Source organism: Nicotiana tomentosiformis, chromosome 11 (genome assembly GCF_000390325.3).
Source record: "Nicotiana tomentosiformis chromosome 11, ASM39032v3, whole genome shotgun sequence".
Classification (NCBI taxonomy): Eukaryota; Viridiplantae; Streptophyta; class Magnoliopsida; order Solanales; family Solanaceae; genus Nicotiana; species Nicotiana tomentosiformis.
In genome coordinates this window covers 90,548,563-90,657,674 of record NC_090822.1, presented here as the reverse complement: position 1 = coordinate 90,657,674, position 109,112 = coordinate 90,548,563, and the positions used below count along the sequence as shown (strand labels likewise).

At 36.5% G+C, this 109,112-nt stretch overlaps 5 protein-coding genes, 2 long non-coding RNA genes and 1 other non-coding gene across 12 annotated transcripts in view; 6 read left to right on the top strand and 2 right to left on the bottom strand.

Moving 5' to 3' along the window:
* Positions 1 to 44,128: 44,128 nt before the first annotated feature.
* Positions 44,129 to 76,325, top strand: LOC138900923 (uncharacterized). Its single transcript, XR_011412273.1, has 2 exons — positions 44,129 to 44,198; positions 76,288 to 76,325. It is a non-coding gene; the product is annotated as an uncharacterized lncRNA (long non-coding RNA).
* Positions 54,021 to 60,653, top strand: LOC104119119 (uncharacterized). 2 transcript variants are annotated; one of them, XM_009630541.4, is made up of 10 exons: positions 54,021 to 54,319; positions 54,717 to 54,889; positions 55,133 to 55,291; positions 55,680 to 55,829; positions 56,407 to 56,550; positions 57,642 to 57,798; positions 58,111 to 58,283; positions 58,418 to 58,473; positions 60,056 to 60,158; positions 60,269 to 60,653. In XM_009630541.4, the coding sequence occupies exons 1-10, from the start codon at positions 54,106 to 54,108 to the stop codon at positions 60,356 to 60,358; spliced, it is 1,419 nt and encodes a 472-aa protein (XP_009628836.1). In that variant the 5' UTR covers positions 54,021 to 54,105; the 3' UTR covers positions 60,359 to 60,653. The 2 variants fall into 2 exon arrangements, 1 of the variants encoding a protein (XP_009628836.1); XR_011412272.1 differs by having other exon boundaries at positions 54,040 to 54,319; positions 58,391 to 58,473.
* On the top strand, positions 65,417 to 74,417 carry LOC104119118 (protein ESSENTIAL FOR POTEXVIRUS ACCUMULATION 1-like). 4 transcript variants are annotated; one of them, XM_009630538.4, is made up of 12 exons: positions 65,417 to 65,694; positions 66,698 to 66,745; positions 66,900 to 66,973; positions 68,396 to 69,244; positions 69,344 to 69,437; positions 69,518 to 69,676; positions 69,781 to 70,530; positions 70,711 to 72,716; positions 72,793 to 72,901; positions 72,992 to 73,064; positions 73,437 to 73,588; positions 73,789 to 74,417. In XM_009630538.4, the coding sequence occupies exons 1-12, from the start codon at positions 65,646 to 65,648 to the stop codon at positions 74,115 to 74,117; spliced, it is 4,692 nt and encodes a 1,563-aa protein (XP_009628833.1). In that variant the 5' UTR covers positions 65,417 to 65,645; the 3' UTR covers positions 74,118 to 74,417. The 4 variants fall into 4 exon arrangements, with proteins under 4 accessions (XP_009628833.1, XP_033508150.1, XP_070044187.1 ...); XM_033652259.2 differs by having other exon boundaries at positions 66,686 to 66,745; positions 69,784 to 70,530; XM_070188086.1 differs by having other exon boundaries at positions 66,686 to 66,745.
* LOC104119117 (uncharacterized) lies at positions 76,254 to 80,071 on the bottom strand. The gene is made up of 10 exons (XM_009630535.3): positions 79,815 to 80,071; positions 79,647 to 79,718; positions 78,908 to 78,987; positions 78,412 to 78,511; positions 78,279 to 78,332; positions 77,848 to 77,925; positions 77,536 to 77,633; positions 77,389 to 77,446; positions 76,734 to 76,855; positions 76,254 to 76,618 (listed from the first exon to the last, which is right to left on the bottom strand). The coding sequence occupies exons 1-10, from the start codon at positions 80,043 to 80,045 to the stop codon at positions 76,453 to 76,455; spliced, it is 1,059 nt and encodes a 352-aa protein (XP_009628830.1). The 5' UTR covers positions 80,046 to 80,071; the 3' UTR covers positions 76,254 to 76,452.
* A 77-nt stretch (positions 80,072 to 80,148) lies between these two features.
* On the top strand, positions 80,149 to 80,222 carry TRNAV-AAC (transfer RNA valine (anticodon AAC)). Its single transcript has one exon. It is a non-coding gene; the product is annotated as a tRNA-Val (tRNA).
* A 767-nt stretch (positions 80,223 to 80,989) lies between these two features.
* On the top strand, positions 80,990 to 88,223 carry LOC104119116 (photosynthetic NDH subunit of lumenal location 5, chloroplastic-like). Its single transcript, XM_009630534.3, has 6 exons — positions 80,990 to 81,111; positions 85,748 to 85,898; positions 86,084 to 86,172; positions 86,923 to 86,977; positions 87,097 to 87,182; positions 87,992 to 88,223. Exons 1-6 carry the CDS (start codon positions 81,088 to 81,090, stop codon positions 88,142 to 88,144), a joined length of 558 nt encoding a protein of 185 aa, XP_009628829.1. The 5' UTR covers positions 80,990 to 81,087; the 3' UTR covers positions 88,145 to 88,223.
* A 12,883-nt stretch (positions 88,224 to 101,106) lies between these two features.
* Positions 101,107 to 103,286, bottom strand: LOC104092899 (uncharacterized). Its single transcript, XR_685519.3, has 2 exons — positions 103,223 to 103,286; positions 101,107 to 101,449 (listed from the first exon to the last, which is right to left on the bottom strand). It is a non-coding gene; the product is annotated as an uncharacterized lncRNA (long non-coding RNA).
* Positions 103,287 to 107,651: 4,365 nt separating this feature from the next.
* LOC104109037 (photosynthetic NDH subunit of lumenal location 5, chloroplastic-like) overlaps positions 107,652 to 109,112 on the top strand; it is a 4,377-nt gene continuing 2,916 nt past the window's right edge. Inside the window, exons 1-2 of the mRNA XM_009618216.4 lie at positions 107,652 to 107,850; positions 108,091 to 108,279. Of these exons, the coding sequence (XP_009616511.1) occupies positions 107,827 to 107,850; positions 108,091 to 108,279 (213 nt within the window). The 5' untranslated portion in view covers positions 107,652 to 107,826. The remainder of the gene's footprint in view (positions 107,851 to 108,090; positions 108,280 to 109,112) is intronic.

Below are 109,112 nucleotides of genomic sequence, written 5' to 3'. Positions count from 1 at the left end.
GACCAGCTGTCTGGAATGAGTGTAAGATTTGATTAAGAAATACAGGGACTCTGGTTGTTGAATCATTTGCCTGACTCTTAAAAAAATCTTAGGGTTTCTTTGGCTAATTCAGCTCCTTGTGGTGTTATAACTATGGAATATGCTAAGAGTGGTATCTTAAATGAAGAGATGAGGAGAATATCTCAAGATTCGTCTTCTTCAGTTTCATACTCCCATGTTATGATTACTGAAGACATGGGGAGAAGCAACTTCAGAGGTCAGAATGACAGAGGCAAAAGTAGAAGCAAGTTGAGGTACAGGTACAATAATATTACATGTGATCATTGTAATAAGAAGGGGCACATTCAAAAGTTTTGTTTTAAACTTAAGAGAGAAATGAGACAACAAAAGAAAGATGGAGACAATGAAAATTGTGTTGCTACTATTGTTGATGATAATCTTCTTTTTTTCCCATGATGAAGATGTCATTAATCTTGTTCATGATGAAACTAGCTGATTTTTGGATTCAAGTGCCACTTCTCATGTCACGCCAAAGAAGAAATACATTTCTTCTTATATTTCAGGTAACTTTGGAAAATTAAAAATAGGCAATGATGAATGAGGTTTATAAATTTCGCATTGGTGGCTCCAGGTTAGTTCTTAATAATGTCAAGCATGCTCCAGATGTCCGCTTCAATCTAATCTCTACATGAAAGCTTAATGATGAGCGTTATTATAATATCATGGTGATGGCCAGTGGAAGCTTACTAGAGGTTCAATTGTTGTGGTTTGAGGTATCAAGGTATCTCACTTATACTAAATACATGGCTTCATTTCTATAGACTCGGTTAATTTGGTGGAGAATGATACTTCATCAGAGTTATGGCATACAAGGCTGAGTCATATGAGTGAGAAAGGGATTGATAGCTTGGCTAAGAATAATTTTCTTTTTGGAGTGAAACAAGCAAAGTTACAAAGATGTGTTTATTGCTTAGCTGGAAACAAAAATGAGTTTCTTTTCAGAGTCATATGTATTCGAGAAAGCTTGATTTATTGGAATTGGTACATTATAATTTATGTGGTCCTTTTAAAGTAATGTCTTATGGTGGTGCACTTTACTTTGTGACTTTTATTGATGATCATTCTCGCAAACTCTGGATATTTTCTTTGAAGTCCAAGGATCAAGTACTTGATGTGTTCAAGAACTTTCAAGCCTTAGTGGAGAGGCAAAAAATGAAGAAATTAAAATACATCTGCTCAGACAATGGTGGTAAGTATATTGGTCCTTTTGATAATTATTGTAGATCACAAGGTATTCTGCATTAGAAAACTCCTCCAAAGACTCCTCGGTTAAATGGTTTAGTAGAGAGGATGAACATAACTTTAGTTGAGAGGGTTAGATATTTTCTTTCAGATTCTAAGCTGCCAGACTCCTTTTGGGCAGAAGCACTTAATACTGCTTTTTATGTTATCAATATCTCCTACTGTTACTTTGGATGGTGATGTCCCTGACAGAGTTTGGTTTGGTAAGAATGTTTCTTATGATCACTTGAGACTTTTCAAGTGTAAGACCTTTGTGCATGTTCCTAAGGATAAGATTTCAAAGTTGGGTGTTAAAACTAGGCAGTATATCTTCATTAGTTATGGTTAAGACGAACTTAGCTATCGTTTATATGATCTAGTTGAGAAGAAACTTGTTAGAAGTTGTGATGTTGTGTTCTTTGAAGACCAGACAATTGAAGATTTTGACAAAGCTGAGAAAGTTAATTCTCAGAGCAGTGAGAGCTTAGTTGATGTTGATCCAGTTCCTGCGACTATTCCACATGAAGAAAATCTTCAAACTGATAATAATCAAGTTGATAATGAAGATGGTGATCATGTTCAGAATGACAAACAAGATGTTGTTGACGCTCCAGTGAAAGATGATGTGGTTGACCAGCAACCAACTATGTACTATTGATGATCCAGAGAGTTCTCTTAGAAGATCTACTAGAGAGAAAATACCTTCATCTCGTTATCCTCCTACTTTGTATGTGCTCTTGATTTATGGGGGAGAAGCTAAAAGTTTTGAAGAGGCCATGGATAGTGAAGAAAAAAAGTGATTTAATGTTATGAAGGATGAGATGAAATCCTTGCATGATAATCATATCTTTGATTTGATTAAGCTACCTAAAAATAGAAAAGTTTTGAAAAACTGGTGGGTTTTCAGGGTGAAACATGAAGATGGCAACCCAGTTCCACCGTACAAGACTAGATTAGTTGCCAGTGGCTTTAATCAGAAAAAAGGAGTCGATTTTGATGAGATATTCTCTCCAGTTGTAAAGTTGTCATCCATTCGCGTGGTTCTAGGCTAAGTTGCAAGTCTAGATTGAGAGGTTGAGAAAATTCATGTCAAAACTACTTTTTTCACAGTGAGTTAAATGAAAAAATTTATATGGAGCTGCCAAAAGGCTTTGAAGTTAAGGGAAAAGAGAATTATATTTGCAAATTGAAGAAGAACTTGTGTGGTTTGAAACAAGCTCATATGCAGTGGTACAGGAAGTTTGGTTTTTTATGAGTCAACAGGCTTCAAGAAGACTTCTTCAGACCATTGTGTTTTTGTGCAAAATTTCTCTAATGATAACTTTATTATCTTATTGCTTTATGTTGATGACATGCTTGTTGTTGATCATAATCCTTACAGGATTCAGAAGTTGAAGCATAAATTAAACAAGTCTTTGGCTATAAAAGACCTAGGACCAGCAAGGCAGATTCTTGGCATGCAGATTATCCGTGACAGAGAGGCCAAGAAGTTATAGTTATCACAAGAGAAGTACATTCAGAAATCACTTCGCAGGTTCAACATGGATAAAACTAAGGTTGTTAGTACACCTTTAGCTATGCACTTCAAATTGAGCATGAAGCAGTGTCCTTCAAGTGATGATGAAAAGAAAGATATGAAGAAAGTTCCTTATGCTTTAGTCGTTGGCAGTTTGATGTATGCAATGATTGTACAAGACACATATTGCTCAAGTTGTTGGTATTGTTAGCCGATTTCCTCCTGGAAAAGAGCATTGGAATGCAGTAAAGTGGATAATCAGATATCTTTGTGGCACTTCTAGTTTGTGTTTGTGTTGTGGGACAGGGAAGCCTATTCTCTTGGTTACACTGATTCAGATATGGCAGGTGATGTTGATACTCGCAAGTCTACTTCATGCTACTTGGTTATCTTTGCAGGGAAAGTTGTATCTTGGCAATCTAGGTTACAAAAATGTGGTGTTCTATCTACTACAGAAGTTGAGCTTTGTAGGAAATTTGGATTTGGAGGCCTGTAATTTCGATTTTAGAGGCGTGAACAGTAGCTCGTTTTTTGGATAATTTCTCTCATTTCTTCAATTGTTTTGGAGCAATCTTATTTCTATTGTTTCTCTTGGTTTGACACTAGATTTGTAGCCAATTTAATAAACTTTTGTAACTCTTGTTGATTGATTTAGTGGAGCTTTTGAGGGTCTTTGATCTCGTGATTTTTACTCTTCACATTGAAGAGGTTTTCCACGTAAATCTTAGTATCTCGTGTGTTTGATTATTTTACCTTATCATATTCGTGGTGGTTGATATACTTGTTGCTCGTATACGTGTGTGCTTGAATTTGTTTGTCTTCTCTTGAATCAAATAGACTGGAAAAACTAGACTTGGATATAACTTCGCTGCTACCTCGTCGTACATATTACTTGTGCTTGTTATTTGCCAACAGTAATGACCCACAAAATTATTTTACCTGCTGTAGCCCATATATATGTCTATTTGGATTTAAGTATGTTAATGGAGTAGTGTATTTCATTATAACGTATGAGACTCTGCTTTTCCACTAGGTTATGACTGTAAATTGTCTACTCGTCAAACTTAACTGTTATGTAAATTAGTTCTATAATCCATGAATGAAAAAAAAATCGTTATCTATCGAAATAGAGTCGGAAAGCAAGGATTTGAAGAAAACAATCTATATCTATTTTTTGTATTAAAAGCACGAATGACTTTAGCAAAATGTCATTCACTTTTTTTATCCTTCAAAAAATAGAATTCACATGGGATAAAATTATCATTAAATTATTTTTCTAATATTTAGGAATAGTTATTTAATTATTTTTTTAATAACTGAAATTTTATTTACCAAATATTTTCTTATTTGAACTATATAGAAAGATTTAGGAATTAAAATCAATTAAAATTTCACATTATATCCTAGTAATATAATTAATACGAACCCAAGTTTGAAAATAGTACGGAATAATTGACTGGAATTAATTTATATAGAATTCTAATAAAATTATCGTCCAGTGGGACTACCCGATGGTCAACAACATTGTTATAATTCTGTATTGCTGTAATAAATAATTAAACTTTCTGAAAAAATAAAACAGAAAGTTAGTAATACTTGTTTAACGAAATAGATTCTGAAAAATAAAAAACAGTATAGGAATAAATCGAGCCCATTGAATACACAGTGTGTCCTTAAGAAAATCATTCCCCTCAAGTACCCGAGGTGATGGAATATATCCTCCCAGGATAGAACGATTTAACTCACCGGAGTGTTGGTACCAAAACGCCGGTGAACAGCGAGCCAATTGAAGGCTGTAGAATACACTGGAATTTATTGTGAAGAAGAAGAAGAAGAAGAAGCTCAGAAAATTTTGTAAGGAAAGATTCTGGGATTCAAACTTTATTTATAGAGTTGCTGGCATTGTTTCTAAAAAGGTTTGCAACCTTTCAGAAACAGCCATGGCTGTTGGAAAAGGGGTTGTTTGAAATATTATGGAAAAAATATATTTAAAATAATCCGAGAAAGAAAACGTGCCTGACTGAACCGGGTCGCGGGTCATGGGTTATTCCGGATTGAATTTTTCGTTAATTATTTAATTAATTAAATAAATAATTGAAAGGAATTTTGTCCAAAAAGATTAATCAATCAATCGTTGACCAAATCTGAATCTGAATCCGAATCCGAATCCGAAGCTGAAGCCGAAGCCGAGCGAGCGAGCGACGACGACGGCGCGAGGCTTGCCTTTTTCTTAACTCTTTAAGAGTTAGAAGAAAAGCAATTATATATATACTCATCAAAATCCTTTTCTTCCTCCGATATGGGACAATGTCACTTTGCCAAGGGAAACTCAAATATTTTATTTTCCCTCCATTTTTCATTCACCATCTTTAAGCTACACAAGCTTAAAATCCTAACAAACTCCCACATGAATATAAAATAAAGGAATGCACGGACGCTTGTGTGTTTTATATGCAAGAATTAATTGCATCTGGATAAGTAGGTTTCCCTTTGAACTTTTTGTAGTGAACTTATATCGGATATACTCGGTCAATTGGTAGATTTGATATCTTTGAACCGTCGAGCTTTGTTGTATACTTAGACAACATAAGTCACACAATCAATCATTAATCATCTATGGTTCTCACGGTTGTGTTCGTTTCAACCATGAACACCGCCTGGTTTCATGAGTGCTTAGAGAATGGGCCTTTACTTTCATTCCCCTTGAAGCGGCTTACACTTCACACTCACATAGGTGATTTCTAAACGTGTAATCTTGTAGACATACTATCTGGTCATATCCTACCAGACTTAGCAAATCATTAAAAAACCTTTAAGCTTTGTTGACTCATCAAAAAGCCTTAATGCTTTACCTCGATTTCTGAACATTGTCTTCATCACGAGAATGGGTTGAGTTATTTGACAATGTTGAACCGTCATTCATAACTTTGTTTGATATCTTTGAACCTAGCTCGTGGGATCTCTAGTCTGCTAGGTAGAGTTACTATCATGATGACTTGTCCTAGACCTTAACCCCATTCCCTTTGATGATCTTTTAACTGCCTCTCTAGATAGGCCTTTTGTAAGTGGATCTGACACGTTATCTCTTGACTTTATATAGTCAATTGTGATAACACCACTAGAGAGTAGTTGTCTAACGGTATTGTGTCTCCGTCGTATATGACAAGATTTTCCGTTATACATAACGCTCTCTGCCTTGCCTATTGCCGCTTGACTATCACAATATATATAAATAGGTGCCAAAGGTTTGGGCCAAAATGGAATATCTTTCAAGAAATTTCGGAGCCATTCAGCTTCTTCACCGGCCTTATCTAAAGCTATGAATTCAGATTCCATTGTAGAACGGGCGATGCACGTTTGTTTGGATGATTTCCAAGACACTGCTCTACCCCCAATTGTGAAAACATATCCACTCGTGGATTTAACTTCAGATGATCCAGTGATCCAATTTGCATCACTATATCCCTCGATCACGGAGGGATATTTGTTATAATGCAAAGCATAATTTTGGGTATGTTTGAGATACCCCAAAACTCGTTTCATTGCCATCCAATGTATGTGATTGGGATTACTTGTAAACCGACTCAGTTTACTAATAGCACATGCTATATCTGGTCGTGTACAATTCATGATATACATCAAACTTCCCAATACTCTTGCATAATCCAGTTGTGAGTCACTTTCACCTTCATTCTTTTGAAGTGCATAACTCATGTCAATTGGAGTCTTGGCAATTTTGAAATCCAAATACTTGAACTTGTCAAGTACCTTTTCAATGTAGTGAGACTGTGATAATGCTAGACCTTGTGGAGTCTTGTAAATTCTGATTCCTAAGATCACATCATCAACTCCTAAGTCTTTCATATCGAATTTGCTAGTCAACATGCGCTTAGTAGCATTTATATCTGCCATGTTTTTGCTCATTATCAACATGTCATCAATATATAAACAAACAATGACTTCATGACATGGAGTTTTTTTAATGTAAACATATTTGTCGCACTTGTTGATTTTAAATCCACTTGCCAACATTGTTTGGTCAAATTTGGCATGCCATTGTTTGGGTGCTTGTTTAAGTCCATAAAGTGACTTAACAAGTTTGCACACTTTATTTTCTTTACCAGTTACCACAAAACCCTCAGGTTGTTCCATGTAAATCTCTTCCTCTAATTCTCCATTTAAGAAAGATGTTTTAACATCCATTTGATGGATTTCAAGACCATACACGGCCGCTAGTGCCACTAACACTCTAATAGATGTTATCCTCATTACTGACGAGTAAGTGTCAAAGTAATCAAGGCCTTCCTTTTGTCTATAACCTTTGACAACAAGTCTTGCCTTATATTTGTCAATAGTGCCATCAGCTTTCACTTTCCGTTTAAAGAGTCGAACCTAAAGGCTTATTTCTCGGAGGAAGATCTACCAATTCCCATGTATGGTTATCCAAAATTGATTGAATCTCACTATTGACTGCCTCTTTCCAAAACGCTGAATCAGAAGATGACATAGCTGCTTTAAAAGTTTGAGGCTCATTTTCAAGCAAGAATGTCACAAAATCTGGTCCAAAGGAAGTAGATGTTCTTTGACGTTTGCTACGCCTTGGATCTTCTATACTTGGAGTATTTTCCTTTGGTTCTTCCCGAGGTCGTTTAGGTCTTTCACTTAACGACTCACATTCAGTTTTATACGGATAAATGCTTTCAAAGAATTCAGCATTATCTGACTCCATTACCGTATTAACGTGAATTTCGGGATTATCGGATTTATGAACCAAAAACTGACATGCTTTACTGTTTGTAGCATATCCAATGAAAACGCAATCAATATTTTTTGGTCTGATTTTAACCCTTATAGGTAAAGGAACTTGTACCTTTGCTAGATACCCCCACACTTTGAAATATTTCAAGTTGGGTTTTCTTCCTTTCCATTTTTCATATGGAATAGATTGCGTTTTGTTGTGGGGTACTCTGTTGAGTATTCGGTTAGCTGTAAGGATAGCTTCGCCCCACAAACTCTGCGGTAATCCAGAACTTATTAATAAAGAATTCATCATTTCCTTTAATGTCCGATTTTTCCTTTTCGCAATTCCATTGGATTGAGATGTGTAAGGTGCAATAGTTTGATGGATAATTCCATATTCTAAACATATTTCTGCAAATGGAAATTCATATTCTCCACCCCTATCACTTCTAATTATTTTGATCTTTTTAATTAATTCTCCACTTCATTCTTGTATTGCTTCATCCTTACTATTAAGCAAATAAACATAACAATATCGAGTGCAGTCGTCAATAAAAGTAATAAAATACTTTTTGCCACCTCGAGATGGTGTCAACTTCATATCACAAATGTCAGTATGAATTAAGTCTAAAGGATTTGAATTCCTTTCAATAGACTTATAAGGATATTTTATAAATTTAGACTCAACACATATTTGACATTTTGATTTATTACACTCGAATTTAAGCAACACTTCTAAATTAATTAACTTTCGCAAGGTTTTGTAATTGACATGTCCTAAACAAATATGCCATAAATTATTTGACTCTAATAAATAAGAAGAAGCAGCAATTTTATTCATACTGTCAACAACCATTATATTTAGTTTGAAGAGGCCCTCTGTGAGGTAGCCCTTTCCAACATACATTTCATTCTTGCTTACAACAACTTTATCAGAAATAAATACACATTTTAATCCATTCTTAACAAGAAAAGAAGTAGAAACTAAATTCTTCCTAATAATAGGAACATGAAGAACGTTGTTGAGCGTTAACACCTTGCCGGAAGTCATTTTCAGGAATATCTTCCCATAACCTTCAATCTTGGCTGTTGCAGTATTTCCCATGGAAAGATCTTCTTCGGGACCCTTCAATCTTGGATGTTGCAGTATTTCCAATGGAAAGATCTTCTTCGGGACCAGCAGTAGAGTAAGTCACAAGTGCTTCCTTGACAGCACAAACATGTCGAGTGGCTCCAGAGTCAATCTACCACTCCTTCGGTTTTCCAACTAGGTTGCATTCCGAAAGCATTGTACACAGATCATCAATGTCATCATTCTTCTCCACTATATTGGCATGTCCCTTCTTCTTATACTTTTTCGGGAGACGACAATCAGGGGCTTTGTGACCGATTTTTCCACAATTGTAGCAGCTGCCCTTGAATTTCTTTTTGTTCTGCTCCTTAGTCTGTCCAGAAGACCTCTTTCTCTTCTTACTTTTTGGAGCAGTCTCCTCAACGATATTAGCTCCCATGATCGTTGAATTTCCATGAGATTTCTTCTCGGCTATTTTGTTGTCTTCCTCAATCTTGAGACGAATCACAAGATCTTCCAACTTCATTTCTTTGCGCTTGTGCTTAAGATAGTTCTTGAAATCTCTCCACGAAGGAGGCAATTTTTCAATCATTGCAGCCACTTGAAATGCTTCATTCACGATCATACCTTCAGCAATAAGGTCATGAAAAATAAGTTGAATCTCCTGAACTTGGGTTCCAACAGTTTTACTGTCTATCATTTTATAGTCTAGAAATTTGGCAACCACGAACTTCTTCAAGCATGCATCTTCAGTCTTGTACTTCTTCTCAAGTGCGTCTCATAATTCTTTCGAAGTATTCATTGCATTGTACACATTGTACAAGTCATCCTCTAAAGCGCTTAAGATATAGCCTTTGCAAAGAAAATCTACCTGCTTCCACGCCTCAACAATCATGAATTTCTCGTTGTCCGGCATGTCCGTAACAGGTACTGGAGGTTCTTCACTAGTGAATTTCTGCATACCAAGTGTGGTAAGCCAGAAGAACACCCTTTGCTGCCATCCTTTGAAGTTGGTTCCGGAAAATTTCCCCGATTTCTCTGCCGGTGGAACAGTAGTCCGGCTTGACGAGGCTATCGTCGTTGCTTCAATAGTCGCAGAAAAATTTCCGTTATCAATTGTCATTTCTCACTATAAACAACATAAAAGTTCAATTAATGAAAAATCAGAACAGTAAATAATATTGTTATTAACAAAAACAGTATGTATAATAAATAAAACCGAAGTTTTTATATACTATTTCACAAAAAAACGATGAAATTTTTATGTTCTTCAAATCGTTTTATGAATTTCAATACTCTGATGAAGTTTTTTATATCTTCAAATCAGAATAGTAAAATTCAAAAGGAGTAGAAAACCACACAGGTTTTAATCTCCACAAACAAAATACAAAATATAATAAAATAATTTCCTTAAGAATGTTATAATTCTGTATTGTTGTAATAAATAATTAAACTTTCTGAAAAAACAAAACAGAAAGTTAGTAATACTTGTTTAACGAAATAGATTCTGAAAAACAAAAAACAGTATAGGAATAAATTGAGCCCACTGAATACACAGTGTGTCCTTAAGGAAATTATTCCCCTAAAGTACACGAGGTGCTAGAATATATCCTCCCAGGATAGAACGACTTAACTCACCGGAGTGTTGGTACCAAAACGCTGGTGAACAGCGAGCCACTCGAAGGCTGTAAAACACACTGGAATTTATTATGCAGAAGAAGAAGAAGAAGAAGCTCAGAAAATTTTGTAAGGAAAGATTCTAGGATTCAAACTCTATTTATAGAGTTGCTGGCATTGTTTCTGAAAAGGTTTGCAACCTTTCAGAAACAGCCATGGCTGCTGGAAAAGGGGTTGTTTGAAATATTGCGGGAAAAATATATTTAAAATAATCCGAAAAAGAAAACGTGCCTGACTGAACCGGGTCGCGGGTCATGGGTTATTCTGGATTGAATTTTTTGTTAATTATTTAATTAATTAATTAAATAATTGAAAGAAATTTTGTCCAAAAAGATTAATCAATCAATCAGAAATCCGAGCGAGCGAGCGACGACGGCGCGAGGCTTGCCTTTTTCTTAACTCTTTAAGAGCTAGAAGAAGAGCAATTATATATATACCCATCAAAAGTCTTTTCTTCCTCCGATATGGGACAATGTCCCTTTGCCAAGGGAAACTCAAATATTTTATTTTTTCTCCATTTCTCATTCACCCTCTTTAAGCTACACAAACTTAAAATCCCAACAAACATGTCACGATTATGAGATAATTTATTATATTTTAAAGCTTTTACATGTAGTAAAATCAAATATCTACCAAGTCATCATGTCATTTTCTGCTTTTATAGAAAAATTCCAGCAAGTTACTTTGACATAATAATGTACTTAATTGTTAGTATTTTCTTATTCCACTTTCTCTTGGAATAAATTTCTTATTCCACTTTCCCTTAGAATAAGATGTGGTGCAGTTGAAGAGACTGTTCTTCCGTTAACCAGAGGTCTCGGGTTCGAACTCTGAATGTGAAAAAATACTAGGGAGCATTTTTCCCCAAATGGGATCCTACACGGTGAAATCCGGATATAGTTGGGCTTCAATGCGGATACCAGACACCGAGTGAAAAACAAAAAAAAAAAGTAATTTTCTTTACGTACTAATACTAGAGTAAATAATTTGAGTTACACCTACAATTTTGAACGAATCATAAGCATGTGGTGTGGTGTATGTTAATTGAGAGGCAACAAGAGTTTAGTTAATGCAAATATTAACTCCTAAGATTTAAAAAATAGTGCGACGTATATCTTTGTCGTTCGCCTTGTTTTGGTCTAACTACGAAGATCAAATACAATAATTTTTTGAGAAAGCAATATTGATTATTAGTTCAAAAAAACTAATTTCCCCCATGTAAAAACTAAAAATTAATCATTATGACAAAGAAAACATAACTTTATTTTATTGAAAATTTAGTTATTTATTCAAATCCTATGTCTAAATTATGTCGTTTAACAAGTTTTAAGAAACTGAAAATTCCTTTTAAATCTATGTTTCTGGTTATTTCTTTATCCATCTGTTTGCTTTTTCTAATCTCGACTTGATGAAGACAACCAAATGCAAGTGATTGCTATAAATTTTAATTTGAAATGGAAGGTGGAGTATTACCGTAATTAACAGAAGACGTCCCAAAACCTAATTGCTTAAAATAAATTTTAACTCCATAATCATAAGGCTATAAAGAAAGTTGATAAGAATATCGTTTAAGATCAGTATTTTAAAAGGCGTGGGCGTAAGGCGAAGCGTTTTACATATGTCTTAGCGAGGCGTAAGCTCCGAGATACGGGGCGTAAGCCCCGTAGGTATTTAATTTTTAATATTTTATAAAATAATATAATTATAATAAATATTTATAAACATGTAAAATTGCATAAAAATTGAAGAAAACTATAAATATGTAAAAAATATATATATAGATGTGCTTCATCCCCACAAAAAACTAGTCAAAAATAATATATTATACGCTACTTAGAAGCACAAGTAACTTGAGTCGAAAAGAATAAAGTTTTCTACATGGAGGAACAAAAAGGATGATTAACCTACAATTTGAACTTTGAACTTGATGATACGAAGGAGAATGGAGTTCTCTTTGTATTTGTGGAAAACAAATTGAATATTCATTGATTTTGGAAGGTATTAGCAAACTAGCGGACAAAATAAAGAATTGGAAAAGACCATAAATTAGGGCGTCAATCAATAAAAAGGGTCTTGACTTTTAAATTTAATACATTTTAGTTTCTTTTTAAAACTTTTGAGTAATTACTAAGCTGAATTTTGAGAATTTAGGTATTATATGAAAGACTTATTCAACAAATTTTGTTTTAATTTGAAAAGGTCTTTGGGGCTTACGCCTCACTAAAAAAACGAGCCTCAAATGCTTGGGCGTACGCCCCCGAATTGTTGGGCGTACGCCTCTTGAGACTTTCGCCCCACACCATTGCCTCGGGGCTTTTTAGTGCGCCTCGCCCCAAGACTCGCCCAAAAACGCTTTTTAAAACATTGTTTAAGATTTTTCAGGATACCTGTAAAGGAAATATTGGATGTAGGGTAACACTGTAGATGATTTTGGTAGCCGAAGATAAATAGCTGGAGTCGTTTCCTCTCCTTATCTCTCTGTCTTTGTCAACTTGTGCTTACAAGGTTACACCTATCTCTTTTATTAGCTTTATTTTTTAAGTGATTTTTCAATTTTATTCAGGCATGCTTTCTCTTCTGCCTTTTACCTTTATGAATATGCATTTGATATTTTGATTAGATGTATTAAATTAATTGAAGTTTTGATTATTAGATTTATTTTATTTGAATTACGTAAAAACTCTTAATTTATATATTTAAAATTGAGTAAGATTTTCTTCTCTAAATCTTTTCATGCATTCTCACGTATTTTGGTAATTTGCATTTTGAAACTGTCACAACCCTTTTTCTACCCGCAAAATAATATTATGTGGATTAAAGAGTTTTTCCAATTAAAGTAACAAAATTGAGTAGGGATTATTTTATTTACAGAGTCGCCACTAGGAATTGATTTTGTTGGTGTTCCAATTCACCTTTTATTTGAATCCCTAATCAAAGGAAGATTTGACTCTATTATTATTGGTCTGCGAAAATAAAGTCCGGGTAAGAAATTCTGTTAACCGGGGAGAAGGTGTAAGGCATTCTCTGAATCCCGTAATTCTAGCACGGTCGCTTTTATTGACTAAAATTTGGCTTGAATTATTTTTAGATAAAGTGTGTATTATTTGTCTTAAGTTACTATTGTCTAGTACTGCTTAATAATTAATAATTTTGGCCTAGGAGCGTGCAAGCACACAAAGTCCTTATTTGATTATATGTATTAAAACAAAGAACGTATCGGTACACATGGTTTAAATACAATTAATATTGAAAAGTCAAGGAGCGGGAATGTACACATGACTACTTTATTAAAAACAAAATCGACCAAGGACCGTGTATGAACACATGGTCTACATCTCAAACGTGCCTAAAATTGCCTATCGCTTAAATTAATTAAAAAGCGCTTCTTTTTTATTTATTACTTGTTCGACTGGAAAAAAAATATATTATTATTAAAAATAATTTTCACTAATACAAGACATTAAACCCGGGTAAGCTTATGTTAAGTTTTCATGGTATTGGGCTACTTATTTTATTTAACAAAAGATAATTTATTGGTTTTAAAGAAAATGTCCATCTTGCTTTCTATTGTCATTGGGCCTACAAATTTTAGCTTATTTGGCCCATGTTGCTTAAGAGTCTCGATGACCAAGACAACACAAAATAACAAGTATTCTTCTAAGCCCAAATTATTTCTTACATTGATGTCCAAACTAAAAATTATTTTTTTCATAAAAGAAACTTACATGCTAATTATTATCTTTTATTTTCTTAACCAACTATTTCTTAATGACTAACATAATATTTTTACTCATCTACACCAATCATGGCACTAATCAAACTACACTCATTAACAACATAAAAATCATGACTAAATATAAAAACTACAAAAAACGGTAATACTTCAATGCTAAAGAGAAGAACTATATTAAGTATAACATTATGTTGACTATAATTCAAAGCATCAAAACATTTGAAGCTAGAAGTCTTTCTTAGATAATTATACATGAACCATGAAAGTAACTCACGGAAAAGAGCCCAAACTAAACAAACATGGTTAAAAGTGGGGTCTTTATCTTTTTTTTAAACTAAGTAATCTTAACAGAATGCAATTTCAATCACATATATAAAGAAGAAAATGATACTTTAACTAATTTTTAACAAATTTACATGATGATAACACTAATATAACAATCATCTTGAATCAAAATCAGATCTAATATGTTCCATCAATCAAACCGGGATCAAATCCTTCTTATTATCATCAAGATTCTGCAATATAAGAATTTAAAAGTTACCTAGTTTGTGGAATAATAAAATACAGCAGTGCAGCAACAAAAAACTCAGCAGCAAATACAGTAGAAACAGCAGCAACTCAAGTGTTAAGACAACCCAGAAAACTCAACAAAGATGCTTAAAACTGGTAGCTATCAACTTCATAAATTGCCTAAGAGATCTTTCTATTTTTCTCGAGGTTTTTGCACTCAAATAATCCTCACAAAACTCTGAAATTTCAGCTTGTTATATGTATTAAGCTGCGGATTTTTCTCAAAGATATGTCTTTAAGCAACTCTCCAAGATGTGTCTCAGTATAAGATAGAGTGTGTAATAGAGTGTCCGTTCCTTTTCAGTGAGTAAAGAGCCCTTTAAATAGGCAAATAAATCAGATTTTTTGGACAGATTTTGGTTCACCAAAAGTCTGTCCAAAAGACGGACTTTGTGTGCTAAACATTGTTCAAAAGCTGTCAAAAAGTATTGTACTTGTCACCACACAATGACTTTTGAGTTTTGCACTCCAAAGTCTTTGCACAGTAAAAACAACCAAACTTGTACTATTCCTTCTTTAATTTCAGCTTTTATCAACACAAAAATTCAAATACTCAAATCCAATAAAAAACAAATTCACTAAGCACTTGAAACTTCTATCATAAACTATCATGACTAAGCAAATAGCTATTTCAAAACTAATGAATAACTAATTATCAGTGATTAATAACTATGAATGACTAAGCTAACATAGATTAAATACAACTAATAATAAAAATATAAATAATAATAATAATAAAAATAAATAAATAAAATCAAAAATTATGCTAGACATAAACTAAATACAATACAATTAGAAAAAATAGACAAAGGAAATGAGAATAGGGGTATACCAAACGAGGGTGTTCGGGGTGGTCGCCGGAATTTGGCCGGATTTTTAGTTGCCGGATTTTTGGGATGGAATTGACATCAGGTCTTGATGAGCTCTATCCGTTGATGTAGGTATTGTGGGGTGGTAGTGGCCGGAACTTCAAGATTTTGGGCAAAAAAGTGGCGGCTAAAGTTTTCTAGATCTAAAATTCAAGGCGTTTGAGAGGGTTTTGAAGGATTTGGTTTGGAGATATGGAAAGAGGAGGTTGTAGAGATTATATGGTGTGAATTTGGGGGTGTTTGGAGGTTGGCCGCCGCCGATGGGTGATTTCTGGCGGCGGCGGAGAGAAGAGAGAGAAAGAGTTATGGGGGAAATGAGGGAATTTTTCAGATTTTTGAGGCTTTAAATACCTCTTGAGAGATCAAATATGGACCATTAGATCAAGGGGTGATCAATGGGTGGGATTTGATCTTGGGTCACTAAATGAAACGACGTAGTTTTGAGGCAAAACTACGTCGTTTCGGACCATTTCAAGGACAGCCCCTTATCTTGCACTTTTGTTCACTTTCTCTTTCAAATTTGGCCCAATTTCTTTCTTAATCCTACTTATTAAACTAAATTTATATAAACAAATAAATTAATTAAGTAACTTATTCAAATAATTAATTAACTATATTAATTCACCAATTGAATAGTTAGTTAATTCCTAAAATGCACAAATAAAGAAAGAACTATTTTTTGGTATTTTTATGATAGGAAATATGCAATCAAAGACACAAAAATTGGGAAATATAATTAAAGCAACAAAACACTAATGACTTTAGCAGGTGTTAAAACAGTACAAAAATTAGATATTCACATAAACCTGCAAGTTAATTAATTAAAATGTGATATTCATGTCATTTTAGTGAAACTTAATAATACGTATTTTAGGAATAATTCAATAAAGCATTTGCATTTTGAGGACTTTTGTAACGTATGATTTCTTCATCTTTTTAGGGATTTAATTTTTTTCTTTTATTTTTATTTTACAACTCAAATATATTATTTAATAAATATTTATATGATCTTTTTTATGAAAATGGGTTTACGTATCTCAAAACTAATATTAACTAAAAAATGAAGCCCTATCAAAATTCAAGATATGAAGACCAACCGTCTTTTTTCATATTAAAGATTCTACCAGAGCTCATTTAATTTCATGATGTTCAATTGTCCTATTAGACCTCCAATTTCGAGTTGCAATGTTCTCAAATTAATGAGGAGTAAGTAGGAATTTTGAGAAGTCTGTTATTCTTACTATATACAATTTATTTATCTATCTATATATCTATATAATCTTGGAAATAGTAGAGCAGATGTGGCACCTTCCATAGATGAGGATTACAATTTTTTTTTCCCTATTTTTTTGCATTTTCCCCCTATTTGTTTCCATTTATTTATGTTTCTATTTAATTATTTTCTCAAAAGTCATGTTCTTCAAAACAAATGTGCAACGGTTGCAGCAATTACTACTAATAATTGCAATTTCTAAGGACGCCATCTATGAACGGTTACAACAATGATCAATATAATAGTAGGTTACCATTGAGGTGGAGTGGTAAGTAATCATTCATCATTAACTAGAGGTCTCGGGTTAGAGTCCCTGGATATAGAGTCGTCTTTATTAGGGAGTGCTTTACACCCCAATGTGGGACTTTCCGGCGCAAATTCGGACTTAGTCGGGCCTCACTGTGGGTATCGGACACCGGATGGAAAACTAAAAAATATAGTAAAACATTACCAGAAAAAAAAAATGTAATAGTGGGTTAAAGTCGTAAAGCAATATACAACTCTTCCTCTTCACAAATGATGTTTCTCCCATTTTCCTCTTTATAAATCTTACTCCAAAGAACATACGTATATATAGCAAAGAATTTTTTTTTTTTTTAGCCAACTACATGTTTGATTTTCTATAATAGAAATTACTTTCTGCTTCATTGTTACGTGTGATTCCTATTATTTCAGTGTTGAATTTGTGGTTCATTTTCTTCTTAGGATAAATTGCCTATTATTTGTAGGACAAAACAATATTTTTCCTTCTTTTACTGATAGGATAAAAATATTCTTAAACTTAAGAATTATGTTATCTTTATGACTTTTGATTCTTCTAGAAATATATTTTGTGATAATGCTACTACCTCTTTTGAACCTGTGTTTCATTTTCTTTGTTGATTTGGATCGGATTGCCTATTAATTAGTTTTTTGTTCTGTTGTCTCCTATATAAATAATCGGAGCAAGTATTCTGAGGAGAACTGTTCTGTTTTCCTTATAAAGTTTGATGTTTAAACAAATATTGTGATAATTCTAACTTTTATTGTATTATTTGCTAACTGTTAGTAGGCAAAAGAAGTTCTGCCTCTAAGCAAAGACTGCCACTTCTCAGAGTTAGTCTGTTGCTTTGCCATTGAATTTTTCTTTTGATCAATTTCTATAGTGTCAACAACTGTGCTTTCCTCTAATTTGTTGAACCTCGACTTATTGCAAGAGAATGATGGCACCTAAAAAACTTAGACTGGATTAGTGAACTTTTTACATGAGTTTTGGCGTAGAAAACTTCAATGTATATTAGAATTAGTGGAGAGCAAATAAAAACATTCTCTGTAGTGTCTCTCTTATTTGCTTTCTATAGTATTTGGCATTCAACGTCGAAATTGAGTCGAAGTATGTTTTATGAGTATTCGTGAGATGATTTTTCTTCTTTTTCTTATTTTTCCCGACTAGCTAGGGTAGGAAAATATTTTACAGTTTCATTTTGATGAATTTCGTGAGTAGGAAGGAGGGAGCAAAATGAGAACAATAGGGGGAAATGTCAATACCCCAATTTCCTACTTTAGTAGGTAAGCCTAACACATGCTGATTAAATAAGTAGATTTTTAACCTAATAACTATTATACATGAAACAGAAGTTTCTAGGATAAGCTAACAATCTAGTACAAGTCATAAGCTTTTTTAAAAGTAACTATAAATAATGAGTCAATCATTGTTCCGGAATAATAGGAAACAATGAAAATAAAGTACAACAGAAGGTGACTTTGGGGCCTGCGAATATCGAGCAGGTATACCTTGAAGTCTCCAGCAGCGCAGACATAAGTCTCAAACCAACTCGATCATAAGTATCTGGATCTGCACAAAAATATACAGAAGTGTAGCATGAGTACACCACAGCAGTACCCAGTAAGTATCAAGTCTAACCTCAGTAGAGTAGTGACAAGGCCATGTCAAGATACCTATCAGACATGTAAATATGTGCAGGATATAACTTAAAGCTAACAATAGAAAGAACGTCAATGTAAGACCAACAACGGAAGGATCACAAATTTTCAATCAACTGTGAAAATAATAGAAGCACGAATAGCAAAAAAAAATAGACGGGTAATAAAGAAACGGATAACAACTCAATCAATCAAATCGTTCCTAATGCACAATTTACAACAAGAATTACCCAAGGCACCACTCCTCATAATCTCAAATCATAAATCGCAACTTTCAAATCTTACACGTATGGCACCTCGTGCCCACATTTTTATCCGAATCACTTTCGCAAGGCAAAACCCACGTGCCACCATGTACATTGTGTCCGTGACAAATGCTAATTAAAATATTCATGAGATTTATTTATATATAATAAAGCATAATAATAACCTTGAATAAAGTAAGGAGTCAAATGAGAAAATAAGTTTATTTTAGAAATCATTTGGGTGAAGAAAATAATATTTTTCAAATAAAATAAAGTATCGGATAAGAGATTGAATTAAATATAGAATTTGCTAAATTAAAACATAATAACGATTTTTAAGTAAAGTAAAAACATTAGATAGGGTAAGGAGTTTAAGTTGAGAAAACAATTAAAGTGAAATATGACAACTATTAAGAATAGTAATGTACCGAATGAAACGACGAGTTTTAACTTAAGAGTCACATAAGGTAAGCATGTTAATAATTCTTTTATTTAAAACTATTTTGTTACCAACAACTCACCAGTGTATGACATAATGACTCTGCATAGTAAATTCATCTTGAAAATCACTTCACCAAGTAACCACGGAAGTACAGATTGACACCTTGAAGTAATACAACAGTTCACGTAGGATGCATGACTTTCATAAGACATAACAACAACAACAACAACAACAACAACAACAACAACAACAACAACAACAAGTATAACACACACAATCCGTTGCGGCACGCAACCCGATCCCACTGTATCATCACTTATCAATATCATAATCCTCTCTTATTCCACCATAGTATCAATAAGCAATATCAAGTATTACATACACAAATTGTTGCGGCGCGTAATCCGATCCCATCGTATCATTTCTCAATAACACAATCCACCCTTATTTCACTCGTTGTGGCGTGCAACCCGATCCCACCGAATCATTTATCAATAACACAATCCTCTCTTATTTCACCTGTTGCGGCGTGCAACCCAATCCCACTGTATTACCATTTATCAATAACACAATCCTCCTTTATTTTATCCGTTGCGGCGTGGAACCCGATCTTCAAACAATTTTAATTAATAATAACAATCCAATAACTCAATTTACAAGAATCTCTACAATCAAGAGTATGAGTACACGGCAATAAAAGAACCACGTAATAATCAAGGGAATGCAACAAATACTACAAAAAAATAACAGGACAAATAGAGCACGTGACCACTAAGATGTGCAAGCAAAACAGTTAAGGCAAGTAGCAAATAAGCACGGAGCCATGGAAGGGACTCAACAATTAAAAGGTAACAAAATAATTAGGAAGACAATAACTTCAACTAAAGCATATAAGGGAAAAATAACAAGTAAGAGGTATAACAAGTGCTAACAACGTCAAATAAAGCATGTAAGAGTAGATTAACATTGAGAGATATAACATGTCATGACAATTCAATTAAAGGCATGGAAAGAGTTTAGATACTTACCTCAAAGAAGCCAAATCAATACTCTAAAGTGACCCTCTCGTGTGAAACACCCTCCGTACGGCTCAAATCTAACCAAAATAACTTTATAGCATAAATAAAAACCATAGAAAATAATTTCGGATAATAAAACTTCAATCTTTAAAGAAAACTAAAAAGTCCACCCATAAAGTCAACCCCGGGCCCGCACCTTGGAATCCGACAAAACTCACAAAATCTGATAACCCATTCAATTACGAGTCCAACCATACTAATTCCACTCAATTCCGACTCTGAATCGATGTTCAAAACTCAAAAATTCACTTTAGGAAAGTTTAGACAAAAACCCACAATTTCTCTTTTGAAATTATCAACCAAATGCCAAAAACGAAGATGGAATCACGAAATATAATCAAAATCGAGTAAAAAATATTTATCCCAATCTAAGTAGTAAAAATTCTCTTCAAAATAGCTTAAATCCGAGCTCCAAAACCATGTGAGAAAAAGTGACTAAATTCCGGAATAAGAAAAACAAATGCAGCAGTTATTATAGCTCGGATAAGATCCAAGATTATCCCAAAACTCACATTTGATAAGTCCAACATAATTCTTGTGAGATTACACCCAAGATAGCCTTTTGAATCACCCAATTTGGCTTTACAATGAGGGAGATATGATGTTTTGAAATTTTAAAAGAAATCTAAAAATTTAAGAGATAAAAATGACATTTTTGTAATTATTTTACACCAGAAAATCAGCAGAAAAAGAATTTTCGTTTTGGCCCCCAAAACTCATTCGGTATCTCCCATACACAAACCATATATGTATTTCAATCATAAAACACGCTACGAACATGCTCGCGCACTCAAAATACCGAAAAGATATCATCTTGACCCAATATTGACCATGGTCAAACTCCAAATCCTTAACTTAATTAGTTTCTCAACCAACGATCCAAAACATACCCGAGCCGCTCGGGACCCCATTCAATCATATCAACAAGTCCTAAAACACGATACGAACTTATTCGAAACTTCAAATCACATCAAACAACACAAAAGTCATGAATCGCACCTCAAATCAGACTTAATGAACTTTTGAACTTTCAACTTTTAAAACTTGTACCGAACCATACCAAATCAACTCGGAATGGCCTCAAATTTTACACAAAAGTTTCAAATGGCATAAAGAAGTTATTCCAACTCCCGAAACCAAAATACAAACCCGATATCACCAAAGTCAACTTCTGGTCAAACTTACAAACATTCCAAAACTCCAAATTGTCAACTTTCACCAATTAACGCTAGAACTTTCAAAAAATATCCAAATGCAAATTCGGGCATACGCCCAAGTCCAAAATCACCATCCGAATCTAACGGAATCATCAAAACTACGATCCCGGATCAAATACACAAAAGTCAAACTTGGTCAACTCTTCCAACTTAAAGCTTTCTAATTGCGAATTATTCTTCCAAATCAACTCTACATCACCTGAAAATTAAAATCGGTGATTCATACAAGTCATAATGTATCATACGAAACTACTCATGCCTTCAAACCATCGAGCGAAGTATAAATATTCAAAACGACCGATCGGGTCGTTACAGAAAATCATAAAAGAAGTAACTTGAGAAAAAAAGGAAGAAGAAATGGTAAGTAATGTGACTTTTCTGGAACAGTAGCTTATTTTGGAGGTTGGGGAATATGAGAGGTTATGAATAAAAAGGAAAAGACAAATTAAACAAGAAAAGAAATTTCTTAAACTGAGAAAGAATAGGGAAAAGGTCGTCTGTTTTGTTTTCTTTTTATTATTAGTTCTTTTACTTTTGTTTACCCGAAAAATGGATAGAGTTAAATTTATACGCAGTTTCGAAGATATGTGGTACAACTTAATACAAAATACAAGGATAAATAAAATGTGAATATAGATTGGAGAGAATGTAATCTAGACAAGGCAATCAAGAACAGTGAACCTTAGGATTTAACAAATAGAATCAATCTAAGAAACTGGAATAACCACTCTTTCTTGTAGAGGAAATAATACTTTCATTATAATGTAAATCTCAAAAAAGATTTGTGTCTTCTGTACAGAAATGATAACCAAGCCCTTTTATAGTGAAGGGGTTTGGTTCCAAGCATAATAAAATAAACATTCAGTGGGAGACCCATGATAAATCAGTTTTTCTATAATTTCTGCCAAGATTCCCTCTAGTGGGATTACAACGGCTTTTGTCTGCGAGCTCGATCTTGCTTAGAATCCTCAATTTTGGTTCGAGCTTGATTTCGGCTCGAACATGTGATCTTGGTTCGAGCTCGATCCTGGTTCGAGCCCTCGAATTGATTTCAGGTCAATGTAGGTTGGTTTTTGGATTATCAGATAGATCTACCCGCGTCATGGTTCGATTCTTGTTCGAGTTTGATTATGATATCGATCTCAACACGGACTGGCCTCCCCGATTTCTAGGTTAGTTCGTGCCCCTTCGGGATCTTACTTCGATACACCACCCTTCGAACCGTACCGGACATGCCAAGGCTGAAATCTATTTCGACCATATACAAATAGTCCCCTCATTTCTCATAAAGAAATATGGCGAGAAACGATATGATTTTCAACAGCTCGATCGGATTATATCTTGTCGTTTCCATCAGGTTCGACCATGATGCATATGGTAGTTGTCCCGTCGGTTTAGTCTTTCAAGGTATTTAATGCATGTCAAGCGGTGGTCGGCCACTGCTGATAATGAACCGTCGTCGCTTGAACCAATAAATAACTCTCACCTTTATCTTTTACCATTTTTACATTTTCTATCTTCTAAAATTTATCAAATTCTTCTTTATACTCTCCAACTTACCAGAAAAGCTGTGATTTCTTTCCGAAAGAACCCCTCTTCAATTCTACCAAATCTCTATCACTTTCTTCTACTCCTTACTTTTGAATTCAAAAATGGCGAAAACAACGCAAACTATTCCTCAGAAAGAGAAGGCTTCATCTTCATAGTGTGTCGCCGATGAGACACAGGCAGAACCACAGCCTGAGGAGTGTATCCCCGGGGCGTGCGTCCTTACTTCAGATTTTAAAGTTGATAAAGGTTCATCGGTCCTTGGCCAGTGTGAGTCGGTATCGAGGTACATATGTTCGATAACCGAGAAGCACCTTGATCTATTAAAGAAGGATTGCAATTGGGGTGAAAAAGAAGTAATAATACCTACCCCTAACGAAGATATCACTTCTTACGTGAAAGGGTTTTTGAACGTATATACTTACCATTTCACTTTGGGTCCCCTCGATTCTGTCGTTATTGACTTCTATCGACAGTATCAAGTAACCTTAGGCCAGGTCCATCCTTCTTTGTGGCGGATCGTTATCCTGATCCGATATTTTGTGAGAAAAATCGAGGGGATGTCGTTCACCCTCGATCATCTTATCCGGTTGTACCGTCCCCGACTTTTTCGGGGAGGGTTAATAAAACTCTAGCGTCGAGCTACCAAGGCTTTGTTCTCGAGTATTGACGAGGACAGGGACCGGGGTTGGATGAACAGATTCGTTCGAGTAAGGACTTCGGACCTGATCCCGACTGAAAAGATGCCCTTTCCCGGGGAGTGGAATATGAAACGTAAGTGTGATCTTGTTGTTGCTTCTATTTTGTTCTTTCATTTATTCTCTTATCGACACTCCTCTTTTTGTGATGTAGCGGTTCCCTGGATGCCCGGAGCGGTTCCCGACCTCAAGAATTAGGTACGGGCTCTTATTTCGACCTCCACATACGCCTAGCGCTCATGGCGTGATTTGTCTAGGGGTCGGTGGGAGGCCAAAAATCACGGTAAGCTCATTTCTGGGACTCTGACGATCCGAATGAGGCATTTCTCAAAATATTTTTTATAAGGTTTCCCATATGCAGGTTTGGGTAAAGACGCGGTTTTGAGGCCTCTGTCCAATGATGAGGATGTTTCGACCTCTGTCCCAAAACCGGTGAAGGAAAATAAAAGGAAGATAGCCTCGTTGCTCGAATATCCAAAACCGAAGAAGAGGATGGCTCGTAATTCGAACAAGGATGTCATTCCTTTGACCATAGAATCCGTTTTGCGTCTAAGGGATGAAGATGAAGAAGAAGAAGAAGAAGAAGAAGAAGAAGAAGAAGAAGAAGAAGAAGAAGAAAAGGGCAATGAGTCCACGCTGGCGGTCCGAACGAAGAGTGCCACCAATGCTTCATCGCCGGCAGGATCGATGATGCTCTATGGGGCTCCGCCTCGAACTGAAGATATACCGGAGAGAGATTCAGGTAGAGTCCCCGAACTATCGGATGTCGAAGACGCCTCTCATTGGAGTCAGCCGGCAGGGGTTACAATCGAAGAGCCCCTCGAACCCCTCCGAGCCGAGGGGAACGTTCCAAGCGAGTCACTTGGGGCAGCAACGATCGAGGATTCGCCCTACCTTTCTCGCTTTTTCCGCAGGGGTGATTCGGGAAGCTCAAGCTCTGGGAGCTCTCGATCTAGACAGGCCTCACGATGAAGAAGATCCATTTCGCGACCTGTTTATCGGTATGGAGGACGTTGCCGGTGCCGGTGATGAATTGGATCTTTTTCACGGTTTGCGGCAGGCTTTGAATCAGGTGAGTCTTTTTTTAAAAAACATTTGTTGGTACTACCTTTATGTTCATTTTTCATTAACTTCGCTTCTTGTTTCTTTGAAGGATGCGGCAGTCCATCGAGAACAATGTTCTCATTCCCAGAATGAGCTGCATCGATACGCGGCCGACCTAAACCACGCTACTGATGAGAGAAACTCTATTAGACTTTCCTTAGGGCAGAGAGAGGAGAAAATAAAAGACCTCCGAGCTGAGCTGGCCAAGGCTTATCGAAATCAGAATGATTTGTCTGAGCATGTAATGATGCTTTTGAAAACCTATGGGTTCGATACCGGAACAATAGCTAACATTTCAGTCTCACAGCTGCAGCAAAAATCGAGATGATAGGGAAGCTTCGTGAAGAGGTAGACGTGATAAGGATGGAATCCTTGCGGTGGAAAGAAGGTATGGATCGCTTTACTGAAGAAAAAGAGACTGCTCAAGCCCAGTTATCGTCGTCTAAAACCCAACTTCAGAAAATGAAGGAAAAAGGCCTGGTTCAAGCAAGAAGAATTAAGGAGCTTGAGGCTCGGTTGGCCTCAGTACTCGCCAAGGCCGAATCCGATGCTGAAAAGGCAAAGGCCTATGCGGATGTGCTCGTGGCCGTCTATCGGGCCGATGCTGAAGCTGCCCAAGTCCAGGCAAGAGAGGCAGCCGAATCCGCCGATGGTCGGGCGCATTGGGTCGTCGAACTTGCTAAGTACTGATCCAGAAGGGAAACTCTCGAGGAGATTCATGCTCGTGGCTTCGATCTCACGGAAGAGATAAAAAGGGCAAAAGAACTCGAAGCTGATGTTGAAGCTCTGGTTTCCAATGATGATGACAACAATGATGGGAGCAAGAGCGGATCCGAAAATGGGGGGGAACCTGATAAAGAAGAGACCGCTCCCATTTGAAAATTTTAGTTATTAGTTTTTACGTTGTAATCACCCATGCATATAAATTTATGTATAGGCATATCTCCTCTTTCGCCGACTCACTTTTGTTTTTGTTTCCTGTGTTGTGAGGACTTTATTTGCCTTATGAATGTTTCCATAATGTTTTAAACCACTTAATCAAACTTGGACCTCGTAGTCTCTGCAACTGAGCGAGCATTTAGTCATACTTGGGGCAATGTAGCCCTTTAGACTTATAGCCCCTGGGCGTAACGGTCGAGCGAGTGTTTGCTCGCACTCGAATTAATGTAGCACGTAGGCTTGGTCGAGTGAATGATTCGAACTCGAATTAATGTAGCCCGTAGGCTTAATGGTCAAGTGAGTGTTTGCTCGAACTCGAAATAAAAAATAGCCCGTAGGCTTGGTCGAGTGAATGATTCGAACTCGAATTAATGTAGCCCGTAGGCTTAATGGTCGAGTGAGTGTTTGCTCGAACTCGAAATAAAAAATAGCCTGTAGGCTTGGTCGAGTGAATGATTCGAATTCAAATTAATGTAGCCCATAGGCTTAATGGTCGAGTGGGTGTTTGCTCGAACTCGAAATAAAAAATAGCCCGTAGGCTTGGTCGAGTGAATGATTCGAACTCAAATTAATGTAGCCCGTAGGCTTAATGGTCAAGTGAGTGTTTGCTCGAACTTGAAATAAAAAATAGCCTGTAGGCTTGGTCGAGTGAATGATTCGAATTCGAATTAATGTAGCCTGTAGGCTTAATGGTCGAGTGAGTGTTTTCTCGAACTCGAAATAAAAAATAGCCCGTAGGCTTGGTCGAGTGAATGATTCGAACTCGAATTAATGTAGCCCGTAGGCTTAATGATTGAATTATATCTTAATTCTTTGTATGTTATTACACGCCTGGGTTCGGGCCAACCTATATGAGCACGGCTCGCTTCGACCATTTGGCTCTTTACAGTTTTCCTATCGGGACCCTGTTGCTGTGAAATAACTCTCTTACGGGGCCTCGGATATTATTATAAATGCAGCACGACCAATGGTTGCCTCATTAAAAATCTTGCCGAAAAACCCATTTGGGATAAAACCGGTCTAAGGGAAAAAGAGTGCAACGCGTGCTTTCTGGCGAGAGATCTATGCCTTGTTCGGACTTTTGCAGGGGTAAGTTTCGAGATATAAACGAATATGGAGAGGTTGTACTTTAATAGTAGTACAGTTTTAGATGTGATACATTCCAGTTGCTTGATAACTGTTTGCCGCTTATAACGTCAATCCTATACGACCCCTTTCCGATGTCCTCGAGTACCTGATATGGTCCTTCCCAATTCGGTCCTAGCTTCCCTTCATTTGGATTTCGGGTATTGATGGTAATTTTTCTCAACACTAAGTCCCTAGGCTTGAAGTGGCGGAGCTTGGTTCTTCGATTATAATATCTTTAGATTCGCTGATTTTGGGCGGCCATTCGGACGAGGGCAGCTTCTCGCCTTTCGTCCGATAGTTCGAGGCTTGTGTTCATAGCCTTGTTATTTGATTCTTCCATCGAGAATCGAAATCTGGCACTGGGTTCACCAACCTCGACTGGTATCAATGCTTCGGATCCATACACTAAGGAGAACGGGGTCGCCTCCGTACTGGATTTTGATGTTGTCTGATATGCCCAAAGGACTTCGGGGAGGATTTCTCTCCATCCCCCTTTAGCGTCGTTCAACCTCTTCTTTAAGTTTTGAATGTCAGTCTTATTTGTTGATTCGGCCTGCCCATTTTCACTGGGGTGGTATGGCGTCGACAGTATCCTTCTTATCTTCTGGTCTTCGAGGAATCTTGTTACTTTGCCGCCAATGAATTGCTTTCCATTGTCACATACTATTTCGGTGGGTATCCCGAACCGGCATATCATATGATCCCAAATAAAGTCTATAACTTCTTTATCTCTTATTTTCTCGAACGTCTACGCTTCAACCCATTTAGAAAAATAGTCAGTCATAAACAAAATGAATTTGGCTTTACCTGGGGTCGATGGCAGAGGGCCGACGATATCCATTCCCCATTTCATGAAAGGCCACGGGGATAGGACCGAGTGGAGTTGTCTGGTGTATCATTGGTGCGAACCTTTGACATTTATCACATTTACGAACAAATTCCTTCGTATCTTTGCCCATATCGATCCAATAATACCCTGCTCTGATTATTTTTTGGACTAATGTGTCGGCTCTAGAGTGATTCCCACAAGTACCCTCATGCACTTCCCGTAGGACGTAATCGACATCCCCCGGACCCAAGCATACCGCCAACGATCCATCGAACGTTCTTCGGTATAGTGTTCTATCTGAAGCCAGAGCGAATCGAGCAGCTTTGGTCTGTAGGGTTCTGGAATCTTTAGGGTCCAATGGGAGTTTTTTGCTTTTCAAATATTCGATATACTTGTTTCTCCAATCCCAGGTTAAGCTTGTATAATTTATTTCGGCGTGTCCTTCTTCGATTACCGATCTCGAAAGTTGAACATTCCCCGAGCCCGTATTATCTACCTCGACCGACGACCCCAAATTCGCTAGTGCGTCGGCCTCATTATTCTGTTCCCGTGGTACATGCCGTAAAGTCCATTGTTTGAAATGGCGCAAAGTGATAAGCAGTTTATCTAAATACCTCTGCATTCTACCTTCTCGAACTTCGAAGGTTTTGTTTACTTGACTCACCACCAGCAAGGAGTCGCAGTTGGCTTCAATGATTTGTGCTCCCAAATTTCTAGCTAGCTCGAGACCTGCAATCATGGCTTCATACTCGGCCTCGTTGTTAGTCAACCTGATAGTTTTAATAGATTGCCTAATAATGCCACCCGTGGGTGGTTTCAAAACTATGCCCAGCCCGGACCCCTTTACGTTCGAAGCCCCGTCCGTAAAAAGGATCCATACCCCCGATGATGTACCTGATTTCAACAGTTCTTTTTTGACTTCGGGTATGAGGGCTGGTGTGAAATCGGCCACGAAGTCTGCTAAGACTTGAGACTTGATGGATGTGCGGGGTTGATATTCGATATCGTACCCACTGAGTTCGACGGCCCATTTGGCCAGTCGGCCTGATAACTCGGGTTTGTGCAAAATATTGCGAAGCGGGTAAGTGGACAATACGCATATGGGATGACATTGGAACTATGGCCTTAACTTCCTCGAGGCGCTTATCAGTGCAAGCGCCAACCTTTCTAGGAGCGGATATCTAGTTTCCGCCTCTCTTAAGGTTCGACTCGTATAATAAACGGGGAATTGCGTACCTTGCTCCTCTCGAACTAGGACACCGCTTACGGCGACTTCCGATACTGCCAAGTACAAACAAAGTTTCTCATCCGTTTTTGGAGTGTGAAGCAGTGGTGCGCTTGATAGATATTGCTTTAGTCCTTCTAATGCTTGTTGGCACTCCGGGGTCCAATAAAAATCGTTCTTCTTTTTGAGTAGAGAAAACAAATTTATGACTTCGATCAAATGATCTCGAGATGAGCCGTCTTAAGGCGGCGATCCGACCCGTTAATCTTTGTGCAGCCTTCACGCTGTCTACGACGGTGGTGTCTTCAACGGCCTTAATTTTATCGGGGTTAATCTCTATTCCCCGATGTGATACCATGAAGCCGAGGAACTTGCCCGAACCGACCCCGAAGGCACATTTTTCGGGGTTGAGCTTCATTTTGTATTTCCTCAGAATCTCGAACGTTTCCTGCAAATGAATTAAATGGTCCTCTGCGCACAGGGACTTGACTAACATGTCATCAATATAAACTTCCATTGATTTTCCTATTTGTTCTTCGAACATTTTATTCACTAGGCGTTGGTAAGTGGCCCCTGCATTTTTTAGCCCGAAGGGCATCACATTATAACAATACGTTCCATATTTGGTGACAAATGAGGTTTTTTCCTGGTCCTCCGGGTTCATCTGTATTTGATTATACCCGGAATAGGCATCGAAAAAAGTGAGGATCTCGTGGCCGACCATGGCATCGATTATGCGATCGATGTTGGGCAATGAAAAAGAATCTTTGGGGCATGTTTTGTTCAAATCCTTATAGTCCACGCACATTCTAAGTTTGTCCCCTTTTTTAGGGACTACAACTACGTTGGCTAATGGACCCCACTTTGAGACATTTGGTTACCTCGTCCTTTATGAAGGCGTTCTTTCTATCGGACTGGGGTCTTATTTTTTGCTTCACCGGTCTGAACCTAGGGTCCAAACTTAGGTGATGCGTCGTTATGTCCGGCGGGATCCCTGTTATATCTAAATGGGACCAGGCAAAACAATCGATGTTATTGATAAGAAATTGAACGAGTTTCTTCCTGAGTTCAGGGCTCAACCCCGTTCCCAAGTATACCTTTCGCTCGAGCCGGCGCTCGATTAATATAACTTGCTCTAGTTCCTCGATCGTCAATTTTGTGGCGTCGGAGTCATCGGGAATTACGAAAGATCGAGGGACCCTTTGATCTCCATCCTCTTCGATTTTCTGGTTGTCTGGCTGGGTTGATGCCGATGTCTGTGATTGCTATTAGGTGTCCCGTTCTCCTTTCGGGCCCGATCCTTTTATCGACGAAAGTGAGGACACTGGTTTGGCTTCGTCGACGGCGAACATTTCTTTCGCGGCTGGTTGTTCTCCGTACACCGTTTTGACATCTCCCGACGTCAGAAATTTGAGGACCTGGTGTAGGGTCGAAGGCACAGCTCTCATGTTGTGGATCCATGGCCTTCCGAAAAGGGCGTTATACCTCATATCGTCTTCGATCACGTGAAACTTTGTTTCTTAGACGGTTCCGGCCACGTTTATTGGTAAGACTATCTCCCCTTTGGTGGTTTCGCATGCTATATTGAACCCGTTTAGGACCAGAGTTGCAGGTACGATCTGATCCTGTAGGCCGAGTTGCTCCACTACCTTCAATCGGATGATGTTGGTCGAGCTACCTGGATCGATCAACACACGCTTAATTTTAGTTTTATTCACGAGTACGGATATTACCAATGCGTCGTTGTGAGGTTGGATGACCCCCTCTGCATCTTCATCACCAAAGGACAGAGTCCCCATGGGTGCGTAATCTTGAGTCCGAGATCGCTTTTCCCTCACCATCGATGCTTTAGTGCATTTAAGCATTGGTCCCCAGGGGGTATCGATACCACCGATGATCATGTGGATAACGTGCTGTGGTTCTTCTTGCTCGTTTTGCTTGCTGAAATCCCTACTTCTAAGATGCATCTTTGCCCTATCACTCAGAAACTCCCGAAGATGCCCTTTGCTAAATAGGCGAGCTATTTCCTCTCTTAGTTTCTTGCAATCTTACGTTCTGTGGCCATGGGTACCATGATATTCGCACGTTTGATTGGGATTTCTTCGGGCAGGATCGGTCTGCATTGGTCGAGGCTATTTAGTGTCTTCGATGCGTCCGATGGCCGACACGAAGGCGGATGCACCAACGCTGAAGTTATATTCTGATAATCGAGGTGCTTCTATAGGCTCGGCATATTTATCGAATCCGCTCTTACTCATAAGCCCCCGAGAATTTTGTCCCCGATCAATTCTTTCATTGTTTCGAACTGCATTGCATGTTGAACCGTTGTTCACTCAATCGACGACGTACGGTCGATATCGGTCTCTGTTCGACCTTTGTTCTCTATCGATCTGCTTTTGATTAATAACTGTCTTGTTCTGATGAACAGGTCCATACGGGGGCCCCGACTGATCATCCTCGACCCTAATTTTCGAATGATATCGGTTGTGCACATCTACCCAAGTTACCGCTGGATACTCGATCAAATTTTGTTTCAGCCGATGTGATGTTGTCGAACTTAGCTCGTTCAACCCTTGGGTGAAAGCTTGTACGGCCCAGTTGTCTGTGACTGGGGGTAATTCTATGCGTTCCATTTGAAATCGGGATACGAATTCCCTCAGCATTTCTCCCTGCCTTTGCTTTACTTTGAAGAGGTCTGATTTTCTCGTTGCAACCTTTATGGCACCAGCATGCGCTTTTACGAACGAATCTGCTAACATGGCAAAAGAATCGATGGAATTCGGTGGTAAATTGTGGTACCAAATCATAGCTCCTTTCTAGAGGGTCTCCCCGAACCTTTTCAACAGTACGGATTCGATCTCATCGTATTCCAAATCGTTGCCTTTTATGGCACATGTGTAAGAGGTGACATGTTCGTTAGGATCGGTCGTACCGTTATATTTGGGAATTTCGGGCATACGAAATTTTTTGGGGATTGGCTTCGGTGCCGCACTCGACGGAAAAGGCTTTTGTATGAATTTTTTTGAATCAAGCCCTTTTATCATTGGTGGAGCCCCTGGGATTTGGTCAACCCTGGCATTGTATGTTTCTACCCTCTTATCGTTTGCTTCGACTCGTTTTGTGAGTTCTTCGAGCAATTTAGTAATTTCGGGAGTCGTCCCCGATTCTTGCTCGTTAGATTTCACTATGGCAGGCTCTGTTCTGGGGTGATTTCTCGAAGTGGATTGGAAACCGGCCTGCTATGTGCACGAGTTTGGCTCTGTAGCTGAGCTATCACTACTTGTTGGGCTTGCAACATCTCGAAGATCATGCGTAAGCTTGCCTCGATTTCCCCTGGGCTTTGAGTGTCTTGGGCTATGGATCGAACACCACCCTGAATGCTTCTTTCCGGTCCGGAACGCTGGCTCGCTTCCAAAGCAATTTGTGAATTGACATCCAGTGGTATTTCGGCTCGAATCTCGGGTGCTTCGATTCGAGCCTCGGGTGGTGCCAAGTTGTTGGTTTCTTCTTGAAGGCCGGCTTCGTAATCGGTCGGTGAAGCCATTCGGTCGCTGGCTATTTGTAGCCGACCCTGAATTAAAGATGTTTTTGGAAATAAGTGACCACTGTTATCCTCGGCTTCACGGTGGGCGCCAAACTGTTTACCTGAAAAATGGATAGAGTTGAATTTATACGCAGTTCTGAAGATATGTGGAGCAACTTAATACAAAATGCAAGGATAAATAAAATGTGAATATAGATTGGAGAGAATGTAATCTAGACAAGACAATCAAGAACAGTGAACCTTAGGATTTAACAAATAGAATCAATCTAAGAAACTGGAATAACCACTTTTTCTTGTAGAGGAAATAATACTTTCATTATAATGTAAATCTCAGAAAAGATATGTGTCTTTTGTATAGAAATGATAACCAAGCCCTTTTACAGTGAAGGGGTTTGGCTCCAAGCATAATAAAATAAACATTCAGTGGGAGACCCATGATAAATCAGCTTTTCCATAATTTCTGCCAAGATTCCCTCTAGTGGGATTATAATGACTTTTGATTGCGAGATCGATCTTGCGTAGAATTCTTGATTTTGGTTCGAGCTTGATTTCGGCTCGAACTTGTGATCTTGGTTCGAGCCCGATCCTGGTTCGAGCCCTCGAATTGATTCCAGGTCAATGTAGGTTGGTTTTTGGATTATCAGCACGATAGATCTACTTCATGGTTCGATTCTTGTTCGAGTTTGATTATGATATCGATCTCAACACGGACCGGCCTCCCCGGGTTCTAGGTTAGTTCGTGCCCCTTCGGGATCTTACTTCGATACACCACCCTTCGAACTGTACCGGACATACGAAGGCTGAAATCTATTTCGACCATATACAACTTTGTATTTCATATTTCTTTTATTTAAATAGAAGAGTTTTAGAAGAGGAAAATAACAACAGTTGTACTGCTATCTAATGAAAATTATCTTTATTCGTGCTTCTAATATGTAACTGGACTTAGAGAATCATGTATTAACCCTTTACCCTCCCCCCACATATATATAAGTGGAAGTTTTTCTGAAAAATTCTTTTTCTTTTTCTTTTATCTCTTTTTAGAAGAAAGTTGGATAAAAGATGTAACTCATCGGAACTTCAATTATAATAAAACTAGTGAGTATTATATTTCTCATTCTTTGTTATTTTTTCGTCCAAAATTTTTTCCCCTTTCAGTGAACTTTTTACTATTAAATATGTTATAATTATTACACTTAATATTGTTTCTGTTATAACTCCTAAATATACGTTACTCATTATTTTTGCAATTACTAAATGTTTGCCATCCTCTTTAATACCTATCATATTATAATCTTTAAGATCATGATCTTTATTTTAGTGAAAAAAATATAAAAATTTCAGTAACCAAGAGGGAGGAACTGACGGCTACTCCATCTACATAGAAGGACTGGCAGTGAGCACGTTTCCTTGAAGACACATAAAAACAAAGAAAAGAGTTGTAGAAATTGTACAATAAAATTTGTCATCTCGACGTCAAAATTTGTGTTGGTTTTTGTTTTTACACTTTTTTTTGTTTTTGACTTTCTTGTTCTTTTTTTGTTTTGTTTTTCTTTTTCCCCTTCATCTCTCCTCCTTTAATTTTAATATTAAAGGGAATCAATAAAAAGAGCTTACAATAGCATATATTCCATGAGGATCATTCCCAAATATATATATATATATATATATATATTCAGATTATAGAACATAAGTTATTGTCTTTACTTGACTATACTTCGGCATAGCATCTCCAACAATGTTTCGTCATGAAACTATTCACTTTCTGTTTTTCAATTAGATTAAATACATACACATGCAAAGAAATTATGAATACAAAATTCTAGTGTCTCCCATTATCATGTATAATAATTAATTTCTTGAAAACTCTATTTCTAATAATCTGAAAGGGTTGCAATTGATTGATTCACTACAGAATATTGAAAGTTGTAAAGCGTATTCAACATGATATATAAGCTTCTTATTTCTTATTTGGCTCGTGAATAATAGTATTTATATCATCAACTATTAAGCCAATGGTCTATCAGAAACAGTCTCTCTGCTCTCTAGGATGGGGTAAGGTCTGCATACCCACCACTTTCCTCATACCCCACTTGTGGGATTATACTTGATTGTTGTTGTTGTATATCATCAACGGTTGAATTCATCACAACAATGCCTCTGTGATACCATGAAAGAAAAGAACAGCTAAGGTGCATGGGCTTGCTCAGTTACTTGTGAAGCTAATCTTATTTATGCCCATAGAATTAAAGAATTTCTGGATTTACAGGGAATTCATTTTCCAATAATAGCAATTTCATCTTTTAGAAAAAGTTGAAAAAGAGTGGACATCAGACATATATTCACATTTGCATTTTCGCCGACTGACATTCTAAATTGCTATCTCAAACAACCAAATCAGGAGTCACTGCAGGGAGCAAATAGTTACAAATTATAAGTAAAGGATCTTCATTAAAGCAACAGATGAAAATATGTGTATTTCTTTGATAATATAGATGAAATAACATAAATTATCTGCAATTCATAACCACAAATTGAACTTGAAATATTGACTGAGAGAAGTATTTCATAATTTTAGTAGTATCATTTTTTCGGACTATAAAACTTATTGTATTCTTGAAAAAATCACGTATATAAATGATAGAACATACTAACACTCTCTTACATGAAAGAAAATATCCTAAATTCAGAATATGTAGTACTGCATTGAGGTCATAAAAGCAGTCTAGTCTTCCCTTGTTAAGATCCTGAACCAACAAATGTGAAGACTTATTATGAACAACTAATAATACCAAGAAACTGCTCAAATAACTCAGACCCTGCCAATCCAAAAAAGAAGAAAGATGATGCAATGCTCCTAAGGTTTTATGGGTATTGTTAATCGAAGAACTCATTCTCACTGGTTATGCCTCCGAAAGACTTGATAATGCCATCCGAAGAATTTTATACAGCAATCAATAGGTTATCACCCATGATCTTTTGTTTAGCACCAACAGAATTGATTTGGTGGCCGGAGTAATTTTGCACAGCAGTGGATCTTTATAATGAATGAAAGCTTAAAATTATTAGGGAATTTAGAATTGGTAAAGAAATTAATTATAAAAGCAATGAAAAAAGATTACCATAGCGATCAAATGATGAAGTAAATGATTTTCACAAGTTTTACAAACTGCTTATTAAACCAATTTTGTCGCTACTTATTATCTCGTTTTCTTGCTACTTTATCTCTTCTGTTCCCTCGTACTGCATGTCCTGGTTAAGAATCAAATGAGATTGTTGCGAATAAGTTCTATTGTCCACGTGCTATCTACCTTGTTAATGGACGTTTACATAATTTATACAACCATAATTAGAGATCTATAAAGAAGAAAATTTTTAAATTGCTTGTAAAGGTTCAGACAAAAAAAAGAATAATAAAATTTTCTCTGACCTTTTTGGCGATTACAAGCACAACTGGGATAATTCATAATTTCATTAAAATATTGAAAAATTGCAAGATAGGCCGTTCGTATAGGATGTATAAGGAACGGTCCTACATCTGCAATATTCTTAGCAGACTTGCAAGCAACATTAATTAAGACTCACGATCAGAATTTTCACGCTCTTCGGCAAAACAATTGCTCAATAGCTTCATGAATATTGCCTCACTTTTGCTAGAGGAGTTTCTGTAAAATATATTTCATCGAAGAGTTGCTATACAATGCAATCGTAGTTTTGTGCCTTTTTACCTAGGGAGACTCTTGGGCTTTTAATATATTGATGATTCTTTGGAAACGGTCGTGACTTTTGAATGGCAAACGGTTATTGTTTTATATCAATTTTTTGGTCTCTTTAATATATATAAGTAATAAGTAATAATTGAAGGAAAGAGAAGAATGAGGAAAAATCAAAAAAAGGAGAAAAAAGAGAAATGTGTTTCTTGGCAAAAAAGAGGTGCCAAGTCATCACTCTTTGTCGCTCCTTTATATATATATATATAGATACTAATTTCTTTTGCATCAGTATGTATTATATTTTGTATGCATATATATAAAGAATTTTATCACTTCTCATCTACTAAAATATATAATAAAGAACATTTAAATTCAGTGATTTTTGGTATAATCGCATGAAGCGCGAAAAACTTCACTAATATATATATAAAAAGTTGGGACAATAAGAGATGAGTTTACATATCTCTTTGTCAAGCATTGCTATTTATCTTTTACCTCTTTTTTGGATTTTTTTTGCGCAACTTCCTTCTTTTTGTTTTTTTCTCCCCTTAAACGTATTTGTTCTTCCCATTATTCACAAACACTTAATATGTCATAATGACTCACTTAATTAATGAAAACTTTCTGTTACTTAGTATCTTTTTTCCTTCCGAACTTTCAGTTACTAATCTATATTCTATTCCCTTAAATTGAATCCATTCTTCTCATATTTTTTGAAGCATTTAATTAAAAGTTAAAACTTAACACTACTAGAAATCTGGTAAAAATCGACCAAAAAAACCGACCAACGTTGGTCGGTAATGGCCAAAAACCGACCAAAACGCGATCATTTACGTGTTGACGGTATTTTTGTGGTCGGAAAGGAATACCGACCAAAGTTGGTCGGAAATTTCCGACCAACTTTGGTCGGTCAATTAAATTCAAAAAAAAAAATATTGCAAAAAAAACCGACCAAAGTTGGTCGGTATTTTAATTATGTAAAAAAAGGATTCACCATCTGGGAATCGAACCGGGGTCTGTACTGTGGCAGGATACTATTCTACCACTAGATCATTGGTACATTTTGTTTTAAGACTGTCTTTTATTTGATTTATACTCTTTAATTGTATTTTCGCACGAAAATAACCGACCAAAGTTGGTCGGTTTTATTAAAAAGTAAAATTACCGATCAAAGTTGGTCGGTTTTTTTAAATGACCCGCCGAATTAACCGATCAATTTTGGTCGGTTTTTTTAATATTAATTTTTATTTATATTAATTGAAAAACCGACCAAAGTTGGTCGGTTTCTTGAAATATAAAATTCGCGGGACTCAAAAATAGTTTCCCGCATTTTTGCGCCAAAGAAAACCGACCAAAGTTGGTCGGTTTCGTAAAAAAAAATATATATATTTTGAAAAACCGACCAACTTTGGTCGATTTTTTGTTCGGTTTTTTTACCTACCAAAGTTGGTCGGTCGACCTTGATCGGTTTTTGTCGAATTTCTAGTAGTGTAACCACCAAAGAATGTGGTGCAGTGAATGAGACTTTACTTCCCTTAACCAGAGGTTTTGGGTTCAAGTCCTGGGTATAGAAAAATTCTTGGTAAGGAACGCTTTCTTCCCGAATGGGATCCTACGCGGCGTGAATCCGAATATAGTCAAACTTCAATACGAGTACCAGACACCGGGTGAGAAATCAAAAATAAAAGTTAAAACCTAGAACGTAATATTCTGTTCATAGAACTCGGAGATTGCCCTTTTGAAAGATTTTGGGATACGGCAGTGACCTCCGTACATCCCTTGAATTAGTGTTAAGAACGAATTTTGAGTCTGTAAAGGCACTAATAAAAAAGGCGATCGATATTGGTCGGTAATTGGCAAAAATCGATCGAAAACTGATCGATTTGTGATGGTCGGTAATCGTGTGGTTGGTAGAGCTAAGCGACCAACTTCGGTCGGTATTTTTTAACCCATTTCGGTAATAATATTCCACAAACGGCCAAAAAGAAAAAAATGTCGAAAAAATGGACCAAAGTCAGTCGGTATTTTTAATTATGTAAATAAAAAATGCACCATCTGAGAATCGAATTAGAGTCTGTACTGCGGCAGGATACTATTCTACCACTAGACCATTGGTGCATTTTGGTTTAAGACTTTCTTTTATTTTATTTATACTCTTTAATTGCAATTTCGCGCAAAAATTATTGACCTATTTTGGTCGATTTTATTAAAAAAATAAAATTACCCGACCGAAATCGATTGATTTTTTAATATGACCTTTTTGAAAATTAATTTTAAATAAAAAACCGACCAAAGTTGGTCGGTTTCTTGAAAAATAAATTTTGTCGGATGCAAAAATAGTTTTTCATATTTTCGCGCCAAATAAAACCAACCGAAGTTGGTCGGTTTCATAAAAATAAATTAAAAAATAAAGTATTTTTAAAAATCGACCGACTTTGGTCGGTTTTTTGACCTACCACGATCGGTTTTGACGAAATTTCTAGTAGTGAGGATTGCTGAATTGGGAAAATACTTAAATTTTTTTTATCTATTTTGGTTATTTCTTCTGCACATATTTCTTATGGTGTTTGAAGTGCCTAATCTAATTTATGAGTCTATTAGATGATCTATCGCAAGTTTCCTCTGTGGTTTCATGATATTTGATAAATGAAAAGATGTAATATGGAGAACATATTTTAATGTATGAAATATTGGTGAATTTGTTGAATTTTATGGTGAGTTCTCTAAAGAATTTATCATATGCATGTACGAAATATAAAACCCTTGAACGAGTATTCTTTTACTTTCTAAAGAATTTATCATATGCATATACGAAATAGGTTGTTAATTCGATTCTATTGCACAGGATCTTATCCGGAGAAATATCCTTGGGTGATCGGAAAATTTAGTTGGCTATGGTGGTTAGCATGTAAACTTTACCAGTAACAGAGGTTAAAGATCTATTCCTGAAGCTTGCTCAGGTGTTCCTCAAATGCATAATATTGTTTAGTCACTAGTCACCACGTATGTGAATTCTTTCATTCCCAAGGAAATATTTTGTAGCACTACATTGTGCTTATTTATAAAGTTTTCAACCTTCTTCTATTCGGCCTTTTTCATTCTTTTTTTACTTCTTTAATTGGTTCTTCATCTTACAGGATAGAGAGGAATAAGAAAATTCAAAGAACTGTGTGAGAAATTACAAACTACAACAATTAAAGGGTAAGGACTTCAAAGTAGCCATATGAAAGCCTCTTTGTGGTCTTGAGAGAATTACTGATACTTTCTAACGTTGAATAAGACAATTATAAGTTTTAGAATATAGTTAGTGTTTTAAGTTGATGTTTGGTTAATTTTTTAAAATATAAGTTTTGCACCTTTGTCAGGTTATAGTTGTTAAACTTTGTATATTCTTTTTGGTTACGGATAAAAACTCGAGGATATTTTGGTTTTTTATTTGGTTATTTTTAATATTCGAGTATAAGAAATTATTTCCTAAATGAGGTACTTTATGACTGCGCGAAGTGTGGTTATGCATACTAGTTGCATAGATAATATTGGACGAGCTCATGCGGTGAGCGTCGGGCACATCTTAAAGCACATATGTGTGGTGGTCGTTCGGGCAGTTCGGATTGAATAAGAAAATTTCGGTTTGGATTTTTGATTTTCGAGTTGAAGAAAGGACAATCCAAATCCAATCCAAATAAGGTCAAATTGGATCGGTTTTTAAATTCGGTTTAGGATTAATTGGTTTGGATATTTTGAATTTTCGGTTTTGAGCTTGTAAGTTGAGATGTTTCTTCTTTTTAAAAAAATGAATATCCAAATGAACTACTCATGTTAAATTGCCTAAAAAGTTCCTCATTCTCACCGCAATCATCCAAATAAAGTATTCAAGTAATGAAATTATTATCAAGAAAATGCAACAAAAGACATTAATACGACTGATAAGAAGTAGCTATAGTAAAATAATATCCAAATAGAAAGTATTATATCAGTAACTTAGTAATTAATATTGAATATATGAGATAATATCTAATGGGTAGGGTGTTGAACTTATTAGTTATTACTACTGACATATGGTTAATTGACTAAATAAAGTATAAAAATTTTGAATTTTTGGATATTCAAAATTCTGAAGTACCAAATCCGTTATCCAATCCGAAATTTAAAAAATTTAAAAATCAAAGTCAAACTCAAATCCGTAATCAGAAAGTCCAAAACAAAAATCCAAAATTTTGAATTTTGATTTGGATTTCGGGTTCCCAAACTATGCCCACACCTACATATATCCAAACACTTAAAAGCGTAAGTAGACAAGTGCCTCACACGATTTCTTCAAAAGTATTTTTCAAGTTTCTCACCCCTAGAGGAGTCTCATTTGACCTTACAGTACAACTAATTTAAAGCGCTCCCCTCACATAAAACTTCAATCCTAAAAATACTAGGTTTTTACATGGAGGTAAATATATATTTTTGGTAAATTAAAAAAATATTCTTAGATTCTTTCACACTATATGGCTTAAGTCCGCCAGAAAACTTCATATCCTTGAGAGAATCTTCCCATATTATATAATTTTTTTCATATTTATTTCCTGAACATCTTCAATAGATATCCTGGTGGAGTTTTGTGATCGGGCCAGATGAAATTTCGGTGAAGTTTTGGAAGAGTGCGGGCAAGGCAGGCTTGGAGTGGCTCACTAGGTTATTTAATATCATTTTTAGAACGAAGAAGATGCCCGAAGAGTTGGGGTGGAGCACGATAGTTCCTGTATACAAGAACAAGGGTGACATCCAAAATTGCAATAACTATCGGGGTATCAAGCTGCTTAGCCATACTATGAAAGTCTGGGAGAGAATGGTAGAGCTAAGGGTGAGGAGGATTGTGTCTATTTTCGAGAACTAGTTCGGGTTTATACTGGGGCGTTCGACTACAGAAGCTATCCACCTTGTTAGGAGAATGATGGAGTTGTATAGGGAGAGGAAGAAGGACTTGCATATGGTGTTCATCGACTTAGAAAAGGCGTACGATAAAGTTCCGAGAGAGGTTTTGCGGGGATTGTTGGAGGCTAGAGGTGTACTTGTTGCCTACGTTAGGGTGATTAGGATATGTATAATGGAGCAAAGACCCGAGTGAGGACGGTGGGTGGGAACTCGGACCATTTTTCAGTTATGATGGGATTGCATCAGGGATCGGCACTCAGCCATTTTTTGTTTGCCCCGGCGATGGACGTACTGACACGCCACATCCAAGGGGATGTGCCATGGTGCATGCTATTTGCAAATGATATTGTATTGATTGACAAGATGCGAGGCAGTGTGAATACGCAGTTAGAGGTATGGAGGCAGACCCTAGAGTCTAAAGGTTTCAAGTTAAGCATGACCAAGACAGAATACTTGGAATGTAAGTGCAGTGGTGAGACTCTAGGAGGGGAAGGGGAGGTGAGGCTGGACTCGCAGGTCATCCCTAGGAGAGGAAGTTTTAAGTACCTTGGGTCTATTATTTAGGGGGATGAGTAGATTGATGAAGATGTCACACATCGTATTGGGGCGGGATGAATGAAATGGAGACTCGCTTCCGGTGTTTTATGTGATAGGAAGGTGCCACCGAAACTTAAAGGTAAGTTCTACAGAGTGGTGGTCAGACCGACGATGTTGTATCCGGCTGAGTGTTGGACAATCAAGATCGTTCATGTCCAGAAGATGAAGGTAGTAGAGATGAGGATGTTGAAATAGATGTGCGGGCACACCAGGTTATATAGGATTAGAAATGAGGTTTTTCGCGACAAGGTAGGTGTGGCCCCTATTAAGGACAAGATGCGAGAAGCGCGGATTAGGTTGTTTGGTTATGTGATGAGGAGGAGCACAGACGCCCTGGTAAGGAGGTGTGAGAGATTGCCATTTGGGGGCTACAGAGAGGTAGAGGTAGGCCAAAGAAGAGATGGGGAGAGGTGATTAGGCAAGACATAGCGCAGCTTCAGCTGACCGAAGGCATGACCCTTGATAGGAAGGTACGGAGGTCGAGGATTAGGGTAGTAGAGTAGGTAGTCTAGAGTGTTCATAACAGTAGTATTGACATGCACTCTTGCTTTCTGCTGGTAGTAGTTTTTTATGACTAACCGTTGTTTTCTTTCATTGTTAATCACCTTACTATCTTGTTGTTTTTATTCTGCTTTTATATGGCTTTTTGGTGTTGTCTCTTCTTGTTTATATTTTCATTAATGTGGTGCTTATACTTTCCTGAGTCGAGGGTCTATTGGAAACAACATCTCTATCCTCCAAGGTATGGGTAAGGTCTGCGTACACACTACCCTTCCCAAACCAATGGTGTGGGATAATATTGGGTATGTTGTTGTTGTTGTTGTTGTTTCAATAGATATTTGCAATCTTCAATAATAGTCATAAGAGGGTAATACTTCGATGAGTTACTTGGAGTTAAACATGTGCTAGACTACTTTGATAAGTTACTTGGAGTTAAACATGTGCTACAATATTCATTTTTAAAAATATAAGGGTGTTAAGAAACTAAGCTCAAAATAATAATATGAAATAAGAAAATAGACAACTCATATAGAGAGAAAGGGAGAGCTTTCTTATTTTTTTCAAGAATTTTTCAAATGCGTACAACATAATCCTTAATATCTCTATTTATACGGATACAGTGAGGAATACCAAAGGTTGTAATGAATATGACATTAACCATTAAGATCATAGAAAAAGATCATTGGGAGGTTATAGAGGTGTGGGGGTTACAAGAATTACTATGAGAATTAATGAGGTTAAGTTTATCAAGTACAAAAGTAGTGGAAGTAACTTTTTTAGTAAAAATTACACTGGCCGCCCTATTTGATCGCCCTCATTTAACCTATACCCACTTTTTAATTTTTTTTAACTTGTACCCATTGTTTAAACAACTTCAGCCCTTTTTCTCATTCTTCTTCTTCTTCTTCTTCTTCTTCTTCTTCTTCTTCTTCTTCAGGTAACAGTGATTTTATATGGTGTTTGTGAACACATTTTAAGGTAGTTTATGATGTTTTACAGTGGTGAGCTATTGTGGCGCTTTATTTTTTACTATTGCTTAGGGTTTCTTCTTTTTCTTTTAGCAGAATGGCCTAAATGACACATATACTTGTGCCACTTTGTCATGTTTGTCCCCAAACTTAATAATTTGCCAATTAAACACTTACATTCCTTCAAATCGTGTATAATAAATGCTTATGACAGGAGGCTATTAGTGCATGTAATACAATCTCCTCCATGTCGGTTGCCACGTCAGAAAATAACAATGTGTAGATGCCATGTCACATGGTAGATTAAAAATAATTAAAATCAAAAATAAAAATAAAAATAAAATTCAAACATAAAAATCATCTATTCTGATCGATGTTTTTCCCGTTTCCTCTTATCCTTACCCCATTGTCTTCTTATTTTATGTTTCTACTATCATATGGGTTTTAGATCCAAAACTTTGGCCGGAATTTTCGCTGGCAGTGACTTTTATATAGCCGGCGATGTTCAATGAAGCTAACTTTGGCGATTTGTTGAGCTTTTTAGTCGTTGTTCGGTATCAATGCCATCGGAGAAACACCACTAACCCCCACCTCTATGCCGCCACTTTCAACAACCTCCGCCAGAGACTACCTCCGACCACCGGGAATTCTCGCCGGTGATTTCTTTCTCATCTCCAATTATCTGGTGCCTTCTCTCGCCTGTGTATGCCCCAATCTAGAAATTGATTACAAAGAGAGAAACAAAATCGAATTTTGATTACAATTACACATGGAACAAAAACTAGAAATTGGGGTTTGGGGAATTTGAGGAGGGAAATTTAAGGTGTGATTATCCAAATCTGTGCTCTATATATAGAGAGAGAAATAAAATCAAATTTTGATCGAATTTAGTAGTGAAAAGGTGATATCTTTTTTTGAGTGTATGAGGGTCGAGAGAAGGGGATGAAAAGGGGGAAGAAAGGGAAAGAGCGGAAAAATGCAGGTAAGGATTTGCATTTGTAGGCGGTAATTAAATCAATGATTTGCACTAAGGAATTTGATTTAAATCTCATATCAGTGTTAAATCAAATTCATTGTTTACACTCGCTTTATACGCATGTATTTCACACATTTTGTCCAACTCAGCTGATTCAATGCCACATAAGCTTGGTCAATGGTCAGAAACGTTTATTATACACTGTTTGAAGGAGTGTATGTGTTCAATTGGCAAATTATTAAGTTTGGGGACCGGTATGACAAAGTGGCACAAGTATAGGTGCCATTTAGGCCATTCTGCCTTTTCTCTTTTTTAATTACAAAATGGATTCATTAGATTTATTGTTATTTTGACAAATTGATGATTGGGGGTTTGTTCTTGATGATATTTGGAGGTTATGTTTCAAATTTGAGCACATTTGGAGTAGATTTAAGTATTAAATTGTATATTGGATTATTAAAATTTGAAGAACAAATTCTGTTTCTGGGTAATTTGCACTTCAGGCCTATTTGGCCTTAAGTGAATGAAAACGTTGGTTACACTTCAGACCTTTTGGCCTTAAGTGCATCTGAATTGCAATTTTTCACTTCAGACTTAATGTCCTTAAGTGCATCTGAAGTATAATTTTTCACTTCAAACTTATTGGCTTTAAGTGTAGGAAAACGTTTGTTGCGCTTCAGATCTTTTAGTCTTAAGTGCATCTGAAGTGGAGTTTTTGGCCAAAAACATCCCTCAACTATGGCTCAAACCCAAGGTACATCCTTATGTTACTAGATTGAACAAAAAATATCCCTTAACTATTCCAGAAGATGCAACAACCATCCTTCTGTTTAGTTTCCGTCAAGAAACTAACAGCATAAACCAACACACGTGACTTCAACCCTCAATCTCCCAAATGTGACCCTCAGCCCGATCATCTTTCACCTCCATGAAACTAAGACTTCATAAACTAAACTTTCTTTCATTTTGAACTTCATAAAATAATATAGAGCAAAGTCAGACGAAGAAAAGATTAAAGTAGGTTATTCTCCTAAACCAAATTAAAACTCGTGACTTCCCCCTCAATCTCCTGGTCAAAAGTAATGCTCAGAACTTTTAATCACCACAGGTTGGTGATGATTTATCATGAAAACAACTCAGGGAATTTTATATTACTTTAATTTTGCAGTACTTCAACTTTATGGGTATGTTTACAATTCAGAGATTATGATAAGATGAAGGTTCTTTTGAGTCAAATAATACAACCAGAAGTCTACTACATAAACGAACTAAAATATGCTAAATTTAGTTCACTCAATAATGTGACTTGAAATTCACACAGAACGTGCACAAAGCATTTTACCAAAATAGGTAAGTGGCATCTCTGGCTTAGCAGATCTTAATCATTGTATAGTTATTTCCTAAATTTTCTTAGCAAAGATAATAATCTCTTTCAAGATGAAGAAGATGTAGAGAACAAAAACTAAACTAATCCCACTCGTCAACTATTTTAACCAATTAAAACACTGCTGGAACAAGAAAGAAGAGAAAGATTGCAGACTTGACTTTAATTTTACTTTTTTTTCATGAAGCATAACTACATCTTAGGAAGGCAAATTGTGTCAAAGTAATAGCTCTTTCAGTTTTAATGACCTAAAACTATGAAAGAGTTGGAGTTTAGAATGAACAAATACTTCAATTTTTCAAATTACAAAAGGAGGGATAGAACATGGAAATTATGGGGAAAAGTCACGTGCTTGACATGTGTTTTGGTTGATATCGTTAGTTCTTGACAAAAACTAAACGGAAGAATGGTTGTTGCAACTTCTAGATTAGTTTAAGGGATGTTTTTGTTTACTTTAGTAACACAAGGATGTGCCTTAGATTTGAGCCATCGATGAGAGGATGTTTTTAGCCAAAAAATCTCTGAAGTGTAATTTTTCACTTTAGATTTAATGGCCTTAAGTGCATGAAACCATTAATTGCACTTCAGACCTATTTGGCCTTAAGTGCATCTGAAGTACAATTTTTTCACTTCAGACTAAATTTTTTTAAAATTCAGACCTGATAAGTCTGAAGTTGATCGTAAAGTAGATAGACATGGAATTATTTTTGCAAAGTGGGTATAGGTTTAATTGTGATCCCAAAATCAGGTAAAGATGTAAAAGCACCACTTCTTTAGGAGTTATGAACCTCCACCATTGATGTTTGGCTAAAAATTCATATTTTTGCATATAATTTGCCTTGCATTTTGCCTCGATTTTGTTAACTTTGGTGTGAATATTTGTGATTCGAGCTTAATAATAGTATTTATATGAGTAAGAGTCAATTAGAAGTGATTTGAAAAGTTTGCATGCAAAGTGAAGTAAAAACGGAAGAATTTGGAGGAAGTATAAGTTTGGTGTGCATGTTCGTGCCAGGCACCAACCAAAATGTCGTTGACAGCAGGCTAAAATATTCACTATCCAGGTTGGCGCTAGGCGCCAAGCAAGACGCTAAAGGGCGAATTTTGTCCTAATAGCTCGGACTTGGTAATTTCAACCCAACATGTATAAAAGGGGAGGAGGAACATACTTTGGACCAAGGTAGAGCACGGAGCCGCCGTGGAGGCCGGAATTCATCAGATTCCATCTTTCTTCCATCAAATTTAGTAATTTTTACGTTTCTTTTGATGAATTGTTGTTTTGATACCATGTCAATATGGAGTTAAACTTCACGTTCTAGGGCTGTGGTTGTCATGAATATTGAAGTTTATTAATTATATTACCGTTAATACGAGTTATCATCTTTGGTTGTTTCTCTAAATTTGTGCATAATTGCTTAATTATTTGCCCAGTAGTTGAGTTCTATTTATTATCTATTTTATGTTTGGGAAAGCCGTGATTAGATTAAAGTAGAATTAGAGAGAGCTTGTTTTTGAACCCGTGGCTCGGGGAAAGATTTCGCGGTTAGGATAGGAATATACCTAACAGTCTTGCTTAGTTGAATACCGTATTATATTTGTTCATGATAGATTCAATACCATAGGAATATATGATTGATATATTATGGATGGACGGATAGTATTGTGGAAACATGCTATTTATATAAACGATTCGGTCAACTAGCAACCATAGATAATTCGGATTAACAGGTGTAATTACGAAATCAATAGGATTGACAAACCAATCACAACATTGGAACTCCATCTCTTTTGATTAAAATCCAACCACAATCGCTTGCTCCTAATTAATTTAGCTAATTACTTATTTAATTTTCACAAATAGTAGATTAATAGAAAAACAACACTCTTCATTATCTTGGACAGTAAATTGATTTTAATTTGCTTAGTTAATAATTAATCTAAGTCTATGTGGGTTCGACATCCAACTTTCGAATCATTTTATTACTTGATAGCCACGTATACTTGCGTGTACTTGAGGAACCAACAAGTTTTTGTCGTCTTTGCCGAGGAATTAGTTATTGATTGTTTATCTAAGTTAAGCTTTTATTCGTTATTTGTTCAAGTTTTAACTTTTAGTTTGCTTTATTTGTGTTAACGTAGGCTCTTCTCTTGAATGCGGAGGAGTAGAAGTGCGAACAACCTCCTTCCACTTGATCCTAAAGTAGAATAAACACTTCACAGGTTAAGGAGGGAAGTCGAAGCCAGAACTAGAACAGAAGGAGAGTTGGACATCGTAGTTCAACCTCAACTACTAGAGATGGCAGGTAATGAAGAGCGACCTGTGATCGAGTCCGCAAGGCCTAATCTTGCTAATATGATACATGGCATCTTGGAATGAAATTATTTGAATGATGGCTATTCTTACTTTGATGATCTTTGTCCTTATTGTGGAGGACCCCACTAGTGGAAAAATTATCAAAATATTTTCGGGAGGGAGTTCGGTGCACCATCTCAATCTTGAGTGGAATATTTGTAATATGTGTGATGGTAAAGATGGCTATTGGGATGGTTGTCCTAATTTATTTTATTATTTTTTGAGCTCTTATTATGATGTTTCTGATAATTTTTGTGAGTTTGATAGGAACAAAGTGGAGAATATGGAATATGATGCTCAAACTATGGACCTGTTGAGGCAATCAGTGGAATAAACTGTTGAATGCCGAAAAGACTTTGAAAATCTCAAGGAAACAATCAAGAAAATGGAGGCTAAAGTGAGTGAAATGGTTGAGTCGTGTACGGTCCAACAGTCAATTGTAGAGGACAGTGGTCATGAGTTTTGTGAAGTTGAAGAAGAATTTGAGAGCCAATCTGTGGAGCAAGAAGTAAAATTCCAAGAAGTACATGATATCGAACGTGCTGCCTATATTAGGGATATATTGAAGCAAGTAGCAGAGCAATAGGATGAACTCGGACAAGCTATGAAAAGAATGAGTGCATCAATCACAAGAATAAAGCACGTGCTGCCTATATTAGGGATATATTGAAGCAAGTAGCAGAGCAACAGGATGAACTCAGACAAGCTATAAAAAGAATGAGTGCATCAATCACAAGAATAAAGGCCAATGAATAAGACTTTACTGAAGAGAGCAAGTTTCAGCAAGAGGAAAATTTTAAAGAAGTGGAGATTTTGAGCCAAACTTGGCTAATGAAACAAGCTGAACATTTAGAAATATATGAGGCTCAATGTGAGGAAATTACAGATGGGATGAAACTCTTAACAGAAGGAAGAGTTGAACTGGGATAAGAGATTGAAAATATTGGCACTATTATTCACGACTTGGGAGATCAATTGAATGCAAAGGTTGATCCGTCCACGCCCAACAAAATAGTTATGAGTTGTGTGAAGCTGAAAATGAGCTTATACGCCAAATTGAGGAGCTAAAAGTGGAGAGTCAGTCATTCAACCATATTTTTATTGATGATGCCGAAGTTGAGAAAATTGCATTAGAGTCAAGTGAGGAAGCGAATAATATTATTATTGATGACTTTAGTGCAAGTGAAAGTGAGTATGTCAAAAATGAAGCAGTTCTAGAGTTGGGGCATACTGGTCCTCACTCCATGCATTTTTCGACATTGTGTTTAGATGATGATATAAAAATTGAGTCACCCGAGCCTTTGGAGGAGCCAGTGGACGAGGAACAAGGTGCTTACATTCTTGAATTCGTCATGCCAGAGAGAAAGAATTACATACCTCATCTGAAGGCTAAGAAGTGTAGAATGCGATGTTGGTTACTTGGCCCAATTAGATTTGTTTCACCACCCCAGGATCATAGCAGAAAACTTGAAGCCAAATTGGGAGCCCAATTCATAAGTTCGGGGTAGAGGCACAAAGTAGTTCATGTCATGCCATGACGTTAAATTAGGCGCTTGTTGGGAGGCAACCCAACTTTACTGCTTTCTTTTATTTTTATTTTTGTAATATTATGTTTTGTAGTGTTTGTTTCTATTTTGTCGGATTACAAGCATAGGAAGCAAAGCCATTGGAAGAGTGCAAAAGCGAGCTAGATGGTGAGAACTAAGTGTGTGGCACCCACATAAAGGATCATGTCCGGGAGAAGTCTGAGTACCCTGTTAGCCGCTATTGCTTCGGCCTTGGCCTTTCAAGGAGTTTCTTGTCCACTCTCGTTATTTATTTATTTTGGATTTATTTGTGCATTGGGGACACTGCACTCTTTTAAGTGTGGGGTGAGAGAATTCCTCTAGATAATTAGTAGTAGTATGTTAGTAAAAAAATATTAACTTCTTCTTTTGATTTTAGCTTCTTCTTTTTATTTTCGTTGTTGTGTAGTATTTTAGTAGCTTAGTTTTTTTAAATGTGAAAAATAAGAAAAATCGAAGAAAAAAAAAGGTAGAAAATTAGACTTTTCCCGATGATGGATCTCCTAGATAATTTTCTTGAGGGATTAAAGTCTAAACAAAAATCCAAAAATATGTCTTTTAGTTTCTTTTAGCAATAATCCCCCGTGGGTTTTCTTTATGCCTCGGTTCTTTTCCATGGGATGTAGTTTGAACCGGATAATAGTTTTTTTGTTTTATTTTCTTAGAGTAGGACTTAGGAAAAAATGAAGGAAAAAAGATGAGATTCTTAGGCGCCCTTGACTTGTTTGATAGTAGCATATTTAGGCTTTGGCATGTGTAGTATCTTCCCTATGTTTTGAAATTGATCACGATGCCTTTATAAATTGGATTGCATGTCTCGTGACGCCTATGTCTCGTATTCTTGACTTATATTCCCTTTGTGCTTAATACTTAATATATTGTGGCTTCGTGAATACTTGCATTAGTTTGAGAGTCGGAATGAGACCGTCCTTAGTGAGTCATGTGCCATGTGTGAAGTGAGATTTTTGTGTAGTCCATGTCATTGTACTTGTGTCTAGAACATGCCCGGTATGTGAGTCGAAGCTAAATTTTAGGTGAGGCTCGGTTTGAAAAATGATTTTAGGTTGTCTTTGTTCTTTTTGAGCTTAATGCAGATCACAAATAAAATTTGTCCCTATTTAACCCTTTTGAGCATATAGACTTTTATTTGGCACCCACATTACAAGCCTATTCCCGTTTGTTCTTAATTGACATTGTTTTGATCCTTTTACCTCTTCAAGCACTTTAATTGTGAAATGAGCGCTAAATAAAGTAAGGAGGGAATTTGGGTAGCTTTCGAGTGGAACCAATGAAAGGAAGAAAAGTGCACTTGTTTTGTAAAAGAATACACCATTCGCGGAAATTATAAAGAAAAAAACTGAAAAAAGAGAAGGAAAAATATAGATGAATAAATTGACACGTTGTTCTTGCTAGTGTGTATGAATTAAAGTAGTGCCTAAAGAAAGAGGAAACATTGTTAGGGGTGATTTTAGTTGTGAAATTGAAGTTGGGATTGAAGAATTTGCGCTTACAATTCATTATGAGATGTGTTAAAGTGCTTATGAGGGTTATCCATTATTCCTAAATATATCCTTTTTCATCCCTTAGCCCACATTACAACCATAAAAAAGTTCTAATTGATTTTAAATTGTAGTGAGCCTACATTAGTAGAGATTTACATTAAGGGCAAGCCTATGGTACCAATTGCGTACATGTGACTTCTTTTGTGAGAGTGAACGATTTTCTTTGATATATGTGAGCCCTTAAAATATATTTGAGCATTTGATTTGAATGTGTGGATTCAACTTACTATTTTATTCTTGTTGTGAGGGCACGTGGTTTCATGATGTATAGGTAACATTATTAGACTTCTCTAGGATGTTGGGTGTTCAAGCTATGAGTGCATTGTGACACTGAGTCGGTTTTAGAGGCTAGGATTTTTATAAGCATGTCGTCTTTGTTGTGAATATTTTTGAAGAATGACATAAGTTAAGGGAAGTATAAGTGATTGCATATGCTACAATTTAATTGTTGCTATCAACCATAATCATTGGTATAGTGTGCTTCAAATGTGTAAATATAAAGTGCTCAAGAATAGAGTGAATTTTAGGTTACTCGAGGACGAGCAAGAGCTTAAGTGTGAGGTGGTGATGTTTGGCTAAAAATCCATATTTTCGCATATAATTTGCCTTGCATTTTGCCTCGATTTTGTTAACTTTGGTGTGAATATTTGTGACTCGAGCTTAATAATAGTATTTATATGAGTAGGAGTCAATTGGAAGTGATTTGGAAAGTTTGCATGCAAAGTAAAGTAAAAACGAAAGAATTTGGAGGAAGTATAAGTTTGGTGCCCAGGTTCGTGCCAAGTACCAACCAAAACGTCGTTGACAACATGCTAAAATACTCACTGTACAGGTTGGCACCATACGCCAAGCAAGAACGCCAAGCAAGACGCTGGAGGGCGGATTTTGTCCTAATTCGGTTGGGACTTGGAAATTTCAACCTTATATGTCCCCAACATGTATAAAAGAGGTTCTAAACCCATTTTGAGAGAAGAAAGAATATACTTTGGACCAAGGGAGAGCACAGAGCCACCGCGGAGGCCGGAATTCACCAGATTCTATCTTTCTTCCATCAAACTTAGTAATCTTTACGTTTCTTTGGATGAATGGTTGTTTTGATACCATGTCTATGTTGAGCTAAACTTCATGTTTTAGGGTTGTGGTTGTCATGAATATTGAAGTTTATTAATTACATTACCGTTAATACGAGCTATCATTTTTGGTTGTTTCTCTTAATCTGTGCATAATTGCTTAATTGTTTGCCCAGCAGTTGAGTTCTATTTATTATCTATTCTATGCTTGGGAAAGTCGTGATTAGATTAGAGTAGAATTAGAGAGAGCTTGTTTATGAACTCGTGGCTCGAGGAAAGATTTCGCGGTTAGGATAAGAATATGTAGTACCTAACAGTCTTGCTTAGTTGAATACCGTATTATATTCGTTCATGATAGAATTAATACCATAGAAATATAGGATTGATATATTATGGATAGACAGATAGTATTGTGGGAACATGCTATTTATATAAAGGATCCGGTCAACTAGCAACCATAGATAATTCGGATTAACATGTGTAATTACGAAATCAATAGAATTGACAAACCGGCCACAATATTGGAACTCCATCTCCTTTGATTAAAATCCAACCATAATCGCTTGCTCCTAATTAATTTAGCTAATTACTTGTTTAATTTTTACAATAGTAGATTAATAGAAAAATAACACTTTTGATTATCTTGGACAGTAAATTGATTTTAGTTTGCTTAGTTAACAATTACTCTAAGTCTATGTGGGTTCGACATCCGACTTTCAAGTCACTCTATTACTTGACGGTCACGTATACTTGCGTGTACTTCATAACAACCATTTTATAATATTTCATAACAAAGGGGAATTTATCATTTAAAGCAGGGAAAAGGGCCAAATATACCCCTCTACTTTCATATATTATCTGCATTTAATCTCATTTATATTATCGGGCCAAATTTACCCCTACCGTTATACTATTGGGCCAAATTTATCCCTACAATCAGCAAACTTTTAAAAATATCCCTTGATCTGTTAAGTAATCCAAAATCTCCCAAATTTCTTTTATTTAAATCACTTGTTGTTCTTCTTGGTTCACTATTTTAATTTCTCAAAAATTACTATTGATGTGAATGATTTACTAGACTATACAAATTATTCATAATTTTTTTTATTACCAATGCACCAATTTCTCTTTTTGTAATAAATAAAATTAATTTAAATTTTTATTTATTTGTCAAACATATACACACTGTAGAATTTAGTGGGTCTAATTATTGTGTATTATATGCAATTGATCATCATGTATGTACATATATATTCAAATATATTTTGTCATTGCCTGGTTAGTATAGAGTTCGATCGACTAACTTAAGAGTACAAAATGTGTAGGCATTTAATTAAAATAAAGTTGAATTAGACAATATAAAGTCTCCGAGTAACTTCAACTTCAATCACTAATACTTGCAAAGTCTCCGTACATTTGGTGCAACGAATTCATTAAAATTGGGATGTTGTAAATACTTTTAGAATTTAAAAAAGTTACCTAATTTAGATTTTTCAATTTATTATACTTTGTTTATTCGGTTGTATTATTTAATATTTTTTTTCTAATTCAGAAAGTAGGTAAATGTCAATTATTTCAAAAATAGTGGACCAAGAAGAACAACAAGTGATTTAAATAAAAAGAATTTGGAAGATTTTAAATTACGATCAAGAGGTATTTTTAAAAGTTTGTTGATCGTGGGGTAAATTTGGCTCCATAATATATTAAAGGTTAAATGTATACAAAGTATACAATTGTGGATGAAATAGGTAAAAGATGTCCCCTTTTGCTAACTGTATAGTATTTATCAGTTCTAGTCTGAAGTTAAATCGGAGATAAGAATAGAATTGGAGCAAGCGATGGAACTAAGAAACGAGAATAAGAGCTCAATTCTCCTACTTCACAATGCTATGATCGTGACAATGGATTCTCAGAGCCGCGTTTACCGAGATGGCGCAATTGCTATCCAAAACAACTCAATAATAGCCGTCGGCAAATCCCCCGAAATTCTCCCTCAATTTTCTTCTCTCTCCCCTCAATTAGTCGATCTCAGCGGTCAAATTCTCCTCCCAGGTCCTTACATTCTCAATTACCTTTTGATAATAGTTATGAATAATGAGTTTTCACTGTCCTTAAGATATGAGATTTTTAGTTAATAACCTACTGTAATAGGTGCGTGCAAAAGTTAAGTTTCTTACAATTATAACATTATAAATAGTTATAAATAGACACTAGTACTTATGAGAGTAAAACCCTTTCTTTTCTTCCTATTACATTTTTTTTGAAACATTTCTTAAATATTTTGTAGCGTATAGGAAATTGTGATTTGCCATACTCTCTAGGAGCATATATTATTTAAAATTTGTAAAATGAAGTTAGAATTGAGTACAAAATTAGATTTTTCGCTCCATTATAATCCTCTGTGGGTGGAGTAGTAGTCTATTAGCCTACTTATGAAAATGTTGGACAGGGTTCATAAACACGCATGTTCATACATCTCAGCAATTAGGGAGAGGAATAGCTGATGATGTGGATTTGTTGACATGGTTACGTGATCGCATTTGGCCTTATGAGTCCAACATGACTGAACAAGATTCCTTCATTTCCACTTTACTCTGCGGAATCGAACTTATTCACTCTGGTGTAAGTGCTATTGGGATCATACTAGGCTAAACTATATACACATTGCATATAAATATTTACAAAATCACGTCACTTATAAGGTAATTGCAGGTAATTCCCAATGATAAGCATTAATCTGTAACCTGCAAAAAATTGGCAAGTAACATGTTATAACTGGTTAAAGTACACTGAGAGTGTAAAAAAATTTACATTGTTAGTGCAAATAACTTAAAGCCGGATAGTTTATGTTGTTATTGGAAACAGGTTACATGCTTTGCAGAAGCAGGAGGGCAGCATTTGTCTGGAATGGCAAGTGCAGTTGAAGTATTAGGCTTGCGCGCGTGTTTGACCGAGTCTATTATGGATTGCGGTGAAGGTTTGCCAGCTTCATGGGCCGCTAGGACTACTGAGGAGTGTATCAAGGTTGGCTAAAAATTCTAAATAAACCAGCATTGTGTTGAATTTTAGTTGAAGATATTGTATAGTTTTCACAACTTTTACTGCGCAATCTCTCATGTTTGGTCTTTACTAAAGTTTGAAGTTTCACTTTTGAAGTGTGTTCAATCAAATCTTCAATTATTTAATTAACAGGTTCTGTTGCTTTCCAGCATTCTTATTGATTCCTTTTTTTATTCTTGTATTGAAATCATTTAGCTTGAAATTTGCTTATTAGCCTTGAAACTGCCAGTAAAAGCTTAGCCTCTCCATGGTAATGTTATTTCAGATTTGCTAATTCGAAATTTGTATATTCACTGTGTAATTACAAGTTGTTGCTTAGAGTTATGAATGTAGTGTTATTTCAAGGGTGCAGTCGCAGAAGGATCTGTTTATGAAACACCACAATACAGCAGATGGACGTATCAAAGTATGGCTTGGGATAAGACAAATTATGAATGCAACTGATCGGTTACTTACTGAGACAAGAGACACAGCAGAAAAACTAGAAACAGGGATTCACATGGTATTTCTCTCTGTCTCTCTCTCTCTCTCTCTCAACTACTATGTGGAATAAGCTATCTATGTAAACAAGGTTGCAATTGATGAAACAAAGATAAATTGAAATCTTTAGTCACAGTCAGACTGAACTATGTTGATGCTTTTGACACACATAATATGAATTATTAAAAAATGAAAACTAGTATACTGGACGATCGTCTTCAGCTTTACTGATCCTGTATGTTCCTCTCTGCTACTAATAAAATTAAGGAGTTGCCCAAAAATAGATATAATAAGTTTTAGCTTGAGAGTTTAGCTTGCCCTTCCGTTATGGTGGGTGTTATTAATGGCCTTATGCTTTTTCACTTACTACTCTTTTGTATTCTGGAATCCAAATTAATATGTTATTTCGTATATCAAAAAGGATGCATTCCATTACAGTTGAATGATAAGCATTTTTCTAAAGTCAACCTCAATCCCTCACCCCCGAGGTTCCACTGCCCTTAAAAGGCGAAAAAGAAAAAGAATGTTGTGTACAGGGGGAATAACGTCTTAAAAGGATTTATCAACACCACTGGAGCCTTAATGTCTCAACTATTCAGCATATTGCAGAGATACCCCACGAAAACCAACTGATTGTTGAAACTCGAGGAGTTGATCATGGAACTGTTACACATCTCGAGAAGATCAAGTTCCTGCAGAATAATTTGCTGGCAGCACATACTGTTTGGGTCAACGAGGAAGAGGTAAGCTTCTTGTCTTTTTCTGAGATCTGTCTTTTCTAGTTGGCCTGCTTAATTTGTGTATCTTTTTCAAGTTTGTTTATTGGTAGCATGGCTGGCAAAAAGCGAGAGGAAAAACAAAAGGAACTAAATAGAGAATCGATTGAGGGAGCGAAAACGACCACCTGCCGTGTATACCAGCTCATAGGATGGACTAACATTAAAAGTAAAGAGGCTAGGGACAGACGTTCATACTTGATATGGTTGTATCAAGGCATATGAAAGTGTAGTAACATAAGTGATGGCTAGCTGCCTGTTGAAAATCTGGTGAAATAGAAAAACTTTAGGTTAAGTTTCAAAGACTGTATCACTTGACGACTTTGTCATCAACACATCCTGCCTACATTGCATTTCTGCTAGTGTTACTAAACTGATGTACCCGATTCCTGACCTCATCAAAAATGCCACTGTCATTCCTGACAACAATCCTTATTCAACCACCCATGATCTTTAAATTTTCCTGCAAACTCTTTGAGATTAAAGTTCCTCAATTATGGCTGTCATAAGATGAGTTAATAATACTTATTGGTTCATTGCTTGAGCAAGAAAAGTACTTTAAGTTATGCCAGTTCAGGTTTGGCTTCCGTCTTGGTTCAGCTTAAAGAAGAAGAGAGTCAAATATCTACTTTGCAATTCTCGCCACATTACTACATGACAGATCTAACAAAGAAAATGATGAAAAAACACTAATTAGTTATTTTTAGAGTAACAAAAGCAAATTTTCAAAGCCCCTTTTTGTGAATAATTATACACTTATTTGATATCAAGTAAACTAAAGATTGCTGAGCCAAACTCTATGAAAGCTCAAGAAAATTTGGAACTTTTTTTTTTACTTAGCCTGCAGTTCAGTCTGGTTGCAGCGCTAAGAATATCTCCATTGTCATGGGGACTAACTTTTATCTGACTTTTGTATGTTTGAGCTGCTTATGTCTTTTGCTGATTTTTTTTCATAAAAAATGTTCAACGCTAATCTTCTTTCAAATAATTATATCGCGTCGCTACTATAATAAGCCATTGTTTTTCAAATAACTATATGTCTGCTGCTGTTCTGTCAGGTTGATTGTCTCTCAAAGGCTGAAGTCAAAGTGTCACATTGTCCTGCTGCTGCAATGAGGATGCTTGGATTTGCCCCCATTAGGGAAATGCTTAGTGCTGGTGTTTGTGTATCCTTGGGTACAGATGGTGCTCCATCAAACAATAGGATGAGTATTGGTACTGATATGTTTGCAATTCTTAAGTATTGCCATTGTTCAACTTCCTTGTTATAGTTGTCTATGATATTATTGGTACTGTGTTATTGTCACCTTTAAATGTCTGATTGCATTTCTTTGTAATGTATAGAAACGTCAATGATCTAAGATTCTTCGCATCACATCTTTCCAAGTTTGGCAGATTCCTTGTGCTAATCCTGCATTCCTGCATTCCTGCTTCTCATTAGCAAAATTCACATGCTCTCTATTATCTATTTATTGAGCTACTACATTTATTGAGATGCTCCACTAGTCCACTGTTATTCTGGTGCAGTTGATGAGATGTACCTGGCTTCTTTGGTCAACAAAGGTCGTGAAGTATTTTCCAAGGGAACCACTGATCCTACAGCTTTGCCTGCTGAAACAATCCTCAAAATGGCCACAATAAATGGTGCCAAGTCTGTACTTTGGGACAAAGAAATAGGCTCACTCGAGGTTGGAAAGAAGGTTGGACACCTTGCTTCTGCCTATGTGTTATTCATTTGCTATAGTTTCTTCTGCTTCTGATTCCAGAAGCATGAGAGATTTTCCTGCTGTCCGGTCTCTTCATACAGGTTTACTTATAGTGAGCTACTTTGCAGGCTGATATGGTTGTGGTCAATCCTTCTTCCTGGTCCATGATGCCAAATAATGACTGGTATGAGATCATTTTAATGGAGAATAAGCACGCTTAAAGATACATTATTTCTTGTAATTCATCTACTAGTCTATGTATTTCTATTATGTGATATGCATTCTGAGTGCGAAGTACATTCTAAAAGTTGCACAATATCAGACTTTTTAAATCAGTCCATTCTCCTCCAAAGCAAGTTGACAATCTTGGATCTTCACTTTGATTGACACAGTTCCTCAGTTGCAACTCATACTAATTTTTGAGGTCCTCTAGCACAAATGTTCTTTAAGTACAGGCATCTTTCTCAGGTGAAGTTTTGCCACTAAGCTAGCTTAGCCAGTGCATAAGCTTCCATCTTCTTATGTATTTTTCATCCAAGGCTATACATCAATAGCCCTTCAGGTCAGTTTTAGAAAGTTTTGAGTCCAATTGCATTGCTACTACTCTCTCTATCTCTTTCTAATCTAGCTGTCAGTGGTCCTTTTTCCCTGTTATACTTTCTGTCTAGATGATTTCTCTTCAAACACTTCCCTCTCAACCATTATGAGAATTTGTCCATATTCATGAGGATCAATTAAACATGACGTTGCATTCAAATCCTAATCGTAGTTAGCTACTGTATTTTAATAAAACCCCTTCGTTTTTTTGGGTCTTTTTTACCTTTCCTTTCTTCAATTATGGAGAATCAAACCCCTTGGCAATTTTTACCTGCAGCTCTGACTGGGTTCCGTTGTGGTATTGTAAATTAAATGAAACTGATACAGGAACAATTGTGCTAGGAAACCAACTGGCTTTAGTATGAAAATCCTGGAATTGTTTTCTCATTGTCAGCTCATAATATGAGAGCACTAGAACTCTCCAGTGTGTGATATGTGGTTTATGTAGTAATTTGACTTTCTTTTGGATGTCGCTTCATTGGCTGTCATTTCAAAACCATTTATGGTTCTGTATTTACAATCGGATAGAATTGTACTGCAATTGGGTGAACTTGAGGTTTCTTGAACTATTGCTTTGGAATCCGAGGTTCACCTTTTTTTTTTCCTTCCACTTTCATTTTCCGTTTTCTATTTTTTCTTGTCGGGAGAAGTGGAGGAGGTAGCTACATAGCTTCCTTCTGTATGTGAAATCGAGGTTTCTTGAACTTTTACCTTTGAAATGATGGTTTGGCTATATTAGAAATGTTACTTTTTCACTTTCTTTTGATGGTTCATAACATCTCCTGTGTAACAATAATATCTTTTCTTCAACTTCTTCTTTTGAGGGTTCATAACTTCCCTCATGTAACAATAACATATTTATTTTTATTCTCTTATCTTTATTTCTATTTTCTTATTTTTGCTTTCTAGTCTACTTGTAGTTCTGCTACCAATAACTGGAATATGGTTGAACTACATACATTGACTATTTTAACTCTAGCATGCTAAGCTAAGCTGTCAGCAATCAGTGGATAATATTACCTTGTAAATTATTATGCAGTCTGTATGCTTGTTCTCTCTATTCTTGGTTTCTTTTAATATTGTGTAGTTTCAATTATTCCTGTTTGATCATATCATCCTCTTTAGTGATCACCAGAATGTTACACTAGCTTCTTTTGATGACTTTGCAGCATTTCCAGCCTTGTTTATTGCATGAGAACTGAGAATATCGTCTCTGTTATGTGCAATGGCTGTTGGATTATGAAAGATAAGAAAATTATAACCATAGACGAGGTATTGATAACAACCCCTTTTAGATGCTTAATCGTACTTTTTCATTTACTTTGTTAGGTTAAATATCATTATGTGCTGATGAGTTTGACATAGGTATTTTTTATGCACAGGAAAAAGTTCTATCAATGGCCAAGCATGCCTCTGCTGAACTTTTAAAGAGAGCAGGTATCCAGGTTCCAAGCAGAATGAATTTTCTGTAATCGCCTCATCTTGGATGAACGGCCCTCAAGATAAATGTCAGTATCTATTTCTGTTGCGACTTCCTGTGTAAAGTTGTTGTATAAATAAGAATTAGCATTGTAATTGTGTTCTGCAACTTCTAGCTGATTCCAAGGTCACTCTACTGCTTGTTAGTGCTGCAGTTGTGTCTGTAGATGGTTGAATGGTAGATAAATGCGAATACAAGGTTCGAACAGAAAAAATGGTTGTGGTTATTAACAATTTAGCTCCGGCTCCCTTAATAGTTATGGCAATAATTAATAATGTTAAGCGTCACATTGGTCGAGGAATTTGTTGTATGGTTTTCTTATATGATATTGGGCAATCCTCCCTAGTGATTGAGTTAGACTAAATGTCTTTTTCTTTTAATTAGACTAAAGATCTATTTCTTCACATGGTAATAAAACTAGACCCCTCAATCCTTGTTCTTGTGTTTGGGAGCCCAAAAGTTCATTTCTCCACAAATAATATTAGTTAGCAAGTACAGCGCATATTTGATGCCTTGAGAAAATTATTATTAATTGGTGCACATTTCCTTGTGGCAATCTGAAATCACAGTCGAGAAAGATGTATACGAAAGTGCTATGATGGAGTTATAACATAAAAATGAAGTATACTTGAAATTTCTCTTCTTAATCATCATTAAAATATCAACTACTAGTATTAGTACCCGCACAATGATACAATTATCAAATTATGATTTGAGTTATTTGGATTATACGTGAATTACTTTAAAATTTAAACCTTCCAGATAAAATTACATATAATCATCAAATATCAATTAAGAAGCAAGACATGAAATTGTTTCTCATATCTCGTAGTGGATAACATATTTTTTTTTTATATATCTGTAACAGCCAAACCCCTTGATCTTTGTACTTGCATTTTATTTTGTGGTCAATATTAAAAAATAATAAATATTTCATGTTGTAATATGTCTTGTTTGAACATATTGTTTTAACAAAATTCCGACTACCACTTTATATTTTAAGTAAAAGTCGAATAAGTCTTATCATTCTATATTTTCACCCTAAAAAATCTCTCTAATCTTTACTTATAGTGATTGCATTATTCATTACTTAATATTGTTATATTATCATGTGATTATTTTTTAGCTTACTAATTGACACAATATTTTGCTTATTACCCTTCTAGTAATCATATATAAATATAAAAAAATTATTCCTAAAGTTTAATGTATTTTTATACTTTTATCTTCTTACTAGAACTCTTTCGTCATTTAACTCTATCAATAATATTTATGAGTATTATACTTATCCTTAAATTAGTTCAAAGTATAAATATTCTCACACTATCTTTATTTTCCTCTTTATATATTTTTACCCATATTATGAAATTTTAATTTGTTTTTTCTATTAATATTTTACCAATAACCAAAATATGTAGTTATGGGGTAAAGTTGGTTGATAACAGGTGGTAGAATGATAAAATGACACGTGAAGTCGAAGATAGACAAAGGATGAGTCGAAAAACAACTAATACTGGATACAGCGTGTGTCGGTACTCGGTACCGGATAAATTCCGAAGGGAACGTAGTTGACGATAGAAGTTCAAAGGTTTGCCATCGGATATCATTCAATGGAGGAATATTCGCTAACATTAATTAAGTGGTCGTTGTAGAGAATATTTACATTCAAGGTATGTCGTTATATATTCATCAATGACGCTTTTATTCTCATTTAAGAGGAGCTTTATCCTAGGATCTTGTTTCCTTACGTAGAGTTATAAATAGCGGGGGTCAACAACCATTGTAAGGACATGAAATATTCAACACACAAAAGCTATATTTACTATTTTGCTCCCAATTTAACATTTTTTTCATCACTTTATCATTATTTTCGCTTATGCTCTAAAAAAGATTGAGTTTGGGCCCATGTTTGTTATCTCTAATTTCAGTCGTCAAATCTTAATTTTAATCTTATTTCTTTATCATTTTTGGAGCAAATCGATTCGCTTGTCTATAAATCACGTTACAAATTCAGTTGTACTGTTTTTGCGGGTAAACACGTGATATCACATTTTACACTTACCATGTTTACAATGGACTTAAAATTTGTTATCGCGGTTTTTTTGTATGTGTTATCGTGGGTTGTAAATCTAATTCTAAGTTTTGAAATTTTAATTTTTAATATATTCTATATGTGGCTTTTTCTGGTTATGCCATATGGCTAAATTAGTTAATAGTTAATTAGTTAATATGTTATATGTGGCTAATTTTAAAGTTGTCACTCGGCTTCAGGAGAGAATTTTTCTCTCTCCTTTTAATAATAGATAGATTCTTTATTATTTTTGAATCAAATCGATTCGCTTGTCTATAACTACGTTACAAATTCAACCGAATTATTTTACGGGTAAACATGTGGTATCACATTTTACACTTACCATGTTTACAATGGACTATAAATTTGTTATCCTGGGTTGTAAATCTAATTCTAAGTTTTTGAGGTTTTAATTTCTAATGTATTCTAAATGTGACATTTTCTGGTTATGTCATTAGTTATTAGTTAATAGTTAATATGTTATACAATATGTGGCTAATTTTAAGACCGTCACTTGACTTAAGGAGATGATTTTTTTCTCTCCCTTTAGTACTCTCTCCGTTTCAATTTATGTGAACTTATTTTCTTTTTAATCCGTGTAAAAAAGAATGACCACTTTCCATATTTGGAAACAATTTTACTTTATGCAATGATTTATAGCCACACAAAATAAATGTGTTTCATCTTACACCACAAGTTTAAAAGTTTTCTCTCTTTTCTTAAATTCCGTACCCAATCAAATAGGTTCATATAAATTGAAATGGAGGGAGTAATAGATAGATGAGTTGCAAGGAGTTGGTATTAAAAATAGTGTAACTTTAGGAATGAACCATATAAATCATGGGTTTCGTCCACAGCCCAATTTTGGGATTTTAGTTGATTTATGTGTTGGTTGACTTGACCATGTTTGACCTTGTATTTGACTTTGACCTAACACACACATTTGGGCAATGATTTCCTTCTTATTGCATTAATATCATGGACTATATCATCAACCGTTTTGTTCTCGTAGTTTTCCCCCCCTATTGCTTTTAGTAGGTAAGAAATATTAAAAAATCTAGCCTAAATAACATTTTTTTTTTTTTTTTGGTTAGGGAAAGTAAGTGCTATAAAAGCTTGCGTCTTATTTAAATTACAAAAGGTCATCCTTTAAAGCTAGTTTTATCCCTTTTTATTAAAATTCAAACTAAAGATAAATACAATGTTTTAAACCTAAATAGAGAATTTGCTTACTTCAAATAGTCAATGAGAACTGCAGACTTGAAGAGACGTGGGGTTTATGTTGAAAAAATACGTGAGGCATTGAGTATCGATGTAGGAGTTTTATTTTGAAAAGAAATATTTTAGGGATAAAATAGTAAAATTTTTGGTCAAACTTAAAGTGCATATAAACTAAAAATTTATAAGTTGGGGGTGACCAACTTATGACTTATTTTTGGCTTATTAGCACTTTTGACCTTACCAAACGCGTAGATAAGTTAAAAAATGCTTATAAGCTAGTTTGACCAGCTTATAAGTTTAACCAAACACTTTTGTAGAACTCGTAATAGCAATGAGTAAATTTTGTAATATAAAATATGTAACATGAATTGGGAATAAGTCTCTTATATTTCTTATAACAAATTCTAAATTATAATTGAAAAGGTTCCAAATTTTAACATTTTGTTAAATCGTGAACATTTCATCCTTTTACGGTCTCTCACCAACATAGGAAAAAAAATAAGAAAATGTAGGAGGAGGAAACAACTACATAATTGACTCAAACTAGCATATTTATATGGTCATTTAATCAATCCATCTCTCCGAGTTCAAACCATCGTACTTAAAAATTTCATATACCATATGCTAAGTTACTTCATTGTTAGTTCAATATGGTAATATTATTGGTCTAGGATTAAAATAATCCCAATTGTTATGTATGACAGTGAATTATGTCCGATAAATCCAATATAGATTAAGAGCAGAGGCGGATCCAGAATTTTAAGTTTATGAGTTTCTACAGAAATCTCAAGTTAATATACAATTATAACTGAATTAACGGACTGGGTTTCAAGCTAAATATTTTTATACAATTAGTGAATTCTTCAATACAAATACATAATTTAGACAAAAGTTACTGGATTTACTAGAATCCAAAACTAATGCACTGGATCCGACCCTGATTAAGAACCTGTTTGGCCAAGCTTCTTTTCGACAAAAAGATTTTTTTTTGTGCCAAAAGTATTTTCCCCCCCAAAGTTAAGGTGTTTGGCCAAACTTTTAAAAGGAAAAAAATAATTTTGAGTAGAAGCAGAAATAATTTTTGAGAAACAGATAAAAGTAGTTTTTCCGAAAGCACGTTTGTGAAAAGTATTTTTGAGAAAAATATACTTAGAAGCACTTTTTAAAAACTTGGTCAAATACTAACTATTGCTCAAACATACTTTTCAAATTAATTAGCCTAACACAAACTGTTTCTCACCAATAATACTTTTTTGCTAGCACGTTTTAAAATAAGCTTATTTTAGAAGTGTGACCAAATAAATTGTAAGAGCCCGATCGGCCAAGCTGTCAAAAATAACTTATTTTGAAAAGTACTTTAAAAAATACTTTTGGGGAGTAACAATTTGTGTTTGGCCTATTCATTTGGAAAGTATTTTTTGTAATTTTTGATAAGCAAATTATATGTTTGGCCAATCTTTCAAAAAAGTACTTTTGAGGATAAATTACGAAAAAGAATAATATCTCATTGAAAAAGTTAATTTTCTATGTTCTATTTCTTGAAAGAAGCTATATATTGTTGTTTCTTTCTAAAAATAAAAAAATAACTTCTATGCTTAAAATCACTTTTACCCTTGATCAAACACTTTAAATTTCTATAAAAGTGCTTTGTTTAACCAAAAAAATGATTTTGGCATCCCAAAAACTTGATCCAACAGCAACTCGCTTATCAACCCGCAACGAAACGAGTTTAGTATAAATAAAATTGGAAAGGGGAAAAAGCAAAGAGAAGGATAACATAATTGTTCGGAATTACGCTGATTTGGCCCTTCTGACCACCCAACACAAACCCTCACCCCTTTCTCTCTCTGTTCTCTCTCTCTCCAACAGTCTCTTGTTGTTCATAGCTTTGTATTCGAACCCTAAAACTCTCTCTCTCTCCGGCATTCAAATCCACATTAACTTCACTTCTCTCTTTGTTTGCTCTTATCGATCTTGTTCTTATTCAATGGCCAAAAGCAAGTTCGATCTCCCTGACGATCTCCTTTCTTCCAAAGGTACTGCTCTTTATTGTCTATTTTTTGTTTTTAATTTTCATTTGGTTCGATTCAAAATGTCATTAATGCTATATATTAGGGTTTTATTGATCTGAGTTTAGTTGTACTTACTTTGCCGTTTAATTCTAGGGTTTCAGATCAGAATCAGACCCCTTTTGCTATGGTCTTTTAGGCTATCCTTCTGTAGTTACTTATTTATTTCGATTTGCTGCGTCAGATATTGAATCAATTTCGCTCTGTCAAATTATTTGCCCTTATGAAATGGAAAGGGCTTTTAACTAGTCTGGGGTTGAAGTATATTTCATTCAGATTAAATCAATTTCTTTCTTTTGGTAATAGTATTTTATGACTAACCGTTGTTTTCTTTCACTATTGATCACCTTACTGTCTTGTTGTTTTTATTCTGCTTTTATATGGCTTTTTGTGGTACTGCCCCTTCTTGTCTATATTTTCATTAATGTGGTGCTTATGCTTTCCTGAGCCGAGGGTCTATTGGAAACAACCTCTCTACCCTCACAAGGTAGGGATAAGGCCTGCGTACACATTACCCTTCCCAGACGGGGTGTGGGATAATACTGGGTATGTTGTTGTTGATTAAATTAATTTCTTTGCTTCTATTGGATTTTTGAATTCAAAGTATTGTGTTTTGCCTTAAAATATGGGGAATTCGGCAAAACTGTGGGGAAGCAAGTGTGCTCAGATTGTACTCAGACCTTTTTGTCTGACTTACATTTGACTGTTTGGACGAGGCATTAGAAGATAAATGGATTTGAATTATAGTGTATATTCATTTTCTAGGACCCTATTTGTTATCCCTTTTGCATTTTCTCACATCTGTGTCATGTTTCTCATTTTTGGTATGATTTAGCGCACAAGCTGGAAATTGATGTTCATTTTCATCTTGCCTTCTCTTCTTTTTTCTTTCTTTGTTGGTACCGGGAGGGGGTTGTTTTTACTTCATTTTGTGTTTTCATGCTTTACATTTCTTAAGACGCATCTGCAGGTAATTATGATGACAAGTCATTCTTGGTGTCGATTGACGATTCAAAAGGTAGTTCATTTCCCTTTTTAATTGTCTTTGCATGTGGGTTATGTATCTTTATCTGTAACTGTTGAAATAGCTTCTTAGCTGCTTTATCATTCATGAGTTTGACCTTTTAATATGTACACGATATGCTGCTTATGTTGGTTGGCCTTTTCTTTAGATCAAGCAGCGGTGGACAGTAACATTCCTTTGTCTCCCCAGTGGCTTTATGTGAAACCAAGTGACTCTAAGATGGTGAGTTTGCATTTAAGATACTAATTCTTCTTCTTGTTAACTGTTGGTCCTCTTGCTATGTAATACCTAATCACATGACACTTATCTTCAAAGGAGATCACTGTTGAGTCTAGATATTTTTTGAAATCTTTATTATAGTTGCCTCGGGCACTTTGCCTTTCCAAGAATTATGTTTGTAGTAACCTATTTTTTGGTAAATTATGTATGTGAAGCTTAATATTATCCATTCTCAGGAAAATTTTAAATTATTATTCTTTTATTATCAGTGTATATTATTCTTGACAGATGGTTTAAAATTGGAGAAGTCAACACTTTGTGAGACCATGGAAAGAATTTAGTAGCATCTCAAGTAATGAAAACATCAACTTGGACCTAACTGTATGTGTAAGGTGTGATGAATATTAAAATGTGCTATAAAATAAGTTTTCCTTTGCCTTAGACACTCTAACTTTCAAAAGAAAAAGTAATCGGATACGCACTGTCCAAGTTAGTCTGAAAGCCCCTTGGATAATGAATCACTGTATTGTCAAGGTCGATAGCAGCCTGACTGGTGTGGAGATAATATTAAAGAAGTGAAGACACTGCCCACTAACCCTGCAATTTCAAGATGTCCGATCAATTTGTAAATTGTGTTTTTGTGCTATATATTATGTAGTGGGTCCTTGGGAAGTGAATTACTTTGTTATTATGGTGCACACTCTGTGTGACATCTTGTTTGATGCAGGAGCGATATGTTATTACTGATAACCTAGCAGACTGAGGCATATACTTCAATCTTGCTATTAAAACATATGTCACTGAAATATGATCGGACTATTCAAGATAGAAGTGTTACACCTGTAATGGAGCACACATGGGGTAAAATAGTGGCCTAGGCTTTTGATGACTTATTGATTTTGTGATATATATTATTTACAATCCATGGACTATAATAGGAATTGCTTTCTTCATGAATGTTCCTTCTTGACAGTGCTAACTTATTAAAAATTACATTTGGATATGTCACCATTGATTCTGCTCTTCGGACTATTGTATACAAATAAACTCGAAACTACCCCGGAAAATATTTCACAATTTAACTTTTGCTGTATTTTGCATTGCATGTTTCAGGGTTATGTTGGGTTGGTTACTGTCACTTATTTCCTTCTAGATCATGTTTGAGAAAATTCTCAAATACCATGTTGTGGCAGCTTCGGTTGTCTTAAACAGAGGGAGTTCTAACAATGTTGTCCACCTTCATGAACGATATTAGTCTACTTAAATAGTTAAATTATCATCTTACTGCATTTGGATTTTCCATCTTCATTCTCTAGGTATTTCAAGTTTTGTTGGTTATACTTGTCCATTTGCTAGCTTCTCTACTGCTATTAGTTCTTCAACCGTAATCTTTTTTTTTTTGTCAAACTCTATTATGCACCACAGGAAATGCGTGCACCAAGTTCTCTCTCACTTGGAAGTTCTGCTGATTCAAATCAGAAGGACGCTTGGCGTTCAGATGTGCCTGATGAAAAAACAGATTGGAGAAGACCCGCAGCAGAGACAGAGAGTGGTCGCCGATGGCGTGAAGAAGAGAGGGAAACTGGCTTGCTTGGCAGAAGAGATCGTAGGAAACCAGATCGCCGTGCTGAAAATGCTCCTGCCAAAGAAACCACAGACGCTAGAGCTTTACCTGCTTCTGACAGATGGCACGATGTTAATAATCGCAATTTGGGACATGACACAAGACGTGATACCAAGTGGTCCTCTAGGTGGGGTCCTGAAGACAAAGAAAAGGAAGCACGGAGTGAGAAGAGGATAGATGTAGATAAGGACGAAGTTCATAATGAGGTACAAACATTTGGTGCTAACCGTACTGTGTCCGAGCGGGAGTCGGATACTCGAGATAAGTGGAGACCACGGCATAGATTGGAGGGTAGCTCTGGTGCTCCTGGTTCCTATCGTGCTGCTCCAGGATTTGGAGTGGAGAAAGGAAGAGTCGAGGGGTCAAATGTGGGATTTACCATGGGGCGTGGGAGATCTAGTGTGGCTATTTTAAAACCTTCTGGGTGTGCAATTGGGGCTGCACAATTTGACAATTCTGTCCCTGGAAAACCAAGCATCTCAACTCACACATATTGTTATCCGCGGGGGAGGATTTTGGATATATACCGCAGGCAAAAGCTGGAGCAATCTTTTTGTAGCTTGCCTGTAAATATGGAAGAAGCACCCCCTATCACTCAACTAAGTATCACCGAACCATTAGCTTTTGTTGTTCCTGATTCTGAGGAGGAGGTGAGCTATGTGAATTACATTATTATTGGCACTCTTGCCTGCAGTTAATGATGAAGTTATTGATATTGATAACTTTAGCTTGCTAAATCTATCTTACAGGCTATCCTTAATGATATATGGCAAGGTAAAATTACTGGTAGTGGTGTGATGTACAATTCTTACAGAAAGGGCCGATCAATGGATAATGTTACAGGTAATTTTTCTTGATCGCTCTCATGTGGTGCTGCACTGAGTGGAAGTTGTCCTTTCTGAATTTGTGCGTGTATTTTCCAGAAATAGGGGATGCAGAGTTTGCCGATGGAAAACAGGGCATTCTCTCTACAGACATCATTGAGGAGACAGGGGATAGGTTTCCAAAAACATTAAAAGATGTTGAAGAGGCAAATGTCAATAGCCTTTTCTGTGGAAATGATGTCAATGTCATATTGGGTGGTAAGTAAAGTATTTAACTTCATGTGTTTCGGAATTCTTTTAAGTGTTGCTTATCTGGATTGCTTTTCTTGTTGATCTGACAAAGCAATTTGTTGTCTCTCTAGAAGGGGATGCAAATCATGAAGTACAAAAAGAGAAAGTCTCTGAAGATATTGCTAGGGATGACATTTTGTTGGCCAATAAGAGAGCTGACAACATAGGCAGCTTGAAAGATAGTAGTAGTTCTCAACTTGATCATTCTGAAATCAAGTTACCTGATTATGCAGCAACTAGGCACCCACTCTTTGAGAATATTGAACAGAATGTTGCTTTTGATGTCAGTGCAAAGTTTCCCGATAATTCAAATTCTATATATATCATGCCCTCTGATATCAACAACTCAAGACACAGTGGTATTGAAAACCAATTAGAGAGGGATATCCCACCTGAGGAATTGAGTTTGTATTATTGTGATCCTCAGGGAGAAATTCAGGGACCATTTCTTGGAGTTGACATCATCTCATGGTTTGAGCAAGGATTTTTTGGAACTGACTTACTGGTTCGCGTGGAAGGTGCTCCTGAGGATTCACCTTTCTACGAATTGGGTGACGTAATGCCGCATTTAAAATTTGGACATATGTATGCCAGTAATACGGATCTCCCTAAGGTTGATCAACCTGCTGTATTAGAGGGGAAGTTGGAGTCTGGTTTACGCAGTTCTGTTAGTGAGCTTGTTTCTTCAGCTCCCCTTGATGGATTAAGCTGGCCATCATCTGATTTTGATGGTCTTGCTGCACAGCGTTTTCAGTCAAAAGTACCTGATCTGTCATATTCTCAAAGTGAAGACTTTAATGAATTTGTTGGTCAAAATGAAGGTTTGTCAGCATTTTATCATTGAATTCCTGTTTTATTCCAGTAGAGGATTACTTCTTATAGAAAGAGGGCATCACAATCCTTTTCCTCCCTATACACTGCTAATTTTTTGATGGTTGATATTTTTTGTGGATGACATCGTTTTCGTAGCTGATTCTTTAAATATTCTTCTTCATTTGCAGAAACTTTGTTTCCAGGTAGACCCGTAAGTAGAGGCAATCCTATTGGAAAAACTTTGAGGGCCCCCACTGATCTTTCAAATACCAATCATCCCATTCCTAGTGAATTTATGGAGCCCAGGGCTCCGAGTCAGAAAGATAAAATGCACCCACTTGGTTTGTTATGGTCCGAGCTCGAAGGCACTTCAAGAAGGAATGATCAAATTCCAAATGTTCCTTTTAGCGGAGGTGGTCAGGATCAAATTCTAAACCCTGTAGCTGCAAGGGTTACCCCATTTGGTTCAAGGACCGAGTCAACCTCTACTGCAGAAATGTGGGATGCTTATAGAAGAAATGCTCCTTCTGACCCAAACTTATATCAAGATGCCATGGATGCTCACCGCTTGTCGCACATGGACCGGGAACCAAATCATTTTGAATTGGCAGAAAAGCTGCTCTCTCAGCAACTTCAACAACATCCACATAGTTTACTGTCTGCTCATAACAGCCACTTGAATGAAGCAATGCTGGAAAGAGGGGCAAGCCATAATTCAGTACACCACCCACAGGTGGCCAGTCAAATTGAGAAGGATCTGGAACGTGTTATGGCCCTTCAGCTGCAGCACCAGAGACAGCTGCAGCTTCAACAACATCAGCAAATGCAGCAACAGCAACAGTTCCATCAACAGCAGATGCTACTGAAAGAACAACAACAGTCTCATGCTAGACAGTTGCTTCTTGAACAATTGTTGCAGAGTCAAATGTCTGATACTAACCGTGCACAGTCACGTCTTGATGCTACAAGGCCTAACAATGCCCTGGAACAGGTTTTGATGAAGCAGCAAATTCTAACTGAACTACAACGCTCTCACCTTCATCCAAGACATACTGAACCATCACTTGAGCATCTCATTCAGGCTAAACTTGGTCAAATGCCACATCAAGGGCATCAAAATGATTTAATGGAGCTCCTATCACGAGCAAAGCATGGACATATGCACCCTTTGGCTCATCAAATTCTTCAGCAAGAACAATTGCACAGCAGGCAGTTGCCTGTTGGATTAAGGCAGCAATTGGAAATGGAGGAAGACAGGCATTCTGGTTCTGTATGGCCTGTAGATGAAGCTGGTCAGTTTCTCCGAATCCCAACCGATGCTCATCGATCCAACTCTGGATTTGGACCATTAGATTTTTACCAACAGCAACAGATACCATCTCCCGAAGAACATTTAAGTCACCTTGAACGGAATTTGTCTGTACAAGATAGATTCGCACATGGTCTCTATGACTCTGGATTGTTGCCGTTTGAACGATCAATGTCATTACCAGTTGGTGGTCCTGGATTAAAAATGGATGTTGCAAATCCACTTGTGCAGCAACAAAGTTTAGAAATGCAAGATCTGAATTCAAGAATGCATTCAGGTGCTCAGATGGCTGGGTTCTCAAATGATGTCTACTCGCAATCTCCTCACCAGCATTTGGTTCCGAACCAGTTTCATGCTTTGCATCCAGATACCATTGAAAAACATTGGTCTAAAAGCAATGGTCAGGTACCTATGGATTGGATGGAATCCCGAATGAAGCAACTGAATCTCAATAGTGAGAGGGAAAAAAAGGATTTTGATATCAAACAGGTTTCTGAAGATCCTAGTATGTGGATGTCAGCTGGTATGAATGATGACAGTTCAAAGCGATTGCTTATGGAACTGCTTCATCCTAAATATGGCCAGCAGTCAACTGAGCAAGCAGAAATGCCCAATGGAATTTCACATGAGATACTGTCTGGTCATGTTCTTGGGACAAATTCAGCAAACCACTCAATTAATCCCCTATTGAATCAGGATATGAGTCAAAACCAAACCTTCCCTGTAGGGTCATTCGGTTCTACTTCAGGTCTGCTACCACAGAGAGATCTTGTGGATGAGAGGTCCCGTGTTCTTGCTGGTGGTGAAAGATTGCCCCGCAAATCTCATTCTGGAGCGTTGGCTGAAGCTAATCCTCTCTTTTCCAGCATCAGTGATGCCTTCCAGGTATGATACCTGCCTAGATGTGTTTAATATGTCAAGGTAGTACAGCTGGGCTTAAATTTCAAGATGGTTTACGCAGAGGCACTCAGAGGTTCGAGAAAATGCTGTCGAGCAAGCTGGTCTGACGGCTATAACAGGGGACATCCCAGTAAACATTCTCCGCAGGCCTACTTCACTTGGGACTGGAGGTTAGTGTTAGTCTGTCTCTTGCGCTATATTTTCCTGGTTGGATTTTTTGTTTTTGTGGAGAAATGACAACTGTTTCAACCCGACTTCAGGTGGTAATGTTGGCTTGTATGATGACAAGATTGGTACAGGTGACTCTTTGCCAGAGGAACCTGCTAAGGAACGGTAAGGATTATCACCTGCTTCTATCGGAGTAAAGGTCTAATTTTATTTTTGGCTTACTGTTTCCATGGTTAAACTTCTTTTAATTCTGTTTGTCTCAGGAATATGGTTATCATTGTAAGTTTGTAACATAAGGGACACCAATGATCAATTGTTATTTATCCATTCTAGTAGTTTCTTACTCTCCCATTAATCAAAAGATAAAAGAAAAAAGGTTTCCTCTCATGAAATGTGACATTCTTGTGTATGTATGCGTTGGACGACTACCAATCAGGTCTGTCTGGTATTGCTATACGAGATTATGTATGTGTTATCATGAAGATAACCCTGGTAATGTTTGCATAATGCATCTGTTTGGTTCTTTTTTTTGGATAGGGTGTCTGCAATGACATCAAAAAGGCCAGAAAACATTTTGCTGAAGCGTCCACCTGTCTCGCGAGTGTCATCTAACCTGGAAGGGTTTTCTGAATTGACTTCTGATTCACTTGTTAGAGGGAAAAATCCTTCGAATGCCATGGTTTCTGAAGGTAGTTTATCTTTCTGTTTTTGTTGTTAGTTATCTCTTGTATGGTCTGGATTTTTACTGTGGTCCCAACCTGTATTGCACCTTGAAGATGTGGGCGGAATATACTAGTAGTATTGGTCTGCTTTTCCATCATGCCTCTAGTTCTTTCCACCAGCAGTTGCTAATGCCTTTCGTTTTAACACCTTTAATTTTTCCCATTAGGGGGGAAAGTAGAAGTTGGAGGTAACACAGCAAATCAAGCCCCTGACATCGTGACACCTGGAAAGAAAGATGTGCGCTTTCGGCGAACTGCCTCATGTAGTGATTCTGATGTTTCAGAGACATCATTCAGTGACATGGTTAAGAGTAGTGCGAAGAAGCCAACAGCCCAGGAGGCTCATGCTTCAGAATCATTAGATGGAACACAGGGTGCCCGTACCAGCAGCAAGAAAAAAGGGAAGAAAGGAAGACAAATCGATCCAGCTCTTCTTGGATTCAAGGTCACAAGCAATCGCATCATGATGGGTGAGATACAGCGGATAGAAGATTAGTGTCTGTACAGTTGTAACTTTTATGTTGTCCCAATTAATTCTCTTGCTGTACAGATTTTTTTAAGTCTCTGTAAAGTTCTCTCTCACTATTCTTTAGTTTTTTTTTCTTTTTCTTCCCCCTTCTCACCAATCTGCATCCCAGTAGAGTAGGGGTGACTTTGGGATGTAGCTTGTGTCAGAAATGATAACCAATTGGTTGGGACAAGGTAGGAAAAAGCTTGTATAGATTGTATCTTTACAGATCAAATATATACTAAATCCTAATAAAATAGTGTATGGTTTCCAGCCTGATTTAGTTTTGCTGCCCTGTTCAATTTAAATACTCAGCCGTGAATTGTGATATAGAATCTTCCTGGCCCACAGTGAGGCATGTTAAGGTTAATTTGTGCCGTAAGCGCATAATATAGAGGAACAAGATAAAAGTAGCATCGACAAGAATTCACACATTGCACGTCCCCAAATGTCCAGTTCCAACTGCGAACATTGTATTATTGGAAAAGGTCCAAATATGTCTTTATATTATACGAAATTAAGCACATTTGCTCTTCGTTAATACTTTAGCTCAAATATGCCCTTACCGTCACATAGTTAGTCTATATATTCCCTTCGAGTTACATAGTTGGCCCATATATGCCATTTTCGAGACGGAATACACCTAAACTAATTAGATCTTTCGTTAATTGTATTAAAGTGTATTACAAACACTATTTTCTTTTTATTCGTACTTTTTTTTTCTTTACCTTTCATTTTTCTTTCCTTCTCTTTTTTTTCCGCCCTTTTTCTCCCTTATCCGATTTCCTCCATTAATGATGTCTTCTCCATTTTCATCACCAATTTCACTTGACAAAACTCATGAATTCCAATTACTAAGAAAATTCTCCCATAAGAATATTTTTATAGATCATATGTTTGTCAATTTTTTAAAAAATTTAACAAAGATTGAAATAATATTTATGTAACAAAAAATCCGAAAATCCAACAAAACCGAACAATTCAAACCGATATAATTGGTTTGGTTTGATTTTGATAAAAATCGAACCAACCCGTTCCATGTACACCCCTAATCTACGTAGTTAATTAAAAAAAAAATAGAAAATGTCCAACTGAAAAAAGACTAACAACTCAAATTTATAACACTACAACTTGAACTCTAAGCTTTTAATCATTAAATTATCTTTCTGGAAACAATTTAAATATTTTGGTCTTTTGCGTATTGTTAAAGGTTGAGATGTTTTTTATTATTTTAAAGTTTAAACCATAATTTTTGGAACAATTTAATTTCGTTTATTTAGAGGGCCAGTAAAATTGAAACTTGATTACCTTATGGGAGAATTTTCTTAGTAATTGGAATTCATGAGTTTTGTCAAGTGAAATTGGTGATGAAAATGGAGAAGACATCATTAATGTAGGAAATCGGATAAGGGAGAAAGAAAAAGGAAAGGAAAAAAGAAGAAAGAAAAGAGAAAGGTAAAGAAAAAAAAGTACTAATAAAAAAGAAATAGTGTTTGTAATAAACTTTAATACAATTAAAGAAAGAGCTAATTAGTTTGGGTGAATTCCGTTTCGAAAAGGGCATATATGAGACAACTGTGTAACTCTAAGGGTATATATGGACCAACTATGTGACAGTAAGGGCATATTTGAGCTAAAGTATTAACGAAGAGCAAATGTGCTCAATTTCGTATAACACAAGGGCATATTTGGACCTTTGCCCTTGTATTATTGAGTTTAGCATAATACACTGACAGTATACACCTCGTTTATAAAACTTCTGAGTAATATCTACTGATTTAAGTTTTTAAGATTGCAAGACTTGTAAACCTAATAATATATGTACTCCCACAAAAGTACTACACATCAAGTTAAGCCAATGAAACCCAGTGAAGTTGTAGCAAAGCTCATGCAACTATGTATCATCAAAAACAATTTGAAGCATGAAATGCAATTAGAGCCAACTCTGGAGCATGCATATTACTATTGTAAATTACAATAACTTATCGTTGGTCTAGTTTAACTTAAAAAATGAGGTATCCAGACAGCATCTAGAAAGAGGGCGGGGGGCGTCCAATCAGATGGAAGGCCTTTTCTGATTTTTAAGGAACTTGTTTTCCTAGAGAAAATGTTTTGGACCAAACATGGGAAAATTGAAACTGCTTATGCATTTAATGAGTTGGTTATATTATATACCATAGATGTATTGTTTGTGCCTCCAAGAAAAGAGGTTATAGCAGTAATGCTTACAAAGCTAGTCTTCTTTGCTCTGCTAAAGTACAACTAAGGTTTCAATGACGCGTTTGGAACTCATCAGCCTGTTATGCCCAGTTATGTTTTGTAGTCAACAAGTTACTGCAGAACTCCATTTTCCATCAAAGAGCTGCATAATTGTTTTACCCAAGATCCACTCCGTGGCAGGAGGAGGTAAATGTCCCTGCTTAGCAAGAAGGTGAACTGCTTCTCTTGCTTCTTTATACCCGCACTCAGGAACAACGTAGGGAAAGTCACTGTAGCATGTGAATAGATTCGGATTCAGATACACCCGATAACATTTAGCAATCTATTTAGAAGTTCTAAGGTTGTTCTGATGTGCAATGAACAATTATGACGGTGATTTATTACCTTCCCCACATGACACGGTGTGCACCATAACTGGAGACTAGTTGGGCCAGAAGTTGAGACAAGTCCTCATATGGATACCGATTTCTTGACACTCTGAACAGAGCACTGAATTTTACGTATACCTGTCACGCACAATGCAAATACTATCTCAGATATCAATCAACTTAATGACCATAAGCCAACTGTTGCCGATTAAAGTAGGCTAAGAAGGAAACAGTTTGGTAATTGAATTTCAAAGTCCGGGACTTTCCTCTTTCCCCATCTGTTTGAGTTCAGTTAACACTAGGAAGAGATTTGTCAATAATACTTCAGAATAATGCTAAAAACAGTCAAATTATCTTCCAGCTCTTATTTTTGGTTTGGACAAGATCAGAACTAGAGAATAGAATGCCGTGTGCATGTATCTTAAAAAAGGATGATTACTGATTAGGCAGGTCTCAGGCTAAAGTCAAAAAGAGAGCTTCAGTGCCTTAGGCCCAACTATAAAGGTTTAAAATCTTGAGAATGTTGCGAGTAAAGAACATGTTAATTGGTTAGTTTTTGTTTACACAGATTTAGTTGTCTTCTGCAGGATCCAGAGCAGTTAAAGTGCAGATGTTAAATATTCAATAAGTGTAGACTAAAGAAATCCAATTAGACTTTCAGCAAAAGTTACCTGTGGGAATCTTGAAAGCTTTAACAGTTCTGAGAAACTTGATCTTTCTTCATCATTGCTACAAGACATTCAGACAAATCACCTAACGTTATTCTCTATTCTCACCAATGAATGATAATTCAGAAAAGAACTTCAGCGATGACTTACTTTGGGGGCTTACAGAAAGCCAGATGATCAAGCAGAACAACAGTTGAGGGAAATTCTGTGCACAGTTCCTCAATTTCTGGCAAATGCAAATCCAGACCCTGAAAGAATCCATCTTAGAGTCATCTCATAGTCTACTGTTAGCATCATTATTGTAGACGCAGAATGAGAACTTCATGGAAAAACATTGAGTTGAACAATGCTCTCCTCAACTGAAGAGCTTGTAATAGTACCACGGATAAACAGTTTATGGCAACATTATTACTTAGAGTTTTTATGCATTTCCCAAGAGTCGAATGCTAGTAATTGAAGTACCTTCATACACATGAAACCAACTGGAACTCCAAGCTCTCCAGCCTTTGAGAATAATGCCTTCCCAATTTCATTTGTCATCTGCTAAAAGACTCAACATGGTTAGTGGCAATTACCAAAAACAAGTCCACCCAGTTCAGCGTTACATCACTCTTAGAATTTGAAGGCATAACCAAGTACAAGACTTATTAGGTATGTATCTGATTTTCTTCTAATTTCTGGTTGGATATGTGTTTTCTTTGCATCTAGTTAACCATAAAGGAAGGAACGTATGGTTAAAAGAAAACTTCATAGGTTCTTCCAACATAACAGATCTTTTAAAGAGTTTAATGCCTCATACTCTGATAAACTTCATTGGCAATACTAAGGTCCACGGCAAAGTAAACTCTGAGATCAATATTACGGAAGGAAAGATTCTGCATCAAGATTGATACCTTTTCACCAGTAGGCCAAAGATACGGATTAAAGCGAACAGCACGATAACCATCCTAGAATGAGTGATATCTTTTGTCAACATAATACCCAAATAATGAAAACATTAATATCTATAAATATGAGTTACCAAACCTTTAAAACTAGATCTTCAAGCTGCTTTATTCCACTCCCATCTTCTGCTGGATTTGCGAGGCAACAACCGACGAATTTTGATGGAAACTTCTTCAGCACACTGGATAAAAGTAATTATGCATAGGGCAGACAATCTCTCAAGTCAATATGACTGCTACCAACAGAAGATAATTAACCAACTAGAAGACCGAAGAATACACAAATAATACATTTGTACTCGCAGTTTAAGGGAAGGAGAAAAAAGAGGGTAAATAACATCTGGTGCAATATCCTCGATAGTTGAAAGACATATGTACATATGTTAGTTTGGAATAGCCATTTGCTACTATTAGTAATGTATTGAAAACAAGCATCTTACTGAAGACAATTGACAAATCTTTTATTATACAAGTACTACTTAAGGAACAACTTTATTTACCGAAAGCTGGAAATCTACTTCTTATAGATAAAAGAAAAAGCTGGAAATTCAATATAGTGAAGAGAGAAATGAAATGACCTGGTAACATAAGAATGATCAAACTTGTGATTAATGGGTTGAACAATAAGTGCTCCATCCACACCTGCTTCTTCCATACACTGCTCGAAACATAAACATTTGAAGGGATTTCAAATGTTGGTACAATGAAAGCATTGTGACAATCAACACTCAACAGTGACAACAGGAGAAGCATCTTTGGTATGTAGGAAGTGTTTTCAACGAAAATGTTTTACCATAGAAAGTCATTTTCTGGATCACTTTCAAATGCTTCGTTGGATACTAAAATAGGTGATATATCATGATCATCCAAGGTGAGGATATGAGGTTGTGTTTATATGAAATTTTGGAGCATTAAAAGTTGACACCAATAGCCAAGTGTTGGATATGAAATAACCATTAGGCTTTAGATATTTGTAAAAGGAAGCATATGGAAGCCATTTTTCCTCTTTCCATAAATATTTTTCTTAAAGAGTACATTTTAACAATTCAAGATAACCAAACCTAGAAAATGATATATCAAGGAAATCATTTTAAAAGAAATACTTTTCCCCACACCAAACCATGTAGAAGTAATTTTCACTTTGGTAATCTTCGAGAAAACATTTGAACAGCTTAACATAATCTAACACTAGAACATGATTTATCAAGGATAATACTAATCTAAAAATAAAAATTGCATTCGTACCAAACAAACCCAAAAGAAGAAAAACATAAAGAGGCATCTATAATATCAAAAAGTGAAAACGGTAAAGCGTACCTCCAGCAGGTAATCGACATGACCAGGCAAACTAGGCACTTGGCCAGGAAAATAAGGGTAGTTTTCTGCAGCCTAACAAATTCCAAAGAAACACACATTAATTAATTCCTCATACTTCAACATAATCTTGTCAAATAAAAATTAAGTACAAAATCTTGTGATATGTACCTCTTGTGGGGATGCCCAGACATGCAAATGCGAGTCAATGACTTTGCTCATTATTTGTGGCTCTCTCTGATCATCAACTGCTACTTGACTACTTGTTAAGGCTCTTACTACTCTTGAATGTTTTCTTACAAGTACCCAGGGCCAGTTGAAGCTATTTAGAGAAGGAAATGGAGTCCATGCCAATGGCTTTAGTGAGTTCACTCTCACTACTACTACTACTACTACTACCATCTCTCTTGCTTCCTCCTCAATCCTAACCGAGACCACATGGAAATTATTGCCTCAACTATAAACTTTACATATATATAAAACTAATTAGATTCTGTTCCATAATGGTGTCGTGGTGTAGTTGGTTATCACGTCAGTCTAACACACTGAAGGTCTCCGGTTCGAGTCCGGGCGACGCCATTATTTTCCATTTTTCGCTTTGTAACCTTTCTTTTATTTTTCTTTTGGGATTTATAATTGTTAAAGGATGTAATTGCTAATTTGTTAGGTAATTTTCACAAATCAGATTTGGTAATACCCAAAAAATTGTAAGTGATTGTTTGTAGGAAGAAAATTAATAATCTAGAAAGATGTAGATAATTTCCTTTAGCTTTTATACATAATAGCTTAATTGCAATGCTGATGATTACTTTTTAAAAAATAATAATAATTTACAAGCACTCATTAATTATAATACTAATAAAGTATTAACTTAAAAAAAGAAGAAGATAAATGACATTACAGTATGTTAAAGTGTTGGATATTGAGCTGGGAAAAAATTATTTCTACTACCCTTATTATGTTAATCCCTCTATTTTAATTTTGATGATACAGTCCGTTTAAAAAAGAATTACATATTTCTACGATTGGAAATAATTAACTTTAAACTTTTCATTTTATTCTTAATAAAAAAAATTTATAATCACACAAATGTCATGGCCCCACAGATTATCCTTTAAACTTTTAACATCACAAATCTTAATTTTTTTTTCTTAAATTTTGTGTCCACTCAAACTACCGCATTTATATTTAAATGGAGGGAGTACTAAAAAGTCAAGTGAACATGTGTAATTTTCTTTTGTGAAAATATTTCACAAATTATTAAAAGTATAATAATTATTCCTTCCAAAATAGAGGCTCATCATCTCCGTCCCTCCCTCCCCATCTTTGCCCCCTCACTTTCCACCAACCCCTCCCCTTTTCTCTCTATCTCTATAATTACAGATTCTTCGTAGAGTCACTCAGACAAGTATAGAAAATTACCGGATAAAAGAAATCTGCAACAATGGCAGCTACATTTGCTACAGTGGTGAGCTTTTCTTAACCTCTCAAAACTCTCTACTATTCTTCTGTAGTACATTTTTTAACTTCGTCTTTCAGTTCAGCTTCTAATTTGTCTTCATAACACAAAATTATTGCGCATCGTACCTATTAGAGCGGAATGGGTATAAAAAGATTTCATACAGATGAGACTGTTGTTTATGTAATTTTTGTTGTTGTTGTTGTTGTTGTCTTTTTTTAGCTGACTTAATGTAAAGATCCCAAATCAACCAGTAGCTAAATATAACAGTTAAACTCACAAACACCCTTTTTTATTACTTCAACAGAGAAATGAGATTACACTCAGCTCAAAATATAATAACTACTGCTAGTACTTATACAACAACAACAACAACCCAGTAAAATACCACTAATTAGGTCTTGGGAGGGTAGTGTGTACGCAGACCTTACCCCTACCCGAAGGAGTAGAGAAGCTGTTTCCGAAAGAAAAAACCTTCGACTCAAGAAAACAAAAAGACAAAAGGATAAAAGGAGACAATATTAGTATCACCACAACAATCATAGGAAAAATAGGAACACCATGAAATTCAGAAAAAAAATACAAAGCAAAAGCAATAACTAGTAAATAGGTCCTGCACCGAAAAGCGAAATAGTAAAACACAACATTGCCACTAGCTATCTTAGACAAAAACCCTACCTGGCTAGTCACACAATGGTACGAAGTAAGGCAAGACTCAACTACCTCCTAACCTACAACCCTAATACTCGACCTCCACGTCTTCCCTCGCCATATCCTGCTTGATCACCTCTCCCCAATACTTCTTAGGCCGCCTTCTACCGCTTCTCGTGCCCTCCACAATCAGCCGCTCACACCTCCGTACCGGAGAATCTGGGCTTCTCCTCTGAACATGTCCGAACCATCTAAGCCTCGCTTTCCGCATCTTGTCATCAATGGGAGCCACGTGCACCTTCTCCTGAATATCATCATTCCTAATCTTATCTATCCTAGTGTGCCCGCACATCCATCTCAACATCCTTATTTCTGCTACTTTCATCTTCTGGTTATGTGAGTTCTTAACGGAACACTCTAGCCCCATATATCACTTTATAGAACTTACATTTGAGTATCGGTGACACTCTCTTGTCACACAGGATTCCAGATGCTAACCTCCACTTCATCCATCCTACCCCAATACGGTGTATGATATTCTCGTCGATCTCCCCCCTCCCCCTCTTCCCTCGGGATAACCGAACCAAGGTACTTGAAGCTGCCTCTACTCGGGATGACCTGTGATTCAAGCCTCACATCCACGCCCACTTCCCCCGGCTCAGCGTTGAACTTACACTCCAGGTATTCCATCTTCGTCGTGCTCAACTTGAAACCCTTAGACTCAAGAGCTTGTCTCCAAACCTCCAGCCTTTCGTTAACAGCGGTTCGCGACTCATCAATCAGAACTATATCATCGGCGAATAGCATGCACCATGGCACCTCCCCTTGAATATGGTGTGTTAGCGCGTCCATCACCAGGGCGAATAAGGACAGACTGAGCGCAGAACCTTGGTGTAACCCCATTACAACCGGAAAATGCTCAGAGTCGTCTCCTACTGTCCTAACCCGAGTCTTAGCCCCATTATACATGTCCTTAATCGCCATAATGTAGGGAACCGACACCTTTTTCCTCCGGGCATCTCCAGAGAACTTCTCTAGGAACCTTATCATAAGCTTTTTCTAGGTCAATAAACACCATGTGCAAATCCTTCTTCCTCTCTCTGTACAGTTTCATCAACCTCCTAACAAGGTGTATAACTTCTGTAGTCGAACGACCCGGCATGAACCCAAACTGGTTGTCGGATACAGACACCGTCATCCTCACTCTCTCCCACACTGCTAGTACTTATAATGAAACGGAAATGACTGATTTGAAATATAAAGGAAAAAGAAGAAGGGATGAGACGCTTAGACTAAGAATGGGGATGAGAAGATATAGACACTATAGAAGGGAGACGAGGAGAAGCAGACATTTTACTCAACAATACGCATATTCCTTTTGCAGCACCCGATTTTCTTTTTAATAGCTCGACTGCTCTTCCTTGCCTTGGGACCAACACAACGTTTTCAAATATTTCAAACAGGTCTGTCTTTTGGCCAATCTCGTTCATAACAACACCCCCGTGCTCAATAAGAACTTTGTCCTCAAGGTTCGTGTTAAGAACAATATTAGTAGCACTTGTTCCACCAATTGTATCTATACGAAGGTAATCTATATGATAAGAGAAGATGTGATCTATCATCATTGTGTCAAAGTGACATGAGATGGTGGTCGATGCAGCATTGACAACCTTTGGCAAAATATCAGCACCAGTCATAAGGCAGCAAGCTAGCATTTTGCCATGGAGAGGGTCATACATGGCTTGAGCTTCCTGGACACTTCTATGCAAATCAGCACTTGTTGTCCACAAAGGATCATAGCACCTTCCATCATCATCAACGACATATTGGAGATCAAGAAACCATTTAGAGCAGCCTGACAGATATTTGATATATAACTACTCCCAAGAATATGTGCATGTATGAATCTCATTTTCCAAAAATTCAAACTCAAAATGAAGATGATTCAGTTGATGCATCTTCTCTAACCATTGAACAACATAGTGCTGTAGGGAAAATAAGTTTGACAAGATCCAAAGTCACTCCCAATTGTCGTTCACTACTGTCATTAACAAGGATAATATCACCTCTAAGTAAATAATTGATAATTTCAGAAGCCATGCAGTGAGCATCGTTACTGCATACCAGCTTTATCTCCTCAAAACAATCCACATCTCAGTTGCAGTTGCAGTTAGAAACCTTGGTCCGACATTTGCAACATTAAAATGGTGATCCGAACATTTTTGTAGCATCAACCCATGGAAATTGAATTCTGATGGACCAAGTTCAAGCATGTCCCTAAGTATAGCAACTCGTTTACTTTTGCAGTCGATACTAGCTGGACTTGCATTGTAAACATCAGTTATTCTTGTCATCCCATTTTCAGCTACTTCAAGGTCTACTGTCCTGTGAACTAGTATAAATCTGGACAACGATTTGCTTGCTAGAGCAATATCAAGAACACCATTAGCACTAGCCACAAACGCAACGACACATGCATTACTGGCCAAACGCATGCCATGGCTGGAGATTACGAATTCAACCACCTTGTTCAACCCCTCTAGAACAATTCGTATATCGCGACCTGCATCTATAATTTGTGAAAAAACTAAACATACATCACATCCCAACTTCATAATGTAGGACAATGCCCTGAAAAGCTGAAATGTGTAAAGCTTCCGCTTTATGCATATATTTTGGTGATGATTATTCTGAGAATTAATATAAATTATGGATAAAAATATATAAATATAAAAATTTTTAACGGGTTAACGGTTTATCCGATAAGAAAATTGAATAATCCGCCCCCAAACCGATAAGCCATTAATAATAAAATCTCAATCCGTTCACCACTCGTTAATTTGATAATGATGCCAATAAGCCATTAAGTCACTTTTGCGGTTTGGTTTCGGTTTCGGTTCGATTTTGAACACCCCTACTCCTAATTGATGTAATGTTGTTTGATTGAGCACATAGTTTAAGGAAAAAAATAATGACTTTTGAAATTTATGGTCTAAAACAAGTCATAAACATTTATGTGTTTATAAATTATCTCACTAAGGTTAAAATGTGAATTTTAAAGTTATTTTTTTCCTAAATTTAGAAAGGTATCATTCATTTTAAGACAGACTAAAAAGAAAAGTGCATCGCATAAATTGAGAAGGAGAGTATGTTTTTTTCTTTTTTCCTTCAAAATTCAATATGCCAAATATGGACTTAGGAAATATGCTATATAGGGTTTCTGTGAGGAATAGCCTTTCAGGTTAAGTTCAAGAGCTTAACGTCTGTAAAAATAGTTAGTAGATGAATACATAGGCCATACCGCCATAGTCGGCATGTGGTGCAGAGTGTTGCTATGCCATCTTATTTTATATGACAATAATTGATAGGAGACGGATTTTAAGATGTTAAATTGGGACTTATATCTGTATAATATACTAATGACAAGTGATAGTAGAAGAAAATACACGAGGTATTTAAACAACTTTGGAGTTCTTTTTTTAAACAGTTGGGTTAAAAGAAATTGTAGTTTTTATGAGTATTCGTGAGTGAAACAAGGACTTTCTTTAAAAATACCAGAAAAACAACAACTTCAGAAACAATTTCTTCCAACTCTCTTTTACATAGAACTTCTTTAAGAAACTCAAACAAATGCCTTCTAAAGTAACAGTTAGTTTGATAAAGAAAATATCACATCAAAGTTTAAAATTCAAACAGTTAGTGAATTTAAATTCTTGAAACTTGTTAAAATAGTAGTATAAAAAATGAAATGATGTCAAATATGTCCCAAAATGAAAAGAGTGTCATATAAATTGGAGCAGGAGATGTTTTCTTTTGTTAAGTAACAAACTGAATTCTGGCAGTGGATTGAGCCTTTATACATGTAGAAAGTGGTTGTGGTTCAGTTATCATTGAACATTGTGTTATGTTTCCATGTGTGGGACTGTGTTCCGTAATTTGTTTATTACTTAGTTGAAGTTTATAAATTGGTCTGAGTGTATTTATGGAAATCCAGGTGGCCGAGGTGCAATCCAAAGTGACACACAAAGTTTATTTTGATATTAGCATTGGGAATCCTGATGGAAAGCTTGCTGGGCGAATTGTAATTGGATTATATGGTGATGATGTGCCAGTAACAGCAAAAAATTTCCGTGCACTCTGCACAGGTTCTTTAGTAAATTTAATGTTATTAGTATTGTTGCTGATGTTATAATCACTACTACTCTTGCTACTACTTTATCATTATCATCAATATTATCATCTTCTGCCTTATTGCTCGAGTTTCGTGCCTAGTTCTTACTGTCTATTATTTACAGTTTGCTTATAGTTTGTACTGATTTCTTTCAATCAGGTGAGAACGGCTTTGGCTACAAGGATTCTGCATTTCATCGTGTTATTAGAAATTTCATGATTCAAGGAGGTGATTTCGATAAAGGAAATGTAGGTGTCTCAATACTTGGTTTGCTCTTTTTCTATTTGTTCCACTAATTGGCATTCTTCTGGACTCAAAACACATCCTTCACCCAGTTCATATTGTTTTCAGTAGTACAATTGAATGAAGTATGTTTTGGGATGCTTATTATTTAGCCTTTTATTTTCCTTGTTTCTATCTGAACAAGATTTTAAATGGGAGAAATGCTAAACCTTGAATTTGATTTCCTTGGCCGGTGGTATCTTTTTTTCTGACTGATGATTTATCCTTTTCTGTCTTTTGGATCTGCAATGGCTCCAATTTCCACCATGGAAAATCAGAGACCAAAAGGGTTACAATTTGTTTCAGTTCTGTATTTGTGAGATTTGCCGGTTACTTCATAAGATATTTGTATTCTGAGATGATCAATCTTCAGGATGTAAATGTTTTTTTAATGAAGTAATGAACTTGCTGATATCAACTTTCTGCTTCTTCTATGTTTTCTGGAAAGGAAGACTTTCTTTGATAAGTAGTTAACTGCATGAAAGAGTGCGTGAAGATGTTCAGTGGAATATGTACTTCTGGCATATTTGATGGTTTTGTTCAGTTGAATATGTTAGGCCATGCAACTTGAACTTCTTACTCTTCTAAGTTTTAATATGCATATATTAGTTAGATTGAACAGTTCTAGTGTTTTCAGTTTCAAATTTGGAAACTTTTCAGTTGCCATGTCTACACATTGTAATCTTTTCCCCATACATGGGATGTTTTATTCGCAGGGAATCGGTGGTAAAAGCATATATGGTCGTACCTTTGAGGATGAAAACTTCAAGTGTAAGTGACTTTTCTCTTCAAAATTTTGTTTCAAGCTCCTTCTTGCGGCTAGGCCTACGGGTTCCCTTGGTTCAATTGTGTAGAATGTTCTTTGTGGTGAAAATATCAAATAATTGCAGTGACTCATACTGGACCTGGAGTTGTTAGCATGGCTAATGATGGCCCTGATACCAATGGAAGCCAATTCTTCATTTGCACTGTCAAGGTATGTGAAGTGGGAATCTCAATCAGCAGAATATCTTCTGAATATTGGATGCAAAGACATGATTATAATAGTAGCATATTGCAACTGGCATATGCAATTAAAGAGAACTATATATACTTATGTTGGTATTTGACCGTTGAGAAGTCATTTTGGCTGCTCTTAATTCCTAGAAACAAATAGATAACTTCTTTACTGTTTGCTCTTTTTTTCTTCTCTTTTTCTTCTGAATGTTCTCAGCAATCAGCAAAATCGATGTTTTTGAGCTTGTAAAAATATATCTTTGAGCAACTTGTATCTGCTAGTTAATACTTACCATGCTTTAGCATATTTGGACTTTGCCCAGTTTATACCCAGCTTAAACAATAATAACATCAAATACACTCTTTTTGAGTTTCTTTTCTTCCTCGCTATTTGTCTGTGCAGCTACAGTTATTCAACCGAATAATTTTTAGTTTGTATATTTAACACCTAAAAACGAAGAAGGAACTAAATAGCACATGGTTGTGTCAGCAAAATGTATCTATTTTTTCTCATTCATACCTGTGGAATGAAAGATCAACATGAAAGTTATGGATTTTGGGTATTTTCAGGAAATTCGGTCAGTCGAAGGATATTTTAACTATTATAGTTGGTCACTTCAAGTGCTCATTGTCGGCAACAAAATATTTTTCTTCAGAGCATTAGCCCATTTTATTCCTAGCCTGTTTTAGATGGCGTATTTTAGAAAACCGAACTTTGTCAACTTTTAACTTTTACATGATATTGGATGCATTTATGTTTTTGTGCATTTATATTTTGGTGCATTGCAGACCCCATGGTTTGATGAGAGGTATGTTGTGTTCGGGCAAGTTTTAGAAGGCATGGACATTGTGAAATCGATTGAGTCGCAGGAGACCGATGGGGGTGATCGTCCAAGGATGAGGGTTGTCATCAGTGATTGCGGTGAGCTACCTGTGGCATGAGGCGGGAATACAAATATAAAAAGCACTTTATTTACATAAAATGGATATGTTAAGAGGATTCTCAGTACTGAGTTTTCATCCAAAACCCAAGCTCCTGTTCCTTTTTTGGGTCTCTGTAGGATTTCGAATTACAGGGTAAAATATTTCTTGCTAGTAATGAGTATATTGTATTCCTGTAACCTGGGCAGAAGTGAGTTTAGTTGACATTGAATACTAGATGGTAATAGACTCTTGTTGCTTCTATACAAACCACTGTCTGGATTATGTTTGTCTTGATTAATGTGATGAAATAGTGTTACATGCTACTGGGTCTGTGCGAAATAAGAAAGGGGATCCCAGTTTAGTTTCAATTCAAGCAAGGGTTGGATTTGACACAACAATTGGAAGTATATGGTTATATTTCCTGAGAGAGGCGACAATGAACAAATAACATAAAAAAGGACAGTAGGAAAAAAGTTTGGTCCTTGTTAAGCAGCACACTTGCCTGTGTATGAACGATCAGTAGCTTCAGTTGGGCACATAACAGATGTCTCCACTTTGTTAAAGGAATGTGGTAAATCCAGTTGCTTGCTTGCTTCTGGGCCGGGGTTGAGAGGTAAATCAGACGAGGGGAAAGTAGTTTCATAATTTACTACTATACCAGAACTTTTAGTAAATCCTGATATGTTCTTTACCGGCTTTACATGGTTGATAGATTACCAACTTTTTATTTAAATAACGGTACGTCCGAGAACTCAGCGAGACTTAGGTGGCGAGACTTTGATCCTGATATCTCATGATTTTCATCAATTTCATTGATCACTTGTTACACTTAGGTGGTAAGACTTTGTATGTTCATTTTTATATCTTTCAACCATTCAAACATCCATCCTCAAAGCCGACGTGCACTTTCTAGAAGGCTTATAGAGCTGTTAAGTTATGTGTTTTTTTTTATATTTTGATGATTTAACAAACTTCATATGAGAATCAGATTGGAAACCTGTTACACATTCCCAAAGTGCTCAAGAACACCAAGTCTCATGTCTGTCACAGATCTCAACAACTTGTGTCAAAGAAACGGCGGAGGGAACAAATGGCTATCAGTTCCTCCAGTGACAGTACAAGTTAACTCTCTACAGCTGTTAAAGTTGCTGCACTGTTTCTCTGCACACGCAACAGTGCAACAATCACTTTATGGAGCATGCCTTGTACATGATAATTGCATACATCATCCCATTGACCTCACTTATATATTAACAACAAGAGACAAGAGAATACACACACTTGCAAACCCTAAATCATCAAGTCTCTCTCTCAAGTGTGTTGCCAACTCAAATGATTTCATGGCTTGAAGAACAAAACAACAACAGAACCAAGGACCAGATCCTAGCACTAAGTTTATCATATGGCATTAGTATTGTTGTATCTTTGTCGGTGTTATCTATTTGTAACTCCTACTCAAGTTACTTAGAAGCATTTTGTAGGAGATTATTTGTAAAATCATAAACCTTGTGTTTGTGTTTTGGTTAGAGTTAGACAAAGTGCGTGCTTTGTAATAGAGTTATTACAAAGAGGCTTGTAATAGAGTTATTACAAGTATGTGAGGTATTAAGAGATTAATTCCTAGATTACAAAAGGGCTTAACCTAAAGTTTGCTCAGTTAGTGAAGTTGAAATCCTACGAGTGTAGGTACTGGTTTTTAATTCCGAGAGTTAGGTGTTTTTCACGTAAAATTTTGTTGTGTCTTTTACTTACTGTTGTGTGTGTGTGTGTTCTGTGGGAACTAATAGAGAACCAGGTTCTTTCTACAAGGCTAACACCTAAAAGGGATCCACATGGTTGCTCCACCAAACTTTGAGGAAAGTCAATCAACCTACAAACCACCAAGATTCAATGGATAATACTACGGATGGTGGACGATAAAGATGCATGATTTTATCATGGATGAGGAATTGATCGCGTCCAAATGCACACCTCAATATAGATATGTAACGGTCTTTTGCAATAATAAAACCGAACTAAGAGTCGGTTGAATTCACATGGAGCTAAGATGAGAGTTAGTGGTATAAATTTCATACGTGTGATTGAATTATCTAAATTACAATTCCACAAAAAGATTGATTTTCTATTTCTAATTTTACTCTATTGATTGCAAAATAAAGATAGACGATTAGAGATAATTATTGTTGAGGTTTTTCCAAATTGATAAAAAGCCTAGGGTTGTGGCCATTACCTTTGTATTTGCCTAATGAGATAAAAACTTTAATGTTTGTTCTGTTGAGTGTGGTATATTACAGTTATCAACTCTAAATTACCCACTCAATACCTCTCGGTCAGAGAGTGGTTTTGACCTATTTGGCTATCTCAAGACCAAATGGGTATCACACAAAATAATTGATAAAAGCTCACGTCGGGTTATTATTATCTATAGGTTGAACCCTTTAATTGGGTTAATCAATTTCTCAATTGACACAATTCCTTGTTAGCTAAGTTGGCATAGACTATGTCTGTTACACCCTATATTTTTTTTTTGTACGTAAAACTGCGTCGTGAGCAAACTAGTGTAGGACCCAAAAGAAAAAAATGAGATCATCTTTGAAAATATATAAAGCAATTTAATCATGTTACCTCGGAAGTTACAAATATTGAATATCATGAACAACAAGTACAAAGAGGGTTGGAAGGTTTAGAAGATAAAGGAATTGAAGAAAATAATATTTCGTCGAAAGCCGACAAATTGGGAATGTTATAGCATGTACTTTTGGGATGAGACCAGGGTGTTTTACATGATAAGGAGGTTATGTTACGAGTTATGTTATTCGTATGATAGTCGTATGTTGTGTTTTGAAGTCAAGCGAGTGGTGGAACAAAAGTCGATGAAAGTCATCACAAGTTACGTTCATATATTTTTCTAAAACTTTGGATCAAATGTAACTGCGATTTTCTACCAATATAATTAGAGTTATGGGGTGTTTCACCCATCAAATTAAAGATCTATGAGTCTACTTTCCAACGCATTAAACCGTTTGTCAATATGATATCTGAGTAGAGAGATATGGGCAATTTTGCAAGACTGCGCAGACTGTCACCTACTTGCTTAAACGAGAATCCAAAACTGGGCCTGTTCGGGTCGTCCAAAAATGGGCCAGTTCGGGTCATTAAAAGAGGCCTTTTTAAAGTCCTATCCCCTTCATATATTAGTCTGATAATAGGGAAAAATAATCAGACTCATTCTCTACAAAACTCCTCCAAAATATTTCCCCCAAACCCCAATTGATTTTCTCCCCCCGTTCAAGTTCTAATCGGAGGTAAAGCCTAGAGTTTGAAGAATCAAGATAGGAGTCGAGTTATTCAACAAATAAGGTAAGTTTACTGCTCTATTTCATTCATTTTTTCTGTTGTAGATGTATAGTAAGTCGTTCTATATTTGTAAGAACTCACGGGACGGTGATCGGAAGCCGTGAGTTCGAGTTATTCACTTGTAGCGGACTGTTTTGTGGACTGTTTTGTGGTGCTATTGGGCTGCGTGTTTTACTACTTTTTTGTGGATTTTTGGAGGAGGAAGGGTGTGGAGAAACACCACATAAATGAAGGATGTTGGGCTGGTCGTTCGTCGTAACATTTTCGGGTTGTTGACACTACTACGGTGGTCGTTTTGTGTATGAAGAGATTGGGGTGTGTTGGGCTGTTTTGTAGTATTGTGTGGTGTGTATAAGGTTGGAAAATAATGTATATATGCTGTTATTGTTGTTTTTGGTGTTGTTGGGGTTATCTTGAATTTGGAGGAAGTAAGAATTATAGGGGAAATGCTGTCCGTTTTAATACAAAATAAGCATGTCGTTCGTTGTGCGATAGTTATACGTTTCATAACTTAATGATAGTATTATTATCGTTGTTGTAGATTAAGGTGAGAAGAGGCGAGTTCAACTTGGTGATTGAAAAGAGTGTGATAAGGTATGTTAAGGCTAAGCCTTCCTTCATTTTGGCATGATCTCGTAGCTACATGTGTTAGTAATGAGACAAAAGAGAAGTTCATATTCATGAATTTATTCACACTATTCTAGTCTCATAAGTTACAATATTATTCCTTATCGAGACTCTATATTCAATTTATTATTGTCTTCTTCCAGTCAAGATAGCAGCAAGCCTATATATATACAGTGTTACAGTATTTTCATTACCATCGAGCTATAATTGATGGGCAGGCCCCTATTGGGCAACCTATGATCAGATGGAAAGTTATATACCGAGCCTACTGTGGCCGAGCGCCTATGAGCGAGCCCAGCATGGTCGAGATACATAGCCTAGTATGGTCGAGCGCCTATGAGCGAGCCTACTACGGCAGAGCAGTTATATATACCGAGTCTTATAAGGCCGAACAATTATTTTACTTACTATATTGAAGGAGTTGAGTCAGTATCAACAGGTAAGTATATCTCCATATCATCTTTGACTCCCAATTACTTTCAGTTATTATATTATCAGTTCAGTTTCAACTTTCAGTTATGTTATCGTCTTATACACTCGGTACATTATTTTGTACTGACGTCCCTTTTCTGGGGACGCTGCATTTCATGCATGCAGGTTCAGATAGACAGACGGGTATACCTTCTCAGTAGGTGTTTCCAGAGTTCAGTCTGATCGGTAAGCTCCACATCCTTCGGAGTTATCGGGTCTAGGTTTTCGTGTACATCTTCTGTATGTATGTATATATATTATGGGTAGGTCGGGACCCTGTTCCGATCACAATATATCTATTAGTAGAGGCTTGTAGACATATCCTATCAGTTAGTGCATTATGTTGGGCTTGTAGGCCTGGTATGTATATTTTGGTGGTTTGTCAATTGTAGTAGTTATGACGGCCTTGTCGGCCCAACTTTATATTAATGTTTAGTCATCGCTAGTTTCCATTCAGTTTTATATTTTTCTTCGCAAATTGTCTTGCAAGGTGGCCCCTTGGCCAAATTATGACATTATATGTTGAGAGTCCCTTAGTCGCAATTTGGTACACTAGGTTAGTTGAGGCACCAGGTGCCAGTCTCGCTTCTAGGTCGGGGCGTGACAAACTTGGTATCAGAGCAGTTCTATCCTAGGGAGTCTACAAGCCGTGTCTAGTAGGATCTTATTTATAGATGTGTTGTGCACCACATTATATAAGCAGGGAGCTACATGGCATTTAGGAGTTGGTTTCCCTTCTTTCAAATCTAAATCGTGATGTAGAACTGAGTTATAGGAAATTTGAGTTAAACTTACATATTTGTGTTTTCATACACAGATGACGGTGACTAGGAAGACTACGGCTATCCAGAGGGGAGATACAACAACAGGTGAGGGGACCAGCAGGGTACCCCCAACAGATGGGTCCCAGTCTGAGACCCAAGGAGAGACCCCTACTCAGCCATTACCGGCTCCTCCACCACCTGAGGAGATTCCTAGGGATACCGCACATCCAGTTCCCCCTCCACTTCCACCAGATCAGGACTTGAGGAGTGCGGTGCATTTGTTGACACAATTGGTAGCTACCCAGCAACAAGCTAGGGCATCAGCTAGTGCATGATCTTCTGAAGGGTCTGGGAGTTCAAGGGTCCGAGAGTTTATTGCTTTCAGTCCCCCAGAGTTTACGGGGTCAGATCAGAGGGAGGACCCGCAAGATTTCATAGATAAGCTTCACAGGATCTTTCGGGTTATGCATGCCACAGAGAAAGAAGCAGTTGAGCTAGCAACTTTTCGACTCCGAGATATAGCCATCCTTTGGTACGAGGGATGGGAGAGGTCCAGGGCACGTGATGCACCGCCAGCTAGTTGGGAGAATTTTTCAGATGCTTTCCTTGACCAGTACTTACCGCAGGAGATCCGACAGGCTCGGGTCGATCAGTTTCTAGCCCTTAAACAGGGCAATATGAGTGTTCGAGAGTATAGTCTCCGTTTCGACTCATTAGCCAGATATGCACCATCCATAGTTGCTACTATGCATGACAGGATCCACAGGTTTATAGCAGGGTTAGCCCCAAAGTTGACCGAGGCATGTGCCACTGCTGCATTGCATGATAATATGGATATCTCCCAGATTCAAGCATTCGCTCAAAATATAGAAAGGGGTAGGAGTCGACAGCAGGGTACAGAGAGGACTGAGCAAGGGCAGCGTAAGAGGATGCGATTTCCTAGGTTTCAGGAGTAGTCTCAGGGTAGTTATAGGCCCCAGTACTTCGGACGGCCACCTAAGCCTCCACCACCCCAGTTGCAGGGTTACAGGTATGACCGCTATACTTAGTCAGGACCAGGTGAGAGCTTTCGGGCATCAGTTTTGCAATGACAACGAGGTTCAAGGCAGACATGCTCATTTCCGCTGTGGTGTGACATTTATGGTAGAGGACATTTGGGCCAATGCCGAGCAGGTTCTGATGCTTGTTATACATGTGGGCATCCGGGGCATATGATGCGAGATTGCCCAAATAGAGATTCTGGGGGTATGGCACAACCAGCAAATTCAGCGACAAGATCATCTATGTCTGTGCATCCTTCTGGGCGCTAGTCTCAATCTTCGGCTGGTAGAGGTCGAGGCAGAGGTAGAGGTTCCAGTTCAGGTGTTAATCAGAACCGTATTTATGCTTTAGCGGGTCGACATGACCAGGAGTCTTCACCAGACGTTGTGACAGGTATATTGACCATTTGCTCTCACGATGCTTATGCCTTGATAGACCCAGGATCTACTTTATCATATATTACCCCATTTGTCGCAAGAAAATTTGGTATAGTGCCTGAAATACTAAGTGATCCTTTTGCGGTATCTACACCGGTCGGAGAATCGATTATTGCTAGACGGGTTTACCGAGGTTGTACGGTGACAGTTTGTAGTCATCAGAACTCAGCCGACCTTGTTGAGTTAGAGATGATGGATTTTGATGCTATCATGGGCATGGACTGGTTGTCAGCTTGCTATGCTACAGTTGATTGCCGAGCAAAGGCAGCTAGATTTCATTTCCCGGGTGAGGCAGTCCTTGAATGGGTAGGTAATACAGCGGCACCCATAGGTAGGTTTATTTCCTATCTGAAGGCGAGGAAAATGATTGCAAAAGGGTGCATTTATCATATTGTGAGAGTTAGAGACACAGATGCTGAGATATCTACACTTCAATCTATTCCCGTAGTCAATGAGTATGCAGATGTGTTTCCAGATGAACTTCCAGGTATTCCTCCAGAGCGAGATATTGATTTTAGCATCGATTTGCTTCCAGGAACTCAACCAATATCCATCCCTCCGTATAGAATGGCACCTGCCGAATTAAAGGAGTTGAAGGAGCAGTTAAAAGATTTGCTGGAGAAAGGTTTCATCAGGCCCAGTACCTCGCCTTGGGGTGCACCGGTACTCTTTCTGCGGAAGAAAGACGGCTCGTTGAGGATGTGTATCGATTATAGACAGCTGAACAAGGTAACTATTAAGAATAAGTATCCACTTCCAAGGATTGATGATTTGTTTGATCAGTTGCAGGGGGCTAGATTCTTTTCAAAGATAGATTTGAGATCAGGATACCACGAGGTCAGAGTTCGGGAGAAAGATATTCCGAAGACAGCCTTCAGGACCCGATATGGCCATTTCGAGTTCCTTGTCATGTCCTTCGGGTTGACAAATGCTCCCGTCGTATTTATGGACTCGATGAATAGCCTATTCCGTCCATTTTTTGATCTGTTCGTGATAGTATTTATTGATGATATTCTGGTCTATTCAAGTTCAGAGGATGAATATGTGGACCACTTACGAGCGGTACTCCAAACCCTCCGTGATCGTAAGTTGTATGCTAAGTTTTCTAAATGTGAGTTCTAGTTGAAGTCTGTAGCATAGTTGGGGCATATTGTATCCGATGAAGGTATAAAGGTAGACACTCAAAAGATTGAGGCCGTGAAATCTTGGCCTAGACTTACCACTCCGACAGAGGTTCGTAGCTTTCTAGGCTTAGAACGATACTACCGGAGATTCGTAGAGGTTTTTTCTTCCCTTTCAGCACCATTGACGAAGTTGACGCATAAATCAACTAAGTTTCAGTGGACGGAGGCTTGCGAGCGGAGTTTCCAAGAGCTTAAGAACAGGTTGACCTCAGCGCCAGTTCTAACACTTCCAGAGGGTCCAGAGGGTTATGTCGTGTATTGTGATGCCTCAGGTGTTGGGTTAGGTTGTGTCCTGATGCAACATGGGAAGGTAATTGCTTATGCTTCAAGGCAGTTAAGGAAGCACGAGAAGAATTATCCAACCCACGATCTCGAGTTAGCTGCGGTTGTCCATGCACTTAAGATATGGCGGCATTATTTATATGGTGTTCATGTTGATGTATTTACCGATCATAAAAGTCTGCAATATATATTCAAGCAAAAAGAGTTGAATTTGCGACAGAGGCGATGGCTTGAGTTATTGAAAGATTATGATGTTAATATTTTCTACCATCCAGGGAAAGCTAATGTTGTAGCAGACGCCTTAAGTCGCCGATCTATGGGTAGCTTAGTACATGTAAAGGCCGAGAAAAGACAATTAACTAGAGAGATTCATCAATTGGCTTGTTTGGGGGTTCAATTAGTAGATTTCGACGATGGTGGAGTTGTACTCCAAAACACTGCAAAATCATCTCTCATAGCTGAAGTCAAGGAAAGGCAGTACGATGACCCAGAGTTAGTCGAGTTGAGAGAACGAGTTTCGCAGCAGAAGAATCCATTGTTAGAGCTCAAGGGAGATGGAGTTCTCAGATATAGGGGTCATTTGTGTGTTCCAGATGTAGCAGGGTTACGAGACAGGATTATGCCAGAGGCACATTATTCGTGGTACACCATTCATCCTGGGTCGACGAAGATGTATCATGACATTAAGGATGTGTACTGGTGGAACGATATGAAGAAGAACATTGCTGAGTTTGTCGCTCAGTTTCCTAGTTGCCAGCAGGTGAAAATAGAGCATCAGAAGCCCGTAGGGCTAATGCAGACTATAGAGATCCCGACATGGAAATGGGAGGCGATAAACATGGACTTTGTTACGGGTTTACCTCATTCTCATCGTAAGTTCGATTCTATATGGGTGATAGTCGATAGGCTCACTAAATCAGCTCATATTCTACCTGTCAGATCTACATATACAGCAGAAGATTATGCAAAGTTATATATCAAGGAGATAGTGCGGCTACACGGAGTACCTGTATCTATTATATCTGACCGTGGGGCTCAATTTACAACACATTTTTGGAGGTCATTTCAGAGAGATCTAGGGACTCAGGTGAATCTCAGCACAGCTTTTCATCCACAGACTGATGGACAAGCCGAGCGCACAATTCAGACACTCGAGGATATGTTACGAGCATGTGTGTTGGATTTTAAAAGAAGTTGGGACGAACATCTACTTCTTGTCGAGTTTGCATATAATAACAGTTACCACTCCAGTATTCAGATGGCTCCGTATGAGGCTTTGTATGGGCGTAAGTGCAGATCTCCTATAGGGTGGTTTGATGTTGGAGAATCTGGGTTATATGGGCCAGACCTAGTTCAGCAGACCGTAGAGAAAGTAAAGCTCATCCGGGAGCGACTGTTGACAGCTCAGAGTCGCCAGAAGTCATATTCTGACTTGCGGCGATGAGACTTAGAGTTTGAGATTAATGACTGGGTATTCTTAAAGGTATCCCCTATGAAGGGCGTGATGAGGTTTGGCAAGAAAGGCAAACTTAGCCCACGGTATATTGGGCCTTACAGGATTATTCGGAGAGTGGGCCAAGTAGCTTATGAGTTAGAATTGCCCTCAGAAATGGAGTTAGTCCATCCGGTTTTTCATGTATCTATGCTACGGAAGTGCATTGGAGATCCTACCAGAGTGGTATCCACAGATGATGTACAAATTACGGAGGACTTGTCATACAAGGAAATTCTAGTTGCCATCTTAGACCGACAAATTCGCAAGCTACGAAATAAGGAGGTAGCCTCCGTGAAGGTTTTATGGAGAAGCAATAATGTGGAAGAGATGACATGGGAATCGGAGGAAGAAATGAAGTATAAATACCCCCATCTATTTCAAACTGAAGATATGGCTCGAGATGGGATGCTACAGCACAACTCTATTAAGGCTAGTAGGTCATCAGGTAAGCTCTTATTTTCGGACTTTCAGTATTTATGATTTACGACTCTTTGAGGCAAAGTGTTGTTATTTATAGACATTGGCCATGTGTGGCATGCATATTATGTTTTCTGGCTGCATACAAGTTGGTTATAGTCTAGTGTACGGAAGAAACTCTGGCAAAATTTTTCCAAAGTCTCTAAAAGAAAACATTCGAGGACGAATGTTCCCAAGGGGGGAATAATGTTACACCCTATATTTTTTTTTGTACGTAAAACTGCGTCGTGAGCAAACTAGTGTAGGACCCAAAAGAAAAAAATGAGATCATCTTTGAAAATATATAAAGCAATTTAATCATGTTACCTCGGAAGTTACAAATATTGAATATCATGAACAACAAGTACAAAGAGGGTTGGAAGGTTTAGAAGCTAAAGGAATTGAAGAAAATAATGTTTCGTCGAAAGCCGACAAATTGGGAATGTTATAGCATGTACTTTTGGGATGAGACCAGGGTGTTTTACATGATAAGAAGGTTATGTTATTCGTATGATAGTCGTATGTTATGTTTTGAAGTCAAGCGAGTGGTGGAACAAAACTCGATGAAAGTCATCACAAGTTACGTTCATATATTTTACTGAAACTTTGGGTCAAATGTAACTGCGATTTTCTCCCAATATACTTAGAGTTATGGGGTGTTTCACCCATCAAATTAAATATCTATGAGTCTACTTTCCAACGCATTAAACCGTTTGTCAATATGATATCTGAGTAGAGAGATATGGGCAATTTTGCAAGACTGCGCAGACTATCACCTACTTGCTTAAACGAGAATCCAAAACTGGGCCTGTTCGGGTCGTCCAAAAATGGGCCAGTTCGGGTCATTAAAAGAGGCCTTTTTAAAGTCCTATCCCCTTCATATATTAGTCTGATAATAGGGAAAAATAATCAGACTCATTCTCTACAAAACTCCTCCCAAATATTTCCCCCAAACCCCAATTGATTTTCTCCCCCCGTTCAAGTTCTAATCGGAGGTAAAGCCTAGAGTTTGAAGAATCAAGATAGGAGTCGAGTTATTCAACAAATAAGGTAAGTTTACTGCTCTATTTCATTCATTTTTTCTGTTGTAGATGTATAGTAAGTCGTTCTATATTTGTAAGAACTCACGGGACGGTGATCGGAAGCCGTGAGTTCGAGTTATTCACTTGTAGCGGACTGTTTTGTGGACTGTTTTGTGGTGCTGTTGGGCTGCGTGTTTTACTACGGTGGTCATTTTGTGTATGAAGAGATTGGGGTGTGTTGGGCTGTTTTGTAGTATTGTGTGGTGTGTATAAGGTTGGAAAATAATGTATATATGCTGTTATTGTTGTTTTTGGTGTTGTTGGTGTTATCTTGAATTTGGAGGAAGTATGAATTATAGGGGAAATGCTGTCCGTTTTAATACAAAATAAGCATGTCGTTCGTTGTGTGATAGTTATACGTTTCATAACTTAATGATAGTATTATTATCGTTGTTGTAGATTAAGGTGAGAAGAGGCGAGTTCAACTTGGTGATTGAAAAGAGTGTGATAAGGTATGTTAAGGCTAAGCCTTCCTTCATTTTGGCATGATCTCGTAGCTACATGTGTTAGTAATGAGACAAAAGAGAAGTTCATATTCATGAATTTATTCACACTATTCTAGTCTCATAAGTTACAATATTATTCCTTATCGAGACTCTATATTCAATTTATTATTGTCTTCTTCCAGTCAAGATAGCAGCAAGCCTATATATATACAGTGTTACAGTATTTTCATTACCATCGAGCTATAATTGATGGGCAGGCCCCTATTGGGCAACCTATGATCAGATGGAAAGTTATATACCGAGCCTACTGTGGCCGAGCGCCTATGAGCGAGCCCAGCATGGTCGAGATACATAGCCTAGTATGGTCGAGCGCCTATGAGCGAGCCTACTACGGCAGAGCAGTTATATATACCGAGTCTTATAAGGCCGAACAATTATTTTACTTACTATATTGAAGGAGTTGAGTCAGTATCAACAGGTAAGTATATCTCCATATCATCTTTGACTCCCAATTACTTTCAGTTATTATATTATCAGTTCAGTTTCAACTTTCAGTTATGTTATCGTCTTATACACTCGGTACATTATTTTGTACTGACGTCCCTTTTCTGGGGACGCTGCATTTCATGCATGCAGGTTCAGATAGACAGACGGGTATACCTCCTCAGTAGGTGTTTCCAGAGTTCAGCCTGATCGATAAGCTCCACATCCTTCGGAGTTATCGAGTTTAGGTTTTCGTGTACATCTTCTGTGTGTATGTATATATATTATGGGTAGGTCGGGGCCCTGTTCCGATCACAATATATCTATCAGTAGAGGCTTGTAGACATATCCTATCAGTTAGTGTATTATGTTGGGCTTGTAGGCCGGATATGCATATTTTGGTGGTTTGTCAGTTGTTGTAGTTATGACGGCCTTGTCGGCCCAACTTTATATTAATGTTTAGTCATCGCTAGTTTCCATTCAGTTTTATATTTTTCTTCGCAAATTGTCTTGCAAGGTGGCCCCTTGGCCAAATTATGACATTATATGTTCAGAGTCCCTTAGTTGCAATTTGGTACACTAGGTTAGTTGAGGCACCAGGTGCCAGTCTCGCTTCTAGGTCGGGGCGTGACAATGTCTCTCTTTCTCAAGAAGAGGATAAGTCAAATAGGCATGAACTAATGTTTGCAACCATTAATTCCATAATTAAAGCATTAACTAAGCTAAATCATAAACACCCAATCATAAACAACACTAAATTTGATACTCATAAGGTTTACACACTAGGGTTGGGTCACAATTCTAGTGAAAATCTACTCATACTTGGGTTTGAAGAAAATAGAGAAGAAAAGCTAATTAAGCTCATAATGAAAGCTTAAAATGATTAAATATATTGTAAAATACACCAAAGCATAGTAAATTTCCATAAATGGAAAAGAAAAACGGCTATAGTGATTGCAGAAGTTCAAACTTGATCTAATTTTGTGAAACTCATCTATTTATACAAGACTGAAAATCTCGAACAAAAATACCCCTCGGGGGTTCTGCGGCCGCACAGTTCCATGTGCGGTTCGTAAATTTCTTCTTCTGACATGAACTGGGGTTCTGCGGCCGTACATTTCTGAACTGCGGCTGCAAGGCAACTGTTCCCTCGAATTCACCCCTTCCAAATTCCCTCGAATTCCTATCTTCTTTTGATCTGTGTGTTTGATTACATCAGAAATTTGGTTTGTTAGGATCGGGAACTCGGGTAGTGCGAAATTTAGCCAAACAACGGTATAATGACAATAACAAAGACAATTGAAGTTGATAACAACGACAATTAAAGTAGACAAAGAAGAGACACATTTAACGTGGTTCGGACAAAGTGACTTACGTCCACAAGCGGAGATGAGCAATTTACTATAACAATAAGAGTACATAAGAGAGTACAAAATTAGAGTAAACACTCTAATTAATCCCAAATACCCTAAGAGAATAACCTCACAAGATCACTCCAAAGAAAGGGTTTACACAAGTGTTTTCCAACACTTAACTCTCATACAAAACACTCTTAATAAAGGAAGAAAGGAAGAAACAAGAAATGAAGACTCAAGTTTTGTTGGTGTGTCTAAAATGAACTAATGATCTTCCCTTTTATAGGCAAAAAAGTCTTGGCCTATTAGGTGTAAAAGAAAAGATACAACTTGTGCAAATGATGTCCAACACACAATGCAATATTTTTGGGTCCCAAAAAATATTGCCAACAAAGTCTACACTCTGCAAAGATGGTTATGCTTACGTGAAATGGACTCCATTAGCCAAAATATTGACCATAATTAGATGGTTGTTTAAATTGTCATATTCTGTATTCATTGAAATTGATAAACTTAAAATTCAGTGCTTTGTTCTGTTCAGAGTGTCAAGAAATCGGTATCCATACGAGGACTTGTCTCAAGTTCTGGCCCAACTAGTCTCCGGTTATGGTGCACACCGTGTCACATGGGGAAGGTAATAAATCACCATCATAATTGTTCATTGCACATCAGAACAACCTTAGAACTTCTAAATAGATTGCTAAATGTTATCGAAAAGAGTAATAGAAGAGGCACAAGCAAAAAGAAGTTCAGCAACATTAACTCATGTCATTTGGGCAGTAACGGACCCAAAATTTTGTGCAAGCGGGTTCAATTTTAGAAGTATATAAATTTAGTCGTAAAATAGTAGTTGTCAAGTGGGTTCAAATAAAATATTTATGCAAAATTTACACATCTTTAATCATCATTTATACATATAAACATTATTATATTTTTTGTGAATCGAATTCAGTTGAACCCGCTAGCCACCACTTGGGTCGGCCACTGCACTTGGGCAACATAGCATAAATAATAACAAGAACAACAAGTGAATATCAGTGCACAAAATAAGTGATTGCTCATAGTAGAGTAATTATAACAAAAGCACAGCAATTTCAATCAAATACTATCGCAGATATCAATCAACTTAATGACCATAAGCCAACTGTTGCTGATAAAAGTAGGCTAAGAAGGAAACAATTTGGTAATTGAATTTCAAAGTTCGGGACTTTCCTTTTCCCATCTATTTGAGTTCAGTTAACACTAGGAAGAGTTATGTCAATAATACTTCAGAATAATGCTAAAAACAGTCAAATTATCTTCCAGCTCTTATTTTTGGTTTGGGACAAGATCAGAACTAGAGAATAAAATGTTGTGTGCATGTATCTTAAAAAAGGATGATTACTGATTAGGCAGGTCTCAGGCTAAAGTTCAAAAGAGAGTTTCAGTGCCTTGAGCCCAACTATAAAGGTTTAAAATCTTGAGAATGTTGCGAGCAAAGAACATGTTAATTGGTTAGTTTTTGTTTACACAGATTTAGTTGTCTTCTGCAGGATCCGAAGCAGTTAAAGTGCAGATGTTAAATATTCAATAAGTGTAGACTAAAGAAATCCAATTAGACTTTCAGCAAAAGTTACCTGTGGGAATCTTGAAAGCTTTAACAGTTCTGAGAAACTTGGTCTTTCTTCATCATTGCTACAAGACATTCAGACAAATCACCTAACGTTATCCTCTATTCTCACCAATGAATCATTTAGAAAAGAACTTCAGCGATGACTTACTTTGGGGGCTTACACTATGTTAAAGTAACCATGGCAAGTGGGTTGGTCCAGGACCGGGACCGGCCGAGAACCGCGGTCCATATGGGTAGTGGGCCTAAATAGTCCTAATCGTTTAAGACCGGGACCGGGGTGGGCCTGGCAAGTGGGCCGGTTCTTTGCACGAAGCCCGAGAGATCGGGTCATTTGGGACCGGGACCGGACCAGTTCTAGCGGGCCTAAACGGTCCCAACGACTCTAATTTTAAAAAAACAAAAAATAAAAATAAAAATCTGCCAGTTGGGGCATTTAAAATGTAGTTGTTTCCTCTGCCAAAATAGTTGTTGACTATTTATAAAATAGTCATTTAACCTCCCAACTTTGTTTTAACCTCAAACTTTTTATAATTACATTTTTTTCATATTTTCAACTATAAATACCCTCTCATTCTTTTATTTTTCTCACAAAATCATTAATCTCTCTCAATCTCTCTCTAATTTTCTTCTATAATTGCTTATTTTATTGTTACAGTTTGTGAAAAATTGTGAAGTTGGTGAATTGAAATCTTCAAGTCTTCAACGATAATTAATTTTTAACAAGTTGTTCGTCAATTCGGTAAACTCGTTCCAACTCTTAAGTTTTAATATTATAGTTTTGTTTGTTTTATTTACTTTGTATTGCTTAATTAATTAAGATAGTTTATTCCTTAAATAAATATTTAGTAAAAATAAGAGAAAATCCAAGAGTGGTGAATCTAGTGGCCAATCTGTTCCTCCTCCACTTCCCCCGGCTCCCGACCCAAACCTGTTACCCTTCCTACACCTGCTATTCTTGATAATGATAATAATTTATTACAATTTACCGAGAGTAATATTTTTTATAATATTGCATCCGGTGAACAATTAAACCATGAATATATGATTGCTCTTTATGGTAATCTAACTATTTATGAAAATGATGATGAAGAAATAAATTTTGATGAAACGTAACCGGATGACGATACACCCACTAGTCCTGCTCCTGAAGTTAACCCAACTAATAATAATCCAAATGATGCCCCGTCTGACCCTCTTGTTACTACCCCTACTTTTTCTAGACTACCCTTCAAAACGAACGAAAACATCTGTTGTTTGGTCATTTTTTACTCAACTAAGAGAAAAAATAGGACTAAGTATAAAACTTGTGGCAAAGAGTTAGTTTTTAAATATGTTGGAGGTCGGGGGGGGGGTATTTTATATTATGATCCAATAAACTTTTATGAAGAATTGGCAAAAATGGTTATTGTTATGTGCTTACCCTATAGTTTTCCTTCTAACCCTCACTTTGTGCATTATATTAGAAACGTTTATAATCCTACTTATACAAGTTTTCCTCGCACAACCGTAAAGAGCGATATTTATAAATATAAACATGAATATCAATAATATTTGAGCTATTTATTTACTCATATAAATTGTCGTGTTGCTATTACAACTTATATTGGTAAAAGTGGTAATGACTGTGATTACCTTACTGTTACTAGTAATTGGATTGATGAGGATTGGATAATGCAAAAATGCATTATTGCTTATAGAATAATTAATTCATGTCACAAATGGCAATTTATTTCTAGCACAGTTACAGATATTTGTAGATGTTTTTGCATTAGTGATAAAATAATATCAGTTTCAATGGATAATGCTACTAGTAACACAAATGTTGTAGCCTTGTTTACCACTAGACTAAGTCCTGCATTTAGTAACATTTTTCATGTTAGATGTATTTGTCATATTTACCATTTAATTAGGGGTGATGATATGTGAATTTTAAATGTCGAAATTGAAACGGTTAAAATGGCTCTTAACTAGCTTTTTTATTCAAACCGTAGAAGTAGACTTAAAGAATATTTTAAAAGATGCGATGGATTTGGCCTAAGATAAAGAAAGGTTCCTAAATCTTGTCCAACTAGATGTAATTATATGTATGAAAGTTTAGTTGTTGCATATGAATATAGAAACCCCGTAAACTCAACATTTAATGCTCATGTAAGTGATGATGAGCACCTTACAAATGCGGATTGAGCTAATATTAAAATGCTTGTAGATATTTTAGAAAAATTTTATATTGCTACAAATGAATTTTCTGGGCAATATCATCCTACTATTTCTAACTGTTTAGTTTATATTGCAGAACTTTCAAATTTGTTTGATCATTTTTCAGAGGGTGGGGAAATTTATCAACTTGCTATTGATTCTATAAGAAAAAAGTTTAAAAAATATTTTTTCCCTATTCCCCCTATTTATGGTGTTGCTACCTTGTTAAATACTACTATGAAATTAGGAGGTCCTCAATTTTGGTATGAAACTGTTTATAATGGTTTAGCACTTGAAGAAGAGGAGTTGTCTAAACTTCCGAATGCAATAGCCTCAATTAAAATAAATGTTCAAACTATTTATAATGCTTATCAAGTTACATTAGATCATGCTAGACCAAGTGTTTCAACTCTTTTTTCTTCTAGTTCTCAATCATCTAAAAGAACTGCGGGAGTAAGAGCACTTAGTGCTTGGGCGGGGTTCAGGGGTTCTCAAGGTTCTAGTACTAGTGATTTTTCACAACTAAATGAGCTTAAAGTTTATTTGCCATAGGAAATTAAGGAAGTGAATCCCGACGGCTGCTTTAATATTTTGGAATGGTGAAATTACAAAGAAAAACACTTTCCGATTCTTTCAAGTATGACCCGAACATTTTAACTATTCAAACTTCAGCAATGGCATCGGAGAGCGCTTTCAGTCAAGCAAGACTTCAACTCGGTGATTATAGAACGTCTATGAGGGAGATCTTAAAAAAATCAGTATTTTTCAGAGATTGAATCCGTTCGAAAAGAAGAGATTTTGGACTTGCTGAATCACAACTAGAGTTAGACGAAACTTACGAAGAAATGCTAGCTGAACTTGTAGAGGATGCTTCTTCTCCCGGAAGCGGTGATGACCAAGTTTCTTTTCCGCCACCACCAACGAAAATTTCTCCGGACCTTGAAGGATTTATGAAATTTGTAAGAGATACCATATAACTTGTATGAACAAAAATTAATATGTAACTTGTATTTTGGCACATCTTGATTAGTTTCTTTTTCTTCTCAATTGTGGTATTAGCACCTTGTTGTGCTCATTCCACAGAGGGGAGTAAGACTAAGAAAGATATTCCCATATTTTTTTAATGCTATAATAAAATTATAACGTATTGGTTTAAATATCTCTTTACAATATTTTTGTCTTTAAATTTGAATTAAAAAATTTAGGTCATAATTCTATAATATAATTTACAAGGAATTTCCTTAGATATTTTTATTACTATTTTTTTTCTCTAACTTATATAATTTTTTTTAAAAAAATAAAAAGTGTCTGTTGGGCCCGCTTAGGCCCGGGACCGACTCACTTAGCCCGGGACCATTACTTCGTGGGCCCGCTCCCGGGCCAGTTCCAACAAAAAGCTCGCGAAGCCCGGCCCCACATAGGACCGTTTAAGTTGGGCCCGGGCCTACTTAAGATCGGTCCACGAAGCCCACTTAAGACCGGGCCCGACCCACATGCCAGCCTTATGTTAAAGTGTTAGATATTGAGCTAAGAAAAATTATTTCTACTACCCTTATTATGTTATTCCCCTGTTTCAGTTTAGATGACACACTTTCCTTATTGGTACGTTCAAAAGAAAAAATGACACATTTCTATAGTTTGAAATACTTCAACTTTAAACTTTTCATTTTACATTTAGTGGAAATTTTTATAATCACACAAATGTCATGGATCTTTAGAGTGCCCCTGAACGTAAGGAAGGAAATATATTTAGAAATATTTCCTAGCTACCGGATACACTAGCTTGGGCATCTTCTCTTTGGCACTCGTCTTTGGCTCGGGGAGTTAAGCAGTGGGAATTCTAAAGATTTCCGGTGGAAAAAAATTCTTGCAACTACAAAAACCACAAGACAAGCACTCTTTTTCCATTCATTCTATCTAAGAAAATTACCCTTTAAACTTTTAAGACTTAAAGTTTAAAAAATTATTCTTTTTCTTTTTTAAGTTTCGTGCCGACTTAAACTAAGTCATCTAGATTGAAACGGAGCGAATACTAAAAAGTAATGCAAGTGAACATGCCTAATTTTCTCAAATTATTAAAAGTATAATAATTATTCCTTCCAAATTTTACTAGAGTTCCAGAGTTCAAACTCTATGTATGAAGTGAATTTTTTAAAATACAAAACAGATACTAACCACCAGATGAAAAATAAAAGGGAAAGATAAAAAATGATTCACAGGCTAGCCATTGGGGGAGTATTGTCATTTGTCATCGTAGAAAATATCTTTTACCTAAATCGGTATATACAAAAGGATAGAGGCTCGTCATCTCCGCCCCTCCCTCCCCATCTTTTCACCAACCACTCCCCTTTTCTCTATATCTCTATAATTACAGTTAATTCTTCGTATAGAAAATAAAAGAAATCGGCAACAATGGCAGCTACATTTGCTACAGTGGTGAGCTTTTCTTAACCTCTCAAAACTCTCTACTATTCTTCTGTAGTACATTTTTTTAACTTCGTCTTTCAGTTCAGCTTCTAATTTGTCTTCATAACACAAAATTATTGCGTATCGTACCAATTAGAGCGGAATGGGTATAAAAAGATTTCATACAGATGAGACTGTTGTTTATGTTATTATTATTTTTTTTTCTTTTGTTGTCCTTTTTTAGCTGACTCAAATTTCTCTTTTTCACAGTCGAATTTAGGCTCACTCTCAGCTCCTCGAGCTGCTGTGAACCCTACATATGCTTCTCCTAAGTTGGTGAAATCTTCATTCTCATCGTCAAGTTTCTTTTCTGGCTCGTTGCGCCTTGCTACTTCATCCAACCGTTTGTTTCACAAAAAAAACAGCGCTTTATCCGGCTCCATTCAAGCTGCAGTTCAGGTCTGTGCTTGCTCGCGAGCTAATTTATGAGTTGTTTTATTGTTTACTCCCTCCGTCCTAATTGATGTAATGATGTTTGATTGAGCACAAAAAAATAATGACTTTTGAAACTTATGGTCTAAAATAAGTCATAAATATTTGTGTGTTTATAAATTATCTCACTAAGGTTAAAATGTGAATTTTAAAGTTATTTTTTCCCTAAATTTAGAAAGGTATTGTTCGTTTTAGGATAGACTAAAAAGAAAAGTGCATGGAATATGAATTGAGAAGGAGAGAGTATGTTTTTTCTTTTTTTCTTCAAAATTCAATATGCCAAATATGGACTTAGGAAATATGCTAAATAGGGTTTCTGTGAGGAATAGCCTTTCAGGTTAAGTTCAAGAGCTTAACGTCTGTAAAAATAGTTAGTAGATGAATACATAGGCCATACTGCCATAGTCGGCATGTGGTGCAGAGTGTTGCTATGCCATCTTATTTTATATGACAATAATTGATAGGAGACGGATTTTAAAATGTTAAATTGGACTTATATCTGTATAATATACTAATGACAAGTGATAGTAGAAGAAAATACACGAGGTATTTAAACAACTTTGGAGTTCTTTTTTTAAACAGTTGGGTTAAAAGAAATTGTAGTTTTTATGAGTATTCGTGAGTGAAACAAGGACTTTCTTTAAAAATACCAGAAAAACAACTTCTTCAGAAACAATTTCTTGAAACACTCTTTTACATAAATTTCTTTAAGAAACTCAAACAAATGCCTTCTAAAGTAACAGTTAGTTTGATAAAGAAAATATCACATCAAAGTTTAAATTCAAACAGTTAGTGAATTT

Excerpts from the sequence above, each read along its gene's own strand:
- LOC104119119 (XM_009630541.4), top strand. The coding sequence starts at position 54,106 with ATGGAACTAAGAAACGAGAATAAGAGCTCAATTCTCCTACTTCACAAT. Across the intron at positions 56,551-57,641 it reads TTTGGGTCAACGAGGAAGAG|GTTGATTGTCTCTCAAAGGC; the intron begins GTAAGCTTCTTG and ends CTGTTCTGTCAG. Across the intron at positions 60,159-60,268 it reads AAATTATAACCATAGACGAG|GAAAAAGTTCTATCAATGGC; the intron begins GTATTGATAACA and ends TTTTATGCACAG.
- LOC104119117 (XM_009630535.3), bottom strand. The coding sequence starts at position 80,045 with ATGGTAGTAGTAGTAGTAGTAGTAGTGAGAGTGAACTCACTAAAGCCA. Across the intron at positions 77,634-77,847 it reads TTGGTTTCATGTGTATGAAG|GGTCTGGATTTGCATTTGCC; the intron begins GTACTTCAATTA and ends GGATTCTTTCAG. Across the intron at positions 76,856-77,388 it reads AGCTTTCAAGATTCCCACAG|GTATACGTAAAATTCAGTGC; the intron begins GTAACTTTTGCT and ends TGTGCGTGACAG.
- LOC104119116 (XM_009630534.3), top strand. The coding sequence starts at position 81,088 with ATGGCAGCTACATTTGCTACAGTG. Across the intron at positions 81,112-85,747 it reads CAGCTACATTTGCTACAGTG|GTGGCCGAGGTGCAATCCAA; the intron begins GTGAGCTTTTCT and ends ATGGAAATCCAG. Across the intron at positions 87,183-87,991 it reads TCTTCATTTGCACTGTCAAG|ACCCCATGGTTTGATGAGAG; the intron begins GTATGTGAAGTG and ends GGTGCATTGCAG.
- LOC104119118 (XM_070188086.1), top strand. The coding sequence starts at position 65,646 with ATGGCCAAAAGCAAGTTCGATCTCCCTGACGATCTCCTTTCTTCCAAA. Across the intron at positions 66,746-66,899 it reads GTCGATTGACGATTCAAAAG|ATCAAGCAGCGGTGGACAGT; the intron begins GTAGTTCATTTC and ends CCTTTTCTTTAG. Across the intron at positions 70,531-70,710 it reads ATTTGTTGGTCAAAATGAAG|AAACTTTGTTTCCAGGTAGA; the intron begins GTTTGTCAGCAT and ends CTTCATTTGCAG.